Below are 103,314 nucleotides of genomic sequence, written 5' to 3' on the forward strand. Positions count from 1 at the left end.
ACTGCTTTTTTTATTTTTTAAAGTATTGGGAATTGGACCCAAGGACTTTCACATGCTAGTAAAGCACTCTGCCCCTGAGCGATAACCCCAGTGTGTGTGCATTCATGTATATCTGTGTAAATATAGTCTCTCTATATATTAGATTAGTTAAAACTTCTTTAGGTGGTGATGTAGATTGCACCCAGGGTCTTGGGCATACTGGATTGGTATGCAACAACCGAGCTACATCCCCCCAAACTCTAAAGACATTCTTTTTCTGAAGGTTACCAATTAGGAGGTAAATGCTGATCTACAATCCCCACTGTTAGTCTTTGTCAACTTGCCTGTTTTCTTCTTCTTTGGTCTAACCAGTTCTTTAGGAACTCCTGGCTCAGGTCCATATGGCAACTCTATTCTAAATGGGCTGGTAGACAGGGCTTTGAGCACAGACTGACTGAAAATAATTGAGAATAATTGAGATGGTAGATAATTTACATAAATATAAAAGGATACTTGTAATAAACAATAAACTGTTTCCATTTGGGGCAAGAAACAATTTCAGGGCATGAATGTCTTTTTCTTCTGAGCCAGATGTGTTGGTGTTTGTGCAAGTGGGAATAATCTAGCGCAGATCTTTGTCTACTTTCTTATTCTTGATGTTATCACTGGTTGTTTTTGTTTGTTTTCTTGTTTTGTTTTGTTCTGGTTTTTGGCTTTGTTCTCAGGCCGGGCCTTATGTAGCATAGGCTGGCCTCCAGCTTATTAGCGGAAGATTCTCCGATTTCTACCTCCCACATACTAGGATTATAGGCAAGGACTACACTCAGGATTATGCTAGGGGTGAAACCCAGGGCCTGTTTTATGAGGACTGACCAACTGTGCTGTATCTCCTCAGCTCTAATTTTGTCTTTGCTTTTAATACAGAACATTGTTAGGAATAGTTCTAATGCTTCCTCTTAATTCAGCTCCCAAAAGCCACGCTTCCAGAAACTAAAGGTCCTTGCCCCCAGCTTTGCTTTGATTGTAATAAAGAATTGCCGTGCAGCCAATGGCCGGGCAGGGAGACGGTGGAGGCGGGACTTTTGGATTGAGTGGGCAAAGAACCTAGGGGAATAGAGAGAGAGGACTAGTTCCATGACAAGGCAGAGAAATGACCCAGCAGTGTGGGTGCAAAGGGAAAGTGGCCCTATGAGGGGCCACCCAGAAGGTAACAGGAAAGCAAAGATAAATTATAGATTTAGAAGGTGTTAAGCCAGGAATACTGGAGGGGAGTGTGCTAGTTGCCGGCAGGTTTAGAAGTGCTCAGCCATTGAGCTAGCGTGAATCCAGAGCTCTTGGGAGGGTGCAGCGAGTGCAGATTTGACTATTGACTACTACAGGACACCGCCTAGTTTCCTAGCTGACCTTGAAGTTGGGATCCCTTTGCTTCAGTCTCCAGTGTGTTGGGTTAGCAGATGTACAGAACCAAGGCCTTCCATTTACTTTTAAAAAATACCCCTATTTTGAGCTTTGCTCATATTTCCCCTTTTCAGAAAGGTCTTTCTTTTTTAAATTAGCCTCCTACTGTTTTCCCTTGCTTTATTTACTCTTCATTTAATGTATTCACTTGTTTGATTGTCTGTTTCTTGTATAGCTAGAAGTTAAATGAGAAGAAGGAAAAAAAACCGTCTTTTTCTTTTTTTATTCATTGTTTTATCATCTTCAGCACTTTTAATATCTGGCACTAGGTATAATAAATGTCTTTCCAATCAACACATGAGCAGATGCAAGAATCATGGGTTCTGGAGTTAGGACATTCCATATTCAAACTAAAAAATTTTTTTTGCTTGCTTGTTTGACAGGGAGCTTGTGGAAGGCTGTGGGTAGTAGAGAAAAGGCCCAAGGTGAAACCTGCAAGTTTCTCCCTGTGTGTTACATTGAGAACAGAGGCTGGAGTTAACAGGAGGAATAAGGGTTAAACTGGCAAAGTCTAGAACACTGAAGAGGATCTATAAGAGGGCTACTGGTTAGTATGAGGTAACTAAGCTAAACAGAGAAGTGGAGGGACAGGGCTCTGGGCCAGTGATGGCGGCTTCCCGTGAGCCTGTCTCAATCGGTGTGGCCCATGATTGCTGGGTGAACTCGCCAACCTTGTAGCAATGACCTCAGTCTTTACCCAGGTTCTGCCATTTTTGCCATAGGGCATGGAAACCCTAGACAAAGGAAGGTTGTGGCTTTTTCTCTGGGACTCTCCATAGCGATCGCCAAAGACTTGCCACAACAGGATCCTTCTACAGGTGTTTATTGCGGGTTTGATTGCAGTGGCGAAAGACCCCAGCCCAGAAACCAACCCTCCTTATATATGCTTAGGAGGACTGTGTCGCTACCTGATTGGTGCATTCTGTGCGTCCTAATTAGCAAACTCTAAGTCAGCATGAGTCAGCAAAACAGGCATATGTGTATGTGCACTTAGGTTGTTTATCTCAAAACAGGCCACCCTCCCTTCGGGCTGGGCGCTGTCTTGTAATGGCGAGAATGTGGTGGCTTCCCACACTCAGGACCTTAGGACCCTGAATCAATTTACAACTGAGCTAAGAAAGATTCCATTGAAAGGAAAAAGAGAGATATCTGTCTGGTCATGAGAAAATCTAATCTCCTCACTCGGGGCACCAATGATGTGTATAAAAAAAGAAAAGATGATGTCCCGGGTTTTGGCACCAATGTTAGTTAAATGATGGAGAGAGTGGAAGAGGGATATGGCCCGTGGAGGTGGCGGCGAAGTATGGTGGGGAGGGGGATGCCTCTGGGGGACCCATGTTGGGAATCCCTTTCCCCTGAGGGACCAGCCACACAACGGTATAGTATAGAATAGAGTTTATTCAGGTCATGGGAGAGTTAAGAGGGTAGTAGAGAAGAGGAGAGTAGAGAAGTAGAGGAGTAGAGGCCGGCCATGAGCACTTGGAGAGAGGGGAAAGGGGATGGGGAGAGAAGGGACAGGGGACAGGGGTGGGGGGAGCAAGAGAGCAAGAGGGTAAGAGAGAGTAATAGAGAGAGAGGAGGGGGCAAGCAGTTTTATAGTGCCAGGCAACTGTGGGGTAGGGTGTACCTGGCTGTTGCCAGATAACTGAGGGGTGGGGTTTACAGAATCCCAACACCCATCATACTTAAGCCCCCGGATGTTGCAGTAAATATTAAAATTTTAAAAATCGGTTTATCTCTTTATCAGCCCTGAGGTCTCACTCCTCAGGCCCGACCTGCGCACCTCTGGTGCCTAGTCCGAGCCACCACCAAGGCCCAACTTGTCCGAGCAACTCTTCCCTAGCAGTTTTCTACAGCCTGTTCTCTGCCTCTGTCCCGGGGTGTTTCTCTACCCCAAAATCCCACATAAATACAACTCTACAGCCGATAGCTTTTCATTCAGGTTTATATATTCAACTCTCAATCCACAAACCCTCTACACAAGATTGCATCAAATAGACAAAGATACAAATTGCCTTTCTAAATGAGATATTAGACCTGTAAAATCCTTAATGTTCATAAGCTTTTTAACACCAATCAATCCCACCTGGGTCTAGCCGGTCCTTGGGAAGCTCCATGCTGCCATGAACTCTAACCTCCGTCCTCTGACCTCTGAGACCTCTCCACCTCCCTCACCCTGCCCAGTCACTGGCTTTCCTTTATTTTACTAATTAAAATGGGAAGGTTCAGATGAAGAAGGTCACCTCTTGAGTTCATGAGTGGGCAGCCCTTCTTGGGGAAGTGGTCTGTCTCCTTTGCTTCGGCTGGCCTCAGACTCACTAAGTAGCTGGGGGTAACTTGGTGCATCAGCCCCACCCCGGGCTAAAGCTACAGCTGCTTTGGCCAATTGTTGGCAAGTTACTGAGTCTCCCTTGACACAGCTCTTCATCTCTGGTGATGAAGATACTTTTGGACAGAGAGTAAAGCAAGGATTAATGAAAGGTGTATGCACAAGGGCAGATCCGCAGTGGAGCTTCAAAAGGTGTTGGTTTCTTTCTGTCCATAACCCTTATAGAACCCGTTAATACTGCACTTTCATAGACAACACATCCATCTCCACCAGATAATGGAGTTTATCACAATGCCAGTGAAGTTTGGACGTAAGGGCCCCTTGGTCTCACGGGCCCCCGAGCTGGGAGTGCTTTAGCACTAGCGACTTTGGGTAAGATGAGCAAAGGCACTTGATGATCCGAGCACAACAACCAAACTCACGTAAACGGAGAAGAGAGAACTGCATCGTGTTGTCCACACGTGCACCATGGCACCCCCACCCCCACCCCACCCCCACAGAGAGAGAGAGACAATAATATTTTTTTAATTAAAAGGTGTTTTTAAAACCATGCACTTATAGTTACTACCAAGAGGTTTGCAGATATTTTTACCTGTTAGCCTTTAGTCATGAGAAAGTGTATCGTGAGAAAGATCCCTGAGTGTGAACACTGTTCTGGGACAGGAGGCTGTGCTGAACTACTCAAGCCTCAGAAGGAGGTTCTTAATTGCCTTGAGGAAGGCTGAAAGATCGGAGCAGGACCCTTGCCTCGGGGCAGAACCCTTATCCGGAAAAGTTGAGTTTATAAGCCCCAGCAACAATCTATCTGTCTTAGAGAGCCTTCATCCTAGTGTGGAAAATTCCACAAGTAGGCCCAGACAACTTGGAGTCTGACCCGTAGTGAGCTACACTGTTGTACACAGAAGAAGTAACTCACACTACAAAGTTTATTACTCAGCAAGAGATATCTGCCTACTCATCCAGACAAGTTCCACACAGATGTTTCCTGTGACCAAACCTAGCAACTTTCCTTTTAACTAAAATCCCTCCCCAGGAGCAGGCCAGCTGTGTCTTTGTGTAGTATGTTGTAGTAGATCCTCTCTGTGATTATTTTGTTCCTAATAAATTATTGACTCACCCTTGTCTTAGATCCTATCTAGTGTCTTAGATAGCATTTTGGTGGCCCATCCAGGGAAGCCTCTCTTAGTCACGTTTTACTTTTGTGCCTACTGTGACTGACTGAGCAGTTTGGAGCTAGCTGATGGCCTCTGCCTAAAACTACATTGACTGAGTGTCCCAAAGACTCTCAGTTTGTGACCACAATCTACCAGTGCTCTATGAGTATGGACTGAGGAGTTCCCGGTCAAGGTACCTTTGGTTGAACCTTAAGGGAATGGGAAAGAAGACAGCCCACTACAGTTCGTGAGGGTGAGGCACTGCCACATTGCCTTCCTTCTGGGACCTTTTCACTTTTGTCTTGTGGCATGCTTGTCACTCACAACTTGTCCAGGGTAAATCCAGACATACGGTAAAGACTCCCTTTTCCTTGTCGCCTCTCTGTTTGAATTCCAACATGTTCTGCCACCACTCTCTGGAGCAGGAGGGGGTACAGCTTATGGCTGATGGTGTGAGGCACCCTCTGTGCCCCTCGCCACACGTTCCTGATCTGAGAAACGACAGGTCGCCATATGTCTTGCTTTCTCTGTGAAGGTCCCGCTGCCTCATAACTGGTTAGTGGTCAGATTTGGTTCGAGATTCTCCCTTCAAGATCGCTGAGGCCTTACCAGCTAGACTAGTTTGGGTCTGGAGTGGAACAAGGTTGCACTTCTGTAAGTTTCTCTGTCCTTGGGGGATGCCTTGGTGTAGAGCATGCTTCAGCTGAATCAGTACAGTGAAAACACGTCTCGCTCCCGATCAGGGGAGAGGGTCTACTATCCACTGAGGATGTCTTTTGAGCCAAAACTGCATCTCTGGTAGAGACCATAAAAAGTCTTAAGTTCTCTGTTGCTGACTCGTTTCTGAGATGTAGTCTCAAATATGGGATGATGCCTATCTGCAGGTGAGGGCAGGCACAAGATAAGGCAAAGCCTGTGATGGGGCAGTGAAAAAGAAAGGCAGGCATAAAGTTCTTAAGAGGCGGAGTAGATAGAAGAAGTGAAGAAGAAGATGATGAAAAAGAAGGAAGAAGAGAAGATGAAGGAGGATGGCCCACCCCCATGTGACTTTAAATAGTCACAGGTAGCTATGAATATCTTATAAGGAATGGATTATTCCAGGACCCTCTGTCTTATCTAGGTAGGAAGTTTATATCAATATCAATTGGCTCTGAGTTTATTGTGTGGACATTTTGTGGAGTGAGAATTTCCTGATATAAATCTGATTGATAAATGACTGGAAGTTGTGACTATAACTGCAGGGGGTGGATGCTGGGAACGGGAGCAGAGTCTTCCGTAGAAAGCCCAGAAAGGGCGGCTGCAGTATGTGGCTAGTGATGGAGGCAGAGAGATCACCAGAGACAGAGAAGCAGGAGGTAGCATGGTGTGGTGCTTGGAACTGTTCGCCCTGTGTTTAATATTTACTGCTACACTAAAAAACTATACTAAATTTGATTTTAAAATTCCCCCAATATATGTGTATGTATGTATATACAGTTTGAGATTTTTTTCAAGATGAGATTTCTCTGTGTAGCCCTGGTTGTCCTAGAACTTGCTCAGTAGACCACACTGTCCTCAAACTCACAGAATCCATCTACCTCTGCCTCCCAAGGACTGGGATTAAAGGTGTGAACCACCACCACCCAGCAAGAATTATTATTTTTTGTCTAACTTCTCTATCTCTTCCTCTCTACTTGAAGAGATCTTAGCCTTGTTTATCATATTTTCTCCCTCAAATATTAACGCAGGAACTTCATATAAGGAACCCAGGTAACTGTTTCCTCAAAGAATAGACATCCCTTTGTGAGGTGCCTAGTGGGAGACCTTAACACCATCTGGGTAGACATTCTTTCCCTATATCTTACCTGTCCTAAATACAAGTGCTCTGGGTTCAGCCTATTATCATTGGATTCTAGTTTACTATTTCCCAGTTCTTGAGGATGGGGAGGACCAGCTTCTTTTAGCTTCCAAACTACAATTACAGGGCAATGCAGAAAGTGTCTTGACTCTGGATTTTATCTCCCTCTGCCTTTGCTATACTGAGACAACTCACTGTGCAAGGTCACTTGCTAACTTGTCCAGCTCTTACCAAAACATTGGCACTTTATAATCCTCAAACTCTGGTGAGAAAAGAAAAGGTAAACAAACAAACAAACAAACAAACAAACCCTAAACCAAGAGGCTTGAAACAGCCTGAGTGGTGGAGCTAGAAAGCAGCCTCAGCAGTGACTGCTCTTCCAGAAAACCAGAGTTTGATTCCCAGCCCCCACATGGCAGCTCACAATCCTCTGGGACTCCAGTTCCTGGGGATCCAACGCTCTCTGGAGACACCACAGACACACTTGCAGGCAAAACACATTAAACACAACCAAACACATTAAAAAGGAAGAAAACAGGCAAGCAGCAATGGCAATAGGTCTGCTTATGACCTGCAGCAAACACGGTGGTTTAATAATATGCATAAATGACGTAGGCTGTGATATTATGTCAAAAATGAGACAGGCTCAACTCTTTTGATGGATTGGTAAATGTTTCTGTTACTTTGTTTCATAACATTTACGAAGAAAAAGTTAAAAAGAAACCAGTAAATAGGGAAAAAAATAGAAAAGTTTATAATTTATAAGGATATGTCTTTTGCAAGAAATATTGAAAATGGAATACTTTTGGAGAACAAATGGTTACCATATGGCAAAGTAAGATTTTGTTCAGGTTGGGTGTGCACCAGCACTCCGGGGCTCCTAGCTTTTGGGAAATAAGAAAAGGACCAAGAGTTCAAGGTCGTTCTTGACTACAAGACAAGGTTAGTCTGGCTATATGAGACTTGTTCTCAAAAATAAATAATAAATAAGTAAGTAAGTAAGTAAATGCTGTTGGGATGGGCCAGAGGGTAAAGTGCTTATTACTAAGCCTAAGGACAAGACTGGAGTAGGATTCTTACAACCCATCTAGGAGGAGGAGTGACTGACCCTTTCAAGTTGTTCTCTGTCTTCCAGTTGAGTGCTGTAGCAAATATGTGTCTACACATACTCACATGCACTCACACACACACACACACACACACACACACACACACACACACACATAAGTAAATAAAAAGAAATGGAAAAGAAGAAAACTGTTCTAACATAAAATGACAAAACCAGAAGCTGTAGTTGCATTAGAGAAGACCTGAGTAAGATGCAAAAAGAATTAAACGTTAAAATGATTTAAGTATGAAGATTAATGGTAATTCCTAAGGTCGAAGTCAGTGCACTTATATGAAACCTATTTCTGCTTAAAATATCAGGGCTCTCAAGATGCTGGCCTATTGCTAACTTTGAAAACATTGCTTTAAGGATAACTATCTTCTAATCAAATTAATTACTTATGCTGTTTGCTAAGTTTGTCAGGCTTTTAGCTACTTGGGAAATTGCTAACAAAACCAGGACTTATCTAAAAATGCATGTTTTAATCAAACTAAATGTTTCACAAAAGCTAAAACTAAAGTCCATCCCATCCTTTTGAAGACTGGTAAACTTGTATTACTCTTGTGTGTTCAAGAACCAAATCTTGGGTACTTAAGCAGAGGAGGATAACGGAACTAAACAATCAATATTTTGGTCCTTCGATGATTCAGGGACAAGGCCTCTCCGAAGGGCTCTCAACTTTAGAAGCCACCCTTCCTTTTAATTGGAGAGACCATGGAGATTCCTGAGGTTGGACTCAGACCAATGCACAATGTTAAAAAAAAATCATTAAAGGTGGAAAGGAATCTTATGCTGGAGTGGAAGCAACCTAAGTCAAACATGCACCGTCATAAAACTCCAGACCTACCTAGTCTGGATTTGGAATTCTGTGATGCAATTTTACAAAATTTCTCTTCCTATTCTCCCAGGATTGTACAGGACTCAATTTACTTCAGAGAACTCACCATGTATCTGTTCGTTCAGGGAAATGTACACATATGAAGAGTAGAGGTCAGCGTGTGTCTTCCCCAGTTATGGTTGTTTTAAGACAAGATTACTCACCGAGTATGGAACTTGTTTTGGCTAGGCTAGCTAGCTGGACAGCCAGTTCCAGAGATCTACCATCTCTGCTGTAGCCTTTCTGTGGTTATCCTGGCTGGCCTGTGAGCTCCAGTTATGTACCCTCCCCCTCTCCAGCCCCCACACTTGGAAGTCCTGGGGTTACAGGCATGTGCCACCTTGTCTGCCTGGCTTTTTACATGAGTGCCAGGGATCTAAACTCAGTTCCTTATGTTTTTTCAACAAACATTTTAGCCATCTCCTCAGGCTAACTAATTAATTTTGAGACACGCTCTCACAATACACCCTTGGTTGACTTGTAACTCTGTGTAGACTAGGCTGGCCTTGAACTCAGAGATTACCTGCCTTTATCTCTGAGTGCTGGGATCAAAGGTGTGCACCACCATACCTGGCCTTAGGGAGAACTATTCCTAGACTTGGATTACCCTGAAGTATGACCCTCATCTTTACTCCTTTACCTCAACATTACTGCTGTCCTACACTGGCTCCTAGGGTCTCTTTTCATCCCAACAGCCATGGTTACACTCTTTAGCTGTCTCCCTAAGACCACCATTCTGTGATACCCTCTTTTTCATTTCTCTACTTTCACATTCCTCAGCTCACCCCCAGGAGCTAACGTGGTGAAGGTGTTGCACTGGAGGACTACTCACTGTTATTTTGCTTGCCTTCCTCAAAGGAACCTCTCCTTCAGAAAAGTTTCTCCTCTGTCCTTGTTGGGCAAAACCTTAGATGACCTTGCTGTAATACATGGAACCTGACTTCGGATAATTTTTCTCCTAGTGGCTAAGATCTTAAGTGTTTGCACTTCCCTGACTTCCCTGCTGTGTTATCTCCCTCACTCTCCTCCCCAGCCATAAACGGGACTGACTAGCCGTCCCATCTGACCAGCAAAGTAACTTGATACTGGAGAGGTGGCTAGCCCTAGTCACAGAAGACCGAGGTGATAACTCTGGTCAAAATTTAGGATTTTCCCATGCTACCTACTCTACAGTCGAACACAGTGGAACAGGATGAAACCCTCAGCCCATAGGGCAGCTACCAAGTGTGACAAAAAAACTCCAGTAGGGCTCAGTCCTTGGTCAGAAAGGCTGCCTTCTGCTCCCATCATATAGAATGGAATGGACTGTTCATAGCACTTTATGCAATCAAATTTTATGCTAAATAGTATGTTGATACTTTCTATGCTGCTTCTGTTAACTTATGTTGAGACAACAAAGTTAAAACTAAACTTAACCATTCTTTTTGGCCTTTTACTAATACCAAAGGCAAATACATAGCAATGAAAGAGACCATTGTCATTCTGATAAACGTAAGCAACTATAGGCCTGTGAAGTGGGTTTTCAGGTGAGGTTGTTTGCAAAACTGATGACCTGGATTTGATTGCCAGGACCTGCAGGGTGGAGGGAGAGTTGACTCTCTCCAGTTATCTTCTCCACCTGTTCTACACACACACACACACACACACACACACACACACACACACACACACACACACACGCATGCACACACAGGAAGAGAGAGAGAAAAAGAGAGAGGGAGAGAGAGAGAAGAGAAATGTAAAAAAATAAAAATCTAACTAGTTCTATCTACAACCAAGTGTGACTCCTGCTTTTCTCTCGCACACACAATCCAGAAATCTGTATTAATGACTTCTTCCCTGGTGCCAGACCAAAGAATTTCAGTGGGGACTCTGGGAGGATCCTTTCATCCTCTCTAGCTACTGACATGGCTAGGTCCTGTGCCAGCCACTGGGATAAGCGTTAATGAGATGGACTCCTGCCTTCTACAGGGGACCAATCAGTGCTATTCCTCTGCGATGAGTGGTGAGGTTGCTGTGTAATGCTGGCTGCCACCACCGATGCCCAGGTTGCTAGTATCTCAGGTTCTCCATTTCCTGATGCCTTTTACAACCTAGACTTCTTTATGAAAGAGCACACTTGCCTTCACTCTTGCTCCACAACACAGCACAAAATAAATAAATAAATAAATAAATAAATAAAGTTCCAAATGCCCGATAGTTCAAAATTAGGAGCACTAGTTACTAGTCAATAATGCTGGCCACCACTGGAGGGGCACAGTTAAAACCCCAGGGATAGCAGGAATGATCCTCTGATCTGGAGGCTTTGAGATATTCTTACGTCAAAAGCAGAATGCATGTGAGCCCCCCCCCTTTATAAAATGTGTTACTTCTGGGTTGTCTGGTCAGGAAAAGTAGAGGAAAAACTCTCAAAAGACCCCAACCAACCAACAAACCAACCACTGAATTAAAATACTTAAGGCTCAAGAGCTGGAGACTTGACTCAACAATTACAGGTACATACTGCTCTTGCAGAGAACCCAGCGTTCGTGTGAGGTAGCTCACCGCTGTCTGTAACTCTGACATTCCTGACTTCTGAGGGCACCTGCACTTACTGCACACATGCTCTCCTCCACATACATAATTAAACCTAAAAATGAAATCTTAAAGAAAATTATTAGTTAAAAAATTATTGGAGTCTTTTTAAAAAATGTACTCTACACTCCTTGGTTAGGGCAACTCCTGGGTAACTTATCCAGATAGCCTAGACCTTCACAGCTTCTTTCTTTCATTTCCTTCCTTCTTCCCTCCCCTCCTTCCCTTTTCCATCCATCCATCCATTCAGTTTTTGAGTATCTTATGTCCCAGGCTGGCCTCAAACTTAGCCAAGGGTGACCTTGAACCTCTTAATCCTCTTGCCTCTACCTCCTGGGTTCTAGGATTACATGTAATTACCTAGTTTTCTGTAGTGCTAGGAATCGAAGCCAGGGCTGAATACGTGCTAGGGAAACATTTCACCAACTGAGCTAATGCCAGGCCTGCTTTTTCTCTGTTGAAAGTTTGCTTTGTGTCTTTGGCCCCTGCTTGCATAACCTGGTACTATTGGTATTGTACTTATTATAGGCCTTTATGGTCTTGATGGTTTTTTAGGGACATCAACCATTACTAAGGACATTAATGCTAGCCTGCCACCACTGAGGATCTTTTGATCTGGTGTCATTATCCAAACTCCAGTCTCTCAACTACTTCCCCCTTTTTCCAAGTGCTTCTTGAGATGTCCTGCAAGCTCTTGATCCTTTCATGACAAGCAATACCAAACAGGGTCTGCAGTGCCCCAGTTATGCAGAAACTTCAGATGATGAATCTTCTGTGAAGATCTTGCCATGTCTGTGATCCATTTAACTTTGGAGAGTTGGGAGAGAGGAGTGTGAACACTATTCTGGGACTGAGGATTGCCTAGAGCTATTAGCCTCAGAGCTATTAGGCTCCTGTTGCCTCAGGGTAGAACAGGTTCAAAGCAAGGCTGCTGGCTTCATTGCAGGACTTTTACCTCAGTAGAGTGAACCACAAAGACACCTAGCTGCAATTTGTTTCAAGATGTCACCACACTGCTATATCAATTCTATGGAGCATGCTCAGACTACCACAAGGCTGACTACTAGAGATTCATAATGTCTCTGGAAATCTTTGCAGTGTATTTTCCCCCCTTCGAGACATATTGTGTGCATGTGTGTCTGTTTTGCCACAGAACATGTATGGAGGTCAAAGGACAACTTTGTGGAGTCAGGTTATCTCCTTTCACCTTTATATGGGCCCCAGGATTCAATTCAGGTCAGCGGGCTGGCACAGTACTTTTACCCACAGATCGATCTTGCTGGCTCCGGAAGAACACCCTTTCTCCTCCTCCTCTACTTTTTGGGGACAGGTATATTTGGCTCAAACTCGGTAAATTGCCAAGGATTTCCTTGAACTTATCTTCTCATCTCTGCCTTCTAAGTGTGTAGATTACAGGCAGGTACTAATACACAAGGTTTGTCGCAGTGTTAGGGATCCAGTCTAGGGCTCCGTGCACGCTAGGGAAGCACTATACCGGCTAAGCTATAGCCTCTGCAATGTATTTCAATAAATGTTTTGGTTGCTTACTCTGGTCATTTTGCCCATCTGTATCTCCAGTCTTCCACACACCAGTCTTTCACGGCATCTCAGCGAGCACCAACTTCTACTGAATTTTCATTTGTAGCAATAATAGGAGTCAGAACCCTGTGCTTGGCTACAGTTTGATTTGATACATCAGACACCTGAAAGTAGTTAAGTTCGAAAATCACCCTCAACCACTTCTTAAAGATACCCCCCCAAACACACACACCCTGATCTGTGTAAACTGTAACGGGAAATTCTGATTCATAGCCACTTTTAGGCTATCTGTGGATGCAAAGTACCGAGAAGTCACCAGGGAGGAAAGTCATGTCTTTAAAAAGTAATGACCTTTTGAGGCCAGCCTAGTTTACATAGTTCCAGGCCAGCCAGGGCTGCACAGTGAGAGGCGGTCTCGGGAGAAAGAAAACAAAGTGACAGCCGAGGTCCAGTTGCAGTCTAAGTAGCAGTACTAGGTAGCAGAGGCTTCCCCGCTTTGTACTAGCGCGGGGAGCACACCGGTAACCCCAAGCACTTGGGAAGTCGGAAACTCAAGGTCATCCTCAGTCACACAGTAGAGGCCTGCCTAGCAACATGGGACCCCGTGTCAAAAAATAAGTTTCCTGCTCAGGATTTGAGAGTCTACAGACGTCTTGCTTTGCTGAGGCCTGCCCTGGCTCGTGCATTCACCCCCACCCCGCGCCCCCCGATCTGAATTGTCCTTATTTCCCCCAACCCGGTAGGTCCCCACGCGTCCTTGCTTCCGCTGTCCACGTTCCTTCCGCGCTCTTGGGGTAGCCCGCGGGCCTAGCGCCCGCAGCGAATACGTTTCCGTGAGACAGAGCCCAGGGAGGACTTGGGTCCAACACCTGCTGGGCCGCGATCCTGCCTGGGGACCCACCACTTTGTGTCCCCTCACCACGCCGAGGACAGGCAACCCTCGGCCTTAGCCGCGCGCCGGGGTGGAGCCCGGCCCGGCTCCTGCTGGCCTAGGAAGGACTGGCTGCCGGGCCTCAGAGGCTCCGGTGCTGAAACGACGACCCACCTGCCAGCCAGCCCCGACCCAGGCTGCGGCCGTCCCCTCCCGCCCGGCTCCACGTAAAACCCGGAGCGGAGATCGTTCCCCTTCTCCCTAGAGGCGGCGCGGCTCGGCGGACTGGGCATGCGCAATGCGCAGGGCCGGCTCCCAGCGCCAAAAGGAAGCGTTCGCCGAGATCGCAGCGGCTGCGCCGGGGTATGCGGAACGGGCTCGTGTGGCTGCTGCACCCCGCGCTGCCCAGCACCTTGCGCTCCATCCTCGGCGCCCGCCCGCCGCCCGCGAAGCGACTGTGTGGGTAAGCGCCCCGAGCGTCCAGGCCCACGCGGCCCGCGGGTCACCGTGGCTGTGCTGTGCTGCTGCAAAGTGGTGATTCAGCACTTAGCGCCGCCGCCGCCCCTCACGCTGCCAGTCCGGCCCGCCGGGTGCGTGGACGTTCGCGCCGAGGCCGTCCCGGGGGACCGGAGAGGGTTGGGCCTGGAGGGGAAGGCGGACGGGGACGGTGTCCGTGGGTAGCTAGGAGGACGCCACAAGTGCAGCGGAGCTGCGCACTCCGGCTGTCCGCCCTGAGCAGCCCGCCACCTGAGGCGGGCCCCGGTGCCATGAGGTGAGGGGATCCAGTGGCGAGGGGATCCAGGGAGTCGTGAGAGACAGCTTCTCGCCCCGCAGCGCTGTCCCCACGGGGACCAAGTTTGCTGGACTGGAGCAGCGAGCGTTGGGAACTGTAAAAGTTTGCCTGCCTCGTCGGGAGTGAGCAGACGGGGACCAGGGAGCTGAAAGATACCCTGGAATCCCGCACAGCATCTGCCTTGTTTCACACCCAAAACAACACAGGCTCAGAGAGAGGTTTTAGTGATTTCTCCTACAGTTTGCAGAGATTATGGCAAAAACCAAGTTCAGAACGCATGTTTTTTTTTTTTTTTTTTTTAGATAGTGGCGTGCTCCCTCCACTCTGCTCTGTGTATACAACACATTTTCAGTCCGTGAATCAAGAGAGCTAGGCAGTATCATCTTGCTCTACTTAGAGCATTATTTGAAAGCTCCCCTTGATTTCACTAAGTTTTAGGACCCGCTGAATGCAGCACACGGTTGGGCTTTGTCCCTGTGTGACCTGCCTCCCAAGCAACTTTGATTTGGCTGGAACCATTTGACAGCGATGAGCTTGACTGTGGGCAGGATGGGCAGTGAGAGGCAGAGGTGGGTCAGGAGATCTAGATTGATCCTTGGATGAATGGCGGAGATCCTGGAGTCAGGCGTGTGTGTGCGTGCGTGTGTGTGTGTGTGTGTGTGTGTGTGTGTGTGTGTGTGTGTGTGTGTGTAATCCAAGTTACCGATTCAGGGCATTTCTCTGGGGGAATTAAGAAGGCACAAGCTCTGTATAATGCTATCCTGGGCCTTGAATTGTAGTTTGGATCTCCTGCCCCTAGAATCTTTGAATAATAATAAATATTCTAGAGGGTCTCATTAATACTTTTCAACCGGAAGCAGGCCTGGTGTTGTTACTTGGGAGGCTGAGGCAGGGGGACTGCAACTCAAGACTGCAGAGGGAGTTCTAGGTCAGCCTGCACAACCTAGGGAGATCCTCTTTAAAAATCAAAAATAAGGAGAGATGGCTCAGCTGTTAAGAACACTGCTCTTCCAGAGGTCCTGAATATAATTTCCAGCAACCACATGGTGGCTCACAACCATCTGCAATGAGATCTGATGCCCTCTTCTGGTGTCTCTGAAGAGAGTGACAGTGTACTCACATACATAAAATAAATAGATAAATAAATAAATCTTTTAAAAGGACCTTGAACAGGGCTGGGGCTATAGCCCAACCGTAGAGCTCTTCACTTACTGTGTGTGAAGCCCTAGGTTCGACCCCCAGTACTGCTTGCCCTCCTCAAAAAAAAAAAAGTGACTGGGGAGTATTTGGGGGGGTGGTGGTTGTGATCCAATGAAACTGGGAGGTTTGGAAATTGGTTGTAAAGATCTGTGTAGGATGTAAGGGAGGAGAGACCGGAAGCAGAGAAACTTGCCCGCTGGGCTTAGTCTTTACAGTTCGGGCTGTGAAGGTAGCAGAGTTATTAAGAGGGACTAGTAGCAATGAGGAACTTATGGAACTGGTTTTCCCTCCCTTTATTTCCCACTACACCATAAAATCCATTACAGTGTGGGGAAGAATTCCTGGGAGCAGAGAGAAGCGGGTGTGCTAACCACAGGTAGGGTGTCTCTCCAACTTCCCATTCTCCGGGAAGTACCGGGTCAGGCACTACTCTGCATGCCTCTGGAATTAAAAAAAAAAAAAAAAAAAAAAAAAAAAAAAAGGAGGCAAGTTATTCTTGTATAGTTTAGCCTGGTTTTGAAATTGTGATCCTTTGGTCTCAACCTTCTGAGAGCTGGATTATAGAGAACTTCCTGAATGTTTTTAAAGACAGGACGTCACGTAGTCCAAGGTAGACTTGAACTCCCTACCCTGCTGAGGATGTCGGTTCTGGATCCTCCTACTTCCATCTCCAGGTTCTGGAATTACAGAGTTTCAAGAATCTCAGAGAAGGAAATTCAGAAGGCTCAAAGCTTAATGAGGTCAACCGTCCAGGAAAAAAAAAAAAAAAAAAAAAAAAAAAAAAAAAAAATATATATATATATATATATATATATATATATATATATATATTAAAATGACTGACTAAAGCTATGGAAAATTCAGGCCTAATCAAAGGAATCAGAGCATAGTTTTAGAAAAGGAACAGTTAGTTTCTGAAGTTACCATATATCTTTGTTTTATTTCATTTAACAATGTTATTGTTTGTGCGTGCATTCAGAAGAGGGTGTCAGATCCCCTGGAACTGGAGTTTCAGAAGATCGTGTGCTGGGAATTGAACCTGGGTCCTCTGAAAGAGCAGCTAGTGCTCTTAACTACTGAGCCATCTTTTTAGCCTCACATTCAGATCTTAAGGAAGTCAGTTTAACTGTGGATAGTGAAAAAAAAATGCTTTAACAGTTAGTTACCTGGGAGAACAGGGGAGTGCCTGTTCCAGCCCATTATGGTTTAATGCCTAGGCCAGGTTTTGAGCACTTGTTGTCTGGGATAACCTCTTAACAAAGAGGTGCGTCAGGTAATTCATTTAGAAAGTAGTCCAATCTGATGGTTTACTGGGTAAAGGTGCCAAGTGCCAAGCCTGACAGTATGAATTTGATCTCCAGAACCCACACGGTAGGAGAAAACCAACTTCCGTGAGTTGTCCTCTGACCTCTACACAAGTGTCATGGTACACACATGCATGTACATATTCACACACAAAATAAGTAATTAGTATAAATGTAAGCATTTTAAACAAATAAAAATGAAGAAATAAAAAAGTAGTTCCCTGTTCAGCTATAGGGGATGTTGGGGGTATAGAATTATCTTAAGTATTAGGGAACCTAGTAATACCCTGTCCTTGGCCACCTCTTGAGACAGAGCATCAGTCACCTTTGCTATTGGCTCTGTCCTGTTTCTCTGTTTCACATACTTAGACAACAGTAGTGTACCACTCTAGATCGATTGACTGTTAAGCTACTCAGACCTTTTAGGGCTGGGGAGTAGCTCAGCCAGTGGTAAAGTCCTTGCCTATAATGCACCAAGTCTTAGGAAATGATTCAGGTGTTTAAACCAGTTTTAACTAAACAAATGCCTTTTAATAGTTTAAAAGGACAGGGTATTGGAGAGAGACAACTCGGGGGTTAAGAGCAATGACTGCTGTACCAGGAATTTTGGTCTTTAAAAAAATAAAAAGGACAGGATATCCTTGGATATCCTTCGAATCAGCCTGCAAAATAAAAAGTTATGTCCTCATCTGCCTCAAAAATTAGTATGCACACCAATTTTAACAACTATGTGTGTGTGTGTGGGGGGGTTATGAATGGGAGGGAGTCCTTGTATGAGAGTCATAAACGTTGCTTTCCTTTCTGTTTTACTGTTTGTAGTTTAGATTTCCTGGGTATGAACCCAGAGAATCAGTCTATCTTCTGGCTCTGCTGCCCAGGCTAGACCACTTTATTTTTGCAGAGGTAGGTTTCCCTGGAGTATTGGACCCCGGTACCTTGACTGGGGCCTTTCGTTGTCTTGCCTTCAGTCTGGCCTTTTCTGTCTGGCCATCGTTTGTGTTCATTAAATGAACATATTGTTTTGATCGTCCACTCTGCTCAGCATTGTAAGGACCGCCGAGCTGATCAGTCTTAAATCCTGTCCCCAAGGAGCCTTCAGTCATAAATAATGGACAATTATATTCCTTTGCCTCTGATATTTTATTAAACATCTCCGCTTCTGTGCTTTGTTCCTTTTATTTTATTTACAAAAGTATTTGTATTTTTTTTCCCCTTAAAAATCTTATCTGTTTACCTTTCTTTCAAAGTGGAACTCATAAAATTCTTTTTAAGTGTTTACATATGTGTGGCTGTGTGTATGCTTAGAGGTCAGAGGGCAGCTGTGTGGAGTTGATTCTCTCCTTTCACCTTTATATGTGGTTCCAGAAATCAAGCTCAGGTCTTCAGACCATCATATCAAGCAACTTCACCATCTGAGCTATCTGGCTGATCCCACAAAACTCCCCCAGTACACCCCCCAGTTTGTTTTGTTTTCAAGGCAGAGTTTTTCTGTGCAGCATTGGCTGTCCTGGAACTCACACTGTAGGCCAGGCCCTGAACTCAGACATCTACTTGCCCTGTTGCCTTTGGGATTAAAGGCACGCACCACCAGTGCCTGGCTAAACTCTTCATCTTTTAAAAAAAGCATTGTTTTTGCTTTAATTTCAGTATTTGTTAGTTTGCTTGTTTATTTTTGAGACAGGGTCTCACTGTGTAGACTGTCCTGGAACTCACTATGTAGACCAGGCTGGCCTTAAATTTATGGAGATCCTCCTGCCCCCGGCTCCCAGGTGTTGCCACCGTGCCTGGTATTCTTATTCTTTAATTGTGTGTCTATATGTGTGTATGTGTATGTACATGTGAGTGCAGTGTCCTTGAAGGCCAGAAAAGGATGTTGGGTGTCTTTGGAGCTTCGTGGTGTGATGGCATGTGTCTGTAACCTCTGTACTTGAGAGGTAGAGGCAAGAAGGTGAGGAGTTAGAGGGTTGTCTGAGATATAAGTGAGACTTGTGTCATGGTTTTTGGTACAATACAAAGAGTGGGTCACTTTTATTTTGTTTTATTGAGAGATTATCTAATTCTATACCCCTGTCTGGCCAGGTCACCGTGTAGTTCAGGTTGAACTCAGATTCACATGTGATCTTCCTCAGCCTCCCAAGCGCTAGGTTACAGGGGTTAGCCATTGCTCCTGGTTTACATCACTTTTATAGTCACAGAACAAAAGAAAGGCACAGATCAGTGCAGTTACCAAGTGCACAGAGATATCAGGCAGGGTCGCAGCAAACTGGAGACATCTTTATATAGGGCTGTGATGCTATCTTTCCACATCCTCAGAGTTTCGGTTGATGGAAGCTCCTGGTACTGAAGCATGCCATAGGTTTTACTGATAGTCATAGGGTGTTAATCAGACATATGTGTGCTGATGGATGGCTGCTAAGAGGACTACAGGCAGGCCGAGGTAATTTCGGCTTTCTGTCTTCAGCATTCCAAGTCCCCAGACTGCTTGTTCTGGTAAGTCATTGTGCAGAGTCTTCAGTGTAGGTTTGTTTTTTAGGTCACAGTCTGGCTCCCTATGAACTGATCCTTGTTGTCTGCTTAATCCCCTTACTGTGCCACTTTCCCTGAGCCAGCGTGTTCTTTAGAGACCACCACTGGTTCTGTATTAACTCAAAAAAGTTTCCCCTGCTGTGTGGCACAAAGGCTGGCATTGAAATCAAGATCCCCCTGCCTCAGATACCAGAGTGCTAGAATTACAGGCATTTACTATGGTTAACTCTGGTCCAAACTACTTTTCTTTTTCTTTTCTTTCTTTCTTTCTATCTATTTATTTATTTATTTATTTATTCATTCATTCATTCATTTATTTTTGAGTTAGTGCTTTGCCAGGTAGCTCAGGCTGACTTCACATTGGCAGGTGTCCTTCTTTCTCCTAGGATTATAGGTTTGAAACATGTCCAGTGCAAGTTCAGACAGTTTTGTGGGGTTTTGTTGTTTGTTTGAGACAGGGTCTCATGTATCCCAAGCTGTCTTCAAACTCTCTGTGTACTTGAGGCTGATTTCGAGCTTCTGATCTTCCATCTCCTAAGATTACAGATGTATATCACCATATGAGCATGAGCCATTCTGCTTGGTTTATGTAGTGTTGGGGATTGATTCCAGGACTTTACACATAGGCCAGCATGTCACCAACTGAGCTATATCTCCATTCTCTAGTTAAACTTAACCAGTTGGTTATTGTTTATAACCTGTTTATTCCCAGTTCTGGGATACCCTTCCATTTAATATATGATGTGTGTGAGAGGGAGTTTTTGTGTGTCAGGGTGTTTACGTGGAGGTCAGAGGACGGCTTTATGGAGCCATGTGCATCTATTTAAATTAACTAAAATGAACAGTTCAGTTCCCCAGTCACCTTGGCAGTATATCAAGACATCTGGCTACAGGGATTCTGTATGGGACGTTACTGATCTGTCAGTCATTACAGAGATGCTATAAGCTAAGCTGGTTGCTACTAAGTTCAGTCCTCTGAATTTCAGATTTAGATAATAAGCTTCCCACTCTATTTTCTTTGTATGTTTGTGTATGTGTGTGTGTGTCTTTGTGTGTGTGTGTGAGTGTGTGTGATTTTGTTTTTATATGTATGGGTGTTTGGCCTGCATGTATGTTTGCCCATTATGTACATATGTGCATGCTTGGGCCCCATATGTTCAGAAAAGGGTGACAAATCTCCTGGGACTGGAATTACAAATAGTTGTTTCTGATAGAGTAGCTAGTACTTTCTCTCTCTCTCTCTTTTTTTTAAGATTTATTAGTGCTCACATGTACACCTGTAGGCCAGAAGAGAGCACCAGATCTCATTACAGATGGTTATAAGCCACCATGTGGTTGCTGGGAATTGGACTTGGGGCCTCTGGAAAAGGAGCCAGTGCTCTTAACCTCTGAGCCACCTCTCCAGTCATCTCTCCATCTCTTAACTGCTGAGCCATGTCACTAACCGCCTCCCCCCCAGGTATTTTAAACTTAACGTGTCCAAACACTATCTTGATAACTTTTGTCAGTGTTGCAATTGAACCTAGTGCTCTGTATATGATACACAACTGCTCTGAAACTGCCCTATACCACCAGCCCTATCCTCTCCTCCTACACCTCATCTCTGCCTTCTCCTACACCCCATCTTTGTCTTCTCCTACACCCCATCTTTGTCTTCTCCTATACCCCATCTTTGTCTTCTCCTACACCCCATCTTTGTCTTCTCCCCTATACCCCATCTGTCTTCTCCTACACCCCATCTCTGTCTCCTTCCCTACACCTATCTCTGTCTTCTCCTACATCCCATCTCTGACTTTTACACCCAATCTCTGTCTTTTCCCCTACACCCCATCTTTGTCTTTCCCCTACACCTCATCTCTGTCCTTTCCCCTACACCCCATCTGTCTTCTCCTACACTCCATCTGTTTTCCCCTACACCCCTTCTCTGTCTTTTCCCCTACACCTCATCTCTGTTTTTCCCCTACACCCCATCTTTGTCTTTTCCCTACACCCCATCTCTGTCTTTCCCCTACACCTCATCTCTGTCTTCTCCTGCACCCCATCTGTCTCCTACATTCCATCTCTGTCTTCTCCCCTTCACCCTGTTTCTATCTCCCAATCCTAACCTTCCCACAGTCTTTTCTTTTGTGCTTTGCTCTAATATGCACATATGCACATGTAGAGGTCAGAGAACAGTTTGAATGCCAATCTTTTCCTTTTACTGTGTTTGAGGCAGGCTCTCCTTCCTTGTTTGCCACTGTGTACTTCTAGCTAGCTCATGAGCTTCCTGGGATTCTCTCCCCAGTAGGATTTGAACTCAGGTCCTCAAGTTTGCACAGCAAGCACTTTACCCATAGAGCTGTTGCCCCAGCCTTGTTTGTTTTTTTGTTTTTTTTTTTTTTTTTTAAATAAAATTCTTTTGGTTGTTTTCTTGCAATACTGGAAGTTGATTCTAGGACCTTTAACATGCTAGGCATGTTCTCTACTGCTGATTCCATCCCTCACCTTTTCCAACTTGTTTAAGCTAATAACTTACTTAATAACTTACTCATCCTCGACTTCTTTCTTAACTCCTCTACCCACTCAGCATGCTCATCCTAATTCTGATCACTTCTGCTGCTGCCCTCACTACATTATTCTGTGTCACTCAGACTAATAGAATAGCATCTTCACGGGTCTCATTGTGTCTGAACTTGTCTCTACACAGGTCTTGCCACCCACTGTAGCATCGTCTTTTGAAATCTAAGTTACTTCATCTCTTAATTACAAAAAATTTTCAGTTGGGACATAGTCTCTGCATTGTCCAAGAAGACCCTATGGAGTCTATCCTGTCCCCATCTCTCTGATCTGTTTACAAAATAATCTTTTCCTGTGGTAGTCACTTGCCTGACTCTTTTGCTTCACTCATTCACACTGCTGGTGATCAGCTGATAGCACTCTTCTGCCTGTGACATGAGGGAGGGTTTGACTGGGAACATAGGCTTTGAACCATAAAATCTGGATGAATGGGATCTAGTTGGTAGACTTAGAGGTAGACGACATGGGGTTAACAAAGAGGAAGCAGGAAAACTATCTACTATCATACTATCATTAAGAGACAGTAAGATTTTCATCCCATAGGAAGTAAAAAGCTCCATATACTTTTCAGTGATGGCATGACATATGGATGCTGTGTTTTTAGATGATTAATCTCACTGGTTTTTAGAAACTCGATTTGAAATTCAAGTAGACATCAAAGTAATGAAAATAGAGGCTAGGGACATATCTTAGTGGAGGGCTTGCCTATTGTGTATGAGGCCTTGAGTTTGATTCCTGCTACTGGGCAGGATAGGCTCGGGGATAGATAAACATGAATGGAGCTAGCTAGATGTAGTGACACACACCTGTAGTCCCAGCTGCCTTGATAGATGAGGCATGAGTCCAGGAATTGTAGTGTGGGTGGCATAGACATTGGCACACTGACACACGGAAGTCTGAAAGGCAAGGATAAAGAGACTCATTGAATGACGTGTGAGAGGAGACCCTGCGGCCTATAATGACTGGTTAGGCTTGAAGGGGTGGAGCCCAAGGTCTTAGAATTAATGACTTTAAGATAAGTGCTGTGCGAGGCTAGACTAGGAGGGGCAATCGGAGTAGAGAAGACACAAGAGACCGAGCTGCAGACTGGGAAAAAGGCCATCTAGGTGAGATGTTGGTCCTGTCTGGCAAGTAGCTGTTTTTCTTAAGGCATGCCAACAAGAGAACAGGTTGGTCAGGTACCGCAGTGGGGCACAGTGGCACAGTCTTGTAGGCAACTGGTTTTTGCCTTCCGGGGACACAAGGCTTCTCAGGAGAGTGGACAGGACTAAACAGTCCTTAATCATCTAGGAAGGGAAATAAAATAGAGGTCCAGGAAGGATTCAACTAAAAGGCCAAAGTTAGGTTAGTGAGTACTGAGCAACTGCTGAAGTGTCTTGAATTCCCACTGCTTAAGGGTCAGGCATGGGTGTAGAAGACCCTAAAATAAGAATGACCTTTGATACAGGTGAAATAAGTCCAGCTGTAAGATCCTTGTTCTTGGTAATGTTAGTCGTGAAGATTTAGTGCTTAATATTTATTGAGTACCTTTTATACATTATGCAGTTCCACGAGTTGTTTAATGGCCCCAAGAGTTCTTCAGGAGAGTAGTACTGTTAATCTTCCTTTTCTTTATAAAGAGGTTGATGCTCAAAGGGGTTAGATTGTTCAGTGATACATACACAGTAAGTGGCTCAACCAGATATGAATTCAGCTGGGCTCATTTAGGTGCCTTAGGAATTACCATGTTATCACATCACTTCCCTGAAGGTAGCTTGGCATCTTTGGTAGAGATGGGAAAGTCAGATGATGAGGTTGTTTGGGAAAGGATATACATAGTGGTCTGAGTCTGAAAGCAATTGATACTGAGGGGGAGACTTGCTAGAACCTTTGCAATATGACTGGACTTTGGTGAGAATGTTTAAGGTGGTTTCTTAGATTGGGCAGAGCTGAGAGTATGGACATGTGTGGTTGTACAGAAAATACTTATGAAGAGATGTAGAGGGTACATGACCTTGAGGAATGCTGTTGTTTTGAGGTAAAGAGGAAATGAATTTGGAGAGCTTGGGAGTTCAGAGGACAGATGTAGGCTCAGATTTTTTTTTATTTTTAAAGATTTATTTATTTTATGTATGTTAGTACTTTGTAGTTGTCTTCAGACACACCAGAAGAGGGCATCAGATCTCATTAAGATGGTTGTGAGCCACCATGTGGTTGCTGGGAATTAAACTCAGGACCTTTGAAAGAGCAGTCAGTGCTCTTAACCACTGAGCCATCTCTCCAGCCTTAGGCTCAGATTTTTTGAAACCTATTTTATTCTTAAACTCTTCAACCTCCCATCTAGCTCACCAACCAAAGGAGGGAGAGAAAGATGGCTTATAGACAAGGGGGACGTGGAGCTGTTATGAGTAGTTGTTTAGGGACAATACCAGTTTTCATTGACAGGATATCAGCAGTCCAGTCCAAAATACCACAGGAATCAGTAGCAGCAGCTCGATCCAGAGAAGCTGTGAGGGTCCATCATATTAGTACAAGTGTGTGGTGTGTGGAAGCAGCAGGAAGCAGCTTGAATACCAGAAGTTTTTGGCTCTTTTTTTTTTTTTTTTTTTTCTCTCTATGAAGTCACGACAAGGGAAGATCAGAGAAGTGTTGCAAGGTGAACCAATACAAGAGTTGTTCACTGTCTGGGTTCTACTTATACTCTTTTAAAACATCCATGCACATTCTCTCAAGTGTCTGCTTCAGCAAAACATCCTCATCAGACAGCATCCAGAAAAATATCACATGACACAGCTGAGTCTCCAAAGAAACCAGACATATCCACTTCAGATGGAATATGGTAGCAGAAGTTGAATGAAAGATGTGCTTGGTCGGAGGGCTTGATGAAAAATGGGATCTTGAAAAAAAAAGATAAAAGACTATTTTGTTTGTCATCAGCAAACAGTAAAGGACAGAAGACAAGTTTCATGGGATCTGACCCAGTCATTCTGAAAACAAAAAATGATATACTAAGTTTGGAAAAATGAGGTCTCTGGGAAAGAGCAGGCTTGAGCAAAACCAAGGAGGATAAAGGAGTCTGTAGGTGTTAAAGGAAGAAGCTAGTGGAGAAGAAAAGCCTGGAGAAAAGAATGGGAAATCTTGGGGGAGTAGATATGAGGGAAGAAGTCAGGACCTCAGGATTACCTTCTGATAATGAGAAAAGGGTGCTGGGCTTGGTGATACAGGCTTAGAATCCCAGCAGTTAGGCGGAAGAAGGAGGGTCAGGAGTTTGAAGGCAGGCCAGCCTGGCCTGCATGAGACTATGTCCCGAAACAAACTGGAGGGAGAGGTAGTGAGTGAGGCCTTTCTAGAAATTTCTGTGTTCTGCCATTGTAGATTCCAACTTCTAAGGTGCTCGGTATTTTTAAGGAGTACTATCAGGGTCCAGTGGTGAGCACTGGGCTGGATTTGCTCAGCTTATAGGATACCTGGTTTAGGACATTTCTGTTTGGGGCAGGAGCTCAGAAGGAACAAGGCTCACCTGGTCTATCCCTCGTCCTGACTGAGCCCAGTGCTTAGCATGTGTGGACATCCATTTAGTATCTAAATCTGTCTGTCTGGGATCCTGGGTTCATTCATGTTGGGTTGTTTCAATTCTGGGTGCTTTGAATCACAAGATTTTTATTTATTTGTAATGAGTCAGAGTCTTCCTATGTAGTTCTGCCTATACTTACTGTGTAGCCCAGGCTAGCTTTCAAACCATCCCAATGCTGGGGTTATGGGTGTAAGCCACTTGTACCTTGTGTTGGGCGTTTCACCAGGTTCTTGGTTGTTGGAAGAGTGGAGGTGTAGTTACCGTGCTGGCGCCTCAGTTGCACATTTGTCTCATTGGTCTGCTCTGGGTTTTATCTGGTTCCAGAACCACCGCCTGACTTGTTTGTGGCAAAACTTCAGGATGTTGGAAAGTTGCTGAGTCTATGGGATGCCAAGATATTTTTGTCTCTGAAGTCACTGAGCACACAGTTGGGTCAGAAGGATTGAGGTTTGACCTTGGCTCTTGATCTATCATTGACTTCTTCAAGTTCTCCTATGCAGAGGCAGGTGGTTTTTCTTTGGGATTGGTAGAAGGCTCCAGTGGTGTTCTGAGTAAGTATATTCCACAGAGGAGGAAGGACGAGAGGTTCCAGGTGACATTTACAAGGCCGTGTAATTTGTGTAGGCCTGTAAACTTTGGGCTTGGTCAACATACAGTCTCTAGAATATGATGCTCTAGGGCACACAAGGATTTGGGGGAAAAGCTGGACCTATAAATTCATGTTGTTGAGTAGGAGGAAGGAAAAATAAGAGACGGACTATAAGAAAGGCCAAGGCTTTTAAAGACTGCTTTTTTCACTGAAGCAAAAGAGTGAGCCCAGGGTCAAGTGCTGTGTCACTGAGCAGTGGCCCCACCGAGAAATCAGTTTTCAGAATGGTGACATATGTTTCAAAATTGCTAAGGAAGTAAAATTCAAATGCTTTTGCCACAAAATGATAAAAATATGAGGTAATGATATGTTAACTCATTTAATCATTCCACAGTATATGCATATTTGAAAATATCACATTGTAGCTATCATATATAAATATAATTATAGAATATATATAATTGTGTATATATAGCTATGTATTATATATAGAGATATGTATATTATGTACATAGTATATTATGCATATATAGATATGTAGCTATCATATATATAATATATATTATAATATACATATTATATATCTACATATATAAAATTATGTCTCAACTTGAAAATAGAGGAACAAAAACAAGCAAAAGAGAGGAAGGAAGAAAAGAAAATTAACACTGGTGTGCTAGTGCCACTCAAACCTTAGGTCTTCCGCAGATTTACCAGTTGCCACAGCTTTATTGCTGTATCATTTCTTGGAGACCTTAACTGAAGATGTTCAGCTCAGAATTCGTGTTGTCTTTTGTTATAGATCTTTTTAGTCTTAGACAAGCATAGTCCCCACAGTCTTCATTTACCCTTTCAAGCCATGACTGAGTTCACACACCCTGTAGAATGTCCCTAGTTTGGGCGGACACATTTCTCCTGGTGACTGCTTGTAGGTTCCAGCTTCTGAGAGGCTGCCACGGGATTGACCCCAGAGTTCTCACTGTGTGCTAGCAAGTGGTATCTGGAGTTCACTGGTCTGTTGACTGACTTGAATCAATTTCACAGCTCATCCTAGCCTTCTTTCTTATATAATTATTTTTCCTCCTTTGTTTTCTTTTGAGATAATACTTTAAAACTACTTACTACATTGTTTTTTTGAACTAAACTATTTGTTTTATTTATTTATTTGCTCTTTTATGTTATGAGTACACTGTAGCTGTTTTCAGACACACTAGAAGAGGGCATCAGATCCCATTACAGATGGTTGTGAGCCACCATGTGGTTGCTGGGAATTAATTGAACTCAAGACCTTTGGAAGAGCTGTTAACCTCCGAGCTATTTCTTCAGCCCCTTATTTATTTATCTTTGAGACACAGTCTCAATATGTAGCCCAGGTTGGCCCTGTGTGAGCTCTGTGTGTGTGTGTGTGTGTCTGGTGTGTGTCCCTGCCTGAGCTCCTGTGTGGAGACCAAAGGTGATGTTGCTTAATTGTTCACCAACTTACTTTTTTTAACTTAATGTGGACTGGCTGGCCAACGAGCTTCAGGGACCCACCTGTGATCACCCCTTACCCTACACCCCAGCTAGGGTTTAGGTGAGCGCTACTATCCCTGACTTTTATGTGGGTGCCGTTTGGACTCAGATCCTTGTGCTTGCATAGCAGGCACTTTATCTACTAACCCTTCATACATCGAGCCCCTGCTCTTGATTTATGATCATGTTTGTGTGCACATGTTCATGTGTGTGCACGTGTGCATGTGTAGTGTGGAGGCTGGAGGTCAACATGCCTCCCTCTATTGCTCTTTATGTTACTATTTGAAATGGGATCTCTCACTGACTTTGAAGAGCACGAGCCCTAAGATTAGCTGGGCAGCTCCAGGAATTCTTCTCCTGCCTCTCTAGTGTAGCTGCTACCATGTCCAATTTTTTTTCAAGTTCAAGTGGATGCTTGGGATCTGAACTGAGGCTTGCATGACAAACACTTTATCGACAGAGATGTCTCTCCAGATCCTCATAGAGATCCTGTCTAGGCAGGTTTGGTTTCTGAAACGGGCTTGTGTAGCCCTGGCTAGTGCCAGACAGGCTGTGTACTGAATGGCCTTATTAGTCCAACACTCAAGTTGTTCCAAATATGGGCATTGGCAATCTGAATGCTAGCTTCTGTCCTTTGAATGTCTAATCATTCTGTTAGCACTTTACCATGTTTTGGTCCCTAAGGTATTCCAGGTTTATTAGTACTTATTCTAGTCATGGAGTCAACCATTTCTTCAAGGAGCCATGGCTGTTTGTAGTGGAGAAACCGAAATCAGAAAAGAAGTTCATGGTGCTACAGTCATACTTTGCTGTTTAGGGAGGGAAGAATCAGAGCCTCTTGGTGGACAGAACACAGATCGGTGTATACAAATAAATAGGTATCTAATATGTGGATGAATAAAGGTATATATTTATTCATGTATCTGCATATGTATACACATTCAAGAAACATACATGCAGACATGTTTACATCTGTATTTATTTCTGTTTCTGTTGAAAGCTACAAGTCACACAGCATCAGTGATTTACAAGGTTAATTTTGGCTGTTATTTTTTGCATATCTGTAACTCTTCCCTGATTGAGAGGACCTCGTACTCGTTGTCCTACATGTCCCTCTCTCCTTTACTCCGCCTCACTGTGACCAAAGTCTTTCTCATCACTGATGCCACATCCTTGTCACTCCACACCACTGGTGAATGATTGGCCCATTTATTCATAACCTTTGAACTTGGCAGACATTTGTAGGTGTTGCAGGTTCTCCTTGGTTACACCTCTGGGCCTGACTCAAGCTTTGTCTCTCCTATCGGGCTGCAAAGGATGAGGGTGCTGTCCTTGTCCCACCAAAGGATTATAAGGCTCAAGTTTCTTACTTTAAACATCCTTACAGTTGAAAATAGAGCTCAGGACAAGTCCTAGCTCTACATGCTATCTATGTAATCCAGGGAGCAGAGTGAAGAAGAAAGGGGTGGGAAGCCTGGGAACATTTGTCTCTTGCTTCTTTTCTCTGTTAATTAGCCTTGTTGTGAGATGGACAGTCATGGTGGTGGTGGGGGGGAGGGAGAAAAGACAAGTTTGGTTTGGGGCCTATAAATTCAGTGAGCAGAGTAGTGCCTTCAAGTCCAGTACGCTTGACTTCACAAAGAACATGCACAAAGAGCAGAGGTGACTTGCTCTCCTGTTAACTCTAAGTAATCATCCTTCTAGAACTGTGTAGTCTGTAGGTAAGTTAAATTAGTGGTTAAGAGCATGGCTCCTTGTGTGTAAAGATTTAGATTCGGTTCCTAACCCTCCCGTTTTATGCTCTAGCCACATAACTTCTCCAAGGACTCATTTCCCAGGATCTGTCTATTCGTTCATTGAATGTAGATCCTTAAAAAGCATATGTACTGTGCAAGCTCCTAACTGTGTGGCATCCGGAAGGGTCAGTTGGTCCATGCTTCTAAGGAGTCTGTGTACTTTTTTAAGGTTCACCCCATATTCATGCCCTAGATTGTGCATTCCAAGGCAAGTTTCTATAGATCTTTTCTCTCTTTCCTTCACGATCAGCTTTGTTCCTTTTCATTTAAGCCTTTTCTGGTTTAGATGTAGGTAGGTAGATTGGAGTTATGATAGTTTGTTCATTTTGATGAGGCTCTTCTGGTCTTAAGCTTATAGAATTGCTTGTAATGATTCTCATTCCTTATTTTTGAGGACAGAGCTGGAAAGATTAGTCTTTCATTCTTGGTATTGTCGACATTTTGAGCTGGAATAATCCCTTATTGTGGGAGCTGTCACGTGCACTACAGGATGCTTATCAGCCCCCCTGGCCTCAACACTCTTCATTTGTGACAGTCAAAAATGTCCCCAAACATTGCCAGATGCCCCCTGGGAGGGGGTGAAATTGTCAACTGCTGAAAACTCCTGGTTATAAAGTATTGGCTCACTAATGGCAGTTACACAGGAGTGAGTAGTTACCTGCTTTCTCGATCGTCTGCCCGATGTTTTTGACCTCTGGAGATGACAGTATAGAGCTGGAATTTGCACGAGCCTGCATTAAGAATGCCAGTAATAACACAGTGGTTACTGAGGCAGTGTGCTGTCATCTCACCCTTATGGGACCACAATAACAAAGATGGTTCTAATAATACGGCTGCCATTTTACATGCCTCGCATGTGCCAGGCCTACTGAAGTTTACTTAAATGTATTTTGTGGAGAAAACCTATAAAATCTGCCCAAGTCTGATGCAGGGTGCCCCTGCTGATTTAATAACACAAGTGTCTGTAGTGTCCCAGATCTTAGGAACAAAGAGATCATTTGTTAATGACGAAATGTAACTACCAAAGCAGGCTAAAAGTGGTCAGTGGATTTTCTTCTTACCCATTGTGTTACAAGAGTGTATGTAGTATACAAAAGAGCCCTCAAGATGTATCCTCTGTACAGAACATGAGTATGGTTTGCTCTCCTTGGAGGCCTGTCCTGAGAGAATTAGTTATAGGTAAATAACTGATTTGGATTTATCTCTAGAAACTGTGAGATCAGTCTCTTACCTGCCGTTGCTGTTTTGGGTTCATAGACCACCTGTAAGAAAGTCAATCCATGTATACACATTAAGTGTGAATTTGAAGAAATATAACTTTATATAACATTCTTTTGAAAATAAAGAATTTGTATTTTTTTTTCTTTTGTTTTTTGAGACAGGGTTTTTCTTTGCAGCCCTGGCTGTCTTGGAGTTCACCTTGTAGACCAGGGTGGCCTTGAACTCAGATATCTACCTGCCTCTTCAGTGCTGGACTTAAAAGGCATGTGCCGCTACTGCCTGGCTGAATATTTATCACTCAAATCCTGACTGTCTGATGTAAAGGTTGGAAATACTTATTTTACTTTATGCATGGGAGAGTATTTTGCTTGCTCTCTCTCTCTCTCTCTCTCTCTCTCTGTGTGTGTGTGTGTGTGTGTGTGTGTGTTTGTGTGTGTGTGTGCATGTGCTGCATGAATGCCTGGTGCCTACAGAAGCAGGAGAGGGCGCCAGATACCTTGGAACTGGAATTACAGACAGTTGTGAGCCACCATGTGGGTTCTGAGAACTGAACCCTGGTCCCCTGGAAGAGCAGCCAGCGCTCTTAACAGCTGAGCCATCCCTCCAGCTTCTACTGGTTGAAAGATTTGAGGAGAAAATTTTATTAAAAATGTTATCATTTGGGAGGCTGGAAGGATGGCTTAGTCAGTAAAGTGATTGCTCTGTTGGCAGCCATGGAGACCTGAGCACTGATCCCTTGCACCCAAGTGATCTTACCTGTCTCTTATCCCAGCACTGACAAGACTGTGGAGGTAGGCTGATCGCTGGAGCTCGCTGGTCATCCATCTAGCTGAACTGATGATCACCAGGTTTAGAAGAAGACCATCTCATTAAGTGGTGGTGGTGGTGATGATGATGGTTTGGTTTTTGACTTTTTGTTGCATTCAAGACCTTTTGTTTTGCTTTTTGTGGTACTAGTAGTTAAACCTAGGGCTTTGAACATATTAGACGAACACTTTATAACTGAGCCATATCCTATCCATCCTTATTTTTAAATCTTTACTTAGAGTTTATGTCATTACTAAAAGCTAGTTTTTGAAACATGAATGACAATGAGTTCAAATATTTAGTTTTTCTTATTTTCCTTTGGTGTCTGTGCTGTTCTTATATAGGCCTCCTTGCCTTTGAAAAATTGTTATTATTACTTGCTGTTTGAATAGCGTCTCACTGTGTAGACTCTGACTGTCCTGGAACTTTCTATGTAGATCAGGCTGGCTTCAAACTCAAAGATCTACCTGCCTCTGTCTCCGGAACAAGTACATACTGGGATTAGAGTCATGTACCACTATGCCTAGCTCCCCACCCCCATCAAGATCTTCCTGTGTACTGGGCTGGCCTTAAACTCATGATCCTCCCATGTCAGCTTTTAGTGCTGAGGTTCCAGACCTATGCCACCAGACCAAGCTCAGCTGGGTTTTCTCTTCTTCTGTTCAAGAGAGCATCAACAGAAGTAGTAGTCACAGGACACAGCAGAAAGGGTTAGAGTAATTGTCGCAGTCATTAGGCTATTATATTTTAGCCTTCTTGGATTAGAATATTGGTAAAGTTTTCAGAATAACTTTTGATGATTGGTATTCATGTTAATAATTGATTTTTTTTTACATTTTTCTGTGTTTTATGTTTTCAAAAGGACTTTTGATAGAAGTGTAATATGTGTATAGCATGGTGTGGTTTTGTGAACTAAACATTCCTATGTAACCAGCACATGAGCAGGAAGACTTCCTTGTGCTCCTTTTAGTTATTGTGGTAATGGCCTTCCCACTGAACGAACGAATAGCTTGATTTGTTTTTGTGCTTGATACACATGCAGTTGTGCAGAACTCACTCCTGAATCCAGCCTCTTCCCCTCCTGCCGTGAGGCCCAACCTTACTGTTGTGTTTTTGTCTGTCCTTAGTATGTGTTATTCATTTGTGTGATTGAACCTCAGTATTTCTCTTTCTAGTCCCTAGGCATTATCATCTGTAGTTTGGGCCATTACATATAGTGCTACTGTAATGACATACTACGTCCATCTTAACAGTAGAATTGTTAGGGCACAGTGTCAACTATTAGTTAGTGGCAGTTTTTGGTTGCCTTTTCCCCTCCCCTCCCCTCTTTTCCTTTCTTTTCTTCCCAGCCAGGGTCTCGCCCTGTAGTCCAGGCTGGTCTTGAACTGTGGCAATCCTCCTTCTCCACACTCTGGAGGGCTGACATTACAGGAGTGAACCTCCATGCTTTTTGTAGCCGTCTTTTGAGATGACTGCATGGGTTTGTGTTCTGTGTGTAAGTTCTGGTGTCCTATGTGGCTTCTCTGGTACTTGATGTTTGCTGTCATTTTCTTCTATCCGTCCTGGTGGCCAGCTATGCAGTGGAATCTCAGAGAGTCTGTGGGAAGAATTAGCTTAAAATTTGGAGTTCCTTGCAACATTAACCTGCCACATCAACCTCGTACCGTCACCAAAGCCTTGGTGGTGCCCTTTATGCAGCAGTGCTCCCCTGTGTGGGACAAGTAGACTCTGTACTCAGAGCTGGCAAACACTTCAGGAGAAGACGTGTGGAGACTCAGTCCAGGGGTTGCGCCTCTGGAATTCATTCTGTTTTGGTCTCTAGTGTTTCCACAGCCTTTTAACATATTGTAGAAGTGTGATTTTGTGCCTTATTGTGCCTTATTGTGAGTTGAAGCTTGGTCAGTTTGTCCTGATCTACTCTATTCTCTGTAGGGTGGAAGTTATCATTAGATTCTTAGTATTTTCCTATTAGCACAGTCCTGGTACTTGGTAACTTTTTCTTCTTTACTATAGTTTTTTGTTTGTTTGTTTGTTTGTTTTGTTTCTTGCTTTACTTGGCTGTTTAGAATTTAGGACAGGGTTGAACAGAACTGGTATCCTGCTGTGGGGCTGAGGGTAACGCATTGTTTCTGTTTTACATGAGATTGTTGCTCTTGTTTTTGTAAATGTTCTTTTTCAGGTGAAGACATGTTTTTTTAAAATCTTTCATTATGTATGTGTCTGAGTCTGGGTTTGTGCTTGTGTGCACAGTGCACTTGGAGGCCAGAAGAAGGCATGGGATCCCTTGGAACTGGAGTTTCAGGCAGTTAGGAGCTATCCAGCATCATTGCTGGGACCTGAAGTCAGGTCTTCTGCAAGGGCAGTATTCCCTCCAGCCGTCCAACTGCCTGCTAAAAATCACTGATCCATATAGTTAAATACTTTTAACCATATGGCTATTTTCCAAAGGTTATGATTCTTTTTTCCCCCCTGTTTGCATGGTTTCATGCATGCTTTTAAAAAACAAGTCACAAAAAATAAAAAGAAAACAAGTCACATATAAACCTATTATGTCCACCACAGTGATGTGGCACAGAGATGGCGGTTCTTTGTAGTCTCCCTGCTACACGGTTCCTATTTTTAAAAAATTATACTTTATGCATAGTGATTCAACTTACATATTAAACAACTATAATAGTATGGTTTTAAATAGCTTTAGGCAGAAGAAAAAGAAGAAAATTCAGGTTAAAACAACTTCCAAAAGGGAATTTAAAAATAAGAATTTTTTTTCTTAACTGGGTCAGTGTCTCAGTGTCCTCAGTGTCATCAGTGTACTCAGTGACTACTCACACCTGGCTCCTGTCAGTAAAGTTAGGAAGCTCAACTTTAACAACCACTGCCTCCAAGGAGTAACTCGGCACGGATTCTTTTGGAATGTAAAAATGGTTCTGACTGCTTCAGTACACAGAAGCTGAATTCACAGATCCACCATGGAAGTCAAAGAAAACTAAGTCAGAGTTAAAATTAGGAGGGAAACAGAGCTTTCTGTACTCAGGCAACCATGTGTTTGTTGCATTTTTCTTTTATGGGGTAGGGTCTCAAGTATCCCAGGTTTGCCTGGAACTCACTGTATGTCAGAAGATGACCTTGGCCTTCCGATCCTCCTGTGGCCGCCTGGATGTTTTTAGTTGCAGGCCAGCACCACCACTTCAGTTCATTTGGTGCTGGGGCTTGAACCTAGGACTTTATCCAGACAATCATTCTACCAACTGGGCCACATCCCCAGCCCACATTCTCCTTTCTTACGGCCGTGTATGGTGAGAAAGTCTTTGGTGTCAGGCACTCCTTTGGCAGACTCAGCACATCCTTGCACTGCTTGCCCTTGTTTTAAGTAGAGAAGGAGTAAAATACTGGAAACTGTCTGTAGAGCAGTTGTGATTCACCTTATTTTAATACTTGGTATCTTGGAAAGGGAATGAGGTCAGGGAAGGACTGAGGGTGGAATCTGACAGCTGAGGAAAGCCTTGTCTGTTTGCTTTAGGTACCACCTTCAACCCCTCCCCTTCCCACGCTTCCTATTTCTCAGTAATTCCTGCTTTGCCACAAGTCAGCTACCTGACTGACTGCAGTTGGGCAAGTCACTTAATCACCAGGTTTTGTTTCTTCTTGGAGTTGAGGAAGGTGACCATCCCAGTAGCTATGAACCACTGTATCAGGAGAATGGGAAGATTAATCAGGTTATGTACAGAATAAGGACATTAACAAAAATGGGAATGATGGTTGGGATTAGGTTTGTACAGTGCTGTCCACCTCATATTTTGTAATAACCTGAGACTGTGCAGAAGGTCCTTGTGAAGACACTTGCCCCGCCTGTAGCTACATCTGTTGAGAACCCTGTGGTTAGAGTAACTGCAAGAGGCATAAGGAGGAAGTTTAGTTATTTGCCTAAACCTTTTTTTCTTTAAAGACTTCCTTACTCATGTATTTTATGTGTATGGGTGTTTTGTCTTTGTGCACACCAGAAGAGGGCATCAGATCCTATTACATACAGTTATGAGCCACTATGTAATTTCTGAGAATTGAACTCAGGACCTCAAAATAGTCAAGTGCTCTTAACCGTCTTCAGTCCCCTCCTTGCTTAAACTTTATAAAATCCCCGAAAAGTGAGTTAAATGTCTCCCATTGGGAATTAACAGCTATCGCTGAGCAGGCACCTGAACTAACGTGGTAAAGAACCGATCTTTAAAGTGCTCTTGCTAAAGGGTTCGTTTAAATCACAGCCAGTCTAATTTATTTGAGGTTTCAGGTGTTGATCATAAGCTCTCTCCTACAGGCCAGAGCATAAAGCTAAGCTTCTGCCTAGAACAAGGCAGAGTTTCCAATTGTGGTGAGCCCACAGGATCATAGTCTAGCCCTGCTGTTTTGGAACAAAGGAGAACCTGCCCCTAAGACTGAAGAGCCATGGACAGATGGTCCCCTGAGACATGTTGCTATTTGTTTTTTAGGTCCAGTAACTTATTTGATAATTGTGATCATAAAGTAGTTAGTATGTTGAGGTATCTTAGGCTTCCCCATGCTTCCTTCGGGGAGCAGGGTGTGTTGTGCTGTGTTTCTGAGTCTAGGTGCCCTCCCTCCACATGCAGGAGTGTTGTAAGATACGTTTCCATTTACGGTTTTTCGAGTGAATGGGTGGATTCCACAGAGGGAGGTTTTTGGTTTATAGAGGTAACTAACTATTAGCATGGCCACTTACCTGTTCAAGTTTACAGGTCATTACTTCTAAACTGGTTTTAATTCAGATCTTGTGGAGTGCAGTTGGGGTGGGAAGAGAGCAAGAAACAAAGCAAACTTTCTCAATCTCTTATTAAACAGCCTGTGAGACTCCTAAGGATGCACAAGAAAGACTGTAAAGGTCATCCGGAGAAAAGATTGTTTACATAGTAACATTTTAGAAGCAGTAAAATCACATTCAGTGTAAGAGATGGGAGAAACTTAATAAGTCATAAATCTGTTTCCAGCATTATAAATCTCAAGTGTCCTTCTGGGGAACACACCTACCCACTCCCCAAACCACATATTCTTGGGGCCAGCATAATGACCCAGCAGGTAAAGGGGCTTGCCACCAATCCCAAAGGCCTGAACTGACTCTCAAGTTGTCTGTCTTCTCACTTACACACACACACACACACACACACACACACACACACACACACACACACTGAATGAATAAATAAGCCAAAATATTAAAAACTCTTGGTACAGGGATTTGGAAATGATTTTCTGTTATGCAGATGTGTTTTGGAAAACATGAAATCTAGGCCTTCACATGTTTTACTTCATAATTTTGTTGTGTTTGGTTTTGTTTTGGGGGCTCTGGGAAGGGAAAGAGAGCCGGGCACATGCTGAGCTCCTAATGCAATATGGAGCTCCATCTCCAGCCCATGACTTTTGGGTGGAGGGTCCAGGTGCACTGCAGTTTGAACACTGAGCTTTTGGGGTTTTTGCTGTGGTCACCTGCTTTTTTTCTAGTGAGAGGTCTGGCTCCCTTCTTCCTGATTGTCTGCTTTTCTCTCTTCTAAACTGGGCTAGGTACTGCCCTTTTCTTACTTTTATTGTGAGGACAATTTTGTTGTCAACTTAAAAGATGTATGGTTTTCTTGCCTGTGTGTCCTGCAGAACAGGGGCTCTGGTGTCCATCTCTTTGTAAGTGGGTGGATGTACGGCCATTTGGGCCTTCATGGGTCTCCTGAAATGTTGGTTGGATATGGGGGTGGGCTGAGGTCCAACTCAGCAGGGTTGTAAGTTGTAACTTTTTGTGAAATGATGTTGGATAATGATTTTTCCAACACTGAGCTTTAGCTTCTAGGGTAAGGCAGGAGGCCAGCTTGCTTGGAGATCTTGTTGCGGTGTAGAATGTGATGAGCAGGTCTGTGGTGGATCCTCACATTTTACATCTAGACAGTCTTCCAGAAGAAGCCAGCATAGCCAATTCCAAAAGGACTGAGTAGTGTGGCTGGCTCTTTTGTGAGTACAGTTGTTATTAATCCTGAAGAAAAGCACAAACTATGTAATTTCTAAACATGCCTCAGTTTATTGGGTGATGACAGGAAGTTTCCAACATATTAATATCCCTGAAGTTGACAGCAATTTTATTGCTCCTACAGTTTTGACTTTGACAAGTTAAAAATACCAAACAAATGTCTGGGAAAGCATGTGAGTTAGCACTTGCTCCTCATCTAAACACTGGGCTGCTTCCTTGTTGAAGACTAGGCTTATGCTAATGAGGAAGCTGAGACAGAGACACGTGATCTCCCAAGTATAGATACAAGAGCACAGACAGGCATCTGTTGATGAATCCACAGAGGAGGCGTTCTCAGTTGTCTCCCCAGTTCTCTAGAAGGTAAGAAACCTCTGTAGAGAGGGTTGATAAACTCTGTGGATGAGTCTTTGAAAATGTTGATTTTGTTTCTTCTTTTCTTTTCATTAATTTATTTTTAACTTCATCGGAAAGCCATTGTATTTGAAACTCAGCATTGCTAGTTGGGACATTTTTAGCCACTCTTGATTCTGTGTACAGATGTCTAAGAGAAGTTGCATTGGTTTTAACGTGTAACTGGGGAGCAAGTTTGTCTCTTGTTCTCAGCTACACAAGGGATGTGAATTAGGTACAACCTCGTTGTCCAAATGCTTGCGGCCATGTCTGTGATGGACTCCAGTCACTTAGAAGTTGTGTTTGCTGGGCCTGAAACTGTCAGTCTCCTGGGATTCTGTTTCTCTGCTTCCTACTCTCTGTTTTACGGTGAACGGAGGTTGAAACAGGCTCTTGCTACATTACCCAGGCTGCCCATTTCCCAGGCTGCCCTCTGACTTGTTTATCCTGCTTTGGCCTCCAGGTTATTAGGATTACAAGTGCCTGGCACAATATTTTTTTTTCCCCTACAAAATTGAAATGCAGACAGGGGAAATTGAAAACCCGCAAAAAGTACCATATGTGTTGCTCATAGTGGAATTGACTATCTTTCTATAATGAGGTGGGGCTTTGTTTTAATTTTTTGAGACAGGATGCCATGCAGGTTGGCCTCAGATTCCAAACAGGGCTCCTTATGTATTGAGAATGGCCTGTGTCCACACCCCAAAAACTGGGCTTACAGCTTAAATGCTTCCTCACCTGCTTCTAATGATTTTTAACCCCCCAGAGAATCAAACAGGAGTACTGTCAAAGTGAGCTAGGTGTAGGGAAGTCATGACCACCATATTTCAAATCACATGTAATCCTTACATCTCCTAAAGAGAACTCCCTGGGCATGTAAATGACAGTGGTGGAAGTAAGCAACACAGGTTTAGCTGCCACCTGAAGAAAAGCCTCCTAAGCCGCCTGCCCTCTCCCTGGGTGGAAGCCTGCTGGGCGGGACAGGCACATTGTATTGCTGTATTTGTTTGTTTTGTGTCTTAACTCCATATGTAGACCAGACTAGCCTCAAAGTCATGGAGATCTGCATGCCTGTGCTTTCCAAGTGCTAGGATTTAAGGAGTGCACGGACGGAATTTCCCTTCCTTCCCTCCATTTCTTCCTTCCTCCCCTCCCCCTTACTTTTTCTTTGGTAGCATATGATATCTGGTTAGAGTATTCTCTCCCCTGTTATATATTTTTTCTCCTTCTTTTCATATGTAGTCTTTCTGCCACTAGATTGGAATTCGGATCCCTCCACCCCTGACCCCAGTGCTGGGCACTGAATCCTTGTGCATAGTGTGGAAGACACATATGACTGGCTATACTAATAACCCTTGAAATCTTTTGTTTGTTTAGGCTTTTTGAGATGGTGGTGAGTGAGCAGAGGGATGAGAGGCATAGAGGAGGAGGTCCATTGCAGATCTTTAGAACCTCCGCCCCAGTCCTGCATTTTGATATTATAGGTGTATACCACCACTCCTGCCTAGAAAGTAACATTCTATCTAAATGGTGATTCTATATTGAACTCAAAGCTTTTGAAACAGTGTACTGTAGGCATTTGCTACTTTTAAGAAACATTGTCTTTTGAGAATTAAGTTACCCAAACTTGTTACCTAAAAACTCTTTGTGAGCCTTGAACATGCCATCTTTTTTGTCATAAACACTGAGCTTTAGACTTTGTGTTCAGATATTCATCTTTCTTACGAATTCTTGCATTATGGCTCCTGACATAGGAGATAGTTGTTAGTAATGGCATTTCGTTGGGGCATGGTGGAACATGTCGGTGCTGCTTGGAATCCCAGCACTTGGGAGGTAGACCAACGGATTAGGAATTCGGTATCATCATCAGCTACATATTCCAGTATGCGGCCATCCATGTTAAAGCACACAATACCAAACCATCTCACATCCAAATTATTCCATGTGCCTGGTATGCTCCTTGGGTTCCAGGGGTTGAGCTTAGGTTGCTTTGGTGACAAGCTCCCTTATGTGCTTTGTCTGCATGTTGTGTGTGCTCCTACTTGTGTGCCTGGTGCTGTGAAGGCCAGAAGAGGACGTAGCATTTGAGTTACAGATGTTTGTTTGCCACTTGGTGGGTTCTGGGAACTAAACCTGAGCCCACATGCCCTTAACCACGGAGCTATCTCTTTCTTCCTACGTTATGTGGGTTTTAAAATCAGTCCAGTACATTTAGCATTACTTACAGTATTGATCTTCAGAATTCCAAGTATCAGTCAAGCATGGTGATACGTAATTCTAGTCCTAGTTCTTAAATCATAGTTCTTGGTGACCAAGACAAGAGGATAGTGAGTTTGAGGATGCTTTGGCTATGTAGAGAACCTATCTTAAAAACACAAGACAAAAAACCCAGCCAAACAAAGTCTGAATATCATTTCTGAAAAGAAGATATGTGAGAATGTGTTAATAGCAAATCTCTTTGGCTTACCAGCTTTTATTCTGATTATGTACTTAATTATATATAATTTCAGAGAGGAAAGCATTCTGTTAAAATATTAGGTTCGACTTTTCTCTTAGTGCTTAAGGCTCTCCCTCCCCTACACAAGTATAGTGTGCATGTATGTATGCATGTTTTGCACATATGGGCACATGGGTATGTGTGGGTTGCACATGTGTATATGTGTGTATAGAAGCTGAAGACTGATCCTTGATTGCTCTTCCACTTTAACTGATGAAGTGAGGAGGTTTCTCTGGCAAACCCATAGCTTCCCATGTGACTAGTCAGCTTGATTTGGGGATCTCCAGGCTCCATCTTTGGAGGATGGAATTACAGGTAAGCCACCCCACCCACCTGACATCTGTGGGTTCTGAGAATCTGAACTCAGGTTCTCATGCTTCTGTGGCAAGGGCGCAGCCAACTGAGTCACCCTGCAGAACCATGTCGAGTTTAACACACTATTTTATCAGAATAGCTGCATGCCCACTTACGTTCCCCACGGCTTATCTTTAGGCCTGGCTATTGGTCAGTTATTTGTTTTTTATTGTCATAGTCTAGCCCAGGGCCCTATGCACACTGGAGGCCAGTGTTCTACCCTGAGGTACGTCAGGAGCTATCAGAAGCCTTGGCTGTCAGTCTTTATTAACGATCTACTTCTGTCTTCTAAGAAGACAGGGTACCAGCATAGGCTCATTTCTTCTCTGTAGTTGCAGATGTTTTTGAATGTGGACTAGCCAATATTTGAGGTGTAATGTTTTGTCTGTTAATCAGTTCCTAGTTAGACAAAAGTACTATCTATCCTACTTAAAAACAAACAAACAAAACCAAAACCAGACTGTACAAAAACCCCAAATCTTCAATCCCTTCATTGTACCAACCACAACAAGCACCCTGTAGGGTCCCATTTGCTGTGCTTCTTTTTCTGTAACTGTCTCCAGACTCCCTGGAGAAGAAAGGGGAGACTTTTGAGGAAGACCTTTGAGAGGTGTCTAGATGCCATCTTTCTCAGCAGCACTTTCGCACATTACAAAAAAATCACTCAAGGTCCTCCCGACTTTACATCTATTCCATGTTCTGGCTTTTGTTGCTTTCATAATGCAGCTTGTTTGTCTTGTTTTGAAATATTTCACAGTTCTCCGTGGAGGCTGTTCTGTAGGATCTGAGCATATGCGTGTGTTCCTGATCAGCCTTATCATGGAATCCATCAGATTGAGCAATTGGCCTGCTTCAGTAAAGATTCTTACACATCTTCTTCACACTTACTCACCTTTGGAATCTGTATAAAGTAGTTGTTGGTAATGAAAAACCTAATTGTAGGAGCACAGTGACCACCTGTGTCAGGCCCCCTGAGATGCTCATCTAGACACAAAAGTGGTTCCACAGAACAGCACTCTTAATGCTCCTCAGAGAGAGGCAAGGGGGAAAGGAGGGACGGCTACACCCTGGAAGTAGCCTATAAAACACTTCCTTCAGGGCTCAGTGGGAAAGCAAGCTCAGCTGTGTGTGAGGCGGGTCAGCCTCCCTAGCAGAGGCTGCAGCAACAGAAGCTGCAGCCAGGCGGGCATTTGCTTTATTTCCTATTTCCTATTTCAGATGATGTTATATTAATTACCTTGATGCTTGCTTCCTTTCTTCCTTCCCCTTCCCCTCCCCCTTTATGGTTTGGTTTCTTGAAACGGGGTTTCTCTGTGTAGTTCTGGAGGTTCTATAACTCACTCTGTAGACTAGGCTAGCCTCAAACTCTGAGATCTTCCTGCCTCTGCCTCCCAAGGGCTGGGATATGCCACCACTTCTTTGTTTCTGCCTTCCTTTATTCATCTATTTCCTCCCCTCCCTCCCTCCCTTCCTTCTTTCCCTTTTTGAGAAATTACTATATAACAAATACCCTTTTCTTTCCAGATTCCCAAAACAGATTTATAGCACAATGAATAATCCGGCCATCCAGAGAATAGAAGACCAAATTGTTAAGTCTCCTGAAGACAAACGGGAATATCGTGGACTAGAGCTGGCCAATGGCATCAAAGTGCTTCTCATCAGCGATCCCACCACGGACAAGTCGTCAGCAGCACTCGATGTGCACATAGGTACAGTTTAGTCTTGTTGGACGATCCAGCGGCAATAGTGTTCCATAGATGGTGCTGTGAGTGTAAGAACCCTATAGTTACGACAGTTTTGTTTTGTTCTTACTATTTTTATTATTTTTTTCTGTTTGCTTTCAGACAGGGTCTTACTCTGTAGCCCAAGCCATCTACAATTCACTCTGTTGCCCATGTTGGCCTCAGATCTACATGGTCCTTCTGCTTCTCAAATGCTGGGATTATAGACATACGCCACCATGCCAGCCTGTTGGGGGTTGGAGGCAGGAGGCTTACTGCAAGTTGAAGACCAGGATGGGGTACATAGAAAGACTATTTCCAAACAGCAGCAAGTAGAAAACTAGAAATAAGAAACCTTTGTAACCCCTCAAGGCAGGCTCCCCAGGGACATCACACAATTGGCCTACTTGCCCCCTAAGTGATACCCAGGCAGGAACTTGAGTCTTGTTTACTTTGTGAATAATGGCGTGTCTGAGCAGCCTCACTTATCTATCTCCCTCTGGGCATAGTCACATTAAGAATTCCAAACCACTTATAATTCATCCTCAGTTACTAGCCTTTAACACTGAGAAGTGATTGAGTCTATGTGTCTTTTCTCTTTCAGGTTCACTGTCAGACCCTCCAAATATTCCTGGTTTAAGTCATTTTTGTGAACATATGCTGTTTTTGGGAACAAAGAAATATCCTAAAGAAAATGAATACAGCCAGTTTCTCAGTGAACATGCTGGAAGTTCAAATGCATTTACCAGTGGAGAACACACCAATTATTATTTTGATGTTTCCCATGAACACTTGGAAGGAGCCCTGGACAGGTAATACTAAATGCCTTGCAAATTACTGAACTTTGTACAGTTACTAACATTAATAAAAATAGTAATTATGTTATAAAGATGACATCACTATTTTATAGTTTAACAAAGATACTGTAGGTCTGGTGGTCAACTGGGTGCAGTTGACCTGAGTTGACCCTTGCCACCAAGCTTGTTGACCTGAGTTTGCGCTAGGATCCACATGACGGAAGGAGAAAACTGACCCCTGCAAGCAGTCCTCCGACCCTCATGTGTGTTTCCTCTCGCCTCCACCCTGCCCAAGATAATCAAATAAAGTAGGGTTTTTTTTTTTTTTTTTTAAAGAACAGTTGTTTTGTGGGCAGGCATGGTGGCAAATGCCTCTCACCTCCACACTCTGTAAGCAGAAGTATATGGGGCCCCGTGAATTCCAGGCAAGCAACAACTACACCGTGAGACGCCATCTTTAAATTACACATAGATGCCAGATGGTGATGGCACACACCTCTAATTGCAGCACTTGGGAGGCAGAGGCAGGAGGATCTCTGTGAGTTTGAGGCCAGCCTGGTCTACAGAGTGAGTTTCAGGACAGCCAAGGGCACCCAGAGAAACCCTGATTCGAAAACCCAAAATAATACAACAACAATTATAAATAAGTAAAAATACACACATACACACATGGGTGTGATTGTTGTAAGCAGTGCACCTCCCCACCCTGCACTGTTTTATAAAACAGCAAAGATAATGAGAGGTGTCACGTGTTTACTTCATGGTAGAAGGAAAGTAATGACACGCTGTAAACCGTGCTCAGGCCTATAAAATATTATACTGGCTTATAAAGTCCTCGCTAGCCCTCTCATTCTAACTGGACTCACATCTCAAACACATGGTAAAGAGCCTATGACAGGGCCTGGAGAGATGGCTCAGGGACAAGAACACTTGTTGCTTTTGTAAAAGATCTGGACCAGCACCCGCAGCTCATAACAATCCATAACTTCAGTTCCAGGGCATCTGATGCCCTCTTCTCCCCTCTTCTTGTACCAGACATGTGGCACACATGCATACATACAGGCAAAACTCTCATAAACATTTAAAACAATTTTGGGAATTAAAAAAACAAAACAACAACAACAAAAAAAAAAAAAAAACGGACAGTGAGTGTCACAGATCTCTTTTAGAACACACTTAGTGTTCCAGAATGCTGTATCTTAGATATTCCCTTCTCTTTAATTTCATACTTCTCAGTGATACTTAGTGAATACAGAATTAAAAACAAAACAAAGCAAAATTTCGTGCCCTCGTGTGTGGGTGCCAATAGTTTGTGCAGGCATGTGGATGCCACAGAGTACACGTTGAGGTCAGACGATCTTGCGTGTCCCTCTTCACCATGTGAAACGGTTTCTTATCCTTTGCTACCACAGACCACACGAGGCGGGCAGTCTGCCTGCTGTCCCCTGAGGAGTGCTGGGATCGCAGACTTCCAGTGCTACTTCATGTACGTTCTGAGATCCCAATTCAACACTTTACCTTGCACTGGAAATAGCTTAATACACTGGGCCACCGCCCCTGCTCAGATACACACTATCTCCTGCTGTTTCAACTTTAAGGGTATCTTGAAAGTATTTTATGGACCAGACGCTTGGTTAGGACAGCCAATAAATAAAATTTCTTTTATTTACAAATTTTAAATTACCTGTATGTTTTTTGTGTGTACATGGAAGTCATGCACAATGCCACAGATGTACATAGAAGTCAGAGGACAGCTTGTGAGAGTTCCTTACCTTCTTCTACTGTGTGGATCCTAGAGATTGAACTCAGGTCACTGGACTTGGTGACAGGCACCTTTACTTCTAATTTTGTATGTACATGTATGTACACCAGAAGAGGGCATCAGATCCCATGGGACTACAGTTATAAATGGTTGTGAGTCACCATGTGAACTCAGGACTTCTGGAAGAGTAGTCCTATGGAATCAAGAAAGGTATATTAGTTGCTTATGCTAGAATTACATACCATGTTATTTGTTGAACTGATGCTTATTAAAAATTCATAGACTATTTAGTGTTTCATAAGAGCTCATAATCATGACTTAGTCAGACTGCTGTGACATACTTGAGCTTTTTCATTGCACTGGTTTTTTTCTACTAATTAAAGTTTTCCTAAAATTCAAATCACACCTTTTAAAATTCAAGTCACTTAATTTGTTTGTCCCGAGGTGCCTGAGTTTTAATGAGATTCCACTGTGGGCTGTACATTTAAATTTTTAATTATTTAGAAAAATTTTATGTATGTGTGTATGTGAGTATATGCATATGTAAGAGAGATGTGTGATATGTAATAAATGTATGAGAGATGTGTGGTGTGTGTGTAATACGTGTATAAGACTGTGTGTTAGCATGTAAACGTGTGTGTGATAGGAATTTCTAACTGTAATGTTTGTGATGTGTGTGTGATCTTATGTAATGTGTGTGTGAGCGTGTGTCAGTGTGTGTGTTGGGGGTAGAGTATGTATGTCTTAGTTAGGCTTTTACTGCTGTGAACAGACACCATGACTAAGGCAACTCTTATAAAGACAACATTTACTTGGGGCTGACTTACACATTCAGAGATTCAGTCCATTATTATCAAGGCAGGGGCATGACAGTAGTTTCATTGACTGCATGTTTAAGATTTGACAAATAATTATCAACTGTTTTTCCTTCTTTTGAGGAAATGTAAGTTTCATAGACATGTTAGACTGAAAATCTCTCTCTTTTTTAAAGATTTATTTAATTTTATGGATATGAGTACACTGTAGTTGTCTTCAGACAGACCAGAAGAGGGCGTCGGATCCTATTAAAGCTGGTTGTGAGCCACTATGTAGTTGCTGGGAATTGAACTCAGGACCTCTGGAAGAGCAGTTGGTGCTCTTATTTTTGGGGTCTCTCCTCTCGTTGATGCCTGATAAGGTTATCCTCTGCTACCAGTTGGTGCTCTTAACCACTGAACCATCTTTCTAATTCCCCAAACTACTAATCTTAAGTACGCTACAGCTGTCTCTTAAGGTTGGTTTTGACCTTTTGATGTTAATATATTGATATTTTCACTACTTTTAGCATCTCTGCAGAGATGGACACTTCTGCATTTACATATGCCCAATACTCTACTTGTCTTCTATTTTTCTAGTTGTTCTTTTATATTTCCTTTTCTCAGAACAGTGGGACTCCCCGGAACCCCCACTAAAGTGAGACAAGGTCTCACTTTGTCCTTGTCTGTCCTAGAATTGACTGTGTAGTCAGTCCAGGCTGGCCTCAAACTCAGTTTCTGCCTCCTGACTGCAGAGGTTAAAGGTGTGTACCACCATACCCTTATTCTCATTTCTTTCCCCTTGGTCTAATGCATTCTAGCAAGTGTTGTATCACTGAGCTATGTCCTCAACCCTAATTTCTTCAGATCTTATGTAATTCATATTAACTAAAAGGTTTCAAAAATATTTTAAAAGCTGTTGTTTTAAAGTCACAGTGCTCAAGTTGGTAATTACGTATTTTTTTGTTTTTAGATTTGCCCAGTTTTTCCTATGCCCCTTGTTTGATGCAAGTTGTAAAGACAGAGAGGTGAATGCCGTGGACTCGGAGCACGAGAAGAATGTGATGAATGATGCGTGGAGACTCTTCCAGCTGGAAAAAGCCACAGGGAATCCCAAACACCCCTTCAGCAAATTTGGGACAGGTTTGTCAGCCTCATGCGTCAGCCGCTGTGCTCCTTGACCTCATTGGATCTCATGGGTTTCCTGCACAGTATTTTCATAATTTATTATTCTAGTTCGAATCCCATTCAAGTAAGAGTTCACGTATTTCAGGAGTGGATCAGCTAGGAGCCGTACCCCAGCTGTTACTATGGTTATGGTTACTATCCGAGACTTCAAACATGCTCTGCAGACACTCTCGACTGAGCTACACCCCTGACTCTTTGTCCTTGTTTTGTTGAAACTGACTCTTGTAACCCAAGCTAGGCTCAAACTTCAAGTCCTCCTGCTTTAGCTTCCCTACTGCTGGAATTACAAGCAGTTACCCAGGAAGGTTATTGTGCTGTTAAAAATACTAAGTTACTATAAAATATAAAACAATGATAATATATCGTGTAGTGTACTTATACACTTGCTTGTTTTCTAAATTGATGTCTCTGAGTTTAGACACTGTGTCTGTGACATACAGTAGATCTAGTGAAACTGACTTAACTATGGAATTCGGTGTCTGTAGAAGTTACAGTTAGAGAGGTTGGCATGGTGGCTTCCTAACTGTATTCTTACAGAAATCTTCCTTCCTTCCTTCCTTCCTTCCTTCCTTCCTTCCTTCCTTCCTTCCTTCCTTCCTTCTTTTGTTTCATTCATTTCTTTCTTCTTTCTTTTCTTTCCTTTCCTTCTTTTCTTTGTTTCCCTCCCTCCACCCACCCACCCTCCCTCCCTCCCTCCCTCCCTTCCTTCCTTCCTCCTTTCCTTCTCCCTTCCTTCCGTCCAGAAGGGGACTTTTGTGTCTCAGCTGGTTTTTTCACAGTATGTGGAGGAGGATGGATGACCTTGAACTCCTGACCCACCTGCCCTGACCTCCCAGGTGCTAGGATTACAGGCCTGACCACTAATTATTTCTTTTTAAATCTGAATCCCTGGTAGATGACCATGTGGCTTTTCTTCTTTTTCTATACATACCTTTGGGTTTAGTTCTATGACTTCTTAAAATTGGAAGCCTTTGTTCTTCTGTGTTTGGTTTTGGTATTGGATTATGGGTTATTGTTTTCCCTGTTTACCAAAACTAAAATGAGAGCAGTTGAGTATTTTCACAAGCAGTCTCGGATCAGGAAAGGAGAAAATGTGGTTGTGGTTATTCTCAAGGGATTGATTTTTCCAGGTGTAACCCCTTAGACACTGAGAGCACCTGGGTGTAGTCTCCTGGGAAGGCGATGAAGGAAGCAGAAGTCAGGGTGACTCTGACACCCTGGTGGGCAGGAGCAATGGGAGGACTGTGGGTCGGGCTGCACTTGTGCTGTGGGTGCCGACGTTCTTAATTGTTGTGTACTCAAATTGTTATGTAATCTTTCCTAACAAATTCCAAGGTTATAAATGGGGCCATGTTTACTTTGTCAGTAGGCAATTTATTTATTTTTTTATTTTATTTTATTTTTTTATTTCTCAGTATGTGAGGTTATTGTCTGCACTAGCAGGGTTAAAGTTTAGGTGAGGAAGTCAGGCAAACCCAGTATTTCCCAGACATCAAATCAAGCACGGTATTCCAAAAATCATCATCTCTAGTTTTCTTCTTCCTCCCACCTTTCTGGCTTTAATTGGATGCTTTCCTAGAGTGTTTTGTATTTATTGGCTTATTTTTGTTGTGCTTTGAGACAGGGTCGTAAAATCCTTCTCCTCAGCCTCTTGAGGCTGTGTTATTTGTGTAACCCACACTGGCCTTAGACTCACTGTGCAGTCCAGGCTGGGGTTTCAGGCATATCCCATATATCTGTCTTCCCCTGACCACGATCAGTTGTGAGATTTCTGTGCAAATGTCGGGTGCCCACCCACTGTCACATGTGCGCTGTGCACATCTTTTACTACGCACGGGTTGCCTTTTCATTTTGTTGGTTGCTTTTCATCTTCTATGTAAAGGCTTGTTAGTTTCATGTAATTCCATTTATTTTGCATATGCAGCTTGAATCTGTGATATGGTTTCAAAGTCATTACCATGGCCAATAGCAAGTTTTTTCTGTATGGTTTTCTAGAAGTCTTCTGTTAGGTCTTTATTCACTTTCATTCTAACTCTTTTCTTTGGTGTTCACAAAAAATGGCAGGTATGGTGCTATTACCAGATACTGAGTACAGAGATTAAAACACAAACAAATCAGTACTTTAAAAGAAATCATTAATATTTCTTTAAGCTTTTAATTTTTTTTTTTTTTTTTTTTTTTTTTTTTTTTTTTTGACATAGTGAGTGTTTTCCTACACAGTGGTGGCTGTCCTGGAACTCACTAGGTACACCAGGCTGGCCTTGAACTCACAGAGATCCACTGGCCTCTGCTGGGATTAAAGGCATGTGTCACCAAGACTGGTGGAATAATTAATTTTAAACATAACATTTATGTAGATTGATCATCTTGATCACCATTTACATGTTTATCTGTGTGTTGCATGTATAGAGAGTGTGTCAGGTCTTCTGAAACCGAAATTCTAGGCAGTTATGAGTCACCTGATATGGGTACTAAGATCAGAACTTGGATTCTTAATTCCAAAGCCATTTCTTCTGCCCCCAGATCTGATCAGATTTACAAAAATATAAACCTAGTTTCAAAGCTTCCGCCCTAAATATAGCTTGAACCGGAGTTCTAGTGTGTTTCATTCATTGTAAAACTGTGTATTGGGCCAGTGAGACAAAGAAACGTCAAATGTATGCACTGGCTGGCAGATGTCCAAGTCCCTCAGGCTGCGGTAGCTGGAAGTCTGTCCTTCCCCCACTCCACAGATATTTGGGTCAAAGCCACTTTCCAAAAGCCACTTAGAATCAAGTGTCTTATCAACACAGGCTTGTTTGCAGCAAGGGGACATTATAAAAAACGTATGTGGTATGTGATAGTCTACCCTGTAATTGCTGCATTTGGGAGATGGAGATCAAAGGATCAGGAGTTCAAACAAGGTCATCTTCTGCTACTTAGAGAGTTTAAGGTAGCCTGGGCCACATGGCACCCTATCACAGACAAACAAACGTAGGGTACCACTGGGGTATGTGCATGTAATTGATTTCTCTGCTCTATTCACATTGCTCTCTGGATGTGGATTTTTGGGTAGGAAAAGGTCGTCAGGACACTTTATTCAGCTTTTTTCACTACTTTTCTAGCTATAGTGTTTATTATTACCATCTAGAATACACGTACCTTTTGTGTGATATATGCATATGCCAGGATTTCTTCCTGCCCGGCACGGCAGCAGCAGTCCCTAACTTACAAGGTCTTTATTTCAGGATGTCACCGATTTGGACATGTAGTTTTACCTTACCTCTCGTAAGAGAGCTTCCGGCATGCCACACCCATCACATCAGAGCTTCAAAAATAGCACCACATCCTATTTTCCCAATTTAGGTGAAACCCATGAGAATTTCACATCACAAATTTAATGTTTCTTCTCAGAATAGTAAATTTGTTCTTTTCTTTCCACAAGTCACTTGGTAAATTCCTCAAAGATTCCCCTAGTGAGTCTGTTCAGTTAATTATAGGATGCACAGGGAATTGAGAGCCAGCATCAGTGAGTGGAAGCCAGTGGAGCTCATTTTATCTAAAAATGGACATAATACCTATATCCTGTAGAGTTTTTCCATTTGCTGCTTTTTACTTGTTTGCTGTTGTTTGAGACAGTCTTACTATTTAACCCAGGCGGACCCCAAACTCGCTATGCAAACTGACTGCAATTCTTCTGTCTCAGCCTTCTAACTGGTAGGATTGTAAACATGTCTAGGCCAAGAAGCAAAGCTTTCATATTGCATTTTTAGTTTTTTTTATGGAAAATTCTATTTGAAAAGAGTTAATGGTGTGCTTTTAGCCCCAGCACTCAAAGGCAAAGGTTGGTCTACATATTGAATTCCAGGGTAGCCAGAGCTACATAGAGATACTACTTCAAACAAACAGACACATAAAATTAATGATCTATTTTTACTGTATTGTCCATCGTTTTATTCGGTTCATGTTCAAACATAGTTGGCTAATGTATGCGTTAGCTTTTTAAGTTCATTTCAGTGTCAGTAATAATGAAACTATAAAGCTCACAGATTTTTGCCTTTTCTAAGAAATACCTTTTCATTCATTTTTAGGAAACAAATATACTCTAGAGACTCGACCGAACCAAGAAGGCATCGATGTAAGGGAAGAACTCCTGAAATTTCACTCTACGTACTATTCATCCAATCTGATGGCGATTTGTGTTTTAGGTCGAGGTAAGAACCGCTTAAAACTTCAGACCATCAGTGGAGTGGTTTTGTTATCAGTGGGATGGTCTTGTTCTGAACCATTTTGACTATTTACAAAGTATTAGAGGGACATAGGTACATAGGTACAGGCGTTTATCTGCTCATAGTTTTGAAAATGATCAACAGATGGGAATTTTACTTAAACAAACTGTCTTCCAAAAAGAAGTTTAGCCAGCTCTAAGTGGAGACCTGAAGAACGTGTGGATTACGAGTGTGTTTTCTAAACATGTCAAAGCAAGGAAAGGGTACATGGTGAGAGTGCCAGGCTGACCTTAGAGCAGTCAAGAATCCGCAGAGGACATGAAAACAGACGACAGGAGAGAGAAGTATCAGCAGCAGACATCCCCTTTGTGGTGTAGTTCTGTGAGCACACATGCTGCCGTCAAACGGTTGAGTTGTATCTTTGCCTCACTGGGGAGTGGCTGCTGTTCCATGTTGCTGGTGGTAAACAGCACTTTCAGTTGCCCTAGTCCTTCTGAAGGCAATTTACCTTTATTGTTATTCAAGGCCGGATCACACTGCACAGAGCAGCCTGGCCTCAAGTTTGTAGTAGTCGCTCCTCTTCCTCCTCCTCCCCCTGCTCCTCCTCCTCTTCCTGCTCCTTCCCCTGCTCCTCCTGCTCTCCCTGCTCCTCCTCCTTCTCTTCCTGCTCCTCCCCCTGCTCCTCCTGCTCCCCCTGCTCCCCCTGCTCCTCCTCCTCCTCTTCCTGCTCCTCCCCCTGCTCTTCCTCCTCTTCCTGCTCCTCTTCCTGCTCTTCCTGCTCCTCCTGCTCCTCCTGCTCCCCCTGCTCATCCTCCTCCTCTTCCTGCTCCTCTTCCTGCTCCTCCTGCTCCTCCTGCTCCCCCTGCTCCTCCTCCTCCTCTTCCTGTTCCTCCCCCTGCTCCTCCTCCTTTTCCTGCTCCTCCCCCTGCTCCTCCTCCTCTTCCTGCTCCTCCCCCTGTTCCCCCTGCTCCTCCTCCTCTTCCTGCTCCTCCCCCTGTTCCCCCTGCTCCTCCTCCTCTTCCTGCTCCTCCCCCTGCTCCTCCTGCTCCTCCTCCTCTTCCTGCTCATCCCCCTGCTCCTCCTCCTGCTCCTGTTCCTCCTCCTCCTCCTGCTCCTCCTTCTCCTCCTGCTCCCCCCTGCTCCTCCCCCTGCTCCCCCCTGCTCCTCCTGCTCCTCCTGCTTGTCCTGCTCCTCCTCCTCCTCTCCCTGTTCTTCCTGTTCCTCCTGCTTCTCCTCCTCCCCCTGCTCCTCCTGTTCCTCCTGCTCCTCCCACTGCTCCTCCTGCTCCTCCTGCTCCTGCTCCTCCTGCTCCTGCTCCTCCTGCCTTCCAGCTGTTGCTATCATAAATGAGAGTCTGGCCTAAAATTAAATTTGGTTTGGATACAAGACAAAATGGAATAACAGATACTAAAAGTGTGTGAATGTGATGTGGCAATTAGACCTCACACTTTGTCAAGTCCAGCAGCCTGACTTGGGAGGCCAAGTATACTGCCTGCTTAGCCCTGTGGCTGTGAACTGACGAGTTCTTCCCATTTGTCTAAATATCTAACATGGAATTTGTGACGTGACAATGGGAGCTGGGCAAGGTTCTCTTCTGGCCTCTGCATGCAGCATACTCACACACATGTAAAGGAATGTACCTAATAAATGTAAGTGAATGTAAGTTAAACCGTAACACTGCTTACTAAAGGTATATAGGCTAGAATAGTCACCATTACTGATACGCAGAACTCAGTCCTGGAAAGTAGGATCATAAACGCAGTTTTGTATCTTAGGTAAAAGGCATGATTTCTGTCGTCTGTTTTGGATAGGTGCTAATGGCATCAGCTAAGATGAGAGCATGTGCTCCGCCCTCAGTGCTCTCCATTACTGGAGGTGATAGACTGATAGTCCATTTTCCTGATCAGGAAGCATCACTTTCAACACAGCTGGCTTCTGCACTAAGCCCAGGAGACTTGAGGGGTCTGGGGGAGATGTGAGAAGGAACTACCACTGATCAATAGTTGATTCATTTTTCCTGTGGGGACAAGAGGAAGACTAGCCATGTGGAAGGGTCTCTGTTACAAAGGAACAAAAAACATTGTTCTCTGGCTTTGCTGTAGCCGTTCCTCTGGTTGTAGCAGCAAATACTGTTGTCCAAACATTTGACAAATAAGTAATGATCTAATGTGGACACTGAAGTTGCCAAGTACTAGCGTCACAGAGCCAGAGGAGACGCAGTTCCCTGGGCTCTGGTGCTCTCAGCTTAGTGGGAACGTCACACTGGGCAGTATTATTCAGATGTCTTACCTTTAAAAAGTTACATTGTGGGACTGGAGAGATGGCTCAGTGCTTAAGAACACTTGTTTCTCTTGCAGGGGACCAGAGTTTGGTTCCCAGCACCCACACAGTGGCTCACGGGTATCCATAACTCCAGTTCCAAGGGATCTTTTCTGACTTCCATGGGCACCAGGCTTGCATGTGATGCACACACATACATGTAGACAAAATATTCATAAATAAATGTTAAAAGAAAAAAGGGGCCTCATTGTGGTTTTAGGCTTTAATGGCAGAAATGCTAGAGAGCATCAGCACACTTGATAGAAGACTTTACTGTCCTTAAGACCTGATGTTGACAAAGCAGTTGGCAACCCACCATGCTTCAAGTTTTTTGTTCCATTGGTGCACAAAGATGTCCTCTGATATTCTTTTAACACTTATAATACATAACCCAGACTGGTGTAGAATTCACAAACCTCCAGAGTTGGCCGCCAGCTAGGATTATGGGTATTTGCTTCCATGTTGCCATCTGACGTCTCTTCCATCAAATATGTTTTATCACTTTTGAGCCCACTTGCCATGTAACAATTAAGCCTGGTCTGCCTTTTGTCTAGCTGTGTAAACTTTTCTAAATACAGCTAGGTAGTTGCTTATGTTGGTACACACCTTTCTTCCCAGCACTTGGGAGGCAGAGGCAGGTGGATCTCTGAATTCCAGGCCAGTATGGTCTACAAAGCAAGTTTCAAGCCATCCAGGAACACTGCTAGTGTCCTGTTGTCTTTGATATTTGGTTTGATTTTTGTTGCAAGAAAGTCTATGTGGATAATATGTGTATGAGGTAATGCATTAAGACTGTCTGGATATTTGGAGTCTACACAGCAGAAGGGACTGAGTGGGACATAGTTCTCAGGCTTGTGCGGGAGCCTCTGACGCTGTGTAGACACTGGTACACTCCTGACTGCTTCATCTTTATTGGATACAGGGACTTTTTATTTTATTTTTTCAGGCTTTTCTTTTTTTTTTTTTTCTTAAATCATAAGACATTTCAGAAGGTCCTAAGGCCTTAATTTCTGTCTGTGCTTCAAGTTCTAATTGGTTAAATTCTGTTTCCTATCTCTGTTTCTTGTAGAATCTTTAGATGACCTGACTAATCTGGTGGTGAAGTTATTCTCTGAAGTAGAGAATAAAAACGTCCCTTTGCCTGAATTTCCTGAGCACCCTTTCCAGGAAGAACATCTTAAAGTAAGTACACACATTTCTGTTATTTTCATTTGTGAACATAACTGTCATGACACTCTAATCAATTTTATATGTGTTAGGAATGTGTATCAATGAAAATACAGCAATATGTTTTGGTCTCTGCATGCTAAGAATAGTTTGGTAGCTGTGACCTTGGCAGGCTATTAAAAGTATTATCAGTGCCAGAAGGCAAGTAACCAAAGCAGTCTGCAGATCTAGGGCACCAAGCCCAGATCACTTAGCCCATATAACAATTGCACTGAATGAGAATCCGATTCCTTTATTTGTTTGTGGTCATTTCTTTGCTGTCTGGCAGCTGATTAACCAAAATTAGTATGTTTTCATGAGTAGTAAGTATTTTATTCTGTAGAAGTTTTATATATATATATATATATATATATATATATATATATATATATATATATATAAACAAATTTTTTGTGATGTCTTTTTTTTTCCCCCCAGCAACTTTATAAAATAGTACCCATTAAGGATATTAGGAATCTTTATGTGACATTTCCCATACCAGACCTTCAGCAATACTACAAATCTAATCCTGGTCATTATCTTGGTCATCTAATTGGGCACGAAGGTCCTGGAAGCCTGTTGTCAGAACTCAAGTCAAAGGGTAAGTGTCTCTGTATTGCAGTAAATATTAAAAAGTGACTTAACCTTATAGCCCATGCTCAAGCCGGCTCCCTAGGGGCCACCTGGCACTTCAGGGATCCCTAATTTGGTGCTCCAAACTGCCTGTAAGAACTCAAGCTCAGTTCACTCTCCCACTGCTCTGTCCCGGATGGACACGACTGCCCCATGTGTTATCTTTACTCACTTTTCATTGGTCGATGATAGTGAGCTGTTTCAAAAGTTATCATCATATGTGTTGGAATTGAACCCAGACGTTTGTACATGCTGGGCAAGTGCTTTACTCTTGAGCCATATACTCACCCATGCTGTAAATGATAAAGAGGTTAAAAAGGTAAAAGCTGGGGCTGGAGAGATGGCTCAGTGGGTTAAAAGCACTGGCTGTTCTTCCAGAGGTCCTGAGTTCAATTCCCAGCAACCACGTGGTGGCTCACAACCATCTGTAATGAGATCTGATGCCGTCTTTTGGTGTGTCTGAAGAGAGCGACAGCGTACTCACATAATAAAATAAATAAATAATCCTTAAAAAAAAAAAAAAAAGGTAAAAGCGTTCAGTGCACATCCCTGTAATCCCACTTTTCTGAAGCCAAGACAGGAAGATTACCAGTTCAAGGCCAGCCTGGGCTATGTCTGTCATCAGGACCAGGCTAGGCTACACACCAAACCTGTCTCAAAACAATAAAGAAAAGCCAGTGATGCATTTTTCCCCCAACCACATCTTTACATATTGTCTATTTACCTACTTCAATCCATTAGATCAGAAAGGTTTAAAATCTACGAAGGGAATGATTTTCAAAGCTCTCTCAGGACCTACTGTGTGCTACTGTATACATCTAATTCTTGTCTGGGATTAATTTGCTTTATGAGCTAATTATTTTTTATAATTTTTTTCTGCAAGGTCAATTTTAATTTCTTAATTTCTTAACATGAATGGTATGGATATTGGTACACACACACACACACACACACACACACACACACACTCTGGGGGCTGAAGAAATGGCTCAGTGCCACACTAGCATGAGGACTGAGGTTTGGATCCCCAGAACCCACATGTCCACTTGTGTCCTTTTTTTCTTTTTTTTTTCTTTTTCTTTTTTTAGCTGCCCCAGAACAAACCGGCTAGGGAGACTAGTTACATCAGAGAGCTCTGGCTTTGAAGGCAGTACCCTACCTCAGTGAATAATCCAGGTATAGGAACAATCCTGGATGATTGCACATCAACCGTAGCCCCTTAAACATATGTGCATCCATGTATCTATGCCCATACACATGCAGACATACATTAGCACACATGAAAATAGAAAAAGAACTAAAGATGAAAAGAGCCATCCCACCCCAGGGCCCAGTGACATGATTCAGCCTATAAAGGTACTCTCTACCAAGACTCATGATCTAAATTCACATCCTGGGACCTACATGGTGGAATGAGACAGTCACCTTATAGGAGTTGTCCTCTGACCTCTACTTGCACACTGTGGTACATATGTGTGCCCACATGTACACAAAATAAAATTCTTTAGTGTTGGAGCTGGACAGACGGCTTACGGTGCTTGTAGCCTTAACAGGGAACTAGAGTTTTCACCCGAGCACTCATGAAGCAGCTCATAGATGCCTATAACTTACACATGTGTGTATATACATACTCATAAATGTATAAGATAAATATTTTTAAAATGTTAAATAAATATAGGGATTCTGTGTGGTGTTCAGGATTGAAACCAGAGTTTCATGTATTTGAACCAAACATTTCTTCTACCGCTGAGCTGCATCCCTAGGTCAGGTATGAACATTTTAAAAAAAAAAAATCTCTTGTCATGAGAGAAGCCAGGGCTGGCATAATGCCCCATCAGAGCTGAATGACCTGGGTTTGAACTCTGCACCTCATGTAAAGCTAGAAGCACAGAATTGATTCTACAAAGTTGTCCTTTGAGCTCCACCTTGCAGTCTAATGTGCATGTACCACTCACATACACTCCATGCACGAACAGTAATAAATACAATTTTTATTTATTTGTGTGGGTACAGTGTATAAAGAAAAGCCACACTTTTGGGCTGGAGAGATAGCTCATCGATTAAGAGCATTAACTGTTCTTCCAGAGGTCCTGAGTTTAATTTCCAGCAACCTCATGGTGCCTCACAACCTGTAATGGGATGTGACGCCCTCTTCTGGTGTGTTTGAAGACAGTGACAGTGTACTCACATGTATAAAATAAATCTTTTAAAAAAGAAAGAAAAGCCACACATTTAATTATATTGTTCTTTTCTTTGAATGTTGCAGGCTGGGTAAATACCCTGGTTGGTGGACAGAAGGAAGGAGCTCGAGGTTTTATGTTTTTTATTATTAATGTGGACTTAACTGAAGAAGGGTTATGTAAGTATTAATTTGATTTATTTTCTAATTTCTCATGCTGCAGGAAAAAGCTGTCACACTTTAATTCACACGCTCTATCCATTGTATTTTTCACGTGGAACCTGGCCTTTGTCATAACCCTTTCCCTTAACACTTGATCTTGTATATATGTGGCTTTTCATTTACTGCCCCATGTGTGTTCTGTCATGTGTTCCTGTGTCCAGAGGGCTATGTGTGGGACATGTAAAACCAGGCTCAGGGAGATGAGGATTCTCCCTGTTCTAAAAGGGACTATCTCCATTTAACCTGACTTACCATAGGACTGAGCTCGTGCTTGAAGGATTCAAGGACTGAATGCTTTCATAAGTGTGCCCCTTTTTTCCAGTACATGTTGAAGATATAATTCTGCACATGTTTCAATACATTCAGAAGCTACGTGCAGAAGGACCTCAAGAATGGGTTTTCCAAGAGTGCAAGGTACTTTTGTTTCACTAAAATCTTTCTTAAGGCATCTATTTTTCAAAAACAAACGTATGTCAACCAATTTAAGGCCCAGTCAAACTTCTGGGTTTTCCCTAATGGAAGTCTAAAATGTTGGAATGCATAGTTTTTTAATTTAGGCTTAGTTGTTGCTGTGGGACTTGTTAGTTGGGGTATGAGGTTGGGGTGAGGTATCATGCTGCCTCTTGAGGAAAGCTAGCACCCGTCAGGGCTTTTGTCACTTCCTGCCCAAAGTGCATACAATGCCCAAAGGTTATTTTAGATCTGGTGATAAAAGTCTAAGAGAAACAATAAATTGTTTCATGTCTAATAATTGTGTTCTTCAAAGTGATTTTATTACATGTATAGAAAACCCCAACCCCACCCCTTTTCCAAGACAGTTTACATCTCACTACGTAAACTTGGCTAGCCTCGAATCCACAGGGCTGCCTCTTCCTCTCCAGTGCTGGCATTAAAGGCTTAGACCATTATATCTGGCTTTTTAAAAATATATAAAACAGAAAATGTCTTTCAAACTTTATTATTGTATGATGATGATGATGATGATGATGATGATGATGATGATGATGATGATGATGATGATGATGATGATGATGATGACGATGACAGGGTTTCTCTATGCAGTCCTGGCTGTCTGGAACTTGCTCTGTAGATCAGGCAGGCCTTGAACTCAGAGATCCACCTGTCTCTGCCTCTAGAGTGTTGAGATTAAAGGCATGAGACACCATAGCCCAGCTACCTTTCAAATTTTAAAAGGCTTCTATTAAAAATGGGTTAAAGAAATACTTTAAACATAAAGACCTATCAAAATTCTGAGCTGTATTTTGGATTGGGTAGCTTCTTCCCACTGCTGCTGTAGATCCAGTGCTAGACTTAGTGCATGTTAGGCAAGTACCCTAGCACCGAGCTATATTCCCAGGCTGTGACTATCCTGTCAAATGTGGCAAAAATTTAAGGTATAATTATACCTGTAGAAATTACAACAGTAATTTCCAATGTGGCAACAGGTCTCCGAGTCATCATCCTGGAAGTTTCAGATTTCACAAGGTTCTTTTTTTCTGACTCCCTGACTATCTGTTTCGGTAATGTCAGCAGTAAAAGTCTTTTAAAAAGAAAGACAGAGAAGACATATCTTTTGCTGTACCCTCCACGCCAGCTTGAGCTTCTGATCCTCCTGCTTCAGCCTCCCAAAGTGATGAATTCCCGAGGGCCTCATGCTTAGACTCGAGGCCTCTCAGATTATCTGTTTATTTTCATTGAGAATTGCTTGTTGATTTTAAGCCTATGTTGAAAAGTTTTAATTTAATAAGATAAATGTCTTATACATTCCTAAATCAACTACTGCCAGTTTTCAGAAATGTAATGATGGTAAAGTTGGAGTACAAAGGTCAAGTAAAACACTAAAGAGTTCTCTCTGAATAATTATGTCTACTTGGTTAACTTTCTGTTCTAGGACTTGAATGCTGTTGCTTTCAGGTTTAAAGATAAAGAGAGACCACGGGGCTATACATCTAAGATTGCGGGAAAACTGCACGTAAGTTGTTTTTCCTGTTCACAGTGTTGCGTAGAATCTTTTAGATCCTTTGTGTTGCTTTTAGTACCGCACAGATGATACAAACTGGGACTCAGAAAACCTCAGACTCACAAAAGCATCAGACAGCCTTTGATGATGGGATAAATTTAGAATGTTACTGTTCTTTATCCTCAAGATTACGTTCTGTAGTATTTTCATTTCATGGGCTAATGGTCACACATTTATTGCTGTGACCACAGCAACTCTTATAAAAGAAACCATTTAATTGGGGCAGCTTACAGTTCAGAGGTTTAGTGCATTATCGATATCCTAGGCCTAGCTTGAGCATTTGAAACCTCACCAGGCCACACCTCTTAATAGTGCTACTTCCTATGAGCCTGTGTGGGCGGCCATTTTCATCCACACCACCACAGTGGGTGCTTTGCTTATTGGCTGCATCTTTCAGTTCTCCGCCATCTGTCAGGTGCTCCCTCTGTGAACATTTTATATCATCTGCTTTCCCCGTGCCCCTTGTTACTGCTTTAGTTTGAGCTATTCTTACCATGGTACTGTCACGGTCTCCTCCTCCGTTCTCCACGATAGCTTGCTTTTCTAGCTTAACTGATAATATTTTTTAAAGCCATCACCTTAAAATCATTTATTTTGTGGTGTTGGGATCAAACACAAGGCGTACTAGGCAGCACTCTAACGCTGAGCTGTACCTCTAGCCCCTCTGTGGGTTTTGAAAACTAAATTCAGATAGTTTCATTCCTCTGTTTAAAATTCTCCAGTGTCTTTTCCTTAGTGTTGTAAAACCCAGAGCATCCTTGGCCTAGGAGGAAATCCTGGAGGTGCTGTGTTGTCAGGCCACGTTCCTAGCTACTCTGCAGCCTCTCCTTCCGGTCCATGTTGCTCTAGATGTCATAGCTTTCTGTCTAGTTCCCACACACCAAACACACCGCCCTCCCTTCTATACTGCAGCAAGAGTGACTGACCCCATGGCCCCTCACAGGTCAGCGGGCTGAGCTCAGTGGGCTGTACCTGAGCTGCATCCCCAGGCCTCTCTTTGTTTTTATTGTTTTAAAACACTCTCACTGAGTTGCTTAGGCCTTGTGCCTTTTGCACTTGCTGTTGATTGTATGTGGAGTTTTAACTCTGGTGTTTTATCTCCTTAACATAGATGGCTTTCAGGAAGATCTTCCCTGGCCTCCCAAACTGAAACCATGCCCCTGCCCCAACTTCTCTTATTTCCTTCACAGTACCTATTATTAATATGCTACCATTTGTTTATTGTGCCAGTTCAGTGCATGTTCCCATAGAGCAGGGAAGTCATGTGTCTTTCTGCCCTTTGCCCTCAGTCCCTGAAGCAGTATCTAGAAAAGCTGCCCAATAACGTTTTCACAATGAATCAGTTTACCTCAGAATCTTAGAAATTACTTTTATTAAAGCAATGACAAAAACTTCTATGATAGTTTTATACAGGAGCCAGAATATAATCCGTTTCTTCCTAAAGTTTTGTAAATATTTGATTTTTACTCCTAGATATTTGAGAGGATAGTTTATAAAAGCTTGTGCACTGTATATTAAAAATCCTCTAGGTGTCAGTATTTCATTGTCAATTTTTAACCAGATAGACTGTAGTTTTTCTTCAAAGGAAATATGAGAGCCAGGTTCGGTGGCTCAGGCTTGTAGGGGGTCGAGGTAGGATTTTGAGTTCCAGGCTAGCCTGGGCTACAGAATAAGATCCGACTTCCCCACCTCACCCAAAACATCTTCGTGTCAGTAATGTGAGTGTAGATGAAGACTGGTCATGTACTAAGCAGAATCGTCACGGATGAGACTTAATGCTGGGGCAGGTCAGGCCAGGAAGAGTTGAGGAAGGTCTGCCTAGTAATACATAGGGCCCTGGTTTGTCCCTAGCACTGCTAAGGAGAAAGGTTGGTAGGGAACAGAACCTTGCTAAGAAGGGGCATATGGAATAATAAATGTAGTGTATTGTATTATATATCTGATTATGTTAATAAACTCTGTGATAGTCTTCAAATATTAATCATTTATACTTTCCTTTTTCAAAGTATTATCCCCTAAATGGAGTGCTCACAGCTGAATATCTACTGGAAGAATTTAGACCCGACTTGATAGACATGGTTCTTGATAAACTCAGACCAGAAAATGTCCGGTGAGTCATCTGCAGGTTTTACTGTTAGGACATTTTTCTCATGGTACAGAATTTTTCTGATAAAAGTTTTTTGCTCTTCTGTACTTATCCCCCATGGTGCCCGACATTAAACCCACAGCATCTTTCATGGTAGGCAAGTGCTCTACCATTGACCTGTCTCTTCGGCCCAGTGATTCTTGAAATAGTCTGTCTTTAGACACTCTGCCTCTGCTTTGCCACCTTGCATTAGTTACTTTTCTATTGCTGTGTCCAAGGAAACTTACAGAAGGAAGAGTTTATTTGGCTTATGCTTCCAGAACAGACCGTCATGGCAGCCAGTGTGGCAGTGGGAGCGGGGAAGCAGTGAGCTCACAAGTGTGGGGGAGAGAGAGCAAACCAGAAACAGCATTGTCCTGTAATGTTTCCAAACCCACCCCTAGTGAAATACTTCATCCAGCAAGACCACACTTCTTACACCTCCCCAAACATGGCTACCAACCAGGGTCCGTGCATACAATGCCCAAGACTATAGAGGATGTTTCTCATTCAGAACATCACGTTCCTTGAGTACCCCATTTGAATTCTTGACTAGGTAATTTCTGGTGTCTCCTCAAAGATAGCTCTTAATAGGCCAGAAGATGGAAGTTTCTCCTTGTTCCCTTCTTCCCCAGCAGCAGGAGGACCATTGTGCATGGAGTAGATAAATTTGGAGTTAGTTTATGGTAGGAAAAGAACACAGAACAGAGCTGGGTGATGTTGGCACAAGCCTTTAATCCCAGTACTCAGGAGACAGAGGCAGGTGGATCTCTGATTTCGAGGCCAGTTTGGTGTACAGAGTGAGTTCCAGGACAGCCAGGGCTACACAGAGAAACCTGTCTTGGGAGTTAAGGGTGGTGTGTGTATATCATAGAACAGACACGTGACAAGTTCTTAAAGGTTGCTTTGGGTTTGTTGGGATAGGAACCGTCTTAATGTTTTAATTCTGTGCTAAGGATTGACTCCATAGTCTCACATCTGCTAGGCATATATTCTACACCGAGCTGTGCCTCCAGCCACATCTGAAGTCTGTGTGAGCACTGAATGGACCTACATTCTTACTATTAACTCTGTTAATAACAGTGAGATGTTAACTCTGAGTTAGTAACGGTTAGCTGTTAACTCTTAAGTTAACGGTTGGCTGTTAACTCTAACCCTGAGCTATCCAGGGAAGGAATACACTTCTGTGAAGACCATTTCTTAGTAACTGATTTTGTTGCTGTTAGAATCTAGCTATGTAGCTAAGGCTGGCCTCCGGCTCATGATGCTCCCGCCTCAGCTGGGATCACAAGCGCCCTATCCCCATCCTTGTTCTATGTTTTTCCCTAGCTGTTCTTTTAAATTAGGGAATAACATACCTAGACGAAATCTCTCCAGTAGCCGCCCTTTTTGCACAAAAATCAGTGGGCTGTGAACAGAGAATAATGAGACTATGTTCAGAAGCCCGTGCACATGATGACTGTTGATTGGGTTTAAAGAGGTCCAAGGTGGTTTTTTTGTCAACTTGATACAAGCGAGGGTCATCTGAAAAAGGGGAACCTCAATTGGGAAAATGCCTTTATCAGGTGGGGTTATAGTCAAGTCAGTGGGCTGGTTTCTTGACTACCGTTGATGTGGGTGTGGGGTGTCTAGCCCAGTAAGCAGTGGTTAGTTGTGATTAAAAAGCAAGCCAAGTGAGCCATGAGGAGCCAGCATGTAAGGAGCATTTCTCCATGGTTCTGATTCCGTCCCTGACATCCCTCAGTGAAGGACTGAGCAAGAAATGGAATACACCCTTTCTTTCCCAGCATGCTTTTGTCTCATCACAGCAACAGAAAGCAAATTAGGACATGGCTCAACGCATTCTTGGACACTGTCTACATTTTTATTGGTCAAAGCCTGTACATGTGATCTGTGTATCACACATAGGTTTACGGCCTTGTCTCTGTTTGTGTTTCCCATCTGTCTCTAGGGTGGCAATAGTTTCCAAATCATTTGAAGGGAAGACCGACCGCACAGAGCAGTGGTATGGGACCCAGTACAAGCAAGAAGCCATCCCAGAGGACGTCATTCAGGTAGGATTAAGTCACCTGCGACTCAGCCTGAGGTGGGAACCGTGAGTACAAGGGCTCCCCCAATCCTGAGGCTAGGTCCAGGGTGCAGCAGGTACTGCTCCACACTGTCCTTGCTGTCCTGGGAAGAGTGAGAGGGTAGAGAGCTGGAGGGCAGAGTCTCCATGAAGTGATGCGCTCCGGCACTTCCTGTGCATTCATCCAAGCTCTGCAGTGTTGTGAACAGAGTTGCACAGCACCAGGAAGGCAGGGGTGAGGAAGTGGGGCCGTGAAAGACAAGCTGCAGAGAGCTAGCCACGTTGCTGCGGTCCTGGCTGGCGTACACACTCGTTTCACTTTTGGGTAGTATGTTTGCCTTCATTGTCTGGTTACACTTGTTGTCAACATAAGGGAATTGTGATTTATTTCCAAGCAGTTGTGTTTAGAGTGCGTTTTACCACATTTGTCAGTGGTTGAGGCTTTGCTTAGCTTCATAGAATCTTTTTCTGTATTTCCTTGTTGGCTGTGGATTACTCAAAAGCACCAGAAAACATTACAAGTAATGAATTTTTCTTTAGTTTAATTTTTGTTTCATATGCATTTGGTGTTTTATCTGCATGTATGAGGGCCTCAGATCTGGAACTGGAGTTACAGACAGTTGTGAGCTGCCATGTAGAGCTAGAGCAGATGTGAACCCAGCAGGTTCTCTTTGCTTCATTAATTCAGATTTTTTATATATTTATTATTAAATTTTATTTTATTTACATTCCAAATGTTGCCCCCCCCTCAGGTTTTTCTTTAAGCAGCTGATTGGAAACTGCAGAAAGAAAAAAATGTATAGATGAATGTAAAGTCTCTTAGTACCGGAAAGATAAACTCAAGTTGCGTGAAGATCCCTCAGTAGATTCTGATTGTAGCCCCTTTATATACTATGGGAGAATGTTCCTTCCGATTTGCTTACATAGTGAGCAAAGACACCACTTTTGTTTGCTCTCTCTCTCTCTCTCTCTCTCTCTCTCTCTCCCTCTCCCTCTCCCTCTCCCTCTCCCTCTCCCTCTCTCTCTCTTTCCCTCTCTCTCTCCCTCTCTCCTCTCTCTCTCTCTCTCTCTGTCTGTCTGTCTCCCTCTCTCTCTCTCTCTGTCCCCCCCCCCTCTCTTTTCCTTTCTTTCTTCACTCATTTTTAGTTTTTAGAGGAGTTCTCATTATCTAGCCCTGGCTGGCCAAGAAGTCAGCCATGCAGCGTGATGCTATAGACCAAACCAGGGTATACCCTCGGCACAAAGACTATGTTTTTAACTGGAGTTATATCAGAAATTGCTTTCAAGTGTGTATATTTTATTATTCATCTAGAAATGGCAAAATGCTGACCTGAATGGGAAATTTAAACTTCCAACAAAGAATGAATTTATTCCTACAAATTTTGAGATTTTGTCATTAGAAAAAGATGCAACACCGTACCCTGCTCTTATTAAGGTAATGTGTTAAATCTGCAGTTGGCTGGTTGGTTGGTTTATACCTGCGGGGTGGCAGTGGTGGTATTTTCTCCTGTAACCCAGCTCTTGAGGGTCAAGTGAGCCTCTCGCTTCAGCTCCTGAATCTCTTGGTCTGTAGGGACACGCTACCATACCACAGAATCGGTGGTCATAAACAAAAGCCAGACCTATTACATGGAGAAATAGAGATAATTTTCTTACATTTGGAAATTTGTTATTTTAGGATTCGTCACATCCTAAGAGATGGTAGAAATACTGTTTAAAAAAAAATACAAGAAATAACATTAAGTCAAAAATGCAACAGGACAAAAAAACCAGAACTGAACAACATAGCATGATGTTTGCTTTGTTGCTTTGCTACAGAAAAAGGAAGTCAGGACTCTAATCAATCTATGGAAAGGGTCCAGGCTCTTCTCCTTTCCACTGGAGACCTGATAAAGAAGTGGGTTTGTGCCACCACACATTGGATAAAGTTTTAGAAAAATCAAAACATGGTCTTTGTCTCAACTTACAACATGAAACTCAAGATTATATCTGAAACTCAAGACTTCGTCATTTTGTCTTCGGGTGACCTAGTGTCATCATTTAAGAACATGGAATTTCCTTTATCTTAAGCAACTAGGTTATTAGTGAGACATCTGGCTTCCTTTTAAGATGACTTTAATGGTTTAGCAAAGGAGGATTTTAACTGTTAAGCATAGGAGGAGCTATTTACTGACTCCGTTCTCAGTGAGAGCTGTACCACCAAGCCATGTGCTAGTGCTTGTAGTTTTAGGCAGGGCCTTGCTGTGGAGCTCAGGCTAGCTCACCGTAGCTCAGGCTAGCTCACCGTAGCTTGTTGGTCCTCCGCAGCATTTCTAGTGCTGGCACTGCTGGTGTGCCCCATGCCTGGCTGGGGCTGTTTTTAAATGTTTTCTCAGAGTATAGTGCTGAGCACATTACACCATTTATGTCTCCTAACAGGATTTCTAAGTTGAAAATAAACATTTGAGAGCATTCTTGGTATAGAATGAGTGAAATGAGTTGAGGCATTATTAAATTCTTCATCTTTGTGTGCTCTCTACTGCAGCATAAGAAATTATCCTAAAACTTACCAGTTTCAAAACCACAAATATCATTTTCAAATCAGTTAAAACCACAGAGACATACTTTCTGAAGGCTGGGGTTCTGGTTCAGGCTCCGTAATGAGGTTATGGTCGGGGCTGTCTGTGGCTGTGTCTCGGGAAGGCTGAACTAGGGCTGGAGATTTCTTTCCCAGGTACAATGTTGTGGTTAACATGTAGACTTCCCAACTGCATAGAGCTGCTTGACATGGCAGCTTGCTTTCCCCAGATGATTGACTGAAAGGAGAAAGTGAGTGACCAAGGCGGGGGCCAGAGCTTTGGCATTAAATCTCGTGGACAGAATGCTGTTGAGTTGTCGGTCATTCTTGTTAGTTAAGCACACTAACCCTGAGGAGAGCCAGACTATACAAGGGTGTGAATCCCAGCCAGCAGTGTTTGCCCATCACCATAGACCAGTGGTTCTCACACTGCTGATGCTGCAACCCTCCCTTTATTTTAGTTGGTGACCCCAACCATAAATCATTTCATTGCTACTTCATAACTTTAACGTTACTGCTGTTGTGAATAATGCAAACATCTGGTGTGTGACACCCCACACACAAAGGGCTCACAGCCCACAGTTGAGCATAGAGAACTGCTGCCTTAGAGTCTGGCTGACACGCTGACCTGAAAGGGCCCCCAGCATCCAGAAAGACTGGCAGAGCAGTTGGTACTGATGTCTCCCATCTGTCCCCCCACCATGCTCTTAGCTCCCTATAGAGGACTGACGGCTCTTTGTCACCGGGGCTGGCAGTCTTCTCTGTTCTGCCCGCTAGCCTGAATGCTTCAAGGCTGTGGGCAGCAGCCTTCACAACAATGAGCTTTGCCTCTCAACTTAAAGATTGCTCTGGGTGGGCACTTTTATGGAAAGTGTCTGTTTTCCTAACCAACTCTTTCTCTGTCCCAGGATACAGCCATGAGTAAGCTGTGGTTCAAACAAGATGATAAGTTTTTCTTGCCAAAAGCTTGTCTCAACTTTGAATTTTTCAGGTATGTAATTTAATCTAGCCAAACAACTTTAAAAAATCAACAGTTATATTTTTGTTGAGTTTTCTGTTCTTAAGCATCCATATCTTGAAATAATGAGAATTAAATTTCTCCTAGCCAAGAAAAGAATGTAAAGAATTGCTGAGAACCAAAGTCCATTCTTCTTGGCATAAATGAGTATAATACCCTTTAGTCAAAGCGATTCATGTTTAGCTTTTAGTAGGAGACGCTTCTTAGTCATCAGGACTTGGGAATCTGAAGGAGTTATAGATTTATCCAGAAGCTTCATTAAGGAAAGAAGTCGCGATTGGAATGTTTTTCTTGGTTCATTTTTTTTCAATTCCTGAAACTTTCCCGGCGATAAGCCTGCATGTGTCTGTGCCCAGGGATGTGTACAAGTGTGAATGAGTAAATACATGTGTATATGTTTGTAAAGGTACACATGAGTGTGTTTATATATAGAGGGAAAAGAAGAAGATAGGGTTTTCTCATGTAATGACGTTTGCCTCTTAGAGAGTTCCATGTATGGAGCCTTCTAATAATTACAAAATTGAATTTATGGAAGAATCTTCAAGTTCTAGTTAAACCTTCTGAGGACCAAAGCCCAGAGAACACCTTAACTGTCATCTCATTAAAGACTTTGAACCAGGATTACTGACCTGAGCTCTCGCGTTCCCAGTGTTCGGAATGTGTGTATTTCATGGTCAAATGTTAGTGGTTTTAAACTGCTAAATTTTAGGATACTTTCAAATAATATAGCAGACACACAGGCAGACTGTTCTCCTGCCTTACCCCTAGTGTTGGGATTACAGACGTACACACCCAAGTCATACGGTAATGTTATATTTCTAAATTTCAGTGTTCTTTTAAAAATGAATTTATCATGTAACAGTGTTCAATATGATAAAAAGCTTCTTTGAGTTTTACATTTTTCAAATGTCAAGACATAAAGAGATAACTTTAAATGTCTTAAAAAGGAAAATATCTAAATATAAAGTTGATAATTTTCACAAGTAAGTATGTTAAGATTATAGGGATATGCGCACTGTTCCACGCTATTAGATGTACATATTTTCTAACCTAGTCATAATTTCTTGGGTAGTGGGAGCGAACTCTTTGTTTGCCTGGTTGGTTTGTGTTTTTTTAAATTTTCCTTACTTTTGTCTATGTATGTGTATATGTCTGTATATGCGAATACACACATGCATGTAGGTAACTCGGAGCCCAGTGAGGTGTTGGATCCTCTGAACCTACAGTTATATGTGGTTGGGGGGCCACCTGGCGTGGATGGCTGGGAACTGAACTTGGGTTCTCTGCAAGAGCAGCAGGCATTCCTGACCTCTGACCTATTCCTTGGGTTTGCTTTTTGAGGCAAAGTCTCATTCTAGCCAGACTGACCAGGAACTCAACATGAACCCCAGTACTGATCTCTGATTCATAATGATCCTCCTGCCTTAGCCTCCTGAGTGCTAAGGTTACAGGGGTGAGCCACGACAAGCTGCTTGTCCCCATTTTCTCCTTGATTGCTGTGACTATAATTGTTAATTTCTTCACAATACCTTTTAAGAAACTCTTTATCCTTTCTCCTCTGATCTGCTCAGCACAGTTTCTGAAACTGAAAATGTCTGCTTCCCACAGACTTATCTCCTTCCCCTGACCTACTTTCCCCTAGAGAATTACTGCTGACCTTATCATACATACCTCTGAATAGAGATTGTAAGTTGCACGTGGTGACGCACGCCTTTAATGCCAGCAGTCAGGAGGCAGGGGCAGGTGCGAGCTATAGAATAGACAGATGTGTGGCAACATCCATTTCTATTTCTCTTCGTTGGCTTTAACCTCGTAAGTGCTGAAGCAATTTTCTGTGTCATTGCTTTTGCTTTATTATTAGATCGGATAGAGCAGTTGGCATTCTCCCCACACCAGTGTGCGCTGTAGAGCAGTATCAAGCTGCTCTAAATATAGAAGAAAGCACGTTCCTTGGGTCTGGAGCAGCAGTCAGGAACGTTGTGTCTGCCAGATCTTCCCCGAGGCTTGCCCCTGCTTGCTTTAGGGACAGGCCCATCTGGCCCTTTTATCACCATGGCCTGGTTATTTATCTAATGGGGTAATTTTTGTTCCCTGGCCATTATTATTCACTAACCCGGTCACTACCTGGTATAGAGGATTTAAGCTCATTACTTCTTTCTCCCAGTTAGCTCCAACCCTGAGTACTCAGGGGCTTTGCTTGAGTTTCTCCTTATCTGGGTCTAGAGAGGAACACCATAGAAAATGTATAATAACATATCATTGAATTTGTGGCTCTTTCCTTGGTGCTGATAAAGGTAACAGTGTTATATAGTCAACTAAGTGGGTTGTTTACCTTTCTGTGCGAATCCCAAGTTCTGCTGCCAACCCAGGTACCCAGGCGGAAACAGTCTCCTGTCTGAGAGATGGAAAGTTGATATCTGCTTCTGTTTAGCTGTTATGCTATGATTTGCTTCTTCTCTTTTCATACACTCGCATGTAAATATTTTCCTGTTGCAATTTTTTTTTCTAATTCTGTCTGCGGTTATATGATGAACTTTACTGATATTCCAGTTGTGTTCTAGCTAATCTTCATACAGTTAGCGTGCACGACTTTCCTAGTCTCACATTTCTGTACTCCAAGAGCAAGCACATGCAGATGCTATGACCGCAGCCCGCCGTAGCCCGCAGTCATGCCCCCTCCCAGCAGCTGAAGGACAGCCCTGGTTTACCGTTCCTGCCTCCCCTTGACAGTCCTACACCACCTGAGACCATCAGTTCCCACTTCACTGTCACCAGTGCAAGCGCATAGATATGTCTGACATCCCCTCTCTTAGACCTTTTTCTCCTTGCAACAAAAAGAAACAGACTGAAGAATTCAGCCACGTCCTTGGGGAAATCATATAAACTATTATTGAGTTTCTTCACCTGTCTCAAAGGCCGCAGCTCATTGGGAAGTAATAAATCAGCTCTTTTATGTCAACGTTTTCTTCTAGCCCGTTTGCTTATGTGGACCCCTTGCACTGTAACATGGCCTATTTGTACCTTGAGCTTCTCAAAGACTCACTCAACGAGTATGCATATGCAGCAGAGCTAGCAGGCCTGAGCTATGACCTCCAAAATACCATCTATGGGATGTATGTAAGTACCCATGTCGTAGAGCCTTCCACTCATCAACCTTTTTATATTGATTTGATGGAAGCATTTTAAATTGTGGGTATGAGTTTAATTTCTTTTAAAAAAAACCTTTATTGCTTATCCTATCTTCTCTTCATTTCATTTTTAAGTTAGCTCTTATCCTAACATTCCACTGTGTACCGTTCATAGTATGCAGAGTTTCCTTGATTTTTTTTTTCAAAAAACCTCTTTCATTGGAATGTCATATTTTTCTCCTCAATCAAAACTGTGCCCAGTTTAGGTTTAGCTCTCGAGCCCATTCTGTATCTGAAATCTTGCGCTTCAGAAACACAGAATGAAGTCCGGTCTTCGGTAGGCTCGAGTCAGACCACGAGGCTGCATATCCATGCTCTTCGGTCATGTTTCTTCCTTGTCACGCCGCACCGAGGTATCAAAGCATCTCTCCTGTTTTCCTTTCTGTTAGTCGCTACATTTATGCCGACCCTCTCCATTGCAACATGACATACCTGTTTGTCAGGTTACTGAAGGATGACTTAAAAGAGTATACATATGCAGCACGCCTGTCAGGTCTGAGCTATGCCCTTGCATCAGGAATGAATGCAATACTTGTAAGTAAAATACAAGCCAGAGAAAAGGCAACACACTGTAGAAGCTTTCTGTAGAGCTTGGGAGAACGATTAACTTCTGCATCTTTACACAGGAAGGTTGATGATTTTCTTCCTGGAACCTTTTAAATGACCGAAGGGTTCAAACTAGCATTAGCCTACTAATAAATGAGTGGGAAAACTCAGTGCATCTTGTGCACATGTATGTGTACTACATGTATGTGCATGTTTTGCTTGAGATGTTTAACATACTAATCTTAAAAGCATGTTTTTCTTCCCACGTATTTGAGTCCTTTTCAACTTCTAAGTAAAATCTATTTGTTACTATGGCGGTGCTGGATGCTTACTGTACGTCATCAGCATCTTTGTTTCTATGGACAGTAGCAGAGAGTTCCTGTGTTCAGATCCACCTGGCAGTTTATTCCGTGGCATGTTTCATCAACTGTTTTACATGCGTTATATGTATATCCTACCCTTGATAATATCTAGTTCCAAAACTATGTCCATTTAATGGCACACGTTCGTTCCCACCGGTTTGGAAAGCGCTTGTTTAGTCAAGGCTGAGAGGAGAGCATGTCCCAAATCTTACACAAAAGCTTTGAAAATTGCATTTATTTTCCACTGTGTCTCTTTTTATTTTTACCAGAATTATTTTTCAGGTAGCTGTTGTTTTATATATGAGAATAGATTCAGTCTAACCATTCTCAGATTCCGCAGGCTGAGACTCAAAGGTCAAAATTAGCCACAAGTATAAAAGTAATTGTCTAGTCTGTTTTTCCCTGGTGCCTTTTCACAGCATGTTAGCGTGTACTTGTGACCAGACTGGCTTCCTGACAGCCTTGGTTCATATGGACCACGGCATGTTTTCTGTGGTCAGGAATCTTTGCTCCAGCTATGGCTCCTGCCTGTCAGGAACCTCACAGGGTAGTTCTTGCAGCAGATCCTGTGCTGTTCCGGGTGCGACACACAGAGAGGGAATCACACACAGCCTGTCCTCCTCTGTGCTCTTCGATGTGAGGCTTTCTGAGGCTGTTAAAGTAAATGATTGTCAGGCGAAAATCCTCACAGTACATACAGTATATTTTCCCTACAAATTTATATTTGCCATTGGCGTTTTAGAGCATCAGCAGAACTCATAGAGTAAGCAGGTAGTTAGGACTGTGGCTCCTTGTTGGATAGCACAGAATGATAGCAGCAGTAGGCTATGGGATAAAGTTAGAGCTGCCTGACGTTTTCAAAGAGATGGTGGATTTTCCCTTAGAGGGGGCAGGAAGTTGAGATGGGGTCTTGCCGTGTGACCTGGAGCCGGCTGAGCAAACCAGACTAGCTTCAGACATGGAGCTGCCTCACCTCCCACTTACTTCCAGCCAGAGGTGATTATTTAAATATTTCTGAACAGTTTGGAATATATCTAATAGCTGACTAGGTAACGGTCTCCTGGGATATTTTGCCTCTTTACTACATCCATAAAAGTATTAGTTAAGCTATTCATTAGAGAGTCTTTCTTAAGACAACATTTAGGGCTGAGTGTTACTCCATGGTTAAACGTACTTAGCATAGCCTGGGAGTTGAGTCTCCACCACCTAAAAAAAAAAAGACAAAACTTACAAAGCATTCTGTAGTTAAGTTTGGTGGTGTGCAAACATGAACGTTACGATATGGTAGGTTAGACGTCAGGGGAGTTTACCTACTGTGTTATCTGGGAAAAGACGATTAGTGTTAGATTAAGTTTATTCAGTTCCTTATTTTATTTTCCACTTCATATACCTAGTATTGGGATTCTTTCAAAGTGTTTTTAAAATCAAACTTTAAAATCAAAGATTAAGCTATTGAAAATTTTAATACCTTTACCTTTTTCTGTAGCTCTCAGTGAAAGGTTACAATGACAAACAGCCAATTTTGCTAAAGAAGATCACTGAAAAAATGGCTACTTTTGAGATTGATAAAAAAAGATTTGAAATTATCAAAGAGGCGGTAAGTCTTATAGCATGCTTTTATAATTTTCATTAATACACTTATATTGCCATATTTTTTAGAAGTATTTATTTATTTTTATTTCAAGGGCATTGGTGTTTTGTCTGCATATATGTCTATGTGAGGGTGTTGGGTCCCTTGAACTGCAGTTACAGACAGGTGTGAACTTCCACGTTGGTGCTGGGAATTGAACCCTGGTCCTCTGGAAAAGCAGGCAGTGCTCTTAGCCACTGAGCCATCTCCCAGCCCCTACATTGTCATATTATAAAAATTACTAATAATGGAGAGAGGCTACAAAAGCATTCATGACCCTGGTGCAGTTACCTCACGCCATCTTTGCTGAATCCTGTGTCTACTCAGAAAGCCCAGCCCACTCGTCATACACCTGACTGCCAGCTTCCAAGCCCCCGATAGCTGCAGTTCTGGCTCTGGGGGAAACGCCAGTGAGAGACTCCTTACAGTTCTCAGACAGAGGGCTGCCTCCTGGAAGGGTTTTCAGTTGAGCATCCAGGAGCCACTCACATGTTCCTTGCTTATGGAGACTTTGATGATGTACAGTATCCGAGGATCCCCTGCAGACTGGGGATTACCTTCTGGAGCTTGCAAGGTGAAGGCATTTAGATGCATGTTAGAGGTAAAGGTATGGCCTGGGCAATGAAAATGCATGTCCTTTAGTTTAAGAATCGGAGAAGGACAGGCTTTGCTCTTAACTATACAGAAGAGAAAGAAGAAAATATCCCTGCATTCCAGGTATACGTCATGCTAAGTCAACTTTGAAAATTAATGAACCTGTGTTTCCCCTCCCTAGTATATGCGCTCTCTTAATAACTTCCGGGCTGAGCAGCCTCACCAGCATGCCATGTATTACCTCCGCTTGCTGATGACCGAAGTGGCCTGGACTAAAGATGAGTTAAAAGAAGCCCTCGATGGTGAGCCTCTTCCACTTAATTTTCTACCCTGACTCTAGTCATCCCATTGTCTGAGGTAGCAAGAGCCTCACGACTCAGTATGGTCCCATTGCATTTACCCACTGTTCACACACCCAGCCCTGCCTATCGACTAAGCAGCGGTCCGCTAGAAGAGTTTCTGGATCAGGGTCAGGGTTGAGACGCACAAGAAGAAAGATGATTTCAGTGGGGATGGAGCAGGTGAGTGTGAGAGAAAGGATTCCCAAGGCAACACAGTGGGGGTGGACCATGCTCCCGTTCTGCAGCGACTTGTACATCAGTGACTTTAAATAAGACTTTAGACTTAGATAAGGCTGCAAGGGTGTGTGTGTGTGTGTGTGTGTGTGTGTGTGTGTGTGTGTGTGTGTATGTGTATGCATAGCCTTTAAAATTTAGTTGCACATACATTCTAATTGAAAGATACTATCCGTAAATCACTTGGCCTATCAAGAAGGAATAGAAAAGAAATGGGAGAAGTAGGAAAATTACTGTTGGGATACAGTAATAACAATTGCCACAGGAGTGCCCACCTCCAGATGCTAAAAAATTTGAAGGAAATCCAGTCAGTGAGATTACTCGAAGGGTGAACGTGCTTGCCACAAAGCCTGATGACAAGTTGGAGTCCCGTATGGAGAGAACTGACTTCTATGTGTTGTCCTTTGCCCCCACATTAAACACCACCACACGCATGAGCTGCTACTCTCCACCCTAGGTCACCACACACACTGGATGGATGGATGGATGGATGAATGAATGAATGAATGAATGAATAGTAATGAATGAAAATGTAATGAATTTTTAATTTAAAATTTTTGAGGGAAATCTGTATTTATATAGCCTCAAAATTTTCCCCAAAACAGGTGTTTATTAATTATAATAGAAATTTGGCTTTGGTCGTCTTTGGTGATGGGCACTTCCAAGTTGCTTGTGGAACATATATAAGTCACTCCGATGTTACCCAGAGTAGAACATTTGCAATGAAAGCACATGGCAGACACCACCTTAGCCAAACCATTTGTGGTAACATATTCAGTGCTTCGGCATTCCAGTGTACACATTTGATGCACATTGCCTTCCCAGTGCATCTCCCTGCTAGTACACACATGTAATATGACCTTGAGAAGACCTTAGATAAACGAGTTCTGAGGAGCTGTCTTCAGTGAGAGACAGACCGTAAAGCTGTATGACAGGTAATTGCAGTGTAGGAATATAGATTAGATCCTGAACAAAGAACATTGGTGTAAAAATGAAGTCTAGGACCAAGATTGATGGGACACACCCTAATCCCAACACTCCGGTGCAGAGACTGGTAGATGCTGGTGAGTTCACGGACAGCCTGGTCTACTTCGCAAGTTCTAGGCCAGCCAGGGATCACAGTGAGACCCTGTTTCAAAAAACAGACAACAAAAATCTAAATCCAAAGAAAGCCTGTACTCTAGCTAACAGTATGTATCAGCCGGGAATGCAAGTGAGTGATGGAGTGCTTGCCTAGTGTATACACAAGGCCTTGGGTTTGATCAGAAGAACCTTGATAAAAACAGTGCCTTCGATAATCATACTAAGGTTACTAAAAGATGACAATATTAGATCAAACAGGGTGAAGGGTATAAAGGAACACTAGTATTTTTACAAGTCTGTAAATCTGAAATTATTTCAAATACAAAGCTTTGCTTATTTTTAAATATATCTGCACACCTCCCTATTTCTTGCTGTTTTTCAGATGTCACCCTCCCCCGACTTAAGGCCTTCATACCTGAGCTGCTGTCACGGCTGCACATTGAAGCACTTCTCCATGGGAACATAACAAAGCAGGTGGGAGCTGAAGTTCTAGCAGATTCTTGTGGGTCACTGCAGAGACTATTTCCTCTGTTCTGTCTGAAGACTTAACCAGCGCAGTGCTAAACACATTAGAACTCACTCAGCTTTCTCTGTGGAAGCGGGTAGGAAGGACATGCAAAAAATAGAATCACGATAGTCAACGAAGGCTTGTGGCTGTCTCTGCTCCGGGCCTGGCCTATATAGTCAGAGAAGAAACGGAACTGATTACCCTATGTGGCGTAGGCTCACAGAACACAAAAATCAGGACCTGCATTCAAGCCCCGACTCTGCATACTAGATACTTTATGAAAATGTATTTTCTCTGTTCTGCAAATCACAAGCCTAGTTCATAGCACACAGAGAACGCTACAAAATTTCTGTGACAGCATGCCTCAAGGGCCTGGACTCTCTGTCACTCCACACATGGCCTCCAAAATGCTATGCCCAAGGTCAGATACTTGCTCAGGGTAGTTTAATTCATAGTCCACGGTAAGGTTTATATCTTCTGTTCAGTTTCTGTGGTCAAGGTCACTGGCATGGAGCTAGCTTTTCCTTCCCAGTACCTCTCCATCTTTAGAAAGGTCTTCATTCCCTGTGTCAGTATGAGGCGGATGGTTGGATTTCTGTTTCTTTCCACTACTACCTATTGGTTTACAAACTCAGTTTTTATCTATTTGGATAGGGTTAAGTGAATTCAACATTTAAAATTTTTATGATCATATATTTTTCTTACTGTAAGGGGCTATCCAGTGTGCGGTTTTGATTTTCATAAGACAGGATGTGCGTGTGTTTTTTTTTATAATACACTATGGTATCCCCCTTCCTCCAGGCTGCATTAGGAGTTATGCAGATGGTAGAAGACACCCTTGTTGAGCATGCTCACACCAAACCTCTCCTTCCGAGTCAGCTCGTCCGGTACAGAGAAGTTCAGCTCCCCGACCGTAAGTTGAAATGTGCTGTATAACAATGTGGCATATTATAAGGAGTTGAGTGTGCTTGGAAATAATGTATGGTTTCATGTCAGAGATCTACAGATTTATAGAAACATGATTACAAGGAGGTGGTTTTGCCGGAAGGTTCCCTGGTTGGTGAGCCATGTACATGAAATTGAAGGCAGGCAGTAATGTTGAGGAGATCGATGTTGGAATTGCCTAGTACTTGCATATCTCATGCAGCTAATGAGATATGAACGGTGAGGCCTGGAGAAGTGGCTCACCTCTCATGAGGACGAGGTCATGCACGCACTGTTCCTGGAGAGGACCTGACTTTTGTGTCTAGCATCCATGTTGGCACTTAAAACCACCTTTAACTCATTCCTGTTACAGGGCATCTTGTGTCCTCTGTCCTCCATAGGTGCCCACATTCATGAGCACACACACACATCATACACAAAACAACATCTTGTAGGGCATGGTGGTGCACCTCATTAAACCCAGCAGTGGGAGGCAGAGTCTGCCGAGTTGGATCTCCGAGTTCAGGGGCAGGCTGGGCTGGAGCTCTGGTGGAACCAAGAGGGCTCAGCTCGTGCCAGCGCACTGATCCTAGCACAGAACAAAGGTGGGCATGGTGCGTGTTTGTATTCCCAGCACTTGGAGGTGGAGAGAGGATGACATTCCAAGATAACGACTTAGAAGCTAGCCTGGGATATGCAACTCTTTCTCACAGATGCAGATAACAATGTATTCCTTATGTTTTTATAAGGGGACACTTTTTTCTGTGTTGGGATTTATAGTATTAGATCATAGTTATATTGACATGGCTTCTTTCGATACCGAAACTCAGTGAATGTGGCTTCAGTGTGGAAACTGTAGTGGGGATCTAGCCGACAAGCGTGAGGGCATTGGCACTTCACATTCGTCACTGTTGGTGTTGCCTGTGCATGCACCGTCTGTGTCACCTTCCCCACGCACAGGGCCCGTGTTTATACTCTGTTCCCTCCCCTGGCCTGCTGTCTAGCTATGACAAAATACCCAGTATAAGATGTGGGGAGCAGTTAATTTTCACTCAGAGTTTTGAAAGTTTCAGGTCATGCGTATTTGGCCATTTGCTCTTGTGTATATAAGAGCATAAGGTAAAGGGGTCCCTCACCTAAAGACAGCTAGGCAGTAAAGAGAAGGGGAGTGGCCAGGGTCCCAGGATCCCTTTCAAGCATTTGTTCCCAAAGACTTAACTTCCTTTCATCAGGTCCCACCACATACTAAAACTTCTGCCACCTTCTGATAGTGCCCAAGGCTGAGCCAAGCTCTATAGGGATAGGGATGTAGCCCAGTGGTAGAGCATTTGTCCAGAATGTGCAAGGCCCCAGGTTTAATCCCCAAGGCTTGGGCCAGGCTGTAACATCCTCCAAATGCTTTCTGATAGCCTCAGCTGGAATAACTGCTTGTGAGTTTTTCTGAAACACCAGAGCTCTCAGCACTTTGGCTCTCACGTGGATTAAAGGGCATCACTGCTTTATGAGATTATACACTCCTTTAAAGCCAGGGGTTTTGCTTTGAGTAGCTACTAAAGCAACTCAAATATGTTATTACTTCACGCCACCTCTGTTGAACACAGCCAGTTCTGTTGCTGTGCATGGCCAGTCATCACAAAGCAGGTAATGGTTATTATGTGCTGCTTCTGGTGTGTTCCTCAGCCACTGCAAGCGTGGCAGAGGAAGAGTTAGGATCTGCTGACCACGAACCAACCCTTTGGGCTGAGCATGCAGCTCTGAGGTTGGGCCTGTGTATAATGGCAGGTGATGGGGTGTGTGTGTGTGTGTGTGTGTGAGAGAGAGAGAGAGAGAGAGAGAGAGAGAGAGAGAGAGAGAGAGAGAGAGAGACAGAGAGAGAGAGAGAGACAGAGAGAGAGAGACAGAGAGAGAGAGACAGAGAGAGAGAGGGAGAGAGAGAGAGAGACAGAGAGAGAAAGAGAGAGAGAGAGAGAGAGAGAGAGAGTGGTCCTGGGTTCAAACCAAAAGGAAGAAGCAACTGCAACATTTACCTTTATGCAAAGTGAGCCAGTCTGGAAAGAGAATATCAAAGTAAATTTTCTTGCCTCTTCCTTTTCCTCTCTTAGGACCCTGCTTTTTGCCTGCTGATTGCTCTGTCAAATTGTCACAAGCTCAGAAATAGCACAGCTTACGTCTCAGTCTCAAAAATGAAGGTGTTAGAAAATTACTCTGATGTAGCCAGCTGATCAGATGTGGATGCCTTAAGTAACCCTTCGCTTGATTCTCTATTGGAAGGCATTTACAGCTGAAAAGCAACGTCTTATGCACTGTGAAGGAGAAAATATTTTGGGATATGTGTGAAAAACTGGAAGAGGAAACTTTTTTTTTAAGGAAAGAAAACTCGTCTGTGGAGCAGGCAGGCATAGTGTGGTTGAGCACTCATGGAGTCTCAGCACGCATGAGGCAGAGGCAGGATTCCACAGCAGGCCTGGTTCGTTGTCTTCTGTTGCTATGATAAAACACTGATCAAAACCATCCTGGGGAGGAGCGGATTTATCATCTCACAGGGTACAGTCCACCATCAAGGGAAGCCTAGATAGGAACTCAAGGCAGGAGCCTGAAGCAGGAACCTTGAGGAAGGACACTGCTTACTGCCTTACTTCTTATGGCTTACCCAGCCACTTTTCTGGGAGGTTTTGTGTAAGACAAGGTGTCACACTGTAATCTTGGCTAGCCTGGAACTCACTCGGTAAACCACACTGGCCTCAAACTAACAAAGATCAGCTGTGCTGTGCTGGAGTAAAGGCACGAGCCACAGCACCCGACTTGGCTACTTCTCTTACACAGCCCAGGCCTACCTACCGAAGCGTGGCACCACCCACAGTGGGCTGCAGGGGGCTGTACTCTTCCCCCATATGAGGAAAATGCCCCATTTAACGTGGCCACAGATCGGTCTGATGGAGGTAGTTCCTGAACTAAAATTTCTTCTTCTCAAGTATGTCTAGACTTGCAGCAAATTGATGAATACTGACCAGCACAGTAGGTTATATCATAGCAAGTTCAAGGCCAGCCTCAGCTACGTGGTGAGACTTTGTCTCAAAAACATCACTAAGACAAAAAAAGTAAAGTAAGCAAATATACCACCGTCTTAATAAACTACAGATGATTTTGAACCTGTTTTCTTTCTGAAACTTCTTAGGAGGATGGTTTGTTTATCAGCAGAGGAATGAAGTTCACAATAACTGTGGCATTGAGATCTACTACCAGACAGACATGCAGAGCACCTCGGAGAACATGTTCCTGGAGCTTTTCTGCCAGATTATCTCTGAGCCTTGCTTCAACACTCTGCGCACCAAGGAGCAGCTTGGTGAGAAGAAAATGGGGATCACGGGATACCAGAGACTGTAATGAGCAGCTTTTCTCAGCCAACAGTTCCCACTTGTAGAGTCACGTGGCACTGTGTATCAAGCCTGCCTTATTTAGATGTGAAAGCCTTGTTTGTACAGAAACTGTGTGAAAAACTTGTCTATATAGAGGTGCTCCTAAAAGATGAGCAGTTAACATCTTTCAGATATAGGAGCTGCTGCTGTTCTTCCTTTCTCTTCCTTCTCGTCCTCCTTTTTCTCACCCTCCTCTTCCTTTCTTTTTATGGTGAGGAAATTGAACTCAGCCTCCTTTTTACATGCTAGGCAAGTCTCTGCCACTGAACTGTATCCTTCCTTCAGTCTACTGTTAAAGCGATTCTTAACGAGATGATACTGAATTTCTATTATCTTACACACTCTCAGGCCTGTATAAAGAGCCTGAGCTAGCTGCTGACAGACGGGAGTGCCCAGGACCTGCACATGCTCTGAGGCCCTGGCTCACTTAGCACATTCTCCTGGTCTGTGCTGCTCCTGGGCCACAATGGGTTCCTAGTGGTTACACAATGGAATCTCATTTGGGGAAGGTGGCTTTTTATGACTGCAAACACTGCTACCTGGCATCATCGAGGCCTAGGGAGATCCCTGTCCAGAAACTGTTGTACCCAGTTGCTGCAGGCTCCCAGCTAGAGGAGCGTGTCCGTATGCCAGAGAACAGACCTGTTGGCTAGTAAAGAGAACAAGATGCTTTCAGCCATCTTCCACATGCACCGTGGCAAGTGTTAGATGCTAAAAGCCATTGGGGACATGCAGTTTACTGTGAACCAAAAAGCCTGATGCTACTTTGATATCATGTGGTAATGACTGGGGCAGCACATTGCAAGCATCCTCCTGCCCACAAACCTGATCAGTAGTCCTGTCTTCGTGGTCCACAGCAGCTATGCCTCTATTGTTCGAGATATCGTGGACACCAGCTATTGTAACTGAAGGCCTGTGCCTAGATCATAAACCCTGCCCTGCTCTGAGAGTGAGTGCTAGCACTGTCTGCTTCATGTGGGCAGCTCCTCCACACTCTGCCTATGCATAGGCCTCGGACCCCAGTGTGGTTCCCCTTCAGGTAGCACCCATCCCCCCACCTCTGATAGTCTCAGAACTCAAGGGAAAAATCCACGTGGGCCTCTGTCCTTCTGCCTTCATCTAGAACTTGCTCATAGTGCTTTTGATGCTGTAGTTTGATGCTGTAGGTGTCACTACTGGACTTGAGCAGAAAGATGCAGCTAGAGTGGCTTTGAACTAGAAAGAACAATAAAAGAGTGCGAGTCTGCAGAAGGTGGAGAAGGGAGAGAGAAAATGTGTTGGGGGAGGGGCACTGTCCAAATGCTTGAGCTGTTGGTACATCCGTGACCTTCAGTTAGCCTGCCTGAGTCAGGTTGTCCAGAGCTGGTCAGGAATAGATATCCAGCCAATGCTTTGTAGAGACTGGCTGTGTGGGGACTTAGGTGGGAAGGCAAAGGACCGGGGACTTGGCTAGGGCATGAGAGTGCACGCCGAGGTTTAGAGGAGTGGGAATAACTTGAGTGTGGGCATCAGAGTCAGAAGTCATGGGGTTTGAAGGATGAAGAAGATTATGGGGAGTTTTTGGTTTTTTTGGGGAGATTTTTTTTGTTTTGTTTTGTCTTTTTTTTTTTTTTTTAAAGAAAAAAAAAGTCAGCCTCAAGTTTTCTTTAGGAAGTCTTTCTGCTCAGTCCTTAGAAAAGAGGACATTGCTTTAAATCGTTCTATTTCTTCAGCTATGAGTGAGCTAAAGTAGATTTCGTTTGCTCTGAAAGTCTAAAAGTGGTCTGAGTCTGGTGCTGAGATCCTGACTGTGTGCTCTTCAGGCTATATTGTCTTCAGTGGACCTCGTCGAGCCAACGGCATCCAGGGTTTGCGATTCATCATCCAGTCAGAGAAACCACCTCACTACCTGGAAAGCCGAGTCGAAGCCTTCTTGATTACCATGGAGAAGGCCATCGAGGACATGACCGAGGAGGCCTTCCAAAAACACATCCAGGCGTTAGCCATCCGTCGGCTCGACAAGCCAAAGAAACTCTCTGCAGAGTGTGCTAAGTACTGGGGGGAGATCATCTCGCAGCAGTACAACTACGACAGAGGTAACGCACAGAGCTCCGGCCTGACGTCACAGCAGTTCATTCTGTGACACTTCTTTAAAGTCACAGTAGTTTCCCGCCAGAAACTTGTCCCCTCCCAAACTAAAGCTGCTCCGTGTGTTTCGCTGTTTGTGCTTTGTCTGGGTAGCCCAAGACTCTGAGCACCGGTACATGAACACCTACTTTACACACGTGCCTGGGGGAGGGGAGTAGATTAAACTCCATAAGGCAAGTGCTACCCGAACAGTTCAGAATCTCCACAGCTCTCCTCGGCTTTCAGATGCAGAAGAGCTGCATGTTCTCTGGTCTCCTGCCTATGATCCCTTTCCCATTTCATCCAGAAGAGATTAAGCAATAAAGCCAAACCACAGTGGAAAAAGGGAGACAGGCTTATTCCTTCTCGGGCACCACCAAACTGAAGATCTTGACCAGTTGCTACCGTGTGGACTCATTTTTTCTTGCCTGTGGCTTTTTGTTTTTCTTATTAAGCCAAGGTCTCGCTATGTCTCTTTGGCTGGTCCTGAGCTTGCTATGTGGGACTGGGCTGGCCTCGAACTCATAGAGCTCTGAGTAATGCCTGTCTTGGCATCCCACGTGCTGGGATCAGAGGTGTGTGCCACTGTGCTCAGCCATCCCCTGTGGTTTTCTAGCAGTCAGTCTACTGTTAATGATAGTGGGGACTCCCGTGTGTCTCCCATCTCTTATCAAATGTCATTTTCGTGGTTGTCATTATAATCTTACTCAGTGGTTGTTTTTCTTCAACCTTTAGACAGGAAACTAAGGTTTAGAAAACTTAAGTTAACAGTTCCCTGATCCAACATCTCCCTGTGTATGAACCAAACATGGTTCCCAGGCCGTCTTAGCTACTGCAGCATGGACTTTACTTGGCATCTGTCTCCTGCCTACTTAGATAGCAGTTGGTGGCTTTAAAACGTGGATAAGTGGGCTGGAGAGAAGAGCTTCAGGGAAAGGTGCCTGCTACTCAGTTTGATCCCTGGAACCAACAGGTGGGAGGAGAAAGAGACCCAACCAAAAGCTACATTATGACTTTCACACAGGCACACAAATGAATGTAAAAATCCTTAAACTTGTAGGTGCTCAACCGGCTTAGGGTGAAATGCATTGTCTCTCAGGGCAGTATTTTCAACTGTTTAAGGTATAAAAATATTTATAAATTACTGCTTGGATACCTTTTCAGATAACATAGAAGTTGCATATTTAAAGACACTTACCAAGGACGATATCATCAAATTCTACAAGGTCAGTGGATGTGTTATCTAGATTTGTTTTATTTTCTGATTAATATTTATGTATTTAATGCATGTCAAGGTCAGGCAGCTTGCAGAAGTAGTTTCTCTTCTCTTTCACCCTTGCTGTCAGACTTGGCAGCAGGTGCCTTTTCCCACTTTATCCGAATCCTTGGCTCCTGAATTTTGGTTGGTAGTGAACTTGCTACACTGTGTATTGCTGCTTTGAACTGTTGAGACTGGATTTCTGAAGGTGATTTTGTGAAGTTAAGGATTTGGCCTGTTACTGTTAGATACAGCTCCCTCTGTGTCTCAGGGACAACAGCGGCTCTGAGTTTCCAAGCCTCCCTCTGCAAGCTCCTTCTCTCTATTCCGCTTCTGCCACGCTGTGTAAAAAAAATAAGCATTGCTGACCTTCTCAATGGGGGCGGGGGAGCAAAGGAAACAGTACACAGTCAGCTTCAGCCTTTGCTGTGTCTGTGCTTCCTGGGAAGTGTCACAGAGAGAGGCGCTGCCAGAGTGCCTCCAGCACAGCTGGAGGATGCTGTTCCATCTGAGTCCCTCCCTCCATAATGATGTGAGTAGTGTATGAAATAAATGCATGTCCCAGTCGGGGTTATCTGTCATTGCTGCAGTGAGATACCATGACCAAAGCAAGCAGCTCATCACTGAAGGAAGCCAGGACAGGAACTCAAACGGGAAGGTACCTTGAAGCAGGAGCTGATCATAGGCCATGGGGGGTGGGGGTGGGCTGTTTACTGGCTTGCTCCTCATGTCTTTTTCAGTCTGCTTTCTTATAGTACCCATGACCACCAGCCACAGGGCTGGTACCACCCACAATGGTCTGGGCCTTTCCCCATCTGGCACTAATTAAGAAAACGCCCTACAGGTTTGTCCACACCTGATCTTTTAGGGGCATTTTCTTAGTCGAGGTTTCCTCCTCTTGGATGACTCTAAGCTTGTGTCAAGTTAGCATAAAACTAGCTAGCACAACATGTCCGATGAAGAATTTCCAAGCTTATGTCACAGAGGAATTGTACTTATTTAAAGTGTTACACATCCTTTGAAATTTGTTGGGACCTCTAATTTACATAAAGTATGTTTGTGTTTGATTGTAAAGAAAGGAAAAATTGTAGTCTGTGGTTACTTTAGCACCGTAGAACTGCTCCCTACTTTTTACCCACTTAGCCTGGGTTGTTTGTGACTATGAGCTGTCCGATAGGCTATGGGGAGAGAACCATGCTCTCTCTCTCTCTCTCTCTCTCTCTCTCTCTCTCTCTCTCTCTCTCTCTCTCTCTCTCTCGCCATGCTTGTTCCTTTGGGGGAACAGGTATCTACAGTGCCATTTTTCTAGGGCTCTTTTCTGTGTGGATGCCATTCTCTTTAGGATGGTCACACAGACAATGAGGACTACCTCATCACATGTCTGCCACACTAGGGTTTCCCACAGCCATGTGCTTCCCTACCAGGGTGCTGGGTAAGAGAAGAGTCAGGAAAAGGGAGCAGCCCGGGCTGGCTGTTCCATAGAGGAAGCTGATTATACAGAACACGGTTATTATGCCTCAGTCCCCTCATCTGTAAATCCACAGAGCTGCTGTGTCTGCAGAAAAGTGTTAGCAAAGTTCACGCCACCTTAACAATAGAAAAGGCAGAGTGCAGAGCTGGATAGGAAACATGGTAGTGATTACTGTACACGTGTGAGGCCCCATGTTAGCTGGGTGTGGGGGTACTCATCTGAATTTCATACACACAAAGGGAGACTGTGTCTCAAAACAAAAAGATTCACGTTTTATTCTGTTGGGAAGGTATTTGCTTGTGAGTGAAGGTGCTTATGAAGGAGGAGAGAGCTCTGGAGCCTCTGGAACTGGAGTTACTGGCAGTTGTAAACTCAGACCTTCTGTAAGAGTACTATATACTCGTAAGCACTGTGCTGTTGTTTTTTAAGGCAGGGACTCATTCTGTAGCCCAGGCTGGCCTCGAACTCAGCAATGTTTCTGCCTCTGTCTCTTAACTGTTGTGGAAATAGCTGTGTGTACCATGCCTGGTTTGAACGTTTTCGAGTCATGATGTTTGAGCCACTTTGGGGTAGATGTGGGTGGACTAGTCATTTCTGCTGTCATGGTGGAGGAAAGACCGTTTCTCTCATTGCACCTAAACTATCCTTGTTCCTTTTCAGTGACAGCCTTTCTGTATATGCATATATAAAAGCAAAATTTTGACCTGATATTTGACCCCAGCTTCTTGTACAGAATTGGAGAAAGTTCTTAGAGGAACAGGGTCTTGACTGTCCTGAGTGAACATCAGTAGAGGGAGCCAAGCACTGTGGCACAGGCATATGACCTCAGCACTGGGTAGGCTGAGGAAGGGTTTCAGGTTCAAGGCCTACCTGAGCTGCATAGTAATACTCTGTCGGAGAAGGAAAGAGGGGAGGAAGGAAGGGCTAGGAAACAAAAGAATGGCTTTGGTCTCTAGGTGGTCCAAACACGGGGTGGCTCCAGGTGAGGGTGCCTCCCATAAAGCTGACCCCATACAGTAGACAGAGAGGATGTCGTATAGTTGTCTCTGGCTTCCACGTTTGTGTCCATCTCCCACAAATAATAAATGTAAGAAACAAGATCAGCCAGGCATGTGACACATGCCTTAATCCCAGAATTTGGGAGTTAGAAGTAGGCAGAGGCCTGTTTGTTCTATATAGTGAGTTTTACCTATGAGTTTAGGCAAATCACTTAGTTACCTTGGGCTTAAGTTTCCTCGTCTATAAAATGGGAGTAATTTTTGGTAGTGCTAGGGGTGAGTATAACCCAGTGGTAGAACATTTGCTTGGCACGTGTAAGGTTCTGGGTTTGATTCTAAGCACCAAAAATAAGTCTGTCTTACCTTCTAGAATCTTTTAGAGTGAAAATATGTGAGAGGAAAGAAGAAAGCTTCTACTCATATCTGAGTCTGGTGGCTGATTTTTCAGAGCCCCAGAAAGAACTTTAAGTTTCTTAGAGGTCCAAGACACTGACCTTGGGTTTCTTTGTGCTTAGGAAATGTTGGCCGTGGACGCACCGAGGAGACATAAAGTGTCCGTGCATGTTCTTGCCAGAGAAATGGATTCTTGTAAGTATTGGATATTGGCTTAAAATGTATGCTTTTAAATCTGATATTGAGCAGTATGGTGGCTGTCCCTTACCATAGCCCCTCGCCTTACAGAGCACCAGTGAAGATCTAAACAAAAGAACCTGAGGAGGGGTCTGTTCTGTTGAGACAGGTTTCGGGTGGGGGGAGTGGAATTGTGGAAAAGCCAGTCCTGGGTGGCTGTGCCAATCTGAGCGCACCATCTCCAAAAGCAGACTCAGGGAACCGCCTGCAGGTGGCATAGGAGGAGGGCCATCTGCACAGGCAGAGCCTCGGATCTGACCCAGTCAGACCAAGGGTACGTGGCCCCAGAGTTCCCTTGAGCAGTACTTGGACAAGCACTCAGGCCTTGCAGCAAGCAGGGGGAGGGGACCTGCAAAGTACGTTAAGGACCTGGTACAACTGTTTTTCTTAAAGGGCTAAGTCTAGCTTAGATTTTTTTCTTTGAAAGTCGTTCTTCTCGTGTGAATAAATAAAGAGTCGAGGCTTGGTTTTCTTACAGGTCCTGTGGTTGGAGAGTTCCCCTCTCAGAATGATAGAAACTTGTCCGAAGCACCACCCTTGCCACAAGTAAGAAACCTTAGGCGTGCCCGAAGCCTTCATACTTAAAGGACTTTGCTCATGAGTAAATGAGAACCTGGAGGGTCAGGTCACCGGTGTTGGGACCATGTGAGGTCTCCCCCAGTGTCCACTCGGCCTCGGCCCGGTCTGCCTCTGCTGCTGTTCTTTCTTTCATGGTCATGTGCTTCAGGTAGCCTCAATTAGGGTTAAACTCCTAATCCTCCTGCCTCAACCTCACAAGTGCTAGGCATGTGGGTGTGCTCCTCTACTCCTGGCTTTGCATCTGTGTCACCGTGCACTGAGTCATCTCCAGCCCTATCTTTCCCAGCGTCCAATACTAGAGTGGCAGTGTGTGGCCCTCTCTGTAGTACCTCTGTACTTACTAATCTTGAAAGATTTAGCATTCCCCTGAAGGGTAAGAAGATGGGCAGCATCCAGGCTGTTCTAGCCAGCCAGTGTGTGCCCAGTGAAAGCCGAGAGTACCATGGGTCTCTGCAGAACAGACTTAATCCATGACCCTTACTGTGCCGTCCTGCCCTCCCAAAGAGTCAGTGCCCTGCTTAGTCTAACTTTTATATACAGCACACTAAAGAGAACTCTTTTCCTTTTCAGCCCGAAGTGATTCTTAACATGACTGAGTTCAAGCGTGGCCTGCCACTGTTTCCCCTTGTGAAGCCACATATTAACTTCATGGCTGCAAAACTCTGAAGAAAGCAGAGGCGTTCCTGTGTCTTCCAGGGCCTGGGAAAGCAGTCTCAGCTTTGAGTAGTTTCTGGCTTGCTATTAGAGAGACAAACAGAAAAGAGTTATCAGGCATTATTATGTAGAAATGTTAAAAACCCAAAGTAATAAAATTATAAAATCTTATAGATGTAGAATATTTTTAAAATCTCTTAAATATCTTAATTTTTTTTCTTTTTATTCCTAAAAGAAATTTCCTTATATTAACTGCTTAAATCTGAAGAAAGATATCCCAATGCAGTCTTTCTTCCTTATTCTGTAAAATAGTCACTTGTCTGGGGGAAAAAAAAAAAGAGCTTTTTTTCTTAAAGGCTTCAAAACATTTAGAAAGGAGGATTATTACCTTTTTAAGAGCCAATCCTCAGATCTGCTTTCTATTTGATGGTTTCCTGTAAACCAACAGAAAACATCATGTCTGGCAGGTGACACACAAATGCCATGTTCCTTTATTAGTGACCTTGCCGATTAACTAAGGCATGGTTTTAATGTTTTTATAAAATTTGGGTATGTTTTTTAATCTTCTTAGTCAAATGCTGGAAACCCCAGAATACCCATCTCACCGTGCTAGAAATGCAGATTAACCTTACACCGAGTTCAGAGTTTCTCAGGACTCCCGTGGGTTCTCGCTCATCGGATTCTGTTGACATTTCTGTTTTTCTCGTAGTTGGTCTGCTGTGTCCCATCAGCAGACACGTACTCCGTAGCGTGTGACATGCTGTGCTGACATCAGCTGTTGTAACTCCCCATAGCTCCCGGGGTGAAATTGTGATCAGTGTGTGAACTAAAACATTTGCCCCTCTAGGGACTTCAAAGGCAGCAAACACAAAACCACCTCTTTGGAGATACAAAACGGTTGCGTCTTCAATAGCCAGTCTCCCAAGACTCTAAACTCCCTGCTGCCTCCAGCCTCATCTTGCCTTAAGTGTTATTTTTTTGAATATATGAATATAAACATACAGATGATGACTGGAGGGGACTTTTAAAAAATATTTTTTTTCACAAGATACTATTTTAGGTGAAAATGTTACTGTAGATTTAACAGCTGTTTTAAAGTATTTGCTATTAAGACTTGCTTCAAGAACAAGCGCGGCTATGTTCCCACACACAGGGAATAGTAACAGAAAGTGCTCCTGTTTGTCCACCAGCTCAGGCAAAGTACAGAATGGCGTTTCCAAGTGACGTTTTCCTGCCCCGTATTACTTGATTTGCCAGGATTTTCTGCTGTAGAATCTCGGCTTTTCACAGCTTAGGTTTCACGTTTTCCAAATACGGTGAACTTGGGCGGCTGTGGAGGCTGCTCTTCTGTGGTGCTGCGACCGTCTTTTATCCACATGTTCTAAGAGTCTCCCGGTGAGAAGCCCGTCTTTGTCCATCCCGTCAGAAGACATGAGTCAGCACTGCCTTCTCTGAGCAACTGGCCAAGTAGCCAAGGTTGACTTTGAACCACTTGATCCTCCTGCCTCCACCTCTCAAGTGCCGGGATTAGGCGTGCGCCACCCCGCCCAGTGTGACTATGCAGCTTTTCATCGAACTGCAAAATATATACAAGATGAATCTAAACTTAGTCCTGTTTGAATCCATCGTTGTGAAAGCAAACAGCAGTCTGCTACCTTTTCTGTAAATGATCACACGCCGTTGAGTAACTTAGCTCTTTTAAAAAAAAAAAAAAAAATGAATGGGTACGGTTAAAAGTTTGTCGTCTGTATGAGAAAAGGCACCTGAAGAGATTGGAAACAATCCCATGTCGTCTTCCATGAACCTGCACGTGGTGTTCAGTGTGTTCCAGAGCTCCTGTGTGTCACTTGGCATCCCGACCGGTTCATCTCAGTGGGTCCGGGTTGTGGTCCATGAACAGTAACATACTACCCAGAGACTGCGTGTACTCAAGCTTTGCAAGTGAGATTTGTGAAAAAGTTATGAGTTGCCAGAGACTTAAAGTCTTTTTAATCAGTCAGTGTGTTAAGAGCATGTGACACTTGCCAGTATGGCAGGGTCCTAGGGTTATCCTGTTTACAATAAATCTGACCTGGAACTCTGCACGTTGTGTTGTGTTACTTTATAGTTCCAATGAAATAAATACTCCGGCTTCCCTGTCGGCGTTCACATTTGACGGGATTCCTTGCTTCTGTTAGTCTGTTGAAGGAAGACTTGGGTGTGTGTGTGTGCAAACACATAAGAGCATTTGTTGGTGCCTAGTAACAGCAGCTGGTAAGCGGCTCCATTCCATACACTTCTGGATAACTTGAAACACAGGAGCCTCTGCTGGAGACCAGACTCTTGGTAAGCAGTGTCACTGACTCAAGCCATTCACTAGTTCTACCACACTCAGATAAATTCACAGCAATTTAACACTGTTTTAGTAGAGGAGCGGGAGCCCGTCTCAACCCAGTTGGTATTATTTATCATAGTAACAAAGTGAAGAGAAAATGGTGTATAATCTTTCCATAGGTTAATAAGAGTGTTGGATGATGAAAGCCTCAGCAATGCAGAACCCACCTCTGTCCTACAAGGGGAATTTATGGAGTAGATACAGCTACTACTTAGTGATGGGGTGCCGACACTTCTAAGGCCCTGATTTGGTCACCTTCTCTTGTTAGACTTGTGTCTGAGGTACTAGACAGTGTGGCAAAAGGTATCGGCATCAGGAAAAATGAAAAGTTATGGGCAACATGGTTACGTGCACAAAAAAATCGTTAGGAATCTTCGGAACTGCTAGTAACAAGGTGTGAGGAAAACATGGCAAAAGAGAGGTCAGCATTGATACTTTTGTGTGTGTGTGTGTGTGTAACAATTCATTGCTTGAATAAGTCAGAGTATGAGGAGTTTAAGGGTAACATTATAAGAACATGGAAAAGTTAAGTGCTAAAATTGTAACCAGATGCAGTGAGATTGTAACCAGGTCGTGGGAGAGCAGAGAAGACCTGTAGCTGTGCGGGCAGGGAGGACATGGACGTAGGGAATGCCTTCAAACAAGGGAAGCAAAGCAATCTGTTTAAACGCAGTGGAGTTAGTGTGGTGGCTTAGGCCCAGCAGAAGTCGAGGCAGGTAGAGTTTGAGGCCAGCCTGGTCTATGTAGGGAATGCCCAACTCGCCAGGACTACACAGTAAGACCCTGTCTCTAAAAGGGTGGGGACGAGGTGAGGTATACTTGCTTATGAGGGCTGTCCTCCTGACCCTCGGCCCTCCAGGTCTCTAGTACTCAAGATTACAGGCCTGTACTATCGTGTATGTTCCAAAATAGGAGTTCAGACTCACTTACTTGAAGTCCTTAATGGTTGGCATACACTTTTAAAGTTCACACAGATGTGCATTTGAGATGAGAAATACAAGTCTTAGCGTTTGACCCCCGACTAGGTCTGGCCATGCGCACCCTATGATCCCAACGCTGGGGAATCAGAGGCCTGAGCTCCAAGGGTTGCTGTGGCTATGTAGGAAGACTGTCTAAGAAAACACAAACACGGAGTGCACCCTGAAGTCTTGTGGCACAAGTGAGCGTGTCACGGGGGCTTGAGGGAGGTGCTGGTGCCTATTTGGATAGACCGTCTCTGCTGTAATAAGCAGGTGGTTCTCTAGCACAGGTCCTTGGGCTTGGCAGCAAGTGGCTGAATCTTGCCAGCCCTTTTTAGAGACATACTCTCTTTGTTTATTCTAGGCCAGCCTTGAACTCACAGACATTTGCCTGTCTCTGCCTCCGAAGTGCTGGGATTGAAGGCATGTGCCACCATGCCTGCATTTTGGTGTGTTTTAGATGATACTCCTTCCGATCTATTCTAGCCATTCTGGCCTAGGGAAGGGTGCCGCTGACAGTGCAAAGCCAGCTCTGTCCGCCAGGCGGAGACAAAACACTTCTCGGTGAGGGCGCCCCACACAAAACCTGATTTCAAAGCCAACTCCCATTTATGTAATATAGAAATCAGCAGAAATGTGGCAAGAGCTAGGCATGCACACCTGTAATCCCAGAATTTAGGAAGTTGAGACAGGGGAATTGCAAGTTTTAGGCTTATTTGGGGCTACACAGCTAGAAAAGAAGGTAGGTGATATTCTTGGTCCTGTTGCTTGCCTTCCAAAGAATTTTTGTCCTCATTGGAGAAAATGCCAGGAACTGATTTTAACACTAATTCGTGGCTACAAATGTATCTTATTCATCTAATTACCTGACATTGTATCTACAGATAATTTTCATCATTTTCCTTGTTCGGCTGACAAAAACCAAACCAGAAAAATTCACTTCAAAATTGGGACCAGTGTATAGCTTCCCCTCCCATCCCCTGCCCTCCTTTCCCCTGAACCTAGGCTCTTGCTCATGCTGTAGACTAAGCACGTGCTCATATTTGACCTCATGCTTTACTAAGACCACCATCCTCACTCTGTCTCTAGGCTCTTCGTTAACGTGATCTATTCCTTTGTCCCCTTGTAGGTAAGTGGAGATGGCCAAAGCGGTGTCTATAAAAGCCACTCCAAATCCTCCACTCAGGAACGGTTTTCCCAGACCCCTCCCTCCTGTCCCTTGCCTCATCCTACTGAGGTTCGGCAGCCATCACTGTCCCTGTAGTGACAGGTGTGGGGACAAAGGCCACTACTGAAGATGACAAATGAGTCTCAGGGGTTCCTTCTTGGTGACCAACCTGAGCAATGACTACGCCATTGGGGATTACCGAAGCATGAACTTGCTTTTGAGGCTTGGGAGTCGCTGTTGAACAGGCTTCCGGTTTCGGATAAATTTATTCCTAGGCAACCCATCACTGACGTTAGCATGTTGGTTGGGCTTCTGTGTAGGGCATGCGGGGAGTGTGTTGTTGGAGCATGGAGCACAGAGCCCAGAACAGGAGAAAAGAAGCTGGCAAGGGTTGGATTTGCGCATGCCTAACACCACAAGTGGAGAGCTCAGCTTCCAAAGGTAGCCAGGTCTGCAAGGTGCATTACCCTGTAAGCTACAAGATGGAAAGAAACTGCATATTCCTCCCCCGAGGGAAACCGGACCTTTAAGTATGCCAGGCCAACAAGAGGTGACCAAGGGAGGAGTGGCCCAAAGGGCGGAACACACACACACACACCACAAAAGGACAGTTCTCACCTGGCTCCCAGCTCCTGTGACTGCCTCCAAGGTCTCGGGTGTCTCCAGACACATGCATAGATAGTCAGGATAAATATCTTCCCAGGCACACACCTTCCGCCATCCCCACCATGGTCCCGTGTGGCTGGAGCTTACCTAGAACCCGATAGGTGGCAGAGGCTAGCCTTAAACTACCGGTCCCCCTTCATCTAACTCCCACATGCTGTGACACCTCGCCTGCCTGACTCACGGTGGAGCTTTCTCACCTAGTGACTTTCTAGGGGTTTCTCATTTTAAAGATTTCCTTTACACGTATGACTGTTGGCCTACATGTATACATGTGCACCACATCCATGTAGTGGTGGCAGATCCCTAGAACAGGAATTACACGTGGTTGTGAGATACCATGTGGATGCTGGAAACAAAACCCAGGTCCTCTGCAAGAGCAAGAAGTGCTCTTAAGGGTTGAGCTCCAGCCTCATTTTTTTTTTTTTCCAAACCAATCCGTTATATTTGGAGAGGACAGATTTAGGTTTACAGCACAACTGAGCAGAAAGGAGAGTTCTGAAGCTCTGGTCCTCTACTGTCCCAGCATGCTTCTGCTTTTGTCCCAGTGCTTCTGCTTCCGCTATTGTCCCAGCGTGCTTCCGCTTCCGCTATTATTTATCACGAGGTGCTTGGCATTGGACACAGAACTCTTGTGGGAAGCACTTGCTCTTCCGCTGAGCTACAGTACCCAATCCCTCCATTACTGATGCTTCCCTTCCTATATCCTTCCTCTCCCAGAATCCCCATGTCACCCGTATTTGACTACACTCCTCACTCCTCCTACTTCTGTCACCCAAGTTCTGAGCTAACAGCCCTGTACCACCATGTCCAGTTTGTATTACAGTGGGGATCAAACTCCTGGTGGCTCTGTGCATGCTAAGCAAGGACTCCAATAAGTGAGCTTCATCCTCAGCCCTCTCCCCTACACAATTCCCACTCTCCCCCTCCCTAAGTGTATGCCCGGACTTTAGGCACCCATCCTGGCCAGGACCCTGGACTTTAGGCACCTATCCTGGCCAGGATCCTGTTTTCCTACGTGTTGCTATTCGGTGCTGCAGATCTGCCCCACCCCCACCCTAACTCTGTTTTTGTTGGGTCGTGTGTACATTTGATTAAACTATATTTGCATTCAGTTTAAAATATTCAGGTTTCTCTTGAGATTTCTTGGACCTATGTTGGTTTGGGTTTGTTTCTGGTTTTGTTGTTTCTTTGGTTTTTGCAATTTTAAGATGATGAGCCTAGTATGGTCTTGGATTTTGTGAACTTAAAAAAAAAAATCCTCCTATCTCTGCTGTTAAGTATTTAGGACTAACAGCATATATTACCAGTTTAGAAATATAGTGTGCGACTGTCAAATGCTTAGCGGTTTCCCGGCTATGTTTCTGCTATTCCTGGTTTAATTGCACTCAACTCCAAGAGCATGTGTCGGCGTCCAGATAGGGTCTTGTCAATGGCCGAATCTGGCTTCCAACTCACAGTCCTGGGTGCTGGGGTGAGAAGTCAGTGCTATCGCGCCGGGTGCCAAGGCCTGTTTTTCAGTTTGCTAAAGTGTGGTTTTCAGTCTGGAAGGTAACCTCAGTGCATTATCTGAATTTGAGAATAATGTTGCCCTATACTTGTCGGATGACTAATGACATGGGCTAGGTTCCAGTTGGCCTTGTGTATTTTCTGTCTGATCAATTACTGTCAGGCGGGTGCTGGAGCATCCGGCGCTAATGGATTGATCCTTTTTGCGTTTTCGTTAAATGGTTTTCTGTTCTCTGGGATATTTTGACTCCCTGCTGTTCAGCTTGATCATATTGACTGCTAGGTCTTCTGGGATAATAGACTTCAATTGTTTCGTGTCTAGCCCTCTTTGCCCTGGATCGTTTTTCCTTGCAGCCGCTGGTGCTGACGCTGGGACTTGCTCCCTTTGAGTCCTGTCTCTGAAGTCTCCCATCCTCTGGGTGGCAGACAGACACCTTCAGGCTCTGAGGCGGATTTACAAACAAGAGTTGGTCGATCCACCGAACAGCAACCAGGAACTAGCGACAAAAGTCACATGTCCAGTCGGAAACAAAGCCCTCCTTCACAGTTTAGTCACAAATCGCGCAAAACCGTTATTGGCTTTTCTTCAAAACTCTTGATGTTTGGCAACACCATTGCACGTTGGCCATAGTGCCAAATGTCTTTTTTTTTTTTTTTTTTTTTTTTTTTTTTTTTTTTTTGCCTTGTTGGGGGAAATTTTTGATAAGAATTTCGCTTTGCACAAACATCTTGTCGGAGTGACCCAGCATCTCCTGCAGCTCTGGCAAACTCTGGGACAGCCTGGAGTCCTCCGGAGCCGGAGCTGAGGTCAGAGAAGCCAAGGACAGCCACGAAGTGGATCCTCGCGCCCAACCACCACAGTTAAGGATTCTGATACGTTACCAAACGGCCACCCAGAAAGAAATTGCAATTTGAACTTCTTCCAGAGGTCAGAAGCAGTAAAGGTAGCCTGGAAGCCACACCCAAATTATCCGCTGCCCTCCAGGGTGCTAGGCAGTCGAGGGTGTGGGGGACGGAGGCGTGGCTCCTCCCACCTTGGCACTCACGGATTCTCTTTTCAGATCAGCCTCCGCTGCCTGCAGGGGTGACTGAGACGCTGAAGTCCGGAGCTTTGCTGAGTCTCTGCTTGGGAGAGTAAACGTCCAATGATCTGACAGTGCAGGTGAGCATTTCAACCTGAGTCATTGTAAAGCACACTTACAGTGAGTCCTTGTCGCCCTTGGCTAGTGTTCTCCAGGGGCTTCTTGAGACAGAGCTCACAAATACGGATAGGCTGGCCGGCTGGCCACCAAAGCCTAGGGACTGTCTCCTGCCTTTGCCTCGCCAGCACTGGGGTTACAAGTGTGTGCCACAAGGCCTGATTAGTGTGTTCTGGGGATCAGACTGGAGTTTTCAGTTTTCTGACTGAACTCTCTCACATCCTGCTGCTCAGAGCTTTTAAGAACTCAGGGGAACGAGTTGCGCCGACATCTTGCTGACTTAACCTCTGTCTTTCAACTTCATATACATCTTGCTGACTTAATCTCTTTCAATTTCATAAGTATATTTTATTATTTAAGTTGTATGTGTATAAGAGTGTGTATTAAGAATATGAGTGGGTATGTGAGTCAATGTTTGTGTGTGAGTATGTGAGTGTATGTGTGTAAGTGTGTAAATGTATGTATGTGTATGAATATATGTGTTATGAGTATGTGTGTGTATATATGTATATATATGCACATGCATGTATAGATATGAGTGTGTATAGTTAGGAGATTTTGTGTGTCTGTTTTCTTTTTTTTATTTATTTGTGTATTTATTTAAGGTATACACTGTTGCTATCCCCAGAAACACCAGAAGAGGGCATTGAATCCCACTATAGATGGTTGTGAGCCACCATGTGGTTGCTGGGAATTGAACTCAGGACCTCTGGAAGAGCAGTCAGTGCTTTTAACCGCTGTCTGTCTGTTTTCTTAAGTCTAAGTCATATCTCCAGTCTTTCTCTGCAGTAGCTTGCTGTGTAGTCCAGACTGGTCTTGAATTCAAGGTGATCCTCCTGCCTCAGCCTCCACAGAACTACAGGATGAGGCACAAGGCCTGCCCACTCATTTGGGTTTTCTCACGTTTGCTGAAAAGTTAACACATATCATGTTTTTGCTTCCAAACTTTGCTGCTGTTTCCCCTGCAGGGCTCACGTACTGTGCATTTGACCTTTAAAAGGAATCTCTGCTGCTGTGATGTCTGAGTTGGCAGGTGGAGGCAAATGTCCACATTCACTCTTTGATGACTAATGAGAAACATCTCCAACTGCTTACACACATTTAATCCAATGTTTAATCTGGTGTCCTGACTCCCTTAGGCCAACACCCAGTTCTGTTGAATTGAAGGTAAGAGGGCATCAGCCCTGGGCTCACGCATACTCAGATGATCCTTAATTTTATGCTGTTGCTATGTTTATTACAAATTCAACCTCTCTTTCAAGGTGAGGTTGTAAAGCCTGTTCTTTCACACAATGGCACTAAATGCATATCAAATGAAGTAGGATCTCGATCTTTCTTTCTCTCTCTCTCTCTCTGTCTCTCTCTCTCTCATGTTTTTGTTAAATATATTTGTGTCTTACACAAAAGGAGGGAAAAACAAACCTTAAAAGTTAAGGAGAAAACATTAAAATCTATAATTTATTGGAGCACTCACTAATGAAGCTTTATGAAAATAAATTTGCATGTGGCCTTTGTTCTGCATATTATTCTCATATGGTTTACATTTCCAGCCCAAATAAATGTAGTTAACAAAAGTTAAGGCCAGCCAGGAAGCAGTAACACACATCTTTAATCCCAGCGCTCAGGAGGCAGAGGCAGACAGTTCAAGGCCAGCTTGGTCTACAGAGAGAGTTCTAGGACAGCCAGGGCTGCACAGAGAAAGCCAATCTCAAGACAAACAAGTTAGTATTCCACCCCTGTGTGTGTGTGTGTTTCCATGTGAGCGTGTACATATGTGAAAGCCAAAAATTCGTATTTGGTATTTTGTGTAACTACCCTCCACCTTAACTTTGAAGATTGGGCCATCTCACTGAACTACCCTCTACCTTAGCTCTAAGATTGGGCCATCTCACTGAAACGTGCCTTCTGTCTAGGCTAAGATTCCCCTGCCTCAGCCTCCCATGGCTACACCTAGCTTTTTATAGGGGTGTTAGGGATCCAGCCTCAGTCTTCAGGCTACTGAAACAAGCCTAATACCCAGCCTGTGGCTTTGTTTGTTCATTTCTGAGACAAGGTCTTGCGATGTAGTCCAGGCTAGTCTATGGCTCCTCAGTATGTAGCAAAAACAAACAAAAAACTGACCTTAATGTCAAGATTCTCTTGCCTCTTTAAGTATTAACTTTAGTATCTTTTTTTTTTTTTCAATTAAAATTTTGGGTCTTTTATTTTCTTTTTTCTTCTCCTCTTTCTCTTCTTTCTCTCCCTCTTCTTCCTCCTCCTTTTTCTGATGCAGGGTTTCTCTGTATAGTCTTGGCTGTCCTGGAACTCTGTAGACCAGGCTGGCCTTGAACTCAGAGATCCACCTGCTTCTGTCTCCTGAGTGTTGGGATTCGCTTGAGTGCTAGTGACAGAAACCGTTTTCGAGCTGAGAGAGACCCAATGGGGGCTTGTCTGTCTGAATGCTGAGCATGTTACAGGTCCCATCTGTGCTGATGTTCCAGTCACCACCTGGTCAAGGTCATCTGGTTACGTTGTTATGATGTGGATGATGTCCTCTTCACCCTCCCCATCCCTACTCCTATTTCTCTGTCACAAACATTGACTCATGCAAATGGCAGCCGGGTGCACACTCCCAGCACTTGAGAGACATAGGGGGACACTCAGGAGTTCAAGGCTAGTTCTAGCTACATAATGAGTCTTAACCAGACTGGGTTACACAGGCCTCTGTCTCAAGTCACAGCTTTAATCTCAGTATTGGGAGGCAGAGGTGGATCTCCACAAATTCGAAGCCAGCCTGGTTTACACAGTGAGTTCCAGGATAGCCTGGGCTACATAGCAAGATACTGCCTCAAACAAACAAACACTCAGCAGCAACAAAATATTACTAGCTGACAATAATATTTAGCCATCCATCCAAAAAGTATCATTGAGGTAGGTCTTTCAGAAAGGCAAACATTCTTTTTCCTACAATGTCTCTCTGATTGTGTAATAAGAACTATGGAAGTAAATGTATCTGATAGTTTTATAATCACAGAACATTCCACTGGTCCCAGTTTCAAAGTAGGGAAATCTGTGTGTTTGACAGACTCCCAGAATACATTATACATTTGATCCCTAAAAGAATCTGTATACAGGATGGATGCTGGGCTATTCTTAGCTCCTTCAGGAACTCAGTCTTTTCCTCCTAGACCCTTCTCCAAAGATCATTGACTTGGGGAACATTTGGCCTGACCTCTAAGGTCTCAGCCAGAGCAGAGGAATGTTGACCAACTCACATAGCAGCCTTGAGATTGGCATCCTGGGAATCGCTTTGCCCATTGGTCTCCCAGGCCTTGGATGCTTGACAGTGTCAGAAAGAGAAGACAAGGAGTACAGATATGGGGGTGAGGGTGGGGGAACAAGGCATTTTGTGGACTTGCTGGTGCCCGGTTTATGCTGACCAGCAAAGGGAAGTAATGGGTAGCCGATGCTTTAGACGATGACTCCCCCAGAATGCAGAAAGCTGAGACACCCTGGCCCAAGGGAGACAGATGCTATCCCCATTTTCCCAAAGAGCTCACTGGAAAGGGGGACTTGGCCTTCAGCTGCTCAGAGCAGAAAGGCAGAGAGCTCAGAGTGAAAGACCTCTGAATTGGGGAAACCCTTCACTCTAGTACCAGGAGAATGTGAACCCAAGAATTCACAGAGATCCAATCTTGCTTCAATCAGGCAAGAGATTTATTTGGGAGGGGGGTAAGCCAGAGCTCTGGGGACGACAAATATCTCACACAGGAGATAGAGGAGTCGACCCCAAACTCAATTAAGGGGACATATTTATAGGGAAAATTACATAAGCAGTTAGCAACAGGCACATAGCAATTTCATTGGTTTATTCAAATTGGCATTCTCTGTCTGCTTTTGGATATGATTCAACTCCAGATCACCCTGTTTTGGGGCACACTGACCTCCATACTTGTTTTTCTCAGGACTGCAGAGCCAGACCTTATGGAGACCAGGTGATCTGTGGTTTTTGTTCTCAGCCTTGAGACATATTTGTCCTCAAGGCAGGGTTAGTGGGGCTAGCTTGAAATTTTAACTCTTTCAAGAGCTGCTCAGAGCATGTAGAAGCACCCTCCAGCAGATCTTCCTGTTGCCCGCGCCCCTCCGTCCACCTTACTCCTGGCCAGGCAAGTGGCATAATGACTCCCTTCTGGGGAAGGACCCAAACTCTGAATTCCTTGTGGCTTGCTGCCCTCTTGCTCTCTCCTTCTGGGTTATTTTACAGAATCTCCTCTCTTTCCCACAGAGGCAGATGGATCAACTGAGTGGAAGCTGAGCCCAGCAGGTGAAGGAAAACTCCAGCATGGCTAGGAGATGCTTACTTCTCAAGGCCATGAAGGTTCAGACTGAAGGATTCCAGAGATCCCGTGGCGAGGCCGCTTGGAGCTTGCCATGAAGGGAGCTCCCAGCACCAAGCATCTGCCAACAAAGAGCCCACCTGGACCTTGGAAAACTGTGTCCTCTCTACCCAAGATGCAGTGAGCACCTGACCTTTCCGGGAGCAAGCATCTTCGGTTCGAGTTTGCCTTCAAGGTCATTGAGATTCTTTTGGGAAGCCCTGAAGCAGCAATTGCTTCCTGTGCTATGAAACCCGAACTTGCTAAAGAAGCTAGGATTTGTCCCCTAGCGGTCGTGGCCACAGTTCGTAGACAACGAGGCTACAGCCAGGTCCTTGGGCAGAGTCTTGTGCTACTTACTGTCTGGGTGGAGGGAGGGACCACAGGGGAGGCTGTAACTGTGCCGGGCAGGGAGACCTCACAGTTATTATGCTCTATTGAACAGCCTGCCATCCTGAACGGATGCTTTAGTTAGTGAAGGCTGGCTGTCCCGAAGCGGGGGCAATTATTATTGTAACGTGTGTTTGGGGGATAGACCATGTGGGGAGATGATGGGAAGAGAGAGGCGTCTTCTTTCTGTCCGGGTGGGTTGGCGCTGATAGGAGCTTCTGCCACTGCCCTCCGCTCTATCTCCTTGTCCTCAGGATCCACGTTGTTCCTCTGATGATTCTAAGAGAAGCAATGAAAGGACAACAGTAGGCTGCTGCAGACACGCCCCTTGAGGTTGTCCGATTGCCTAAGTCTTAGCCTATGGGATGGGAACGGTGCGCTGTTGGTGGGATCATCTGAAGGCTGCCACTCCAAGCACGGGGAAGGGGGGAGGGTGGGTGGGCTTGCTCTAGCTTCGAGTTAAAAAGAGCTTCGGGAGAAGACGTAGGAGGTCATTGTCTCATTGGGTTTCCTGCCCGTTAATTAGGAGGTCCTGTCTGTAACCTTGAAGACAGGATGTGGCCCCCACATAAGTTCCCCACCTTGGCAACCCACATTTATCAATGGGTTCATCACAGTGTTGTCCAGAGCTCGTCTCTCACTGGGACTGAGAATGAATGAGTTGGTCTTTGGAAGTCTTCTCACCTTTGCCACACAGAACGAATGTTGTCTCTCCTGCGCAGGCGCCTCTCGGGCAGTTCCCTTGAATCTCTGTAGGTCAAAAGGCAGGAATCCACTTGCCAACGACGTAGGTTAAGTCCCAGGCTCTGTGCATCTACATGAGAAGGCCAGGCTGCCCCAGAAAGTGTCCTCCTTGTTGTACAAGACGGAATTTGCTGTTGAAGTCACAGTTTGCAATCTTGATGTTCACGCCAGCCTCGAAGGCTGTCAGGACACTGCACTTTTGATGGCAGCATGCACTTTAGACACTACGGTTGGAATTTGCTTCAGGCCTCTGTTTTCTCTCCCACTGCCACGAGGCACCGGGTCCCCAAATACCTCTCTTCCACTAGCAGGTCCCATAACAAAGCTGTTTTTCCTCTGTCTGTCACTCCGAACATTCCACTCTGTTGGGATTATTGGAGTCTTCATGCATCCTTACCTAGCAGGATGTTCTCTGGATGGTAGAGGCGTGCTTCGCAGCTGGGTTGTCTTTGTTGAGGACTGCCGCCGTGGGTCTCTCTGGAGCAGATATGGCTAAGGGGCCCTGCAGCTTTTCACACCCCCTCCGGGTGGGGGTGGGATGTCAGCTGAAGTTTGAGAAAGGTGTGCACTTGTTTCAAGTCACCTCGGGTGAAAGCCGAAAGTTCACCTGAAGAATTTATGCTTGTGGTGGAAATAAAACACACTCCTGGACCAAAAAAAAAAAAAAAAAAAAAAAAATTAATAATTTTCAAAGGAAAAATTGATTAAAAGAAGTAAAAGTATAAAAATATCAAAACCAAGGAGAGCTAAGAGGAGCAATAAGCCAGATCCAGCCAGGACTCAGGTGTTTGGGATTGTAAAAGAACGGCTTCCTATGAGGTCACTTATGTGACAAGGCCGGGATTAGCCGATAATAGAATTCTCAAGTAGCCCCTTTGCTTTAAAAAGAATCATACAGGGTCCCAAAGAGCTTTTGTTTTTATGTGGGTTCTGATTACCAATACTTATTAAAAATAATGTATATGATTCTTCAATGGCCCTCTCATTTCTGGTTTGCAAAGGCCTCAAAGTGTTTGGCTTTTCCAGAATTATTAGAGCAGCTCGGCTTAAGACTCGAAACCTGGGTTTCAGAGTGAAGCCTTGATTGAATCGGCACTGGAACAATTGATGTAGCGAGTTAGAGTTACTTTGTATCAGTCTAAGCAAAGAGGCGGTGCTTTCAGTCTGCTCCGTTTCTCTGTTTCTCTGGAGAACTGGAGAACCTCCTGGGTTGGACTCAGCATGTTTTAAATGAAGCTGAGGGCAATGGAGAGAAAGCCTGTAGCCTCAGCTACTCAGGAAGCTGAAGCAGGAGGATCACTCGAACCTGGGAAGCTCATGGCTAGTCTAAGCCACATGGTAAGACCACGGGTCTTAAAAGAAACTCAAGTCAGTAGACATGGCATCTGTGAATTGAGACCTCCACCCCCCTTTTTTTGACTCAACAATGTGTTTTATTCCTGCCTCTCACTTGAGGTACATCCAAGTACTGACTCATCACCAGGGCCCAACATTGCTTTGACGATCATTTTTATTGAAGTTTAATACTGATGCTGGTAAGCATCAAGTATCAGGTCATAGTTTGGTGACTATTGACAAGTCAGACTCACCTGATTTAACTAGCGCATGCGTCAAGCATGACGCTATAACATGCTGTCCCAAGGTCCTTCTTTCCAGTCTCTTTTCCTGCAGAGGGTTCTCTTGTCTCACAGCTCCTTGTTGCTTTAGCTCCTTTTTTAACATTAGGCATATGGAAGTACAAACTGAATATTTTCTATCTTGTGTTTGTTCA

The 103,314-nt window shown here is 43.9% G+C and overlaps 1 protein-coding gene and 1 long non-coding RNA gene across 4 annotated transcripts; both read left to right on the plus strand.

Moving 5' to 3' along the window:
- Positions 1-14,041: 14,041 nt before the first annotated feature.
- Positions 14,042-90,258, plus strand: IDE (insulin degrading enzyme). 3 transcript variants are annotated; one of them, XM_080911215.1, is made up of 25 exons: positions 14,042-14,189; positions 42,368-42,552; positions 43,169-43,376; positions 46,891-47,060; positions 51,176-51,298; positions 54,702-54,814; positions 55,277-55,439; positions 57,738-57,830; positions 58,195-58,286; positions 59,764-59,844; positions 61,899-62,002; positions 63,969-64,071; positions 65,398-65,520; positions 67,551-67,633; positions 70,633-70,777; positions 73,243-73,353; positions 74,162-74,282; positions 76,021-76,112; positions 76,948-77,059; positions 80,246-80,413; positions 82,289-82,561; positions 83,757-83,818; positions 86,835-86,907; positions 87,428-87,495; positions 88,099-90,258. In XM_080911215.1, the coding sequence occupies exons 1-25, from the start codon at positions 14,092-14,094 to the stop codon at positions 88,192-88,194; spliced, it is 3,060 nt and encodes a 1,019-aa protein (XP_080767341.1). In that variant the 5' UTR covers positions 14,042-14,091; the 3' UTR covers positions 88,195-90,258. The 3 variants fall into 3 exon arrangements, with proteins under 3 accessions (XP_080767341.1, XP_080767342.1, XP_080767343.1); XM_080911216.1 differs by lacking the exon at positions 70,633-70,777 and adding an exon at positions 71,238-71,382; XM_080911217.1 differs by lacking the exon at positions 14,042-14,189 and adding an exon at positions 26,180-26,209.
- Positions 90,259-95,898: 5,640 nt separating this feature from the next.
- On the plus strand, positions 95,899-101,213 carry LOC308416294. The gene is made up of 3 exons (XR_013974919.1): positions 95,899-96,017; positions 97,023-97,221; positions 100,319-101,213. It is a non-coding gene; the product is annotated as an uncharacterized lncRNA (long non-coding RNA).
- Positions 101,214-103,314: the final 2,101 nt, after the last annotated feature.

The sequence above is a fragment of the Micromys minutus genome (genome assembly GCF_963924665.1).
Source record: "Micromys minutus genome assembly, chromosome: 2".
Classification (NCBI taxonomy): Eukaryota; Metazoa; Chordata; class Mammalia; order Rodentia; family Muridae; genus Micromys; species Micromys minutus.

What these genes read in the sequence shown, in the direction of transcription:
- IDE (XM_080911215.1), top strand. Translation starts at nt 14,092, where the DNA reads ATGCGGAACGGGCTCGTGTGGCTGCTGCACCCCGCGCTGCCCAGCACC. An exon ending in ATGGGAACATAACAAAGCAG is followed by an intron (nt 76,113 to 76,947) that starts GTGGGAGCTGAA and finishes CCCTTCCTCCAG; the next exon opens with GCTGCATTAGGAGTTATGCA. An exon ending in GCAGTACAACTACGACAGAG is followed by an intron (nt 82,562 to 83,756) that starts GTAACGCACAGA and finishes ATACCTTTTCAG; the next exon opens with ATAACATAGAAGTTGCATAT.